This window comes from Bufo bufo, chromosome 4 (assembly GCF_905171765.1).
Source record: "Bufo bufo chromosome 4, aBufBuf1.1, whole genome shotgun sequence".
Classification (NCBI taxonomy): Eukaryota; Metazoa; Chordata; class Amphibia; order Anura; family Bufonidae; genus Bufo; species Bufo bufo.
The window spans coordinates 490,674,781-490,818,959 of record NC_053392.1 but is presented as its reverse complement, the minus strand read 5'-3'; positions in this window follow the sequence as shown (position 1 = coordinate 490,818,959).

The following is a 144,179-nucleotide window of genomic DNA, read 5'->3' as shown; positions in this document are numbered from 1 at the left end:
TAATATTTGAATGTATCTGTACGGTGGGCCCCCAAAATAAATTTTACTGGTGGGCCCTAGGCACCCCAGTCCGACATTGCTCCCTCAGGCGTAATAACAAACAACAGGGAAAGGCAACACACACATCTAATAAACAAAATACAAAAGGGAAAGGAAAAAATGATCTTCAATGAAGCTTTGGTAGCACCAAGAACTCAGCCGAGAATCAAACACACGCTTACAAGTCCAACAGAAGCTATAAACTGCATAGAGGGAGAAACAACAATAAATAGAGAGGGTTAAATGACCACAATAGCCACACCTGCAGAAAGAAGGTGTGGCAAGCACTAGAAACAACACAGACGTCATTTGATCCAAAAGGAAAACATGTCAGATCAAACCACGTGTTGCCAGTCTTACAGATCTCCCGGGCATTCTGGGGGTCATTATAGGGATTGGATAACCCCTTTAATCCGTTCTGTTAGTAATACAGTTACTGTGCCTCAGTATTAACGGCAGAAGTAATATATCGCCGTGTACATCACTGTCAAGTGCACCGACATTCATAGTTAATCCATTAGCGATATAGTTGTTATACACTATGGCCAACAGACCGTTGCCTTGCCCCTCCAAAGGAACGAGCAGTGGCAAAAATGATGCTGTACCCGACACATATAGCAGCAGAAGAGGGGGTGATAGTAACCACAGCAACAGGCCAGAGCTGTCACTGTCATTAGAGATGAGCGAATCGAAGTTGACGAAGTGGAATTCAATCCAAATTTCTGGAAAAATTTGATTCGTACCGAATCCGAATTTCCTCGCGCTTCGTGGTACCGAATCTCATTTTTTCCTAAAATGGCTGCTGCACATGTGAGGACATGGAGCAAGGAACTCTGGGAACGCGGGATCACCTATAATGCCATGCATGCAGCCAATCAGCAGCCAGCCCTATGATGTCACAGCCCTTTAAATAGCCTCAGCCATCCTGGATTCTGCCATTTTCCATTGTACTTAGTGCAGGGAGAGACGTCAGCAGGCGCTAGGGACAGTGCTAGGAAAGACTTCATTGTGCTAAAAAAAAAATATATTTACAAGTTCAGGGAAAGATTATTCAAGGTGTAGGGAAAGGAAAGGGAGGAATCATTCCATAGCATTTATGTAGAACAGAGTTCAGTAGGGGAGGTTACAGCCTGGGTAATAGGAACAATCCTACACCTTGCTGCACTGGGGATCCAAATTGCCATTATACAGCTCTGTAATTCCAGCAAACCGTTCTTGTTATTGGGGTGCTGTAACAGCGGCTGCTGTACGCTGCTGTTCCCCCGCTTACCTCCATGGTCCTGGGCACCGTGCTCAGCGGTGATCCTTCCATCCACCGCTGCAGTCCTGGGCTGTGTTGCTGTCGTGCTGTGGTGCTGAAGATTCCACTCCACAGGTTCCATTCAGCCCTGGCCACAGCATGCTTGCTGCTGGTTTCTTGTTACTCTGCCCTAGGGGCGGCGCGCATTACTCCCTGGGCTGCGTGGGTTGGGTTATGGGACCTTGCTGATTAACCCAGGCTTTCCTGCAGGTACTAAAGTGGCTCAGCCCCCTTCCCAGATGCCTCGGTGTCAGGGTCATTGTGTTTGCTAAGCTTCTGATACTCACGTGTGCTCCTAAGTTATACCTTATTCCTGGATTCTGCTACTCGTCTGATCCCTGTCTGCTTGCCTTGACTCTCCTGTTACCGACCCGGATTGCCTGACCTGTTCCTGTGCCGCCTGCCCTGACCTTTTGCTGCCTCATCCTTTGCCGCCTGCTCTGACTACTCCGCTGCCTCATCCTTCGATCCTGCGCTGTTGCTCCTGGTAACGACCCCGTCTGCCTTACTAAGCTTGGACTTCTGGTACCTTCTCAGGTACCACCTGGACCAGCTACCTCGTGTGCCTACCCTCCTCAAGAGGTAGCGAGTGCGACCTGGTGTTCCCCTCAGGAAAGTATATCCCACCATCAGAGATACTGTGAAGAATCGAGGGGAACACTTAGACAATGCCCTTAAAGGAGGTGGGACACGTGGCACAGTGGGTTCACACCCGCTGGACGTGACAGGTGCAAGTGCTGTTTGATACAGCCATTAACAGGGTTTATTATAAGGAAATATTTCTATGTCTTATTTGCACTTCTGTGATGCAGTTATATGTTCTAAAGCATTTTTTGGCTTGTATTAGTGGGGGAAAAAAGGGCTTATTAGACGTTGTGTGGAGAAGTGCAAAAATTGCAGCCCTTTTTGGCGTGTATTAGTGGCACAAAAAAAATCTTTGATTTGCTGTTCAGTGGTGCAGTTATATGTTCTAAAGCCCTTTTTGTCATGTATTAGTGACAAAAGAAAAATATATTTGCTGTTCAGCAGTTCAGTTATATGTTCTAAAGCCCTTTTTGTTGTGTATTAGTGGAAAAAGAAAAAATGTATTTGCCATTCAGCGGTGCAGTTATATGTTCTAAAGCCTTTTGTGGAGTGTATAAGTAGAAAAAATAAGAGCCTATTGGCCTTTCAGCGGTGCAGTTATATGTTCTAAGGCTTTTTGTGGAGTGTAATAAATGGAAAAAAATAAGGGCCTCTATGCCATTCAGCGGTGCAGTTATATGTTCTAAAGCCCTTTTTGTCGTATATTAGTGGCAAAAGAAATATATATTTGCGGTTCAGCTGTGCAGTTATATGTTCTAAAACCTTTTGTGGAGTTTATAATTGGAAAAAAGAAAAATATATTTGCTGTTCAGCGGTGCAGTTATATGTTCTAAAGCCCTCTTTTTCGTGTATTAGTGGCAAAAGAAAAATATATTTGCCGTTCAGCGGTGCAGTTATATGTTCTAAAGACTTTTGTAGAGTGCATAAGTCGGAAAAAAATAAGGGCCTATTTGCCATTCAGCAGTGCAGTTATATGATCTAAAGCCTTTTGTGGAGTGTATAAGTGGAAAAAAATAAGGGCCTATTTGCCGTTCAGCAGTGCAGTTATATGTTCTAAAGCCCCTTTTGTTGTGTATTAGTGGCAAAAGAAAAGTATATTTGCCGTTCAGCGGTGCAGTTATATGTTCTAAAGCCTTTTGTGGAGTTTATAAGTGGAAAAAATAAAAATATATTTGCCGTTCAGCGGTGCAGTTATATGTTCTAAAGCCTTTTATGGAGTGCATAAATGGAAAAAAATAAGGGCCTATATGCCGTCCAGCGGTGCAGTAATATGTTCTAAAGCCCTTTTTGCTTTGTATAAGTGGCAAAAGAAAAATATATTTGCCGTTTAGCGGCGCAGTTATATGTTCTAAAGCCCTTTTTGTCGTGTATTAGTGGCAAAAGAAAAGTATATTTGCCGTTCAGCGGTGCAGTTATATGTTCTAAAGCCCTTTGTGTTTTGTATAAGTGGCAAAAGAAAAATATATTTGCCGTTCAGTTGTGCAGTTATGTTATAAAGCTTTTTAATGCATAAATGGAAAAAAAAATAAGTGCCTATTTGTCGTTCAGCAGTGCAGTTATACAGTTGTAGGTGGAAAAAGTATGTGAACCCTTGGATTTAATAACTGGTTGAACCTCTTTTGGCAGCAATAACTTCAACTAAATGTTTCCTGTAGTTGCAGATCAGACATGCACAACGGTAAGGAGTAATTCTTGACCATTCCTCTTTACAGAACTGTTTCAGTTCAGCAATATTCTTGGGATGTCTGGTGTAAATCGCTTTCTTAAGGTCATGCCACAGCATCTCAATCGGGTTGAGGTCAGGACTCTGACTGGGCCACTCCAGAAGGCGTATTTTCATCTGTTTAAGCCATTCTGTTGTTGATTTACTTCTATGCTATGAGTCGTTGTCCTGTTGCAAGACCCATCTTCTGTTGAGCTTCAGCTGGTGGACAGATGACCTTAAGTTCTCCTGCAAAATGTCTTGATAAACTTGGGAATAAATTTTTCCTTCGAATATAGCAATCCGTCCAGACCCTAACGGAGCAAAGCAGCCCCAAACCATGATGCCCCCACCACCATACTTCACAGTTGGGATGAGATTTTGATGTTGGTGTGCTGTGCCTCTTTTTCTCCACACATAGTGTTGTGTGTTTCTTCCAAACAACTCAACTTTGGTTTCATCTGTCCACAGAATATTTTGCCAGTACTGCTGTGGATCATCCAGGTGCTCTTGTGCAAACTGTAAACGTGCAGCATTGTTTTTTTTGGACAGCAGTGGCTTCCTCTGTGGTATCCTCCCATGAAATCCATTCTTGTTTAGTGTTTTACGTATCGTAGATTCGCTAACAGGGATGTTAGCATATGCCAGAGACTTTTGTAAGTCTTTAGCTGACACTCTAGGATTCTTCTTCACCTCATTGAGCAGTCTGCACTGTGCTCTTGCAGTCATCTTTACAGGACGGCCACTCCTAGGGAGAGTAGCAGCAGTGCTGAACTTTCTCAATTTAAAGACAATTTGTCTTACTGTGGACTGATGAACAGCAAGGCTTTTGGAGATACTTTTATAACCCTTTCCAGTTTTATGCAAGTCAACAATTCTTAATCGTAGGTCTTCTGAGAGCTCTTTTGTGCGAGGCATCATTCACATCAGGCAATGGTTCTTGTGAAAAGCAAACCCAGAACTGGTGTGTTTTTATAGGGCAGGGCAGCTGTAACCAACACCTCCAATCTCATCTCATTGATTGGACTCCAGTTGGCTGACACCTCACTCCAATTAGCTCTTGGAGATGTCATTAGTCTAGGGGTTCACATACTTTTTCCACCTGCACTGTAAATGTTTACATGGTGTGTTCAATAAAAACATGGTAACAATTAATTCTTTGTGTGTTATTAGTTTAAGCAGACTGTGATTGTCTATTGTTGTGACTTAGATGAAGATCAGATCACATTTTATGACCAATTTGTGCAGAAATCCATATCATTCCAAGGGGTTCACATACTTTTTCTTGCAACTGTATGTTCTAAAGCCTTTTGTGGAGTGTATAAGTGGGAAAAAAAGGGCCTATATGCCGTCCAGCGGTGCAGTAATATGTTCTAAAGCCCTTTTTGCTTTGTATAAGTGGCAAAAGAAAAATATATTTGCCGTTCAGGGGTGCAGTTATATGTTCTTAAGTCCTTTTTGTCGTGTATTAGTGGCAAAAGAAAAGTATATTTGCCGTTCAGCGGTGCAGTTAAATGTTCTAAAGCCCTTTGTGTTTTGTATAAGTGGCAAAAGAAAAATATATTTGCCGTTCAGTGGTGCAGTCATATGTTCTAAATCCTTTTGTGGAGTGTATAAGTGGGAAAAAAAGGGCCTATATGCCGTCCAGCGGTGCAGTAATATGTTCTAAAGCCCTTTTTGCTTTGTATAAGTGGCAAAAGAAAAATATATTTGCCGTTCAGGGGTGCAGTTATATGTTCTTAAGTCCTTTTTGTCGTGTATTAGTGGCAAAAGAAAAGTATATTTGCCGTTCAGCGGTGCAGTTAAATGTTCTAAAGCCCTTTTTGTTGTGTATTAGTGGCAAAAGAAAAATATATTTGCCATTCAGTGGTGCAGCTATATGTTCTAAAGCCCTTTTTTATGTGTATTAGTGGCACAAAAAAAGTATTTACCGTTGTGTGGTGAAGTGAGAAAATTACAGCCCTTTTTGGCCTGTATTAGTGGGGGAAAAAAGGGCTTATTAGCCGTTGTGTGGTGAAGTGAGAAAATTACAGACTTTTTTGGGGTGTTTTTAATTTCCTTTTTATTTATTTATCTGATCTAACAGTATGTCAGAAAGACAAGTGCCAGGCCCTGCACAGGGGAGTGGCAGAGGCCTAAATGTTTCTGGCGCAGGCACAGGCCGCAGCAGAGTAAGGGGGCATGGCAGCAGGAGTTGCAGCGAGAGGCCTGAGCTCCTGGTGTCATCTAGCGGTCGTGTCTTGACCAGCAACCCAGCGGTTCTTGAATGGTGTACTCGGTCATCCACTTCGTCCCAAGTGACATCAGACACCCCCAGCCAAGAGTCGGTGGGTTTGTCCCACAACCCTTAGTTGGCATGCCCCGGGAGCAGGCTCACCTGTCCTAAACCTGCCACTGTCCATTTCTGTTCCCTCAGCCAGAGAAGTATTATATGCTGTTGGCTCAACCCCACTATACAGCGAGGACGAGCTACTAGAGGACAGTCAGCAGCTACTGGACAGCCAAGATGTGGAGGAGACATCTGCCGCTTCCTCCACTAGGTGGGTAAGTTGTGATGAGGAGATTGGCGTGGGAGCTGGTGTTGCGAGCTGTCAGCCTCCTGACCCAGAGACCGTTGAGGAGGACATCAGTGACGTGCAGACAGTACTCGATGATGATAATGTAGCTGATCACACTTGGGAGTCGGGTGAATTAGGGGCTTCATCATCATCGGGAGAAGAGGGTGGCAGCTTGCCTGTGAGGCAGCGGCGGAGCCAGCAAGTCACTAGCGTGGCCGAAAGTCAGCAGGGTGGCAACAGTAGGAGGTCGGTAGCCAAACGTTCCCGGGGTAGACCACCCGCTTCGCAGGAACCTACCTGCCCGGAAAGTAGTGGTGCACGGGTTCACGGAAGCAGCGGCGGTAACAGTTAGTCAGTGCGTAGTGTTGGGGGTAAAATCACCACAGTGTGGCAGTTTTTGGTTAAGCCGCTGGAGGAGGTGAACATGGCCATATGTAGAATCTGTGGGCAGAAGGTAAAGCAAGGCCAGGGTGCCAATGTTGTCACCACGGCCGTGCATCAACATATGCACTGTTACCATAAAGTGGCCCGGGAGATGCAAATATTTCCATTTGGATCCTGGTTTTGGCTTACAAATACTGATCAAGTACTGATGCAACATACTGACCAAATACTGACCGTGTGAAAGAGGCCTCAAAATACACGATTAATTAATTTTTACATTTTTTCCGGTTCTTCTGACAGATCAAAAATAAACGGTGACGTGAACATAACCTTACTACCACTACTGCCACTGTTCCCACTCTGTCATGGGGCCACTATTGTCACTGTTACTGCCACTGCTGCTGCTCACACCCTCCCCACTCAGTCCTGGGGCCACTACTGTCACTGCTACTGCTGCCACCCTCCCCACTCTGTCATAGGGCCACTACTGTCACTGCTATTGCTACTGCTGCCATCTTCCCCACTCTGTCATGGGGCCACTACTGTCACTGCTATTGCTGCTGCTGAAACTCTCCCCACTCTTTCATGGGGCCACTATTGTCACTGCTGCCACCCTCCCCACTCTGTCATGGAGCCACTACTGCCACTGCTGCCATCCTCCTAACTCTATAATGGGGCAACTACTGTCACTGCTACTGCCACTGCTGCAACCCAACCCCAATCTGTCACGGGTCCACTATTGTCACTGCCACTGCTGCTGCTGAAACCCTACCCACTCTGTCATGGGGCTACTACTTCTGAATCTTGGTGCACTGCAGAGTTATGTACAGGACAATAAATTAGACCTGATGGTAACATTGGCCTGTAATACTGACGCACAGTAATTCAACAGCTAACCGAAGGGATTAAAAACCATGTGTTTGGACTGCCACATAGATTAAAAGAACCTGTATTTTTATCACTACTTGATTGGCGCTTCCTCCATTTCTTTATTTTCTTCCACTAAGATGCCATTTGAACATAGCTCCTGCAGGGGCACGCACAATTTTTTTTGCTTTACTAAAGGGTGATGTATGCATTTCTTTTTGTTTTAACAGAACATATTAGCTATGAATCTTGGTGCACACTGTTACTGCCACTGCTACTGACCACTTGAATCTTAGTGCACTGCACAGTTAAGTCCACGACAATTAGTGATGAGCGGCAGGAGCAATATTCGAATTCGCGATATTTCGCGAATATTCGCCATATATTCGAGAATTCGCAAATTCATGATCTCCAGGCATTATTTTCTTGATTGCGAAAATTTGCATAACATTTGCATAAAATATTCGCATATAAATTGAGCTGGTATTTTTAAAAAAATTCGCATGAACTGGTATTTTTTTAAAAATCTAATATTCGCGATTACGAATATATTTTGCGATATTCTAAATATTCGCGAATTCTCGAAGTGCCGATATTCGCGATTAAAATTCGCAATTCGAATATTCGTGATCAACACTAACGACAATAAATTAGACCTGACGGTAACATTGACCTGTAGTGCTACCGTACAGTACTACAGTGTGCACTGCACACTGATGTACACGGCGATACACTCTCTTTGTAGTCTCCCTGCAGTTTCACTTTCAAGCCTTCACCCTGAGATTGGGCCATCAAGTAGGAAGAATATGATTAGGCAGACTGGACTGGGTGTACCAGATTTATAGCAATTTGTGACAAATTTAATTGGAATGAATCAAATTTTTTGGACAAACTTTGGCGAAGCGGCCGAATTAAATTTTTTTAAACTTTGCTCATCCCTAATTATTATTATTATAAGTCTTGAAAAAGTATTCATACCCCTTGAACTTCTCCACTTTTTTTCATGTTACACCCACAAATTTAAATGCATTTTATTTGGACAAAGTAGCAAGTATATGTGAAATGAAAAGAAAATGAAATTTTAATAAATAAAAATCTAGAAAGTGTGGCATGGATTTGTATTCAGCCCCCCTGAGCCAATACTTTGTAGGACCTCCTTTCACTGCAAGTCTTTCGGTGTGTGTCTCTACCAGCTAGAGACTGAATTTTTTGCTCATTCTTCTTTGCAAAATAGCTCAAGCTCAGTGCGGCTTGAGATAAACTGCAAACAGGACTTGATATGGGTTGCTTTAATAAAATGGCTTTCCTCTTGCCACTCTTCTATAAGGGTCAGATTTGTGGAGTACATGAATAAAAGTTGTCCTGTGGATCTCTGCAGCTCCTCCAGAGTGACCATGGGCCTCTTGGCTGCTTCCCTAATTAGTGCTCTCCTTGTATGGGCTCTCAGTTTAGGTGGACAGACATGTCTTGTTAGGTTTGCAGTTGTACTGTACTCTGTTCATTTTTGGATGATGGATTGAACAGTGCTCTGTGAGATGTTCAGAGCTTGGGATATTTATTTATAACTTAACCCTACTTTACATTTCTCCACAACTTTATCCCTGACCTGCCTGGTGTGTTCTTGGTTTTCATTATGTTGTTTGATCACTTATGTTCTCTAACAAACCTCTGGGGCCTTCAGAGAACAGCTGTAGTTATACTGAGAATACATTACACACAGGTGGACTCTGTTTACTAATTAGGTGACTTCTGAAGATAATTGGTCACACTGGATTTTATTTAGGTATCCGAGTACAGGAAGCTAAATACAAATGCACGCCACATTTTTGAGATTTTTATTTATTAAAAATTTTGCAAACCCTGTATCATTTTCTTTTTATTTTAGACATATTTGCTACATTGTGTTGGTCTATTACATAAAATCTCAATAAAATACATTTAAGTTTGTGGATGTAACGTGAAAAAGTTCAAGGGGTATGAATACTTTTTCAAGTCACTCACAGTCACACATAATGTGCTGACTGATGCAACTAATGACATTCCCTCTCCAGGTTCTCCTCACTCAGGTTGTCAATTTTGGAATGTTGGGTGCTGTGGTGGGTGCCATCACAGGGTTGGAATCTATCTGTTCAGCTGTAGGAACTGGAAGGGAAGAGCCCTCATTGCAATGAGTGTACTGCCTGGCCGCCAGCAGCTGTACTGAGATGCGCCACACATACAAAGCCAGAGCCCAGAGAGGTCAGTTGTGGTTCCAAAAATTCAGCTGGCCAAAAAGCAGGTCCAGCAGCATGGCATCTCCATGCTCATTGGCCATCTGTATCTGTCACTCACACACACAGGGAGGATTAATAAGGAAGCAATCAGTGCCCAACAGCATATGATAATCCTAGTTGATCACAGTACTCTGTCTATTCTGGCTGGTGTGGGTGCTGGTCTGCCTCCATTGATGGAACGCCACAGCATAGGGAGGCATTGATGGTCAGGTTATGGGTATTTTTTTAACTCTATGTCAGCAGTATTAGGCAGAGGGGTCACTTTCAACTCAAACGTAACCTTTTATTTAAAGGGGTTGGCCCATCTCAGACATTGATGGCATATCACCTCCGCTCTTATCTCCAAAATGAGGACCCCATAGTGAAGGAGAGCACACCACTCCATTCACTGCTATGGGAGTTCATAAAATAACCAAGCAAGCATGTTCTGCTATTTTCAGAAGTCCTGTAGCGGTGAATTGTGAGCACACAGCACATGCACAGCTGCCTCTCAATTTACCACTATGGGACTGCTGGACATAGCTAAGCTAGCACTTGACTATTTTTGGAATTCCAATAGTGGCAAATGGAGGGTGAGAATGTTTCTGTAGTGTGCTCTCCTTCACTTTGGGGTGCCCGTTCTGGAGATAGTAGTGGATCCCAGAGGTTGGACCTGCACCTATCCATGGGCGTCCGCAGAAATGTTTCCAGGGGGGGGGGCATAATTTTATTGACATCCATACTCTGCTTGTTTCTGAGAATGTAATGAAGGGGAGGGGCATATTCATTATCACAAAGTATAATAACACATGAGCTGTGCAGTGGCGGATCCAGAGCCTGGTCTCGGGAGGGGCACTTCCAGATTATTTTCTGTCTGCCGCCACAAAACAATGGTGCTTATAGAACAGACTACACAGTGTAGCGGTATACTGTATATTGTGTGGCACAGTGTATGCTATATGTGTATAACATAAATATATTTCACATGAAAACTTACAATTACTTGGCTTGGCCCTTGGGGATCTCGGACACCACTTCAACACTTGGCTGGGGGGCTCGGTGGAGCTGATGTTGTGTTTTATCCTAATGAGAAAGATTTCATAATAAGGATTTGGAGAAGGGGCAGAGGAATAGCAGAGCAGGGAGAGGATGGTGCTGCTACTAGGGGGTCATACCATGTGGGAGTAATAAAGCCCACCATAATGCCCCCCAGTAAAAATAATTCTCCTTATAATGTGACAGTGCAAAAAATACCCCCTTGTAATGCCCCCAGTTGAGCTAATGTCCCCATAGTGCCCCCATAATGTGCCAGTATAAAATACCCCTATATAGTGCCCCCAGTAAATGCCTCCATAGTGCTCCTCTCCCCCCTTCCTCGTAGTGCCCCCCATAATGTACCAGTATAAAATGCCCTTGTAGATGCCCTCAGTGTCCCCCATAATTTGCAAGTATAAAATACCCATTCTTAGTGCCCCCTGTAGATGACCCCATAGTACTCCTCTCCCCCTTCCTCATAGTACCCACCATAATGTGTCCCAGTATAAAATTCTACTGTACAGAGCCCCCCATATAAAACACCCCTTCTTTGTGGTCTCAGTAGATGCCCCTATAGTGCCCCAAATAATGTGCCAGTAATAACAGCCCCCCATCATGTGCCAGTAATAACAGCCCCCCATCATGTGCCAGTAATAACAGCCCCCCATCATATGAAAGTAATAGCCCCCCCATCATGTGCCAGTAATGACAGCCCCCCTTGTGCCAGTAATGACAGCCCCCATTATGTGCCAGTAATGACAGCCCCCATTATGTGCCAGCAATGACAGCCCCCCATTATGTGCCAGCAATGACAGCCCCCCATTATGTGCCAGTAATGACAGCCCCCCATTATGTGCCAGTAATGACAGCCCCCCATTATGTGCCAGTAATGACAGCCCCCCATTATGTGCCAGTAATGACAGCCCCCCATTATGTGCCAGTAATGATAGCCCCCCATTATGTGCCAATAATGACAGCCCCCCCATTATGTGCCAGTAGCCAGAGCCCCCCATTATGTGCCAGTAGCCAGAGCCCCCCATTAAGTGCCAGTAGCCAGAGCCCCCGATTATGTGCCAGTAGCCAGAGACCCCCATTATGTGCCAGTAGCCAGAGACCCCCATTATGTGCCAGTAGCCACCAGTATTGTACACAAAAAATAAATAAACACTTATACTTACCTCCCTGGCAGTGATGCGATGCAGGCCTCTTCCGGCCTGTGTCCCACGCTGTACGGCTCAGGCGGCGTGATGACGTCATCGCGCCGCCTGCGCCAGCCTCTGATAGGCTGCCGGCCTAGTGCCTGCAGCCTATCAAATGAAGCGAAAGGGTCACGCGTCTCCCTCCCCTGCCTCAGCACAGTCATCTGTATCAATGTCCTGAGGACAGCAATACAGATGACTATGGAGCTAACCGCTTCCACAATGGAAGCGTTCATCTCCCTGTGCCCCGCCGCCGCCCCCCTCACTTCTGAGCAGCTCGGGGGGGGGGGCAATTGCCCCGTTGCCCCGCCCTGGATCCGACAGTGCTGCAGAGCAGAGGCAGAATTCAATTCACAGATTCCAGGAGGGGGGGGGCGATTCCAGGGGGGGGGCACTTGCCCCCCCCTTGGCCCCTCCTGCGGACGCCCATGCACCTATCTGACTTTGATGGCATATCCTAAATCTCATATAGTGAACATAAACAAATGAAACATCAGCTCTGCCTCCAAAAAATGATATTGTAGGCTTGAGAAATGAGAAATGTAATCTCATAGAGGTCAAGAAAACAATATGAGAATGAGATCAAGAGTGGCTCTCTACCTGGATGACCTGTCTCCTCTGTGCAGCATAAAATGTTTGATTTAATTTGCAGGAATGGGGACCTGCTGGTGGCCTCCCTCAGTGATAACTACAGGGTTTTAGGGGACCCTTGCTGTGGTAAGTCATGGTCCAAACAGAAAAAATTGAGCATCCCTTTAATTCTGTACTGCATTCTTACATATAACAAAATCTCACTGGCAACCCGGTGATACTCTTTGGAATATCTGATATGAACTGTATGAATTGAAGGTTCCCTGGTGGGGTGAGAGCTACGACATCCTAGTCTTTCTAGTATAGTGGTCTACAATGTGCTAGATCTGCTTCATGATGCCACAAAGTTTATGCATCTGTAAACCCTATGTTCATTATAAAAGGCCTACTTAGTTTCTAGGATTTTGTACAGTTTTACAGAAAATGTACGCAAAAAATCACAGCAAACAATCTCCCTTGAAAAATGTCCAAATCAGGTTACCGGCCAGCCAAAATCACCAGCACCTGCAACTAATTATGGACCAGCTCGAGAGAAGTTTGTCGAGCTGTCTGAGATATTCATGCTGTTGACAGAATAGCAATGTAATGTCCCAGAGAAATGCATGAAGGCTCGGCAGCTAATGGAGGCAACAAATTTTAACTGAAGACTATGGTTGAAGTTAATGTGTTTTACTTTTACATAATAACCAAGTGGAGAATTCCTATTCTTCTTTGTGAGTGTTCTCAAATATCCAGCCTATACACAGATCTCTACAGCCTTAGGCCTCATGCACACGACCATATGTATTTTGCAGTCCGCAAAAAATACGGATGACATTCGTGTACATTCCGTATTTTGCGGAATCGAACAGCTGGCCCCTAATAGAACAGTACTATCCTTATCTGTAATGCGGACAATAATAGGACATGTTCTATTTTTTGGCGCAATGGAAATGCGGACATACGGAAACGGAATGCACATGGAGTACCTTACGTTTTTTTGTGGACCCATTGAAATGAATGATTCCATATACAGTCTGCAAAAATACCTGGAACAGACACGAAAAGAAAATACGTTTATGTGCATGAGCCCTTAGTTGGTCAAATATACTTGGTCATGTTTGCTGCATTATCAGATCTTGACTGCAATGTTATTGCATGCCTCATTTTATATTTGCTAAGGAGTCCCCATTACCCCCTCCCGTTTGTGATATTGCAACTCGGCCCCAAAGTGAACTGTAATACCATACAAAGAGTTGTCCTGTTTCTGGGAAAAAGTGGAACATTTTTTTCAAAATCTGGACAACCCTTTCAAATTCTGTTATGTAATACATGCTCCAAAAGGAAAAAGATTTTTATAGTTTGTGTTCAGTCATTTTGTTTGTACGTAGGATAATCAGCTTCTGCTCTTTGCAAGCATTTTTTGTGGTTATTTAATTAGAAGCAAAATCCACAAATCAAGCAAGAACATCTGCTCTAGAAGTATTTTCCCCCTGACAATTTGTACATTTATTTTATATTTCTCTCGCCTTGCTGTTCTTTTGCTATGAATATGCTAGAGCGTAATAATGCCGGTCAATCATTATTTCAAGTGGAATGATTGCATTTATTCCTGCAGGTATCTAATTACATTGCTGTTCCATTTAAAAGGCTGTATCACAGATATCAGAAGTAACAAATGTGGTTTAAAGAACATAATTGCAGTATTGTACAATTAAAGGATTAGTTCCTGACAGTGAATGATTCTGGAGCAAGAGAACATTTGTACAGGGAGGAGGCAAGCCACTCAGGATACATTTTTCATGCTAAAACAAATAAGTTACAAAAAGAGAGTTGTGAAGCATATTTACCAGTGGTAAAGAAATCAACAACCCTAATTTGGCATATTCTAATATCTATATGCAGTTTAGATGAGACTAATCATCTGTTGCATACAAAACGAATAAAAGCTGCGGCACATCCAAATAAAGTGAAAAAAGTTGTGTTCACCCGAGTAGCAGGGACTATTATCAAGCTATCTGTCTTTATTTGCTTGTCTATCATCTACCTGTCTGTCTATGTATCTATATGTATCTATGTATATCTGTCTGTTTATCCAAAGTATTAAAATATCATGGTATTTATCACATTAGGTGAATGTTGTAAAAAATAAAAAATCTAATAGCAGAATTATTGTTTTCTGGTCAGCTTTCCTCCCCCAAAAATTGAATAGAAAACTATCAAACTGTCCCATTTAGGGCTCATGCACACAAACGTATTTTCTTTCCGTGTCCGTTGCTTTTTTTTTTTGCGGACCGTATGCAGAACCATTCATTTCAATGGGTCCTCCAAAAAAACGAAGTTACTCCGTGTGCATTCCGTTTTCCGTATATCCGTTGCGCAAAAAAATAGAACATGTCCTATTAGTGTCTGCATTACGGACAAGGATAGAACTGTTTTATTAGGGGCCAGCTGTTCTGTTCTGCAAAATACGCAATGCACACGGGCGTCATCCGTATTTTGGGCAGATGTGTTTTTGCGGACCGCAAAATACATATGGTCGTGTGTATGAGCCCTTAAGCAAATATGGTATCAATAAAAAAAATAGCCTCCATAGAGCTCCATCAGTAGAAAAAAATCTAAGTTACAGATGTCAATTTATGTAATACAAATACTTTTTTAATTTTTTTTTAAAAAGATACTTTTCTAAAAGTAGTAAAACATAACCTAAACTAAATTTTATATTGCAGTTATCAGACCCACTAAATAATGTTAACATGTCACTTTTATCTCATTGTAAAGGCCATAAAAAAGAAACACCCCAAAAATGATGAAACTGCTTTTGTTTTCCATTTCCACCCCACAAATAATTTTGTTTACAGTTTCCCAATACATTATATAAACCATTAATTGTTCCCATTAAACAGTACAACTTATCCTGCATAACATAAGCCCTCATATGACTATGTTAATGAAAAATGTAAACAGTTATGGCTTACTTTATGCTTGGTCCTTAAAGAGGACCTTTCATGGGTCCAGACATTATAAACTAAGTATCAGGATACGTAGGGCATAGTGCAGGCATCTAACTGCACTTACTATTTTTTCTGGGCGCCGCTCCGTTCGCCCGCTGTGGTCCCCATTGTATTCTCCTGCCTGGTATACTAATTTTAGCATCGGTACAGGGAGGAGGAGTCTGCCCTGTTTCTCAATGGGCATCTCCTTCTGCCTTGGCTGTAGCGTGGTGCAATCACAGCAGAGAGCGTCACAGCCAGGGAGAAGATGAGTTTCTTTTTCTCCCTGGCTGTGACACTCTCTGCTGCGATTGGACAGCTCACAGCCAGGGAGAAGGAGATGCCCATTGAGAAACAGGGCAATCTCCTCTTCCTTGTTCTGATGCTAAAATTAGCATACCAGGCGGGAGAATACAACGGGGGCCACAGCGGGCGACCGGAGCGGCGCCCAGAAAAAATAGTAAGTGCAGTTAGATCCCGGCACTATGCCCTACATATCCTGATACTTAGTGTATAATGTCTGGACCCATGAAAGGTCCTCTTTAAGGGTTTAAAAAAAATCTTAAACCATATATATAAAAAATGGACAGCCTGGCAAGACTTGGTAGACCACCAAGAAGGTCCCTCTCTATCAGATAAATCAAACTTCAGGTTTTAATACAGTGGGAGAAGATCAACTGTAATGATCCCATTGCACAGTGCTCGTATGGGGAAATTTATAAGCCCCAACTTGTGCATTAGTAAGACTGAGGAAACACTACCAGTCAGCACAAAATAATAGACAGGTGAATAACCAAAATCATAGCCGTGGCCCCCATTTCATTAGTGAAAAACTAAAAAACAGCAGCATAAAATATCACTTGAACAGTAACCAAACGATGAAGAATTTCATATCTCAGATGTTCTACACAAGACAACAGAAACCTGCCCTGATATTTCTCCTCCCAGGAGGAACAATCTCTAATCCTCAGTGGGTCTCCAGCCTCTAGTCGACATAACAGCTGCTATAGCTGCAGTTACACCCATGGTAAGAGAGTAATATTGAGTTTGACATTGCAGGGTTCACTTTGGAGTGGCTTAAAGCAGAAGAAATAAGCCATTGGGAAGGTCTAAGAAGTTGGAGTAATCATTGGCCTTATAGTGACTCAGAAACACATAAAGGAATTGCTTTCAATGGATTTAAACTGAAAAATAAAGCACTCCATTTGTCACCAGTTCCTATCCATTTTTTTTTTTGCACCTATTATTCCTACTACTTATTGACATTACATTGATGTTTCCATATATTTGTTCATATATTGTTTTCACATCTTAATTAGAGGAATATAGGTTTTATGGCTATTTTTACATGTATTTCCACATTTTACATTATTAATTCACATGCATACATGGTTCACTTTTTAGCACCTTTTCATCGGTTAGTCAAGGGCTACATGGCGATAATGGTCCTGGCATAGAAATTAATGGGATCGCCGCGGCAGTCACAAGAAATCCAACGAGGCTGGAATTCTTGCGACTACCACAGTGAACCCATTCATTTCTATGGGATCACCACTGCTCAGCGATCCTGGCCACAACCAGTGTCGCCATATAGCCCTTGCCTAATACATAGTTTTATATATATATACACTGCTCAAAAAAATAAAGGGAACACAAAAATAACACATCCTAGATCTGAATTAATTAAATATTCTTCTAAAATACTTTGTTCTTTACATAGTTGAATGTGCTGACAACAAAATCACACAAAAATAAAAAAATGGAAATCAAATTTTCAACCTATGGAGGTCTGGATTTGGAGTCACCCTCAAAATTAAAGTGGAAAAACACACTACAGGCTGATCCAACTTTGATGTAATGTCCTTAAAACAAGTCAAAATGAGGCTCAGTAGTGTGTGTGGCCTCCACGTGCCTGTATGACCTCCCTACAATGCCTGTGCATGCTCCTGATGAGGTGGCGGACGGTCTCCTGAGGGATCTCCTCCCAGACCTGGACTAAAGCATCTGCCAACTCCTGGACAGTCTGTGGTGCAACGTGACGTTGGTGGATAGAGCGAGACATGATGTCCCAGATGTGCTCAATTGGATTCAGGTCTGGGGAACGGGTGGGCCAGTCCATAGCATCAATGCCTTCGTCTTGCAGGAACTGCTGACACACTCCAGCCACATGAGGTCTAGCATTGTCTTGCATTAGGAGGAACCCAGGGCCAAGAGCACCAGCATATGGTCTCACAAGGGGTCTGAGGATCTCATCTCGGTACCTAATGGCAGTCAGGCTACCTCTGGCGAGCACATGGAGGGCTGTGCGGCCCTCCAAAGAAATGCCACCCCACACCATTACTGACCCAATGCCAAACCGGTCATGCTGGAGGATATTGCAGACAGCAGAATGTTCTCCACGGCGTCTCAAGACTCTGTCACGTCTGTCACATGTGCTCAGTGTGAACCTGCTTTCATCTGTGAAGAGCACAGGGCGCCAGTGGCGAATTTGCCAATCTTGGTGTTCTCTGGCAAATGCCAAACGTCCTGCACGGTGTTGGGCTGTAAGCACAACCCCCACCTGTGGATGTCGGGCCCTCATATCACCCTCATGGAGTCTGTTTCTGACCATTTGAGCAGACACATGCACATTTGTGGCCTGCTGGAGGTCATTTTGCAGGGCTCTGGCAGTGCTCCTCCTGTTCTTCCTTGCACAAAGGCGGAGGTAGCGGTCCTGCTGCTGGGTTGTTGCCCTCCTACGGCCTCCTCCACGTCTCCCGATGTACTGGCCTGTCTCCTGGTAGCACCTCCATGCTCTGGACACTACGCTGACAGACACAGCAAACCTTCTTGCCACAGCTCGCATTGATCTGCCATCCTGGATAAGCTGCACTACCTGAGCCACTTGTGTGGGTTGTAGACTCCGTCTCATGCTACCACTAGAGTGAAAGCACCGCCAGCATTCAAAAGTGACCAAAACATCAGCCAGGAAGCATAGGAACTGAGAAGTGGTCTGTGATCACCACCTGCAGAACCACTCCTTTATTGGGGGTGTCTTGCTAATTGCCTATAATTTCCACCTGTTGTCTATCCCATTTGCACAACAGCATGTGAAATTGATTGTCACTCAGTGTTGCTTTCTAAGTGGACAGTTTGATTTCACAGAAGTGTGATTGACTTGGAGTTACATTGTGTTGTTTAAGTGTTCCCTTTATTTTTTTGAGCAGTGTATATATATATATATATATATATATATATATATATATATATACACACTCACCTAAAGAATTATTAGGAACACCTGTTCTATTTCTCATTAATGCAATTATCTAGTCAACCAATCACATGGCAGTTGCTTCAATGCATTTAGGCGTGTGGTCCTGGTCAAGACAATCTCTTGAACTCCAAACTGAATGTCAGAATAGGAAAGAAAGGTGATTTAAGCAATTTTGAGCGTGGCATGGTTGTTGGTGCCAGACGGGCCGGTCTAAGTATTTCACAATCTGCTCAGTTACTGGGATTTTCACGCACAACCATTTCTAGGGTTTACAAAGAATGGTGTGAAAAGGGAAAAACATCCAGTATGCGGCAGTCCTGTGGGCAAAAATGCCTTGTGGATGCTAGAGGTCAGAGGAGAATGGGCCGACTGATTCAAGCTGATAGAAGAGCAACGTTGACTGAAATAACCACTCGTTACAACCGAGGTATGCAGCAAAGCATTTGTGAAGCCACAACACGCACAACCTTGAGGAGGATGGGCTACAACAGCAGAAGACCCCACCGGGTACCACTCATCTCCACTACAAATAGGAAAAAGAGGCTACAATTTGCACAAGCTCACCAAAATTGGACTGTTGAAGACTGGAAAAATGTTGCCTGGTCTGATGAGTCTCGATTTCTGTTGAGACATTCAAATGGTAGAGTCCGAATTTGGCGTAAACAGAATGAGAACATGTATCCATCCTCTGATGGCTACTTCCAGCAGGATAATGCACCATGTCACAAAGCTCGAATCATTTCAAATTGGTTTCTTGAACATGACAATGAGTTCACTGTACTAAAATGGCCCCCACAGTCACCAGATCTCAACCCAATAGAGCATCTTTGGGATGTGGTGGAACGGGAGCTTCGTGCCCTGGATGTGCATCCCTCAAATCTCCATCAATTGCAAGATGCCATCCTATCAATATGGGCCAACATTTCTAAAGAATGCTATCAGCACCTTGTTGAATCAATGCCACGTAGAATTAAGGCAGTTCTGAAGGCAAAAGGGGGTCCAACACCGTATTAGTATGGTGTTCCTAATAATTCTTTAGGTGAGTGTATACCGTAAGACAATGATGAAGGCCCCTGGCGGCTGTTCTCGGAACTGCCTGCTCCCGGTGACCGCATTTGTTTCAGACCAGCTCGTGGCACAGGTAAGGGCTTACCTGTGCATCGCCGGACTTGTGAGTTAAGATGGCAGCCCGCATGTGTTCGCGGGCGAACACGGCGAACTGGCCATCACTGGTGAAGGAACTCTTTTGAAGGTAACAGTCATGGATAGGATTCTAATTGGAGAGAGGGGAGGGAATTGGAAGAGATTACTAGCTCAGAGAGAAGCTAAATGGATCTTTAGGTTAAATACAGTAACCCCCCTGGGCCTTAAAGAGGGTCTTAGTTTTGCCCCTTTTCTGAACTCCTAAGTACTTGCGTTTGTGTAATTTCTCCTTGTTGCAATTCTTGTATATCTCTATATACCCGGTCGTTCTTGATTTATACTTATAACAAAACAATAACAAACATAGGTGCACTCTGCAGTCTCACTAATTCTCAAACTGATTTTAAAATTGAGAGATTAGTCAACATGTCCTACGGTGTAGAACATGTCTTAAGCCCGGACACCACGACAAGGTTTCTCAAGTAGCCCGGGACCCTACACTCTCCTACCTGAGCCATATGGGCAATACCAGGAGCCAGTGGGCAAATTACAGGAGCATAGGGCCGACTCGCAAACAACTCACCAGTTACCTCCAGCATGTGGCCATGCTTGCAATGGGAGGAGTCTGTGAGTCCCACTCAAGACTTGCTGATATAGCCCAGGCTTCACAGGTGCACCTAAATGTGACCTGTAGATGGAAAACAGGCACATTTAAATAGGAGTTTATACACCTCCAGGAATCTATATATACAAACTAAGAAGACAGGTTGGCATCAGCGGGAGCTGCTCAAACCCACATGCAGTTGTGCATATATATAGGGGAGCAAATCCTGCACTTGTGGCCCGTTGCTAATGGCAATCCCCAGCAAAATGCATACAATGGAGGATGCCCGCGGCGAACCACAAGTACCACAATAGACATCCTACACAAGGTAACAAGTGCGGATGTGATAATTAATATAACAATATAACAAAACAATAACAAACATAGGTGCACTCTGCAGTCTCACTAATTCTCAAACTGATTTTAAAATTGAGAGATTAGTCAACATGTCCTACGGTGTAGAACATGTCTTAAGCCCGGACACCACGACAAGGTTTCTCAAGTAGCCCGGGACCCTACACTCTCCTACCTGAGCCATATGGGCAATACCAGGAGCCAGTGGGCAAATTACAGGAGCATAGGGCCGACTCGCAAACAACTCACCAGTTACCTCCAGCATGTGGCCATGCTTGCAATGGGAGGAGGGAGGAGTCTGTGAGTCCCACTCAAGACTTGCTGATATAGCCCAGGCTTCACAGGTGCACCTAAATGTGACCTGTAGATGGAAAACAGGCACATTTAAATAGGAGTTTATACACCTCCAGGAATCTATATATACAAACTAAGAAGACAGGTTGGCATCAGCGGGAGCTGCTCAAACCCACATGCAGTTGTGCATATATATAGGGGAGCAAATCCTGCACTTGTGGCCCGTTGCTAATGGCAATCCCCAGCAAAATGCATACAATGGAGGATGCCCGCGGCGAACCACAAGTACCACAATAGACATCCTACACAAGGTAACAAGTGCGGATGTGATAATTAATATAACAATATAACAAAACAATAACAAACATAGGTGCACTCTGCAGTCTCACTAATTCTCAAACTGATTTTAAAATTGAGAGATTAGTCAACATGTCCTACGGTGTAGAACATGTCTTAAGCCCGGACACCACGACAAGGTTTCTCAAGTAGCCCGGGACCCTACACTCTCCTACCTGAGCCATATGGGCAATACCAGGAGCCAGTGGGCAAATTACAGGAGCATAGGGCCGACTCGCAAACAACTCACCAGTTACCTCCAGCATGTGGCCATGCTTGCAATGGGAGGAGGGAGGAGTCTGTGAGTCCCACTCAAGACTTGCTGATATAGCCCAGGCTCCTGTAATTTGCCCACTGGCTCCTGGTATTGCCCATATGGCTCAGGTAGGAGAGTGTAGGGTCCCGGGCTACTTGAGAAACCTTGTCGTGGTGTCCGGGCTTAAGACATGTTCTACACCGTAGGACATGTTGACTAATCTCTCAATTTTAAAATCAGTTTGAGAATTAGTGAGACTGCAGAGTGCACCTATGTTTGTTATTGTTTTGTTATATTGTTATATTAATTATCACATCCGCACTTGTTACCTTGTGTAGGATGTCTATTGTGGTACTTGTGGTTCGCCGCGGGCATCCTCCATTGTATGCATTTTGCTGGGGATTGCCATTAGCAACGGGCCACAAGTGCAGGATTTGCTCCCCTATATATATGCACAACTGCATGTGGGTTTGAGCAGCTCCCGCTGATGCCAACCTGTCTTCTTAGTTTGATTTATACTTACATTTATGTACATCTAATTTTGTGATGTGCTCTATTTTTTTTATCTTCTTTTAACAGGTTTGGTCTTTGTCATCTAGGATGATGTATTTGTTATATATCTTATGTTGTATTGTCTTATTGTTTTTTAGTGTATTGTAGCTTCCTTATTTATCTTTTTTTTGTTTCTAGATCCTGAGCTGAGATTTATTGATTGATGGCTGCAGAATTTACACATAATTACTTGTTTGTCTGGACTAAGTTATAACCTTGTGCCATAATAATTTTATTCTATATGGTTTTGATTATAGCTGGCTATTTTATAATTGTCTTATATATGTATATCTGAAGTGCTCTGCCATCCACCACATAAATATATACGTTGTATATTCTCATTTATTAAGTTTTTTTTTATGTACGGTATATACTGCAATATGTTTGTTCTTCACTTTGCACTCCTATTTCGCATCCTGCACGTTACACAGTCACTTTGCATGCTCACTTTCTGTCTTGTTCGTTCTTTCATTATTTTATTCTGTTATTTTGTGATATGGTTTATTTATTATAATTTTTATGTCAATATTGCCCTTACACATCATTTATGTCTCAGGGTTTTTGTTTTTGTCACTTGTTATTATTATTATATTATAGCAGTTATCTGTTTAGGTTGACTACTTACTTTTAGGACCTTTTGGATCACATGATCTCACATGATCTTATCACGTGTCACTTTTCAACCAATAGTGATTTGACTAGTTCACCATGTGATGGGGGCGGAACTGGAGTGGCGGTCTTTGGCTGCGGGTTTTTGTGATGAAGGCGCTCCGCCGTGAATAAACGCAGCTCCGTCTCCTCCCCCTATACACACTCTGGGTTAAACCCCTTTATTTGGGCATTAATGTGGCACTTGTCACATTCTTTTGATATGGGACTGGATAATTTATTTATGTGATGGGTTGTACAATTAACGTTTTTCTATTATCAATTGCTGTGTAGTCTATTTTTAGGGGTTATCTGCTTTATAGCTACCTCACAGCTATTACTTTAGTGCCAGGGCTCTTATATTGGTGTTATATCTCCTGTATAATGTTTGTGTATCCGAAATATCAGTGACATTCTGTCAAAATTTTTTCGCAGCTGGTGACAGCGACATTATCTGCGCTACATCTCCTGTGTAACATATGCACAGCCTAAAAATATCTTTGACATCCAGTGTAATTTTTCTGTTGACGGTGTCCGCTGTGGACAGTTACATTACCTGCGCTACATTTCCTGTATAACGCTTGTGTATCCAAAATATCAGTGACATTCAGTCCAATTTTTTTGCTGCTGGTGGCAGCGACATTACCAGCGCTATATCTCCTGCATAAAGTTTGCCCATCCTAAATATCAGTGACATTAATTCAGTGTAATTTTTTATTAGGCAGTGGTGACCGCGACATTACTTGCGCTATATCTCCTGCATAAAATTTGCACAACCTAAATATCAGTGACATTCATTCAGTGTATTTTTTTATTAGGCGGTGGTGACAGCGACATTACTTGCACTATACCTCTTGTTTAACGTGTGCGCATCCTAAAAATATCTGACATTCTTTGTACTTTATTTGCGCATACACTTACAAAAGCTGTACGTGTGACATACTTGCAAGCATATATACCATTTAATATGTGCAAGGCGAGCAGTAAGGGACGGGGAAGTGGCCGTGCTGCTGATGGTGCATGTAGAGGCCGTGGCCCTGGGCGCGGTGAAACTGTGCCTGCTGCCAGAGCACAAAAAACACACTCATCCACAATACCTAGCTTCATGTCCTAGTTTGCAGGGTGGCGCAGGACACCACTCTCGAAGTCAGACCAGTGTGACCAGATGGTCGGTTGGATTGCAGCAGATAATGCTTCCAGTCGGATAAGCACCACCCTGTCTTCCACAAAGTCCAGTCTGAGTAGCCAAGAGTCTGGTCAACAGAATCCTCACCCTGATACTCCTTCCACCCACCATGGAGAGTCTTGGCAAACAAGTGATCCCACACTCGGATATTCCGAGGAGCTGTTTTCATCGCCATTCCTTAATTCGGGCCTCTCGCCAAGCCCGCTTGAAGAGGGACATGAGGAGATCTTGTGCCCTTATTCCTAAACTCTGGAGCATCCACAGTCAGAAGAAGATTATGGTGGGGAACGGCAATTAGTGTTTCATGAGGTGGATGATGATGATGAGGCACAGTTGCCAATAAGTCAACCGCAGTTAGTGTCTCAAGAGGTTCATAATGAGGATGACACACAGTTGTCAATAACTGAGGTTGTTGTTAGGTCAACAAGTCAGGAGGATGACCAGAGTGAGCAAGTGGAAGAGGAGATGCTGGACGATGAAGTCACTGACCCAACCTGGGAAGGTGGCAAGCCGAGCGAGGACAGAAGTACAGAGGGGGAGGGATCCTGCAGCACTGCAACAGGCTGGAAGAGGCAGTGGGGTGGCAAAAGGGAGAAGGTGGGCCACACCAAACAGGCTCGCAACTGTTCCCCGGAGCACCCCCTTGCGGCAATCTCCCTTGTAAAGGGGTAGGTGTTCCGCAGTATGGCCCTTTTTTGAGGAAAGTGTGGACGATAAAGAATTGTCATTTGCAACCTGTGCCGTGCCAAAATGAGCAGGAGCGTGAACATTAGCAACCTCACCACCACCAGCATGATCCGCCACATTGCATCAAAGCACCCTAATAGGTGGGCCGACTGCCTGGGTCCACAACCAGTGTCTGCGGGTCACACCACTGCCTCCTCTTACCCTGTGTTATGTGCTGGCCAATCCCCTGTCCAAGACGCAGGCCCGGATGCCTCCCGCCAAGCACCATCAGCTAGCACATCCACTTCTGTGTCCCAGCGCAGCATACAGATGTCTATACCCCAGGCCTTTGAACAAAAGCGCAAATACCCAGCCACCCACCCACAGACCATAGCACTAAATGCGCACCTTTCCAAATTGCTGGCCCTGGAAATGTTGCCATTTAGGCTTGTGGACACTGAGGCTTTCCGCAGCCTGATGGCAGCGGCTGTCCCGCGTTACTCTGTCCCCAGCCGCCAATATTTTTCACAGTGGGCAGTCCCAGCCTTACACCAGCATGTGTCCCATAACATCACCCGTGCCCTGACCAACGCAGTTATTGGGAAGGTCCACTTAACGACTGACACATGGACAAGTGCTTTTGGCCATGGACGCTACATTTTCCTGATGGCACACTGGGTGAACGTTGTGGAGGCCGGGAGCGAGTCATACCCTGGGATGGCATAGGTGCTACCGACGCCAAGGATTGCGGGCCCTACTTCCATCAGGGTTTCCGCCGCCACCTACGTTAGTGGCTGAAGCCCCCCCTTCTCCTCCTCCTCCTCCTCCACTTCCACCTCTGAATTATCATCTTGCAGCACCAGTCAGCTATCAGTCAGTAGCTGGAAACAGTGTGGCACTGCAGTAGGGAAGCAGTAGGGAAGCGGTAACAGGACGTTCTTAAACTGATTTGCTTAGGTGACAAACAGCACACCGCCGCAGAGCTGTGGCAGGGGATAAGGGACCAAACTCAGCTTTGGATTTCGCCACTCAACCTAAAACCAGGCATGGTTGTGTCTGATAATGGCCGTAACTTGGTGGCGGCTTTGGAGCTCGGCAAGCTCACACACATACCATGCCTAGCCCACGTGTTCAACCTAGTGGATCAGCGGTTTCTCAAAACCTACCCCAATTTGCCCGAGGAGGAGACGGTTGCCTCTGCTACAGAGGGTAGTACCCATGGAAGTTTTATTCCATATGTTCAGCATGGATGGGTAGAAGTGGAGGAAGAGGATGAGGAGATTGAGAGTCATCCTCCTGATGAGGACAGCGAAGGCTTGTCTCTTGGGACTCTGGCACACATGGCTGACTTTATGTTAGGCTGCCTTTCCCGTGACCCTCGCGTTGTACGCAGGGCCGGTGCAAGGAGTTTTGCCAACACACGCAAAGCTACATTTTGGCGCCCCCCCCCCCCCCCCCCACCTGGCCCTGGTCCCGTCTGCAGTAGCTGGCTTTTCCTGTGTGGTCCTGGTATCTTCTCTCTGCTTCAGACAATCGCTGGTTTGAGGACCGTATTTTTCGCCCTCTAAGACGCACCAGCCCATAAGACGCACCTAGGTTTTAGAGGAGGATAATAAGAAAAAAATATTTTCCATTGCACCTCAGGTCAGACCAGCAATCAGACCCCTAATGTTAATCAAACCTCAGATCAGCCCCCCAATGCTTCAGATCAGCCCCCCATGTCAGCCGTCATGCCCCCCCATTTCAGTCATCATCCCCCCCCATGTCAGCCATCAGCGCAAAAAAAAAACAACTAAAAAAACTTACCTCTCCTGCTCCTGGACGCAGCCGCTCCTCGCCACCAGTGCTCTCTCTCTCTTCTTCCTGGTTCTCGGCTGTCAGCTGTCACATGGTGCGCAGCCCTTTACAGCAGACAGCCGAGCGGAGGACCAGGAAGCGGTGAGTAAAGATCCTTCACCGCTTCCCGGTCCTCCGGTACTAATGAAGTGCTTCATTAGTATTCGCCCCATAAGACCCAGGGGCGAAAAATACAGGGTATTTTAAGAAAAAATAAAAAAAGTTTCATTTTTTCCGCCCCCCCCCCCCCGTCTCTGCGCCCTAAGGCAGCCGCTTGGTCTGCCTTATTATAGCACTGGCCCTGATTGTACGCATTTTGGCCAACACCGATTACTGGTTATTCACCCTTCTCGACCCCTGTTACAAAGAGAACTTCTCATCTCTCATTCCTGTGGTGGAGAGGACGAGCAAAATGGTGCAATTCCATAGGTCTTTGTGGAAAAATTGCTCCCAAAATTTCCAGCTGACGACGCTGGCTGCACAGTATATAGTTCCTTGGCCAACCGAAGAGGGTAGAAGAGGTGAACACAGTTCCAACAGAGGAAGGGCAACACTCTCCAAGGCATGGGACAGTTTTATGACTCCCCGCCAGCACCCTGATGCGCGGCCTAGTGTCACAAGGAGTGAAATTTTTTTTAGATGGTCAGCTCGGCAGCAGGCCCTCGCCCACAAAATTTTTTAGATGTTCACCTCGGCAGCAGGCCCTCGCTCACAAATTTTTTTAGATGGTCAGCTCGGCAGCAGGCCCTCGCCCACAACATTTTTTAGATGTCAGCTCGGCAGCAGGCCCTCGCCCACAAAATTTTTAAGATGGCCAGCTCAGCAGCAGGCTCTTGCCCATAATGTTTCAGATGGTCAACTCGGCATCAGGCCCTCGTCCACAATTTTTTTTTGATGGGCAGCAGGCCCTCACCCCTAATGTTTTAGAGGGTCACCAGCAGGCCATCAATCATAATTTTTCAAGGCTGTGTATGATGCCCTCCTTTTTGTGTAATAAAGGGTGTATTGGAGTGCCAGTTCCTTGTAATTTTTGGCAGCCCTTTCCCCTAGTGCATAGGCTTTATGAGTGTAGGAGTCCCACTATCTGAACAATTGTACCACAATGTGAATGAGGCCCTCCTTTATGTGAAATACAGGTTATATCGGAGTGCCTCTTCCTTGTAATTTTTGGCAGCACTTGCACTTTATATACAAGTAAATATACAGCAAAGAATGTTTCCTAACAATTTTTCCTCTAAATCGATTTTATCTTCGGTTTTGTGCGGATTATTGTCAGTCTGTAAAAATGGCGTACTACTCAGCCAACATCATTCCCAGGAGCGACCTAAGATGCATCCAGACATCCTCCCCATGCTGTTCCCGAACCATTTCAGTGGTGTTTCCATCAATTTCTGACCTTTTCCTATGAACCAGACACCCTCCCGTCTTCAGAGCAGGGGGTGCCTGGTTTAATGCTCGGGTTCTCTCATTGACTTCCATTGTGCTTGGGTGCTCAGTAGAACACCCAAGCATCCCGAGGGGTTCTACTCAAGCACCCGAGCACTTTGGTGCTCAACCAACAATAATGCCAACATAAAGTAGACATATGGGGAATGTTAAGTAATAAATATTTTCTGAGGTATCACTTTCTGTTTTAAAAGCAGAGAAATTGAAATTTAGAAAATAGGTAAATTTTTGGTAAATTTGTGATTTTTTCATAAATAAAAGTGAAATATATTGACTCAAATTTATGACTATCATGAAGTACAATGTGTCACGAGAAAACAGTCTCAGAATGGCTTGGATAAATAAAAGTGTTTGAAAGCTATTAGCACATAATGTGACACATGTCAGATTTGTAAAATTAGGCTCTGTCAGGAAGGGGGTAAATGGAACTGTCACGACCACTACCCCAGCAGCAGTCGTGTCGCACCAGACGGAGGGGAAGGGGGACCCTTATCTACGGATGGGAATAGTATGGCCACCCCTGACTAACCCTAAGATGGCACCTGTCTGCCCTGATACCCTAGACGGGGTGTGAACCCGTGCGGCAAGCAGTATGCCTAAACCCTCAGTCACCCTAACAAGCCTAGAGTGGGGAAAGGCCGATGGGAGCACTAGTCACCATCACTCATGTCTAGGAGAACAGCAGGGGAAGACAGCAACAAACAAACTATATCAGAGATAGACTTATCCAGTCACGAGCAGAGAAGGCGATCCCAATCACGACAGTCCACGCTGGACAAGAGCTCCACAGCAACACCATCAAACGATCTCCTTCTAAGGTCAGAATAGAACTGGAAGTAAGGACTATATCTGGCAATGACTGCAAGTGAAAGTGAAACTAATATAGTAGCTGGGAGTGGCAGACAGGACTCACCTAAGAAGGATGCCTACAAACTCCCAGTCAGGACAAAAAGGTTCACAAGGCAAAACCCAGATGACATACCCTGAACCACGGAGCAAACTCACAAGCTATCGCGAGTAGCAAGTCGCTGCGACCTTCTCCTCCCAGACCTGTCTGGATCAGTCACAGTCGTGACAGGAACGGTCTGGAAGAGGTTAAGTAGAGTAATGATTTTGTGCATGAACACAACTTACAGATGACTAACTTAAACATTACATTACTAGGGATAACCTGGAAAATAAAGTGTAGTGGAAGGAAATAGCAATTACACCACTCTGACCAGTGGCATTGCAAGGGGGGGGGGGGCAGGGGGGGCGTTGCCCCAAACGCCAGACTGCTGGGGGCGCTGGCCGCCGGCGCCAAATGTGAACTGACTTTTAATTCTGCTCTGCTGAACTGCGCAGAGTGAGGAGCGGTTTCAGCAGAAGGAGCGTACGCACCCTTATGAATCACCAGGGCGCGCACGGCAGTGCTGGCACTCCAGTCCTGTCCTACCCAGTCACTGATAGGCTCCCCCCTCTTTCCAAGTGAGAAAGGCACTGCGGGGCAAGAAGAAGAAGATGGCTGCCGCTTCAGGACTCAATTATGCAGCCTGGGTGTGTGAGTGTGACAGTGACTAACACAGTGTGACTGACAGTCACTGACCAAGTTCAAGTCCCCCTGAAGCTCATAACCTGTGCAACCGAGCTCAGGCACAATTTCAATAAAGTAAAGTAAAGAGTGTCTGCTGCACCGCTCAGACCAGTTAGGGAGTGGAGTGCACTGCTAGCTTGTACTGCTCAGAGAAGTATTTCTTCAGACCCGGGCTTGCTGCCCAGAGGGGTAATTTTTGAGGGTAAAATGGGTGTCTTTGGCAATTGCATGATTCAATGTTTTTAGCCCTCCTAAAAAAAATTGCAAAAAAATTATGTCCCCCCAAAATAAAAAACAAGCTCCGCAGTGACCCCACAAAAAACAGCACTCACACAGCTAACAGAGCGGGTCATCATACTATTAATGCAGAGAAGGCCATTATACTTATAATACAGAGAGGGCCATAATAATAACAGTACAGAGGGGGGTATTATATATAATAATAATAATTATACAGAGGGGACACTGCGACTGGTCTTTATAAATACTTGGTCCACTGGATGAGGTATTATAACTACTGCATACACTATAGGGGACTTTATTACTACTGTGGGCTCTATAGGAGTACCTTATAGAGGGACCTTGTTACTGCTGGGGACACTATAGGAGGCCTTTTGTCTACTAGGAACCCTATGGGGACATTATTAATACTGGGGTGCTGAGGGGGTTTATAATTGAGTGCAATATGGAGGACATTACTACTAATGGGGTTGCTATTGAGGGTGATGCAGCCCCATTAGTAGTGGGGTTGAACACTATTACCATTGAGGACAGTTTGGGAGTGTAATATTATGGGGGACTATCTGTATGGCACTAGCACAGTATTGGGGGTAGCAGCAGGATGACAGTGTTGAGGCGCCAGGAGGAAGATGATGATAGTAAAGTGAGGAATCTAAAAAAAAATTCTGTGATAAACTGCAGAGACGAGACGCGGCTGAAAGAAGGTATCATGGCGGTCTTATCTCCGAATGAAGACGTTGAGGAAAGAGTCTACATCAGAGGAGAAGTGTCTGGATGTAAGAGGTATGTGCTGCTGTATTCTACTGTATTTTGTGTACCAATATATGTAATGTCCATCCACATATCTCTTTCATGGTAGGGTTAGGGAAGAGGACTTCAGGCGACACTGTGCGTGTTCTGAATTCTAGGGCCTCCGATCAATCTATTAGTTTATCTGTCTCAGAGAGTTATCACTGTGTTACGTGTGGTGTTACATAGGACTGCAGTTGACATCTACTACATTATCTGTAAAAAAAAAAGTGTGTGTCGACAGGTTGGGGGGGGGGGCACAATAATTGGCTTTCCCTGGGTGCTGCCAACCCACGCTACGCCACCGACGCTGACATTCAATTTCTAAGACGTTTTTATTCTACTTGTTGTCTGGCAGCACAAGTACTTACACAAGGAGCCAGCGCTGAGCTTACAAGTAACACATCTGCTAGAACATAAAGTCACTTTGTTCCCAGATGTACAGTGTTTATAGAGCTAGATGTTCACAAACATAGACGTAATACGCCTTTTGGTAGTAAAAGTCCAATATCCATCTAAAAGAACACACCGTGGTGAAATATTTCTATTAATAGTATATTGATCCTCACAGAACTAAAAACATTGTCGCAAACCCCCAGCTGTGAACAGTGCAGTGCTTGCATTCTGATGACCTGGCGAGGTCCAGGGTGTTGCATCTGTAATATACTGTAAGCACAAAAAAGTACCCGCATTATGGCTGCCTGAAGTGGCCATAGGCTTTAAGCACATGGTAGAGCCCTGTGCAGGATCCTCTATAGTTAGGGTCAGACTGGGGTTCCTTGGGCACACCAGAGAAAATTATTCTCATGGCCTAACCTTCCATATCATAAATAAAGTCTAATAGGTTTTTATTCAAAGAACTAGACCCTAGACTCTAATGTATAAGAGTCTGGGCCCACCGGAGGATCCTCTGATGAGCCGGTCCGACACAATCTATAGTGGCACACAAAGTCCCCCATGGCTTAGGCTACTTTCACACTAGCATTGTTAGAATCCGGCAGGCAGTTCCGTTGCAGATCCGGTATTTACATTTTTTCAAAGATCAAAAGCGAAATCAGCTCCTCCTATATCCGACAATTTCTGAAACACTTGGTTCCGGATCCGGCAATAATACATCTCTATGAAAATGAATGTGCGGTATTGTTCTGGGATTTTGTCCAGTCAAATACCGTACAAGGGACGGAATGGAAGACATCCTGATGAATACTGAACGGGTTGCTGTCCATTCAGAATGCATTAGGACAAAACTGATGCGTTTTTGCCTGTATTGAGACCCTTTACCGGATTTCAATATCGGAAAATAATAATGCTAGTGTGAAAGTACCCTAAGTTGCAATCCATGTTCTGCCATATGATATTCTGCTGGTTGTGAGCTACAGGCGGGAGCTACAGAAGCAAAGTAGCACAGCAAGCTATGCTGTTTCCTACATTCAGGAGCAATCTTTTTAATTATTATTATTAGTATTCTGACTCTGATTGTTGTGATAGTGATCTATCCCTTGTAAGACCTCTATGCCTGGCCTGTATAAGCATAGAGAAAAAAAGAGACAATGCAGCAGCACCTGCATACCAGATAAAGTACAATAATGCCATAGTCACAAAAATATTATAGTGCTAATGCTACGCTTATTTATAAAGTGAGATGCTTGGCAAATGCATTTTGTACAAAACCATCTGAGCCCGTCTGCCGAATGTCAAGGCGATCTCTGTAAGATGGGTCCTAGCACTAAATACTACCTGTTATGCGCCATAATGGCCGCCATAAAGTTCAGGAAGTGTTGGATCCACATGCATGCTGGGTCCACTCTGCCTTTTACTATTTTTGGTGCCATAATGGCCTTCATTACTTACAAGGGATGCAGGTACCAACATGCATGCTGAGCCTACTTCATACCTTTCCTTGTGCCAGACAGCTTCCAATGAATGTAGTGAGAGCAGGCCACAGCTTTATACTGAGACTAATTAAAATCAGCCTATAGGGCAGACAGACTAATCAGGAGTGCACGACTCGCTGGAGTGCCACATCTCCAGCACTGTAAATCTGCAAAGAAAAGGGGGTTAGTCAGCACATCCCAATGCGCAGGTGCACACTGCCATGGCTAAAAACATAGTATGTTTTTAGCCATGGCAGCGTGCACCTGTGCATTGGTATGTGCTGACTAACCCCCTTTTCTTGGCCTGTTTAAGCAGATATAATCACTGCGGACAACCCATATCAGATAGATTAACTCACCAATACCGTGTTCATCCACAAGTTGCTTTATTTTGTACATCAGATAACAGGATACAGCAGAATGAAGGGATCTCAATATTATGCGGTCAAAAGATGATTCCTTAGCGTACCATGAAGACTATATGTGTCCCTGTTACATCTCTGTTAGCTGCATCCATGATACAGGAAGTGCTGTACTCCAGAAGAAGGGTGAAAAGGAAATTAGTCATAGATCTCAGGGAAGGGAACATGAAAAACAAGTTCAGCATATAACTAACCATAGAGATATCCATAGAAAATGGTACAAAAGAATAAACTATATAAATTCCCATCTACATTAATGTAAATATTAACTGTATAACAGCATAGTCCCAGTCCAGCAATGTAAATGTCACTATTTATACCATAATGGTAGTTATACAAATGCAAATAAACAACAGTGCAATTTGCTTTGATGTCTTGAAGACCTGAAAGACATAAAAGAGAACATGCGTATAATGCAACAACTATAATGTAAGGTTTCAATTTGTATCAATTAAAGTTCAAGACACTTCCTTCTTGAAGTCAAAGGTAAGATCCAGCAGCATACGCAAGCAAGTTATTCTACAAAGGGCAAGAGCAGAAAAAGGTCCGTGATAGGTCTGATGAAAGTCTTTACAGTCCCTTGTCTTGCAACTTTCACCTCCACCTGGCGTACCTTACCGTCATCATTAGGAACGCACTTTACAATAAGTCCCATAGTCCACTCGATTCTTTCGGCTTGCTGGTCCTTGAGCAGAACGAGATCTCCAACTTGTATGTTAGGGTTCAGGCATTGCCATTTCCTGCGTCCTTGCAGAGTGCAAAGATACTCCATCTTCCAACGATTCCAGAAGCAGTTGGCAAGGTGTTAATCTCGCTTCCACCGGTCGTAGCACAGATTTCCTGCTTTAAAGTCTCCAGGTGGAACAGGAACGAACCCAAGCTTCTGGGTAAGCAGGGTAGCTGAGGTAAGGATAGTTGGGGTCTCTGGATCTGTAGACACTGGCCTGGTGGCATGATCTGCAGGATTAATTTCAGATGGGACAAAATGCCATTTAGATGATTTCCTGATTCTTTCTACACGGTTGCTGACATACACATAGAAACATTTAGTCTGGTTATATATGTAGCCCAGAACAACTTTGCTGTCTGTGTAGAATTTCGTGTCATCTATCTGAATGTCTAGCTCACGCAGTATGAAATCTGCAATTTCTACAGCTAGCACAGTCCCACAAAGTTCAAGCCTAGGAATTGTGTGCTCAGGCTTAGGTGCTAACTTAGCTTTCCCAAACAGAAACCCTATGTGGGTTTGATTAAAGGAGTCTCTCACCTTGAGGTAGGCAACAGCAGCTATGGCCTCAGTAGATGCGTCTGAGAAGATGTGAAGCTCTTTTCTCTGACTTTTAACAAAGGAAGCTGATGTGTAGCAGCGTGGTATACGGATTCAATCTAAGGCATGAAGAGATTGCTTCCAGGACTCCCACTTTGAAAGCTTGTCTGATGGCAGTGAAGCGTCCCAATCTTTAATGGACTCTGAGAGCTGTCTAAGTAAGGCTTTACCTTGTATGGTGATGGGAGCCACAAATCCCAGTGGATCGTATAGGCCAGTGGTGGGCAAACTTTTTTGTCAACTGAGCCAAATATCAAAAAAACCGTGATTGAAGTTTCTTTTAAGAGCCAAATTTTTTCCCTGCCCGGGAACTTTCACTACCCTCATCACTTCCTGTTGTGATGCAGCACTTTCCGACGTTTGGAAGGAGGAGGTTCCTAATAGTGGGAGGAAATATGGGTGATATGAGATGTACACGCCCTCTCCAGCTTTGTTAGGTGAAATGGGGCCCTGGGGTGTTTCAAATGACTCAGAGTCATGAGAGAGATGTCTGTGCATGGCACATTTCTCCAGCAGTGCCAGCACATGCACAGACATCTCTCTCATGACTCCCCCCCCCCCCCCATAATGCACATTTCTCCAGTCCAGTCCAAACAGAACCAGGGTGGCCGTGGCCCCATGGCACATTTCTCCAGCAGTGCCAGTGCCAGCACATGCACAGACATCTCTCTCATGACTCTTCCCCCCCCCCAATCCAATAAACATTTCTCCAGTCCAGTTCAAAAAACAGAACCAGGGCGGGCTAGTTACAGTACACTGGCTGGCACTACTGGGACGGGTGAGATGGTGGGAATGGGATCCAGTAACTAAGTTGTTATAATTAACCAACCTACCTACCAGTAACTGTTGGAACTTGGCTGCCTCCTGTCACAGTCCTTAAGTCTTCTGTGTGTGGGCGGCAGGCCGCAGGCCTTCCCTGGCAGAGTCTGTGGGCTGTGGCTGGCTTCCGCTGGTTCTTCTTCTCTGCTCTGGGGGCGGAGCTGTGGCAACGTCAGACAGACGCGGCACGCTCACTCACAGCCACTGCTCGTCGAGTCTCTTAAAGAGGCAGGCAGAGCAGGGCTCAGAGCAGCCGCCGGCGGGGGGCCCCCTCCTTTCCATATTAGTCCGGACCGCGCACCACCCAGAACTCCATGCGCAGCTGCGCTTACCGTAGCGACAGTAGCGGAGTTACAAATCTTAGCAGTGCCGCCGCACAGGTCACCTGTAAGAGCCGCATTCAAGGGGCTAAAGAGCCGCGATTTGCCGACCACTGGTATAGACTGTTCACCACTGACAGAACATCACGCTTGGTAAATGGTTTTTCTGCAGAGCTGACTTGAAAGCCGAAGGTGTCTTTTAATAAGTCCCACTGTAGGCCCAGACTTCTCTGTACAGGTGGCATGTCCATTCCCAGATTTAAATCTTTAAACCCTGTGGCATGATCGCCAGGTTGAAAGGCTTTCATAACGGCAACACTATTTGAGGCAATCTTGTGTAGTCTGAGGTTAGCCTCAGAAAGCATATCTTGTGTCCTTTGGAGCAGGTCTATGGCTAGGTAAAGACTTAAGTCCATCGTCAACATAAAAGTCTCTCTCAAGGAAGTGTCGAGCATCCACGCCATACTCCTTTTCTCCATGAAGGGCAGTCCTTCGTAAACCGTATATTGCAACAGCGGGTGAGGGACTATTTCCGAAAAACATGTACCTTCATGCGGTATTCAATAATCTCATTGTCCATGTTGTTGTTACGGTGCCACAGAAACCTTAGGAAGTTCCTATGGTCTTCGCGTACAATGAAGCAGTGAAACATTTGCTTAATATCAGCAGTTATGGTAACTGTTTCTCTTCTAAACCTCATAAGTGCACCTACAAGGTTGTTGGTTAGATTCAGGACAGTGAGAAGAACATCGTTTAGGTATACGCCTTGATGCTTGGCACTGGAGTCAAATACTACCCTCATTTGTTTTGGCTTACGTGGATGATACACTCCGAAGAAAAGTAGTCAAACCTTGAGAGGCTGGTGTTAATGAGCTCACGGTGTACCATATATCTGGCAAAGTTGTTCAAGTGTGATCTCTCACTCTTTGGTTCCAAAGTAACTTATGGAACCCCTTGGGTGTGAAAGTTCTCTGGTGGTGTAGGGTGAGGTTTACCAGGGTAAAATGATGTTGCATGAGCGTTTAACTGTGGTGTAGTCTCTAAGGCTTGTGCTGGCTGTGGCTTGAGCTGAGGCTTGTCACTGGAAGTCACCTTGTTGTTGGTAGGAGTTGATGTGGTTTGCTGCGTATATGTACTTGTGTTGCAGACTTGAAGAGGCTTAGGCATATGGAGCTGAGAGGTCTATATGTTGAGAATCAGAACAGTGTTGTTAGTAGGAGGTACAGGAGATGACTCTGTATCTTTGCAAATGTTATGCTTTAGTATGTATTCACTGGTGTGTTTAACTGGATCTTTCAGTTCTGCTGGGATAAGGCAGTCTGAATTAGCACTTTGTCCCATTGCTTGTTGAAGGACTTTCAGCCTTGCTAGGGAAGCTGCTTACTCCCTTTCCATTTGCAAAATCTTTATTTATGAATCTGCCTCTGCTTGTTGAGCAGCCATTTGTGCTTCCATCTCTGCTTGTTGAGCTACTCTTTGAGCTTTCTTCTCTGCTTGTTGAGCTACTCTTTGAGCTCCCATCTTGGCTTGGTGAGCTGCCCTTTGAGCTTCCATCTCTGCTTGTTGAGCTACCTTGCATGCTTCTATCTATGCTTGCTTTCTGGTAAAAGAGCTTTGCGCCTTTTTTGATTTGGCATCAGAGCGGGCCTCTATTAGCTTGTCGCTTAATGTAGAACTTCTGGAGCAAGAGGATCTAGAAGAAAGTGCAGTGCGCTTGGTTGAGGTAGGTGGATCTGTGAGATCTGGTTTCCTGCAATTGAGTAATGCGGAGTTCTGCCTTAAACTTAGCATTTTGCACTGCGAGATCCCTTTGTTGGTTAAGTGCATCAGTCCTGGTTATTTATGCTGAAGAATCCTCTATATTAGAGTCCTGCAAGAAAGCTGAGTATTTTGCAGACAGCCGCTGGTAGAGTTCATACGCAGCAAATAGGCGATTTATAGAGTCTCTTATTTCAGCTGGTTGATCATTAAAGTGTGACAAAACTTATATGCAGTGTGAGGTTCTGTCCCAGAGGTCTGACAGATTACTGGAGAACTCATCTCTAGTGGCTTCATAGTTCTCCCTGAGTTTCTGTGTCGGTTTTATTGTATGTTTGGGTCTTACATTACTGTTCGGTAATATCTGCAGAATCTGCTCCCTGTACGTCTGCCAGTTCATAGGCATGATGTATCTGCATTGGTTCGGCAATAAAGGAGTGTTCAGAGCCTTGTCTAGACAACAGCAGCTTAGACAGGTGAGGTAACACAGTTCAATGTAGAGAAACTGTTTTCAACATTTACATGAAGTGCTTTTACAGGATGGCGGATGGCACTGAGCTTGATTGCAGATTAGGCACACACATATACACAGCAGGCTTTAGGAATTCTATGCATCTTTTGACTATACTGACTCCAATTGTTGTGATAGCGATCTATCCCTTGTAAGAGCTCTATGCCTGGCCTGTATAAGCAGACATAATCACTGCGGACAATCCTCATCAGATAGCTGAACTCACCAATACCGTGTTCATCCACAAGTTGCTTTATTCTGTACATCAGATAACAGGATACAGCAGAATGAATGGATCTCAGTATTATGCGATCAAAAGATGATACTTTCTTTAGCGTACCATGAAGAATATATGTGTCCCTGTTACATGTGGTCTGTTAGCTGCATCCATGATACAGGAATTGCTGTACTCCAGAAGAAGGGTGAAGCATTAAAAAGGAAATGAGCCATAGATCTCAGGGAAGGGAACATGAAAAACAAGTGCATTACCAAAAAAGGCCACTAGATGGCAGCATATAACTAACCATAGAAATATCCATAGAAAATGGTACAAAAGAATAAACTATATAAATTTCCATCTACATTAATGTAAATATTAACTGTGTAACAGCATAATTAGAGATTAGCGAATTTCCGCTTATAAAAATCGTTCACACTTCGTTTGTTGGTTAAAGGTGAATTGCGTTTTGGATTCCGTTTCCATGGACTATAATGCAATTCTATGACGGAATGCATTTAGAGGCATTCCGTTATTCATTCCATCACAATAGAAGTCTATGGGCTGCAAAACGGATCCGTCCCGTTTCCGTTATGTAGGGGAGGTCTTTCCTGCATAACGGAAACGGGACAGATCTGTTTAGCAGCCCATAGACTTCTATTATGACGGAATGAATAATGGAATGCCTCTAAAGATATTTCGTTATGCATTCCGTCATAGAATTGCGTTATAGCCCGTGGTAACGGAATCCGAGACACAATTTACCTTTAACCAACAAAAGAAGTGTGAACGAATTTCAAAATATGAAATTCGCTCATCTCTAATTATTATTGCATTTTACTCCTTTTGGGCTAAACATCTCTTTTTCAATTGGTCTTTATTTTAAAAAAATTAACAGCTTTTCCTGTACAGGTTTCTCTTTTGTTTTGAGGCTGACACAGGCTCTCCCTCCTCAGAGAATCCCATCAGAGAATTGTTCTGATGCCTCAATCTGTAGCTCTTATCCCTGAACCCCTGCCAGCTTTTAAACACTCATTATAGCTAAACCCTTATCAGTTTTATAAGAATTTAGCTTATATTAGTGTTAATGAGCTGTCAGGAATTCAGAGATAACAGATCCATATGGAGCCATCAGAGCTGCTTTCTGATGGATTCAGTGTGAAACAGAAAGCAAGCCAGTCTGCAGATATACTAAAAGTGGAGGCTGTAGAACAGAAACTGTTGAAATATGTTAATAAAGACCAAATGAAAAAAATATTTTTAGCCCAAAATGAGTAAAATGCAATCAGGAAGAGGAGGAAATTAAATATAAGATTTCTGTTCTTATCCTCGGGATGTCATACGTATGTGCTGATTATTATGGCCCCAGGTTGTACTTTTACAGAGGAGATATTTGTTGCAGCTCAGAGGACCCTGGCGTGGAATGTTTTATGATACCTAGCTCCGTGGAGTTGATGGATGGAGGGGCTGTAATTAAACATGAGATTAAATGTGACAATCAATGTTTATAGCTCTGGAGCAACTCAAGAAATAAGACTGTAGTTACTGCTCCTTGGTCCGTTTTACTGGAAAATTCCTTTGTGTGTCTAGTTAGCTGATTCTATATACACTGCACCTGGATTTTACTCATTCCTGCCATAATCTCTTTTCAGAACATAGGTTTAAATATGTCATCATACACAGATCATAACCAAAAACTAAAACTGAGTCTAGAGAGGCTCTTGGGCCTGGAAGAAAATTGGATTCCATATTTTAACTGTTACGTTGCAGCTCCTTAGCAAATAGCCAATTTATTTACATAGCACTAACATATTCTGCGGTGCTGTACTGAGATTGTCATCAGTCAGGCTGGTCCCTGTCCACATTGCAGCTCTTAATCCAAATTCTAAATTAACCTTTTAGAATATTTTTTGAGCGCCTATACAAGCACCATGCTGATGTTGCCCTTGTTCAGATTTGAACACAGGGCCCCAGTGCTGCAAGGAAAGGTGTTGAAGGGAATCTGTCAGCAGTTTTATGGTGTCCAAAGCACAACATAAACTAGAAAATATTGGGTCACTTTCTTTAATTGACCTAGCTGTTTTACTAAAATCTTGTACTGAACAGCTCCAGCTCATGTGTCCTAAATATTAATGAGTTCCTGGCTTTCTCTGCCTTCTGCTGCTAATTCAGATGGAAATACACTGTCAATCAGTGGCGGGGGATGGAGGAGAAAGCCAGAAGCTCATGAATATCAGGACTTGTTGGCTTGTGCTGGAGCTGTTAGAACCTAGCAGGTATAAAACTGCTGACAGATTCCCTTTAAACACTGAGCTAATTATGCTGCGCATCAGATTCTTGGGGAGAGTTCACGTCACCCTTATGTTTCTGCTCTTCTGATCCATAAGAACAGAGAAATAAAGAAAAAAAAAACGGACCCTGTGCATCAGTTATGCACATTTGGTATCTGTCTTAGCCATTTCCATCTGAGATCTGTGATCCTGCATGCAGGACTTTTTTCTGCATCTCAAATAACGGATCCCTGATGGAAATGGCTCAAATGGATGCCAAATGTGCATAACTGATGCACAGGATCCATTTTTCTGTTTACAGGATATATACTTTTTCTTTATTTTTCTGTTCTTCTGATGGATCAGAAGAACGGAAAAATAACGGTGATGTAAACTCTCCCTAAGTAGAGATACAACCCCTTCCCATTTCTAGACAATCAGGTGTTAGCTTCTATCAAAGTGAAGGCCCACCTTTCATTTTAATGTAATTTTAAGTTCAAAATTGTTTATTGATTCATTTCTTAGCTTGTCTTTTCAACAGTGAGAGCTAAATTTCTCTGATACAGTCCCAAAACCCCTGCACATATGTACATAGAGCATACAAAGTTGTGGCTGTCTGCAGTGGCTAACTGCATACTGTGTTATTGAGTTAAGGGGGTTTCAACAATGGTCAGAACCTGTGACCAGTGACGTGCCATTCTAGCACATGTGACAGTTGAGGCTACTGAATAGCTGCAATGGTTGCGGGGCCGAGAGCCACTTATGGTCCAGCAGGGAGCAGAAGTTGACAAGGAATGGGTCAGCAGTGTGGTAACAGCGGGTCTGTGGACAGGTGTATTTTTTTCATTGACCATAGGTTACAACCATTGAGGCTTTCAGCATCCAGGCCTCACAACCCCATTAACTGTCTAAGTGTATGTACTAGCTACTATGTTCCCTCTAGTGGCTTCTGCAGGTTTTTGGACTGTTAGGTTTTAAATCTATGTCTAGGAAGGGAATAAAGAGCTCTGTGTCAGAAAACAAATAAAGATATACACTGCGTGCAGAATTATTAGGCAAATGAGTATTTTGACCACATCATCCTCTTTATGCATGTTGTCTTACTCCAAGCTGTATAGGCTCGAAAGCCTACTACCAATTAAGCATATTAGGTGATGTGCATCTCTGTAATGAGAAGGGGTGTGGTCTAATGACATCAACACCCTATATTATGTGTGCATAATTATTAGGCAACTTCCTTTCCTTTGGCAAAATGGGTCAAAAGAAGGACTTGACAGGCTCAGAAAAGTCAAAAATAGTGAGATATCTTGCAGAGGGATGCAGCACTCTTAAAATTGCAAAGCTTCTGAAGCGTGATCATCGAACAATCAAGCGTTTCATTCAAAATAGTCAACAGGGTCGCAAGAAGCGTGTGGAAAAACCAAGGCGCAAAAAAACTGCCCATGAACTGAGAAAAGTCAAGCGTGCAGCTGCCAAGATGCCACTTGCCACCAGTTTGGCCATATTTCAGAGCTGCAACATCACTGGAGTGCCCAAAAGCACAAGGTGTGCAATACTCAGAGACATGGCCAAGGTAAGAAAGGCTGAAAGACGACCACCACTGAACAAGACACACAAGCTGAAACGTCAAGACTGGGCCAAGAAATATCTCAAGACTGATTTTTCTAAGGTTTTATGGACTGATGAAATGAGAGTGAGTCTTGATGGGCCAGATGGATGGGCCCGTGGCTGGATTGGTAAAGGGCAGAGAGCTCCAGTCCGACTCAGACGCCAGCAAGGTGGAGGTGGAGTACTGGTTTGGGCTGGTATCATCAAAGATGAGCTTGTGGGGCCTTTTCGGGTTGAGGATGGAGTCAAGCTCAACTCCCAGTCCTACTGCCAGTTTATGGAAGACACCTTCTTCAAGCAGTGGTACAGGAAGAAGTCTGCATCCTTCAAGAAAAACATGATTTTCATGCAGGACAATGCTCCATCACACGCGTCCAAGTACTCAACAGCGTGGCTGGCAAGAAAGGGTATAAAAGAAGAAAATCTAATGACATGGCCTCCTTGTTCACCTGATCTGAACCCCATTGAGAACCTGTGGTCCATCATCAAATGTGAGATTTACAAGGAGGGAAAACAGTACACCTCTCTGAACAGTGTCTGGGAGGCTGTGGTTGCTGCTGCACGCAATGTTGATGGTGAACAGATCAAAAAACTGACAGAATCCATGGATGGCAGGCTTTTGAGTGTCCTTGCAAAGAAAGGTGGCTATATTGGTCACTGATTTGTTTTTGTTTTGTTTTTGAATGTCAGAAATGGATATTTGTGAATGTTGAGATGTTATATTGGTTTCACTGGTAAAAATAAATAATTGAAATGGGTATATATTTGTTTTTTGTTAAGTTGCCTAATAAATATGCACAGTAATAGTCACCTGCACACACAGATATCCCCCTAAAATAGCTAAAACTAAAAACAAACTAAAAACTACTTCCAAAAATATTCAGCTTTGATATTAATGAGTTTTTTGGGTTCATTGAGAACATGGTTGTTGTTCAATAATAAAATTAATCCTCAAAAATACAACTTGCCTAATAATTCTGCACTCCCTGTATTAAGAAACCAATCAGCACAGAATGTTGGAAAAACCAGGAAGTAATACAGCTCACATGTGGGTACTCTATATATCGGTCAACATCGTTTTTAAGACAACATGCCATAGGAATGACTAGTAAAATAAGCTGATAGGCTTAGCGGTGGCGAACCATACACCTTCTCTCCCCAGGAGCTCAGAATGTTGATCCTAGAGGGAAAAAAAAGGTACTTAACAATAAAAATTCGATATATTTAACAATAAAAAAATTAGAATTATATTTAACAATAACAATTTAACAATAAAAATGTAACATTAAAAATGATGGGGGTAATTTATTAAGACCGTCATTTTAGACGCCGGTCTTAAAGGGAACCTGTCACCTGCAAAACGCATATTAAACCGACCACAGTACCTTACAGTATCCCTCAGTGTTTTGCTAATCATATTTTTCTTTGCTCTTTGCGTTTCTTCATACTTGTTAAAAACGTTGTTTTAATGTCGGTTGGCGCTTCAGGCTTGAAGTCAAGGGGGCAGCGGCCTCCTTGCTTCAAGTAAAGCTAAGCCCGCCCCTTACCCCTCCTCTACAATTAGATGGACATGCTGCCGGGATCGCGCTCTTCTAGCGCATGCGCGGTATGCAGTCTGTTACAGCGTGACAGCCGGGCTCCCGCGCAATCAAACTGTCCGGAGCATCCGCAGTCAGCAAAATGTAGGCGGGTGAGTGAGGATCGCGCTGTAACAGGCTGCGTACCACGCATGCATGCTTGATAAAGGCTACACTTAGCCAAAACATTGCTACCTTTGTACACTGTGCTTTGGAGTTTTGTACAATAAAGAAGAATTAGTTGGATATGCTGCTGTGGCCCTCTATTTCTACTGCCTACCTTTGGACCGCCTTGGATCTGGGGTCTCCTGCCCAGCTGCTGCATTTATACCACCACAGCTCTACACAAGCCGAATGAAGTGCTGCTACTATATTCCCTTTTTCTCCACCTCCTCAGGCAGAGAGTTCCATAGTCTCACTGATCTTACCGTAAAGAATCCTCTTCTATGTTTGTGTAAAAATCTTCCTTCCTCCAGACGCAGAGGATGTCCCTTAGTCACAGTCACAGTCCTGGGGATAAATAGATGATGGGATAGATCTCTGTACTGACCCCTGATATATTTATACATAGTAATTAGATCTCCCCTCAATCGTCTTTATTCTAAACTGAATAACCCTAATTTTGATAATCTTTCAGGGTACTGTAGTTGCCCCATTCCAGTTATTACTTTAGTTGCCCTCCTCTGGACCCTCTCCAGCTCTGCTATGTCTGCCTTGTTCACAGGAGCCCAGAACTGTACACAGTACTCCATGTGTGGTCCGACTAGCGATTTGTAAAGTGGTAGGACTATGTTCTTATCACGGGCATCTATGCCCCTTTTGATGCAACCCATTATCTTATTGGCCTTGGCAGCGGCTGCCTGACACTGGTTTTTGCAGCTTAGTTTGCTGTTTATTAAAATTCCTAGATCCTTTTCTATGTCAGTGTTACCGAGTGTTTTACCATTTAGTATGTACGGGTGACTTGCATTATTCCTTCCCATGTGCATAACTTTACATTTGTCAGTGTTAAACCTCATCTGCCACTTATCTGCCCAAGCCTCCAATCTATCCAGATCCCACAGTTTAGTGTCATCTGCGAAAATTTATATTTTACTAAGCAAGCCTTCTACAAGATCATTAATAAATATATTGAAGAGAATAGGGCCCAATACTGACCCCTGAGGTACCTCACTAGTGACAGTGACCCAATCTGAGTATGTACCGTTAATAACCACCCTCTATTTTCTATCACTCAGCCAGTTACTTACCCACATACAGAAATTTTCTCCCAGTCCGAGCATTCTCATTTTATATACTAACCTTTTATGAGGTACAGTGTCAAATGCTTTGGAGAAGTCCAGATATATGACATCCATTGATTCGCCGCTGTCAAGTCTAGAACTTACCTCCTCATAGAAACTGAATAAATTAGTTTGGCATGACGGATCCCTCATGAAGCCATGCTGATATGGCGTTATTTGCTTATTTCCGTTGAGATGCTCTAAGATAGCATCTCTTAGAAAATCTTCAAACAGTTTACCCACAACAGATGTTAAACTTACCGGACTTGAGTTTCCAGGCTCTGTTTTTGGACCCTTTTTGAATATTGGCACCACATTTGCTATGCGCCAATCCTGTGGGACATTCCCTGTCAGTATAGAGTCTGCAAATATCAGAAATAAGGGTCTGGCTATGACATTACTTAATTCCCTTAGGATACGGGGGTGTATGCCATCCGGTCCTGGTGATTTGTCTATTTTAATCTTTTTAAGTCGCTGTTGTACTTCTTCATGGGTCAGACAGGACACGTTTAATGGGGAATTTATTTTTACATTCTGCAGGTCATCTGACAGTTTATTTTCCTCAGTGAATACATTGGAGAAAAAAATATTTAACAGCTTTGCTTTCTCCTCGTCGCTCTCTGCGACTCCCCATTCATTACTCTTTAAAGGGCCGACACCTTCAGATTTATACTTTTTAACATTTATATAACTGAAGAACATTTTAGGGTTAGTTTTACTCTCTTTGGCAATTAATCTCTCGGTCTCTAGTTTGGCCGCTTTTATTTGTTTTTTACATGTTCTATTTTTTTCCTTATAGTGTTTCAGTGCTTCCGTGCTACCCTCCTGTTTTAGTGTTTTATATGCTTTTTTTTGTCATTTATTGCTTTCTTTACAGTTCTATTTATCCACATTGGTTTCTATTTGTTCTTAACCTTTTATTCCCATACGGTATGTACCTCTCACAATGAGATTTTAGGATGCTTTTGAAGATATCCCATTTTGTGACTGTATTTTTATTTTTGAGGACTTTGTCCCAGTTAGTTAGGCCTATGGCCTCTCTTAGTTGGCTAAATTTAGCTTTTTTGAAGTTTGGTATTTTTGTTCCTCCCTGTAGAAATGCTCTTTTGAATAATAATTGAAAGGTTATTACTTTATGGTCACTATTTTCCAGGTGTCCCCCAACCACGTTTGTTGTTCTGTCAGGCCTATTGGTTAATACTAAGTCCAGTATGGCTGCCCCTCTAGTCGGGTCCTGAACCAGTTGGGAGACATAATTGTCTTTGGTTATTGCCAAGAACCTGTTTCCTTTATAAGATATACATGTTTCAGTTTCCCAGTCTATATCTGGGTAGTTGAAGTCCCCCATAATAACCACCTCATTATGATTTGCCGCCCTGTCTATCTCGTTAAGGGCTCTTTCACACTTGCGTTATTGTCTTCCGGCATAGAGTTCCGTCGTCGGGACTCTATGCCGGAAGAATACTGATCAGGATTATCCTAATGCATTCTGAATGGAGAGTAATCCGTTCAGGATGCATCAGGATGTCTTCAGTTCCGGTACGGAACGTTTTTTGGCCGGAGAAAATACCGCAGCATGCTGCGCTTTTTGCTCCGGCCAAAAATCCTGAAGACTTGCCGCAAGGCCGGATCCGGGATCAATGCCCATTGAAAGGCATTGATCCGGATCCGGCCTTAAGCTAAACGTCGTTTCGGCGCATTGCCGGACCCGACGTTTAGCTTTTTCTGAATAGTTACCATGGCTGCCGGGACGCTAAAGTCCTGACAGCCATGGTAAGTGTAGCGGGGAGCAGGGGAGCAGCATACTTACCGTCCGTGCGGCTCCCCGGGCGCTCCAGAGTGACGTCAGGGCGCCCCAAGCGCATGGATCACGTGATCACATGGACACGTCATCCATGCGCATGGGGCGCTCTGACGTCATTCTGGAGCGCCCGGGGAGCCGCACGGACTGTAAGTATACCGCTCCCCCGCTCCCCGCTCCTACTATGGCAACCAGGACTTTAATAGCGTCCTGGGTGCCATAGTAACACTGAAAGCATTTGGAAGACGGTTCCGTCTTCAAATGCTTTCAGTACACTTGCGTTGTTACGGATCCGGCAGGCACCTCCGGCAACGGAAGTGCATGCCGGATCCCAACAACGCAAGTGTGAAAGAGGCCTTAGTAGTAGATTTTCTGTGGACTCTGGTATATTAGGTGGTTTATAGTAAACTCCTGTTAGTAATTTATTATTGTTTTTAGCTCCATGTATCTCTACCCACAGTGACTCCACATGTTCATGTCCCTCATTTATATATTCCCGGAGTGTGGGCTTTAGACAGGACTTTACATAAAGGCATCCAACCCCTCCTCCTCTCTGGTTTTGACGATCCTTTCTAAACAGACTGTAACCTTGTACATAAACTGCCCAGTCAGAGCTATCATCCAGCCATGTTTCCGTTATTCCCACTATGTCATATTCCTCCTCACACATCACTAATTCCAGTTCCCTAGTTTTATTAGTCAGGCTTCTGGCATTAGTATACATACATTAGAGAGGTTTATGTATATTTTTTACCCTACACCTTGCCTTCTGAACTGTTCTAGTCCCTCCTTCCATTCCTCCCCCAGTCCCACTACTTTGCCCCCGGTCTCTATCTGCACTATCTTCCCCTCCTAAAATGTAATTTCCCTCCCCCCCAGTCCCTAGTTTAAACACTCCTCCAACCTTCTAGCCATCTTTCTCCCCAGTACAGCTGCCCCTTTCCCCATTGAGCTGCAGCCCATCCCTACGATAGAGCCTGTAGCCGATAGAGAAGTAGGCCCAGTTCTCCAAGAACCCAAACCCCTCCTTCCTACACCAGTTCTTGAGCCACTTGTTAATCTCCCTAATCTCCCGCTGCCTTTCTTGTGTGGCCCGTGGTACAGGTAGTATTTCGGAAAATACTACCTTTGAGGTCCTTGCCCTAAGCTTTTGACCTAAATCCCTGAAATCATTTTTAAGGACTATTCACCTACCTCTAACTTTGTCATTGGTTCCGATATGGACCATGACCACTGGATTTTCTCCAGCCCCTCCCAGTAATCTGTCAACCCAATCCGCGATGTGTCGAACTGTAGCGCCAGGAAGACAGCACACTGTTTGGCGATCACGGTCTTTGTGACAGATTGCCCTATCTGTTCCCCTAATAATAGAGTCTCCCACTACCAGCACCTGTCTGGCCTGCCCTGCTCTCCTGGTTCCCTGCTTACTGGAGCTGACATTCCCCTGACTGGCAGAGGAAGTGTCCGGCTGCAGCAATGCCTTCCCTGGACTGACATCCCCCTTATCTGCCAAATGTGCAAACTTGTTGGGGTATGTCAGATCAGGGCTAGCCTCCCTGGCACTCTTCCCTTTACCCCACTTTCTAACTGTTACCCAGCTAGCTACCTCACTTTCCTCAGCCTCCTCTCTGTCACCCTCCCCCTCATCTACCCCAAAGAGTGCTTGCTCGGTGAGAAGCAAACTCTTTTGCAAAATGTCAATGCCTCTCAGTGTTGCAACTTGCCCATTTAGAGACTCGATTTGCGATTCCAAATGGGTAATTTTCTCACTTCTTGAACAAAGATATACACCCTCGAACGGCTGTTCCAGGACTGCATACATTATGCAAGATGTGCACTGGACTGCGTTGTCAATTGTACAACACATACTAAATGGGGATTACACCACAAAAGCAAAAAATACAATATAATGTAGTAATAAGAAACTGGCTAATTGCAGTCCCCCACTGAAGTCCCTGAATCTAAAGTCACTTAATCTTAAGTCACACACATACACAACCACACACTTAATCAACCACGCGTCGCGGTCAAACTCGTGTTATATATCTGTTTATATAAATATAAATGAAGCCTACTACACAAGCCTGGTTTGTTTTCCCTCTGGATTCAAAAAAAGGTATTAGGTATTTTCATTTTCCTAATTCCCGGAGAACCCCTTTTAATAACCCCTATATCTGGTGGTGGATCCGCCGAAGTTATGAAGAGGTGCAGTCCTCTACATAACTTTGGTGCATCCAGTGCCAGTCTAAATGTAAGACAGTTTCCTAGCTGGCTTATATTTGGACCATTTTTTATGCCTAAAGCAGGCATGCCCACTCCATGCCCACTTTTTTTAAACCTGACGTGAGCGGGAAAAAGTCGCAGATTGCGGCAAAACTAACCATTGTAAAGGGGAGTTTCCAGGGAATTAGAGCCATAGTTGCCAAAAGACCCTAATTTTTAGAGACAATCCTGGCACAAATTTGGGCTGTCCCAAGTCAAAAATGGGTTAATATTATATAAGACCCACCAATATGTGGGTGGTCTTGGGGCTTAAATGCCTCACATTTTTAAGTAAGAATGTAGGAGACATGCAGAGTGGAGGAGGTAGGGTGCATAGAGTTGCTAGGGCCTTCCCTTGGTGCACTTCAACGCTAATAAGCATATTTTAAAAACAAGTATTTCTCCTAAACATGGCAATAGATTGAGGAAAAAAAGGTTTTTAAATTATCCCGGTAAGCACTACCAGACATTATGGCTGGTTTAATGGGGTTGGTCCTGCTGACAGAGGCCATGTAAAGGCCAAAATCTTATGTTGACATCATTGTTCTCATCTCTCTAAAATATCTTGTTAATGGCACCCAGCCTATAGCTACTGTACTGATGTCAAAAGCAAAGTTTGAGAACTGGAATACAAATCAGACGGAAAAAATGATAGGTTTAGACTTTACTTTGTCAGCACTACATGGCAGGGAGATGACAGGTGTTGTTTGGTGCTCTATTCATTTTTACACTGCCAACTACTAATATGCTGACATTGAAAAGGTCTTCACAGCAAAGCAGAGAAGCATGACACCTAATATAGCTGGACAAGGATGGCAGAGCACTTTATGTGTCAGGAAGTTAGTACAACACAACATGGCAAATAGCATTTCAAGTATGTGATTTATATCTTATTATTGGCCTGGTCCTGCCAAGAGAAATCCATTCATGTAATTACTATGTAGCCTTTCTAATGTTGCCGCCTTTTTAACTCAAGCTGATGCTTCAACACTAGCTACTTCCCATAATAAACATGTACTAAAGGACACAGTAGAATATCACTATAAAGCTGTTCCCAAAATGGGGGAAATCTATCTAGAAAATTAACATGAATTGTCAAAGATTAAAGGTTCACCCTGGAATACTTTTTTTTTTAAACCGAAATAGTCCCAGAATTCTGTTCTGATTAATATCTAGTATACTTAATTTCCATCATGGTTAAATGATTAAATCCTGGCTGCCAGCAGCCGCCACAAGGAGGAGCTCAAAGTGTAACTGTTTTTTATTTATTTATTTTAATGCGTGCCTGTTTGTGCTTCTTTGTACAATCATAACTATGAAGGAACTGGTGTTTTTGGGCTTCCTTAAAGTCTCTTTCAGACATATTATTTCCTGTTTTAGCTGCATAGCTAGATGCATTTTAATCACAAGCTGTGGGTGTCACCCTTCTGTTGAATCTGCCAGTACTATGCACAGTGATCTCACTTCCCTTACTTCCCACTATGTTTGTTTTCTTCTAGGAAGCTCAGAAAGCTGCTAAGGAAGGAGAAATCAGACTTACAGACACACAGGAACTTCTCTGCTCTTCAGAAGCAGTGTAGCAGCAGGCAATGGACTGAAAATTAGGTGGAAGTGAGACCCCTAGTGGCCACAAGGTTACAGCATTTTCTCAGGTGGATGCATGCAGTTTTTTTTAAATAAACTGATTTAGAAATTTGCTAGTTACACCAATCTCTATTAAATTAAATTGTTTGAAAGTACAGTGACTCTTTAAATAAAAGTGTAGGTGACTCTTTAAAGGGGTTGTCTCATCTCACCGTTACTAAGGCGAGATGAGACACAGTTCCGACCACCTCCAGGACGGGAAACAGCAGAGCGCCCCGGAGCTCTGCTTTTTCAGTAGCTCTCATTGCCGCGCAGGAGATCTATGGAAATAGCATAGCACAACAAGCTATGCTGTCTTCCTAACTCAGAAACAGCATAGCTGTCATGCACAGCAATGAGAGCTACTGAAACAGCAAAGATCCGGAGCGCTCTGCTGTTTCCCGGCCAGGAGGTGGTCGGAACTGTGTCTCATCTAGCCTTAGTAACTGCGAGATGAGACAAGCCCTTTAAATAAAAGTGGGCAGGCAATTTTAGTAGCTGCTGAATACTGGTCCTATACAGACTAGGCCTGTCTGCTACTGCTTAGTACATACTTTTTAGACATTGAACTCAATATTTAAAAGTATGAAGTAAGCTCCCCCTAGTGGTGGATGTATGCAGTAAGAATTTTATCATTTATTTAGTTTAGGATATGTGTTTATTAAAAAATAAAATTCAATTAATGTCATGATGAACACTTATTTAAGCAAAGTGGTGGTACATCTCTGTTGTTGACTTGATCAAGAAGTTAACCAGCTTTAACAATAGACAGGGGAATTTTTTTTTGCATAATATCAAATTTATAACACTTTAATGAGGTAGTGAATAGAAAAGGGAAGGACAAAGGGGTGGAATGGGAACAGTCACATCACCCTGAACATGCTCCCTCTTGCTTGATCTCTAAATATTATCATTTGAAGCAAAATTCTGCCTGGATCAATTCAGCTAAGTCATCCCCCTCCTTCCTCGTCTCTGCTGATACAATAATATATAGCGGGGCTGAATTGACTATTGAACTGATCCAGATGTCACCAACACATAGTTTGGATGGGTCGGATGAGAGGTACAAATCCTAGTGGACAATATAGAAGGGGGCAGAAAAGAGTTACATCTGGGAATGTCGTAGGCCTGCTGTCACAATGTAGAGGGAGGGGAGGAACACCATAATGACAACAGAAGGAAAATGACCAGGAACTAGTCCTCAAGGCTACGGAAAGGGAAATGGGGACCACCTAAGGAAACCCTAAAGCTAGCCCTGACTCTATCTTTAATAGAAAATGGATAAGCAGTAACTCAGATGAGGACAACACACCAGCTCTTCCAACTCCAGGCAGAGAATATCAACCACATGGTGTAAAGTGTGAGGCCAGACTAAATAGAGGAGCAGTAATGACCACAAGCTACACCTGAGACAAGAGGTGAGGTCATTACTAACAACAACACTGCAACAAATGAAAACAGATAGGCTTTCAGATAATCTAACGTGCAGCCAGTGTCTCATATCTTTCAACCTCTGTCACTGGAGGGACCGTGACAGTACCCCCCCTTCTACGGGTGACCTACGGACACACAGGACCGACCTTATCCAGATGGGCCCTGTGAAAGGCTTTCACAAGACGACTAGCATTAACGTTGGCCGCTGGAACCCACATTCTCTCCTCTGGACCGTAACTCTTCCAGTGAACGAGGTACTGAAGGGATCTACGGAGAATTCGTGGGTCCACTATCCTGGCGATCTGAAATTCAAGATTACCGTCCACCATGACAGGAGCAGGAGGTGAGGAGGACGGTTCAGCAGGTTCGGCATATCTCTTCAGCAATGATTTGTGGAAAACATTAAAGCCTGCGGACGTTCAAGACGAAAGGCTACCGGGTTAATAATGGCAGAGATCTTATATGGACCAATAAACCTTGGACCCAACTTCCAAGAAGCTACCTTCAATTTAATGTTTCTTGTGGACAGCCACACAGAATCACCCACTCTCAGGACCGCACCACTCATGCGTCTCTTGTCAGCCATCTGTTTATACTTGTTGCCCTTTTTTTTTTTTATTATTTCGAATTTTCTGCCAAATAGATGACAAAGAAGAGGAAAATCTTTCCTCTTCAGGTATACCAGAAGTCTCAGTACCAAAAAAATGTGCCAAACTGAGGATGGAACCCATATGCCCCAAAAAACGGCGACTTATCATTGGACTCCTGCCTACAGGTATTTATGGCAAACTCGCAAAAGACAAAAATGAAGACCACTCCTTCTGGTTCTCTGAGACAAAACATCTCAAATAAGTCTCCAGATTCTGGTTAGTGCCTTCAGTCTGTCCATTCGACTGAGGATGAAAGGCCAAAGAGAAGGACAATTGTACCTCCAGGCGAGTACAGAACGCCTTCCAGAATCTGGAAACAAACCCCCCTATCAGACACCACATCAGAGGGAATACCATGTAGCTTTACGATGTTATCGACAAACACTTGTGCGAGAGTTTTAGCATTAGGTAGACCTGATAATGCTATAAAGTGCGACATCTTGCTGAAGCGATCAACAGCCACCAGAATCACAGTTTTTCCTGAGGAATTTGGCAAATCTGTGATAAAGTCCATGGACAAATGAGTCCAAGGTCGGGACGGGATGGACAAAGTAAGTAGATATCCTAAAGGCCGAGTATGTGTCTCCTTAGCAGAGCACAAGTACCACAAGCTGACACATAGCCCTCAACACATTAACGCAACCCTGGCCACCAGAATCTACGAGAAATGAGATCGACTGTGGATCTGCTCCCAGGGTGTCCTGTAAGAACTGTACAGTGATGTTCCTCGAACACCTTGTGTCGTAATTCGGAAGGAACAAACAACATCCCCGGAGGAAAGGACTCCAGTGCATCTCCCTGGGCCTCCCACACCTCTGCCTCAAGGTTGGGATAAAGGGTGGATATTACCACCCTTTTAGCCAATATCGGACCAGGATCTTCCGAATCACCTCCTCCAGGAAAGCTACTCGACAAAGCGTCTGCCTTGACATTCTTAACCCCAGGGCGATAGGTGACAACAAAATAAAATCTGGTAAAAAACAACGACCATCTGGCCAGATTTTTGTGATCGGTAATTACCGCAATAGGATGAATCGCTCCTTCCAACCAATGACGCCATTCCTCAAAAGCCAACTTAATGGCCAGCAACTCTCTATTACCCATGTCATAATTCTTTTCAGCAGTTGAGAGCTTCTTAGAGAAAAAAAACACGTGGGCGCCATTTACTAGGTGAAGGACCCTGCAGCAATACTGCTCCTACCCCTACCTCGAATGCGTCAAATTCCACAATGAATGGCTGTGACACATCCGGTTGTACCATTATAGGAGCAGAAGCAAAACATTTCTTCACCGCTGAAAAGGCTTGTAATGCCTCATTAGACCAGACTGAGACATCCGAACCTTTCCTAGTCATGTCCGTTAAAGGTTTAACCACAGTCGAGTAGTTCAAAATGAATTTACGGTAGTAGTTGGGGAACCCCAAAAACTGCATAAGCGCTTTCAGATTTTTGGGTTGATTCCAGTCCAACACAGCACGGACCTTCTCTGGATCCATACGAAAAACCTGAAGAGGAGAGTAAGTAACCCAGGAATTGCACTTCCTGAACTGCAATTTTCCAACTTGGCATACAATTTATTCTCTCTTAGGATCTGTAACACTTGTCTCACATGATCCTGATGCGTCTCAATGTCAGGAGAATAAATTAGAATATCATCCAGATACACCACCACAAACCTGCCCACCAGATGATGAAAGATGTCATTGATGAAATGTTGAAAAACCGCAGGGACATTGGTTATCCCAAAAGGCATGACCAAATTCTCAAAATGACCTTCAGGGGTATTAAAGGCCATCTTCCATTCGTCCCCCTGCTTGATCCTTCCCAGATTATATGCCCCCCTCAAATCCAACTTAGAGAATACCTTGGCACCGACAATCTGATTGAACAAATCCGGGATCAAAGGAAGGGGATAAGGATCACGGACAGTAATGTGATTAAGCTCACGGAAGTCCAAACAAGGCCTGAGTTCTGTGCTTTTTCTTAACAAAGAAGAACCCTGCGGCCACTGGGGATTTGGATGGTCTAATATGACCTTTAGCCAAACTATCGGTGATATATTCTCGCATGGCTGCTCTTTCGGGTTCAGAAAGATTATACAACTGAGACTTGCTCAACCTAGCTCCAGGAACAAGGTTGACGGGGCAATCATACTCCCAATGTGGAGGTAACTCCTGATTTCCACTTTCAGAGAATACATCAGAAAAATCTGAAATAAACGAAGCTACAACTTTAGTGGTTACAACAGAAAGCAATGTGCTAAGACAGTTGTCTATGCAATAATCACTCCAATCAAGAATCTGTCTCGCTTGCCAATCGATGGTAGGATTATGTTTGCTTAATCATGGTAACCCTAGCACAAAGGGAGCAGGCAGACCCTCCAGCACAAAACACGAAATCGATTCTTGATGAAAATCACCCACTTTAAAACGGATGTCCTGCACCTTTTGTGACAAATATTTCTGTGTGAGTGGGGCAGAAAAAATTGCAAATGCACTTGTAGTCAAACCATGCATACGGAATAAAACTGACCATCAACTAGGTTAACCCCTGCCCCACTGTCAATAAACACTTCAATTCCCACAGTTTTGGAATCTAGCGGCACCTCAGCAGACAGGAGAAATTGGGTACTACCGGTAAATGACAAAAGTAAATTCTCAGATTCCCCACCCGCACCACCAAGAGTGAGATGAGGATTAAACTTTTTTTTTCTTTTTTGCCTTTTTGCTGAACATAAGGACATACGTTAACAAAATGTCCCCTTTTTCCACAGAAAAAGCAGGGTCTCTTCTTAAGCCTAAAGTTCTTATCACCAGGTCCAGAAGTAGCTCCTCCCAGCTGCATTGGTTCGTCACCAGACATAAACTTAAGTGTCTCTCTACCCAAAGTGTTGGAAGAGGCCACCACCTTATATGATGTGTGTCCTGAGAGTGAGGAACCTTAGATCTCTTCCTCAGGCATCTATCAATATGTACAGCAAGGGACATGGCCGCTTCCAATGACTCAGGATATTCGTGAAACACCAATGCGTCCTTCAGGCTCTCGGATAACCCTTGACAGAATTGACTACGGAGAGCTGGATCATTCTACTCCGTATCCGTAGCCCATCTCTTAAATTCAGAGCAATAGGTCTCCGCAGAACGCTCTCCCTGCCGTAAGCCACGCAACTTAGTCTGGGCAGGGAGATCCGATCTGGGTCATCGTACATAAGACCTAGAGCTCTAAAAATGTTTCTACCGAGCAATGGGACTGAGTGTCACCTTTAAGTAACAAAATTATTATACCCACTCTTTGACCCTCGTCCCCAGAAGAGTTAGGACGTAGCCTAAAATATAATTTGCCTGACTCCCTGAACCGAATAAAGTTGTCACTTCCCCAGGAAAATGTGTCCGGGAGAGCAACCTTAGGTTCAAGGAAGGCCTGGTTCCCGCTGCCGGAACCAGCCGTCTGTGGTCTCTGAATCTGTGAGATGGTCATGTAGAGGTCAGCCACCTCCAAAGACAGCCCCTGTAGTTGTTCAACCAGTGCAGAAATCGTATCCATCGCTGCACTGACACAAACAAAATGGTGGTTTTTCGGCGGTTGATAATGTCACAATGTAGGGGGAGGGGACGAACACCAGAATGACAGCAGAAGGAAAATGACCAGGAACTAGACCTCAAGGCTACGGAAAGGCTAATGGTGACCACCTAAGCAAACCCTAAAGCTAGCCCTGACTCCTGTCAGTATGAATAGACCCTGAAGGAGGGGATATTCAATACACCAAAAACATATGTCCTAGAAACCCTGAAAAGCCCTAGGATTAGTGACAGGGTCTGAGACTACTAGTTCCTTCCCAGATGAACGAACCAGCGTCTCCCTGAGGCCTAGTAAACAACAAGCTAATGGGAGCAACAAAATTCCAAGAGAAGTACACTTATCTTCAATAGAAAATGGATGAGCAGGAACTCAGATGAGGGCAACACACCAGCTCTTCCAAATCCAGGCAGAAAATATCAACCGCATGGAATAAAGTGTGAGTCCAGACTAAATAGAGGAGCATTAATGACCACAAGCTACACCTGAGACAAGAGGTGTGGTCATTACCAACAACAACACTGCAACAAATGAAAACAGATAGGCTGTCAGATAACCTAACATGCAGCCAGTCTCTCAGATCTTCTAACCTCTGTCACTGGAGGGACCGTGACACATGCCTAAAGAGATATGCTTTTAAGGCAAGCTTAAACTGTGGATATTGGGAATCAATCCGATTGTCTGGGGCAGTGCTTTCCAGAGAACTTGTGAAGCTCATGAAAAGTCTTGTAGACGGGAGTGAGAAGTTCGGACTATAAAGGATGTCAGTCTGATATTATTGGTGCAGCGAAGAGCACAGATAGCATGTAGACAGAGATGAGCAAGGAGATATAGGGTGGTGCAGCATTGTGGAGAGCCTTGCAAGTGATGGTGAGGGGTTTTAATTATATTCGATGTTGAATGGGCGACTAATGCAGTGACTGGCATAGGGCAAAGGCAACAGTGAGGTGGTTTGATGAGTCTGGTGATTTGATAGTTGGAACATATTAGTGCAATACAATAGAGATATTTGTCTTGCACAAGATAACTCTTTTAATTCTAGGTCTATGAGTAAAGATCTGTATCAGAAGAAACAGAGCACCATATGTTCAAAAGATATATTAAGGAATAAATCAATACAGAAAACTGTACCTATGAATTGCATTGCAATTCAATCATGGAAACCTCAACATTTTGGGGACTCCGCCCCCTTGCTCATACTTACTAATGGGTGGACTGGCCATAGACCCTACTGGAAAATTTCCCGGTGGATAGATGCCCAGGGGGCCGCCTAAACCCTACTCATGACTGCCAGCCCAGTCACATAATGATCTGATGCGCCATACTGTTAAATACTATGGTGAGGGTGGCAGTATTTTATGCTGCACTATGATATTTGGTTCTGCTGAGGCAGTTTTTTACGCTGCACTGTGGTATTTGGTTCTGCTGGGGTGGTATTTTGTACTGCAATATGGTATTGCAGGCCATGCCTACTTTTGTCGTCTCTGCCTATTTGTGTTGGCTCTGCCTACTTGTCTTCTGTCAAATTAGACCCGCCTACAACATGGAGCCACTTTTAGTTTTTTTTCATGGCCATTCTAAGTTCCCAGTCCGCCCCTGTATTACTTCTGCATTAGTAAGGCGACAGAGTCCCCTGAAATGGCAGGGGAGGAGGCCAAAAAGATGTTGGGTTCGGCATCCTTTCCACATTGCAATTTACCCATGTAACCTGTGATTTTGTATGAAATTAAAAGACATGAAGATGCTTCATATATGAGTCATGGTTATGGCATAAGCACTCACTAAATAACAGTATTAACTCTCCTTGTGTGGATTTATTGATAGGTGTGACTATATTTTGAACTGTGTTTAGCCTAAAAAATTGCATTGTCCTAAAGTATAGATACAAAGAATTAATTGTTCTAGCACCTTCCAAACGAACACTGAACACATAGAATACAGAAAAAGGTTTTAAAAAATTCCAGCACTTGTTCTTTTCCTCTGATCATGTTTTATCTCATATTACATCAGTAAACTATATAGAGAAATCTCTCTGTGCCCTAGAAGCTCCGGCAAGTCTCCCTCCTCCTCCTAACAGTCCTATGACACACCCTAAGACAACTGGCTACAGCAGGAGCCTCCCTGCTCTGCCCTGTCTGCAGTAGAGCAAAAAGATTTTAAACCTTGCCTCCTTTAATAAGCCCCACCTCTGCAGTTGGCTGCTACCCAAAGATGGAAGTGATCAGCATTAGATTAACCCCTTGGTTCTCTGCAATGCGTCTACAAGACTGCTTTCTGCATCCGTATGTCCATTCCACAAATTATAGAACATGTACTATTCTTGGCCACAAATGTGGAAATGTGGACCACGGACCTATTAAAGTCAATGGGTCTGCAAAAAAAAACGGATGCAGCACAGATGCCACACATGCCCGTATTTTGTGGATCCATGTTTTGCAGAACATAAAATACATACAGTCATGTGCATGAGGCCTAAATCTATTACCTTGATCATATGCATAGCTTAATGGTGTTTTATAGACTTAAATATGTAGGGTACAAGCATGATTGTGGTGAGAAAAAAAACGTGCATTGCTGTAAGGCTTTGTTCAGATTCTGTAGCACAGAAGGCATGACTCTCTTAAAACGTAACTTACTGTACTGTATCTTAAACCCCAATTAGATGCATACAATAATAATTAGATCAAATCAATGGGTGGGGTAGTGGAGAGAATACATAGTCAGGATATGGAGTCTTTCCCTATAGGGTCCCTGAATTCCCCTCATCCCAGAGATGCACCCTAGTGGTGGATACACTCTGTCCATGAACCTACCCCTGATCCACCCTAGTACACTCTCGTGGTGGGATGGTGTAGGGTGTACTACTAGGGTGGATCAGGGGAGGTTCGTGGACACAGTGCATCTCTGGGCTGAGGGATAGTCAGGGACCCTGTTACCATTCCCCTTGTGTTCTTTCACATTCATGCTCACACACAGCACTGATTGGACTGTGTAGGGACACGACCTTTTAACAAGAAGAAGGTTAACACCCAGTTTTCAATTTATTCACACATTTCTAGGAAGAATAGAGGAGCGGTGCAACATAGAACGCTAAGAAAAGACACTACAGAATTGAGGGGGGATGAGGAATTCAATTATATACTAAAACAGACAGGGTTAAAGGGGGGAGGCCCTCTTTAAGGGATCTCATTCTTTATCAGTCTGTGGCCTATCCATTTGTAGAACAGATCCCCAGGGAATCCATCAGATTTCAATTTATTTAGGGCACGACTACATGGCGGTCTTGGTAACACAACAGCTACCGCTCCCAAGGACCGCAGTATATAGAAAAGCATGGGGTCGCAGCACGACAACTTGCATGTTTGCAGCGACCCCAGAATCGTAAAAAATCTGACCAGGTTGGACTTTTTTGATTGTAGGGTCGGAGTCGAAGCAAACGTGTGAGTCGTGCTGCAACCCCATTCATTTCTATGGCTGCCCTGCTACACTGCGATCCAGGGGTGCAACGGCTGTCGCATGACCAAGATGTGGACCATGAAGACTTACCTTTAAATAATGGATAGAATAGCATAGCAAAGTACCAATAAACATTGGACTCTCAACAGAAAATTTTCACAAAAGCAATGGGGTTGTTACAGGAAACCTTGCTGTAAGCATGATGGCCACTAGTGTGAACAGAGCGTAACCTGACGTAAAATCATCCCAAATCGCTAAATGTATGTCCCAACCACACAAATTCAGAATTTGACATAATATTGTAAAGGAAATGGAAAGTCAGCTTTGGGTCTGTGTCATATTTCGGACCTGATCGTGCTCAGCCACTGTAAACCATGCAGAACTGCAATTATTATGTGACATGAGGTACAGCGATATAGCTCGCATACCGACAGCTCTTCTCTTGAGCTTCCGGAGATACGTGTATTGCCCACTCCATAGGACACAAAGCCTGAAGATCACTGAACTGGAAAACAATCAAACGCTTCTCCACAGCTTACTAGATGCAGTTATGTACTGTGAATTCCCAGAGATGACAGCGGAGCAATAATAAGAAGGAAGAAGTGCGAGCGGCAATGCTTTGAGGCTAAGATTCCTGGAAGTCAATCGATGCTCTAGGCTCAGATCCTGGTCCAGTGACAGGTGCGAAGCGCAGCAACCAGAGTGTTAAACAGATTGAATCATCGCTATGTGGGCTGAATCTCTGCAGCCTGATGATATAGGACAGCTAAAAATAACAGCGTCTCTCGCCTGCTATCTATGAAATGAGATCATTGCACTTGCTTTTCCATGTTATGCACCTTATTGATCTCAGTCTGTATCACCTTTGCTCCTGTTTTCACCACCAGGACGCACACAGCGATGTCCATTGTAAAATCATATAGTTGGCAGAGCTTTATAACGTGATCCATGCAGAGCAGAATCCGCACAGCATGACTCAAATTTTATATGGTGTGCTTCCTGGTGGGAAGAGATGAAGAAATAAGCCCTCTATGCAGAATAATGTCAACGCACTGAGTATATAGTGACTTGCCCGAGGGAACTGTATTATCTACTTACGGGACGGCTCCACAATTTATTTGCGCATTTCCCATTTTCTGCAGTTTTAGTAATAGATAAGGAGGTTCAGACAGTATCCGCAATGATGAATCTAATGACGAATAGTACAATATAAAATATTTATGTGAGCTTATATTTTATATATTTTTCATGTCAATGGAAAGCCTCATGTAATATTTAAAGCAATAGCTGTAAAATAGATAACTGAGAGACGTTACTAACTCATCGTAGTACAAAATGAAAGATATATCTACACGTGTGTGATTTACCACACACATTTCTTTGTATTTGCGGGTGCCTTCCCCCAAGGACCTTAAATAGCAAAAAGAGTACTTGTTTGGTGACGCCAGTTGCAGTGAAGCAACAAGGGCACAGGGCCTCTTTTAGTGATACTGTGGATGGTGCACCAGGTGTAGGAATGCCAGAGTGGTGTAGGGTAGACTATAATGTCCCTTAATGTTGGTGCACGTGTCACGGTGCTCCTACATGGATACGCTGGACCCTAGGCGTTGGCTCCGAAGCAATGAAAAGGGGGGTTGTTGATGAAGAGGGTGATGAAATATATTCAGTCCAGACCTTGTGAGGAAGTTGAAAAGTTTACAGGCATTATCTTGGTTCCAGCAGGCGTTAGTATTAACTGTGGCAGGCAAACTCCTCTTTGCTACATCTGTTGCTCTCTGGCTCTGCTGTGCTGACAGGATAGCTGTATATATACCGCCATGACCAACTTCACCCGCACCTACTGTGTCCTTCTCCCATACCATGTAGATTGTAAGCCCTCACGGGCAGGGCCCTCGCTCCTTCTGTACCAGTTTGTAACTCGTCTTGTTTATGATTAGTGCAATTGTCTGTATTATGTATGTATACCTCTTCTCATATGTACAGCCATATGGAATAAATGGCGCTTTAATAATAAATAATAATAATAATAATAATAATAATAATAATAATAATAATAATTTAGCTTTCTCTGGGTGCTGCAACTTCTCTCTGTAGTCTGACTCTAAACTGGTCCAGGGAACTTTACTCCTGGCTTCAGAGGCTTCAAACTGTGGCCTCCACATCCAGCAGAGCTAGACTATACAGGGCTTGGCGTGGGCACATCAAATGGCGACGTGCCCAGCCCTTGCTTCCATCCCCTAGCAGGGGGTAAGCTGGACTGACTCTAATCCCCACCCTTCCTGCAGCAAGTAGGACACGCCCACCACACCACAGAGGGGGTGTTAGAATGGAAAGGAAAGCTCCATTCTCTGTACTTGTAGCTCTGCCATGTATGCTGCTACCTTGTCACGACTGTGACTGATCCAGACAGGTCTGGGAGGAGAAGGTCGCAGCGACTTGCTACTCGCGATAGCTTGTGAGTTTGCTCCGTGGTTCAGGGTATGTCATCTGGGTTTTGCCTTGTGAACCTTTCTGTCCTGACTGGGAGTTTGTAGGCATCCTTTTCAGGTGAGTCCTGTCTGCCACTCCCAGCTACTATATTAGTTTCACTTTCACTTGCAGTCATTGCCAGATATAGTCTTTACTTCCAGTTCTATTCTGACCTTTGAAGGAGATCGTTTGATGGTGTTGCTGTGGAGCCATTGTCCGGCGTGGACTGTCGTGATTGGGATCGCCTTCTCTGCTCGTGACTGGATAAGTCTATCTCTGATATAGTTTGTTTGTTGCTGTCTTCCCCTGCTGTTCTCCTAGACATGAGTGATGGTGACTAGTGCTCCCATCGGCCTTTCCCCACTCTAGGCTTTTTAGGGTGACTGAGGGTTCAGGCATCCTGCTCGCCGCACGGGTTCACACCCCATCTAGAGTATCAGGGCAGACAGGTGCCAGCTTAGGGTTAGTCAGGGGTGGCCATACTATTCCCATCCGTAGATAAGGGTCCCCCTTCCCCTCCGTCTGGTGCGACACGACTGCTGCTGGGGTAGCGGTCGTGACAGTATATCTGGCCTTTTAAAAAAAAAAAAGTGACATTTCTTTTTTTTTTTTTTGGCTTGCTGTTTTGCTTTGTATTTTTCTGTTCCACTATGGATCCGGTTACGGTTTTGGCGAAACAATTACAGGGATTATCCCTTGAAGTGGCAGGATTAAAAGCAACAGTGCTGCAGCAGCAGCAGCCATCCTTGGGTTCCACCGTTGCTACGGGAAACCAAGGTACTCCTGAGCCAAAAGTGGCTTTTTTCTCAGGAGGGAGAGACCAATTTGTAACCTTCAGAGAAGCTTGCAAATTGTTCTTCAGGTTACACCCTAGATCCTCCGGCGGTGAGGAACAACGGGTGGGTATTGTAATTTCTCTCCTGCAAGGAGATCCGCAGGCTTGGGCTTTCTCCCTACCATCAGACTCTCTGGCCTTACGATCAGTGGAGGAGTTTTTTGAAGCCCTGGGTCTCGTATATGATGACCCGGACAGGGTCTCACTGGCTGAGTCTAAGCTACGTAGACTTCGGCAAGAGAACTGGTCTGCTGAAATATATTGTTCCGAATTCCGTAGGTGGGCTACTGATACGTTATGGAACGACTCGGCCCTTAGGAGTCAGTTCTGCCAGGGGTTGTCTGAAAAATTAAAAGACGCGCTGGCGGTATACGAGGTCCCTGGGTCTCTGGAGGCTGCTATGTCTCTGTCCATAAGAATCGACAGACGACTCAGGGAGAGACTATTAAATTTTACGGAGGCCTCTATAGGGCAGGGATCGGTTTGTTATGATCAAGTCGAACCAATGCAAATAGGGGGCGCCACTAGACGGGTGAATCCTCCTAAGTTCCGCTGTAGGTCAGAGGTTTGTTTTCGTTTGTAAAGGTTTGTCCCTCAGAACCCAAGAGACCACAAACAAAGGAGCCGCCGGGAAAACTAGAGTCCCCAGATTGTGCGGAGGATAACAGTCTGGGCGTATTCATTTCCTCCATACGCATGTCTCAGTTTTTGTTGTCCGCTACCGTTGAGGCGGGCAATAAGACTGAGATCTGTTCCGTCTTTTTGGACAGTGGGGCGGGGGTCAACTTGGTGGATTCACGGTTTGCTCAGGCTCTGGGTTTTACTCCAGAACAGATACGCAGAACTATTCCTGTTTTTGCCATCGACTCCTCCCCTCTTACTCAGAAAGAGTTAACTCAGATCATTCATAATATCCATCTGCAGGTAGGGGACCTCCATAAAGAGCATATCTCGTGTTATGTCCTGGACGGTCTTCCGGCTCCTATGGTATTGGGGCTTCCCTGGCTGGTGACTCACAATCCAGTGGTGGATTGGCAGGCCGGGGAGATTGTGGAGTGGAGTGAACATTGTAAGGACAACTGCTTGAGTAGTAGGTGCTCTACACTCTCTGTAACATCTTTACCTGCCTTTCTGTCAGATTTTATGGATGTGTTCTCTGAGAAGGGTTGTCAGGGGTTACCACCTCATCGTCCATATGATTGCCCGATTAATCTACTACCTGGGGCCAAACTACCTAAAACCCGGTTATACAATCTTACCGGCCCGGAGAGGAAGGCTATGAAAGATTATATTTCGGAGAGTTTGGCTAAGGGACACATCAGACCCTCTTCTTCACCTGTGGCTGCAGGGTTCTTTTTCGTTAAAAAGAAAGATGGGGGCCTACGTCCTCGCCTGGATTTCCGGGAATTAAACCGGATAACTATCCGAGATCCCTATCCTCTTCCTCTCATTCCCGACCTCTTTAATCAGGTTGCTGGTGCTAAATGGTTCTCCAAAATGGATCTCAGAGGAGCCTATAACCTGGTTCGCATCAAAGAGGGGGATGAGTGGAAGACGGCTTTTAATACCCCGGAAGGGCATTATGAAAATCTGGTCATGCCATTTGGTCTTACTAATGCGCCTGCGGTATTCCAACATTTTGTCAACGATATTTTTAGTCACCTTATCGGGAGATTTGTTGTGATATATCTTGATGACATCCTGGTCTATTCCCCGGATCTGGATACACATAAGATACATGTGAGACAAGTGCTGCAGATATTAAGGGCCAACAAATTGTTTGCTAAGTTAGAAAAATGTGTGTTCGCCGTAAAAGAACTGCCATTTCTGGGGTATGTGTTGTCAGATTCAGGTTTCCGCATGGATCCAGAGAAAGTCCGGGCGATTATAGACTGGGATCTGCCTGAGAACCTGAAGGCATTGCAACGCTTCCTGGGGTTTGCCAATTTTTATAGAAAGTTTATAAAAAACTATTCCTTGGTGGTCAAACCACTGACGGACATGACCCGAAAGGGATCCGATTTTTCCAAATGGTCACATGCAGCCAAAACTGCCTTTGCATCTCTGAAGGAGAGATTCACCTCGGCCCCTATTCTCGTACAGCCAGATGTCTCGCTTCCTTTTATTGTAGAGGTTGACGCATCAGAGGTGGGGGTGGGAGCGGTACTATCTCAGGGCCCGTCCCCTGGTGAATGGCGTCCGTGTGCTTTCTTTTCGAAGAAATTGTCTACTGCTGAAAGGAACTATGATATTGGCAACAGGGAACTTTTGGCTATTAAGTTGGCTTTTGAGGAGTGGCGTCATTTTTTGGAGGGGGCGGTTCATCCCGTCACGGTGATTACTGATCACAAAAACTTATTATATCTGGAGTCTGCTAAACATCTCACCCCTAGACAAGCTCGGTGGTCGTTATTTTTTACTAGGTTTAATTTTGTAATAACCTATCGCCCGGGGGCAAAAAAATACTAAGGCGGATGCATTGTCTCAAAGTTTTCCTGGAGGGGGTGATGTTGAGGTACCAGAGCCCATTTTGCAAAAGGGGGTGGTGGTCTCTGCATTACACTCAGGTTTGGAGGGGAGGGTGTTGGAAGCTCAGGGGGACGCCCTGGCCTCCTGCCCCTCGGGTAAACTGTTTGTGCCAGAAAATTTACGACTGGAGATACTAAAAGAACACCATAACTCCACACTGGCAGGACACCCAGGTAGTAGGGCAACCTCTGAGTTAGTGTCTCGTCGGTTCTGGTGGCCTAAATGGCGCCAGGAGGTGTTGAATTTTGTGTCTGCATGTGCTACCTGTGCTCGTTCTAAGGTAGATCATACTCGTCCGGCAGGGCGTCTTTTACCTCTGGCCATCCCCAACAGGCCTTGGACGCACCTGTCAATGGATTTCATTACGGATCTACCAGTATCAGCGGGGAAGACTGTTATTCTTGTAGTTGTTGACAGATTCAGTAAAATGGTGCACTTTATTGCTCTTGCCGCATTGCCTAATGCTAACACACTGGCTCAGGTTTTTATTGACCACATCGTGAAGCTTCACGGGGTCCCTTCCGATATTGTTTCGGATCGTGGTACCCAATTCGTTTCTAAATTTTGGAAAGTTTTTTGTTCTCGTTTAGGGGTCCATCTGTCGTTTTCTTCATCTTTCCATCCAAAGTCCAACGGTCAGACTGAACGTACCAATCAAAACCTAGAGACATATTTGAGATGCTTTGTTTCCGAAAATCAGGAGGAATGGTCATCTTATTTACCGTTAGCCGAGTTTGCCATTAATAATCGTCGTCAAGAATCCACCGATAAGTCACCATTTTTTGGTGCGTATGGTTTCCATCCTCGTTTAGTGAGGGGGGGCCGTCTGGGATTCCCGAGGAGGAACGATTTGCGTCTTCACTTTCTTCAGTGTGGCAGAGTGTGCAAGAAAGTTTGAAGAGAATTGGTGGTAGATACAAACGTGCGGCTGATAGGAAGCGCTCTGAAGGTCCGGACCTTGGGGTGAATGACTTGGTGTGGCTGTCTACCAGAAATATCAAGTTGAAGGTTCCCTCGTGGAAATTAGGTCAGAGATTTATTGGTCCTTATAGGGTAATTAAGGTCATTAACCCGGTGGCTTTTCGTCTGGAGCTACCTCAGACTCTAAGGATCCATAATGTCTTCCACAGATCTCTGCTTAAGAGATATGTAGAACCTCCTAAACCATTGCCACTACCGCCTCCACCGGTGGTTGTTGATGGCAGTCTTGAGTTTCAGGTAGAAAAGATTGTTGATTCACGATATGTTCGTCGCTCTCTTCAGTACCTGGTGCACTGGAAAGGTTATGGTTCCGAAGAGAGAATGTGGGTTCCAGCATCAGAGATAAAAGCGGACAGACTCATTCAGGCTTTTCATAGCTCCCATCCGGAGAGGCCTGGTCTTGAGGGTCCAGGGGCCCCTCGTAGAAAGGGGGGTACTGTCACGACTGTGACTGATCCAGACAGGTCTGGGAGGAGAAGGTTGCAGCGACTTGCTACTCGCGATAGCTTGTGAGTTTGCTTCGTGGTTCAGGGTATGTCATCTGGGTTTTGCCTTGTGAACCTTTTTGTCCTGACTGGGAGTTTGTAGGCATCCTTTTCAGGTGAGTCCTGTCTGCCACTCCCAGCTACTATATTAGTTTCACTTTCACTTGCAGTCATTGCCAGATATAGTCTTTACTTCCAGTTCTATTCTGACCTTTGAAGGAGATCGTTTGATGGTGTTGCTGTGGAGCTCTTGTCCGGCGTGGACTGTCGTGATTGGGATCGCCTTCTCTGCTCGTGACTGGATAAGTCTATCTCTGATATAGTTTGTTTGTTGCTGTCTTCCCCTGCTGTTCTCCTAGACATGAGTGATGGTGACTAGTGCTCCCATCGGCCTTTCCCCACTCTAGGCTTTTTAGGGTGACTGAGGGTTTAGGCATCCTGCTCGCCGCACGGGTTCACACCCCGTCTAGGGTATCAGGGCAGACAGGTGCCAGCTTAGGGTTAGTCAGGGATGGCCATACTATTCCCATCCGTAGATAAGGGTCCCCCTTCCCCTCCGTCTGGTGCGACACGACTGCTGCTGGGGTAGCGGTCGTGACACACCTGCTGGTGAACCAGGCATATTACATTTGAATATAACAGTTGCAAAATAGGAAATGCACATTGTGAAGGACTTGGAAATAAATACACAGGATGACACTAGGTTAACCATAGGCGATAGTAGCGAGGTGCAGAAGTGGTAATGCCACACTGGGGCTTTACATTACCACCCCCGATTTCTAAATGATTTATGAGATATACTCACTGGTTGGTTGCCTACAAACACAACCATACCTTAACCCCATCAGGACCGTGCCATTTTTCACCTTAAAGGGGTTCTGCAGCATTTTTTTTTTTTACTGATGATCTATCGTCTGGATAGATTGTTAGCATCTGATCAGCGGAAGTCAGACACCTGGGACCCCTGCCAATAAGCTATTTGAGAAGGCAGCAGTACTGGCAATGGTGCTGCAGCCTTCTCCTTGTTTCCAGTAGGCCCAGTGACGTTAAGACTAGTATCACTGGCCTGGACGCGGCTAAGCCCCATTCACTTGATTGAGGCTTAGTCACGGCCAGGTGAGTGATACTAGTGACGTAACTGAGCCTGAGGTAAACAGCGAGAAGGTCGCGGTGCTACTGCCAGCATCACTACCTTCTCCAACAGATGATTGGCGGGAGCGTGGCATGGAAGGAGTTAAATGGCTGGGATCAGTGCCAACGTCGATGTCGGCCATTGCAGAAGAGTGTCAGCTGTATGTTACAAATGACATTCGCTGCTATGGTCATGGGGCCATCCTAAAACAGGACAGGCAGCAGCAGGGGCACATTGGGGACTACAGGACCAGATCAGGGCACAACAGGTGGCTGTGGGGGGAAGGGGGGCATCTAACCATTTCACCAGGTTCTGATCCTCACAGTTAAGAGCTGTGGGGATCAGAGCTGGCATTACAATCCTCTGATCGGCTAGTACAGACTAGGCAATCAGAATGATTGCGGGCTCGGGACCACCCTCATTGGTCCCAGGCAAGTTAGTTAGTGTATAGACATGGTGACAGTTTAGTGCCATGATAAACATACTCGTCATTCCTACACACCTGGCACGCGATCGGCTCTGGGTGGCAGCACTTGCAAATCAATCCCTTTAATTTGTTTACATTCTGTATGTGGCACTTCCCGATGCTGCATCCAACCAAGCCCATGATGCACTTCTACTTTCTTAGCCACAGTCCCAGCACCCCCAGCTAGTTTATAGTTCCTCCCACCCAGCAAGATGCATAGACACTCCCCTATCAAAAGAAAAAATAATAAATAAATCTTTATTGGTATAACTGCTGATAAAAGACGGAGAATATTTACAAACAGCAGTGATTATTCTCCAAGTCCCAATGAAAAACCAGCAATGGTGTAGCCACTCTGCACATAATAGATAGCAGTGACTGCTAGAGGGACTGGAGGAAAGAACAAAAGCGTGAGGGTTGAGTCGCCTGTAAAGTATAGGGGTATATTGCCCCAACCAGTTAATCACAAACCCCAGTGTATCCAATGCGGGTGTGTGGCGGCAATTCAACTCTACAAGCCAGTGGTGGGGAGAGGGAACCCAGTGATTTTGGTATTTAGTTCCCTCTAAGTGTTGTTGGGTTTTGCTCTGGTAGACAGGCTAGCGGACGCAGTATAGAGGCAATCACAAAGTCTTTAACTTAAACAGTTTGGTGTTTATTCACACATAAGGAAAAACAAAATGACTGTTCACACCATGCAATGTCCAAAGTACAAAATCTTAACCTGGTTAGTTTTCCATCCACAGTCCACAGCAGGCTTTAGGGGCCTGTTTCCTGGCATGCAGCTCTTCTCAGCCCTTTAGCACGGCACAAATTCACAGGTCCCAAAACAGAGACCCCCCAGCTTTTCTGTCAGATGGAGGAAAAAACACACCCAGCTGAGACTGCTGGCTGGGTTTTATATAGGCCAAAGAAGACTCGGCCTGGAGTGTGGGGAGCAGCCAACCAACCAGCACTTTGGCTACTCCCAGTAAGAGCCGGCCCAGATCGGCTTTACAGCCATACTAACAACAAAACAGTGCCAGTCAACACTAGCTGGCGCTGACACTTAAAACTACCGGCTCTTACCTCACCGAGGCCAGAAATCTCGGTGACACATACCTTCCATCAATGACAGAACCTTTGCGCCGTCCTACATACCTCCCCCCTTTGTTCAACCCTGAGGGGGTGAATACCCATCAGACAGTGTACCCGGGACAGGGCATCTGCGTTTCCCTGTAACCTGCCTGCCCTATGTTCCACAGAAAACTTGAAGTTTTGTAAAGATAAGAACCATCTGGTGATCCGAGCATTCCTCTCTTTGGCTTGGCTCATCCACTTGAGAAGGGAGTGGTCGGTCACCAGACGGAACTTTCTCCCCAACAGATAATAGCGGAGAGTCTCGAGTGCTCACTTGATGGCCAGGCACTCTCTCTCCACTATACTGTACCTGGTCTCGGCTGGGGTAAGTTTGTGGCTCAGGAAAACAACAGGATGTTCCTCCCCATTGATGTCCTGAGAGAGTACAGCTCCGAGGCCTACTTCAGAGGCATCGGTCTGTACCACAAACTTCCTCTTGAAGTCAGGCGTCACCAATACCGGGGACCCACATAACTTTAAAGCGGAGAAAGCCTTTTCTGCCTGCTCATTCCACTGAACCGTCACTGACTTGCGTCCCTTCAAAAGGCCTGTCAATGGTGCGGCGACTGTAGCAAAATTGGGACAAACCTCATAGTACCCCACCATACCCAGGAACGACTTTACTTGCTAAGTAGTGACAGGTCGGGACCAATTCCTAATTGCCTCAATTTTGTTCACCTGAGGCTTAATAATTCCGCGCCCAATTACATACCCCAGGTACTTGGTCTCGTCTAACCCTATCGCGCACTTTTTTGGGTTAGCGATTAAGCCAGCCTTCCTAAGGGAGTCAACTACAACCTGTACTTTAGGTAGGTGATTTTCCCAGTCGGTGCTGTGGATAACAATATCGTCCAGGTATGCCGAAGCATACCGACGATGTGGACGGAGTACAATGACCATTAGCCTTGAAAACATGGCGGGATCGCCATGTAGACCAAAGGGTAATACCTTGTACTGATACAGCCCCTCTGGCGTGATGAAAGCCGTTTTTTCCTTGGCAGCCTCCATTAAGGGTACCTGCCAGTACCCTTTGGTGAGGTCCAACACAGAAAAATACTGGGCTTGGCCTCAATAAGCTCATCCACTCGGGGCATGGAATATGCGTCAAACTTGGACACCTCATTCAGTTTGCGGAAGTCGTTACAGAACCGCAATGTCCTGTCCGGCTTGGGTATTAAGACTATCGGACTGGCCCATTCACTTTTTGACTCCTCGATGACACCTAGCTGGAGCATTAACTGCACTACCTCCACGATGGCTTTTTCTCTGTGCCTCGGGTACCCGGTATGGTTTTAACCGGACTTTTGCCTGAGGCTCAGTGATAATGTCATGTAGGACTATGGAAGTGCATCCAGGAAGGTCCGAGAACACATCTGTGTTCCGACTAATGAACTCCCTGGCTTGCTGAGCCTGTTTAGAGGAAAGGTTGTTAGCAATTTTTACTGTGGCAGCCGCTTCCCTTGCTTAAGACAGAGGGGCCGAAACCGTTTCCTCTAGGAACCCTGGTCATGGGCTGTATTCCGTACAGGTTTCCCTATCTTTCCAGGGTTTGAGCAGATTCACATGGTACACCTGCTCCGGCTTTCGCCTCCCTGGCTGGTGTACCTTGTAATCTACCTCTCCAATTTTTTCAAGCACCTCAAAGGGCCCCTGCCACCTACCTAGGAACTTGCTGTCTACGGTTGGTACCAGAACCAATACCTGATCACCCAGGTTAAAGGTCCGGACCCGAGCCTGCCGATTATAGATCCTACTCTGGGCTCGCTGCGCTGCCTCCATATGCTCCCTAACCAGAGATAAAACTGTTTCCATCCGTCCTTGCAACTGGGTGATGTACTCAATAACACTTCTGTGCAGTGTGAGTTGTTGTTCCCACGCCTCTTTGGCCACATCCAACAGACCGTGAGGGTCTCTGCCAAATCGCAGTTCGAAGGGCGAGAACCCAGTAGAGGCCTGGGGCACCTCTCGCACTGCAAACATGAGATAGGGCAGAAGAAGGTCCCAGTCCCTCCCATCCTTAGAGACCACTCTTTTTAGCATAATTTTTAATATTTGATTAAAACTCTCTACCAGGCCATTCGCTTGCTGAGGATACACGGACGTCCGTAGATTTTCTTATGTGGAGCAACTTACACAGTTCCCTCATAAACGGGGTCCCATGGTCAGTCAGAACCTCCTTAGGCAGACCCATGCAAGAAAACATCTCCATTAACTCCTTAGCTATGAGTTTGGCTGATGTATGCCGCAGTGGCACCGCCTCCGGGTACCGAGTGGTGTAGTCGAGGACAACCAAGATGTGTTGGAGTCCTCTAGCAGACTTCGGTATCGGGACTACGAGATCCATAGCGATTCGCTCGAACTGTTCAATGGATTCACCTCGCAGCTGGTTTACTCGATACAACATCTCTTGATGAACCACAAAACAGGGAAACACTGCCTCTGCCCCTGGTTGTTGTGGTTCCCCATCTATTATTTATACATTTTCCCAGGCTCGGGATAGGCTTGGGTCCTGATGTTGTGCAGTACCAAAATTATCCCCGGAGACATTGAGGTCGACTAGCTCCGGACCTGGCGGCAAGTCCTCCATGTCTCCCATCATAACACTTAGCGGGGTTGTTTCCCCCTCTTCCACCGAAGTGGCGGTCACCCCTACTGCTGGCCCTTCGGACTCAGGTTTTCAGGGTTCTGGTCTCCCCCCTGAGCCAGGCCACTCTGCTAGGGTCACATCTGTCTCACGGGTATCGGTAAATTTCGTGTCGGGACATAGTGCCGGGAAACCGGGGTAGTCTCTCCCAATTATTAGTTCATACGGTAATTTTGTGGCGACGGCCACCTCATGAGTCCACCTGCCGACCACCGCAGAGACCAGGGCGGTGGGATAGTCATTTAAGTCCCAATGAATGCACACAATGCAGATCCTTCAGCCAGTATACTCGACGGGCCGCACCAGGGCAGCTCTTACCAGAAACACCAGGCTCCCTGAATCCAGCAGTGCCACCACCAGAGTGTCCACCTGACACAGGTGGCTATTGTCTACAGTCTCAGAGGTACATGTGGCATACAGCTTCTTGGCATACAATGAGTGGTGGTAGCCATAGTTGGTATCCATGGGTTCACCCCGATGCGGACAGTCGGCCCTTATGTATCCAGGCTCGTGACACCACCAGCAAACCACAGGGACTGGGTCTGCAGGGGATGCGTCCTGGGCGGGTTTGGCTGGCACCGGCCGCTGGGTCTGGGGTGGATATTTCTGGGGTTTGACAGGCTCCTCCCAAAATAACCCCCCTGCAGATTTCTGGTGGCCTCGTAGCGCTCCACCAGGTCGACCATCTCTAAGGCATTACCAGGGGACACCTAGTCGATCCAGTGCTGGAGAGGGTACGGCAAAGCCCTCCAAAACACATCCACCAACAGACAGTCCAGCATAGCTGTGGGAGTCAATATGTCAGGCTGCAGCTATTTCTGCAACCGGTGTAGAAGGTTATAATATTATGGTCTGGCGGGTTCAGCCTAGTTAAATTCCCACTGGTGCACCCACCGCTGCTTGTTAGCCTCCCGCTGCTGCAAGTTAGCCTCCACGAGGACTTTCACAACCGCCTCCATTTTGTCAGGGGACACGGGTCGTAACCTTGCCGGCTTAATGTAGGATATGCACTTGTGGCCGGGAAAAAAACTAAAAACCTTTTTGGCCTTCATGCCTGCCTCACTGCATTTGCCCGCATCATCCACCAATTGTAGTAGAGAGGCAATTACAAAGTCTTTAACTTAAACAGTTTGGTGTTTATTCCCACATAGGGAAAAACAAAATGACTGTTCACAGGCTTGGTGTTTGTTCACACCATGCAATGTCCATAGAACAAAATCTTCACCTGGTTAGCAGTTTTCCATCCACAGTCCACAGAAGGCTTTAGGGGCCTGTTTCCTGGCATGCGGCTTCTCAGCCCTTTAGCACGGCACAAATTCACAGGTCCCAAAACAGAGACTCCCCAGTTTCTCGGTGGAGGAAAAACCACACCCAGCTGAGACTGCTGGCTGGGTTTTATATAGGCCAAAAAAGACCCGGCCTGGAGCGTGGGGAGAAGCCACCCACCCAGCACTTTGGCTACTCCTAGTAAGAGCCGGCCCAGATTGGCTTTACAGCCATACTAACAACAAAACAGTGTCAGTCAGCACTAGCTGCCGCTGACACTCAAAACTACCGGCTCTTACCTCACCGAGGCCAGGAATCTCGGTGATACATACCTTCCATCAATGATGGCCCCTTGCGCCTTCCTACAGCGTGCAGGGACAATGCCCAATGTAAGCCCCACTGGTAGAAGTGTGGTGATGCTTGTTGTGCGTTCGCGCACAGTGCTAAGTACACACTAAACCCCACCAAATAATAAAGCACCCCTCCCAGAGTTGGCTACAAGACTACAGCCAAGGGAATGCTGAAAACCTCCTACTCAATTACCCCCAGTAGTGCTTGACGTGTTTCCATTGTATATAATTTCATCAGGAGCATAATCCATGGGGAATATAAGGGAGAAATCAGAAGGGAGACCACAGCACTAGGGGTGTGCAGCGGCATCCTGCGCTATTATGGCGGTTACACGCATGCACGCCACTCGTGTATTTTAGCCAAAGGACGCTCTGCCTGTGGGAGGGGTCAGGACCCGGAGCGAGAGACCTCACAGAGGGAGGATGGAAACGAGCCTCCATAGTAAATCCGCCCCCTCTGCACCCCTCGCTCACTGGTATGCGGCAAAGCCTGGCTCCAGATGGTGCTAGGCACCAAGTGCTGGTACGAGGGAATGATTAGGTGGCTTGAAAATCAGAATTGGTAGGGGAGACAAAAGGGAACAAGGCAGGCCAAGGAGGAAAGAAAAATAAAGTATTAAACTGCAGGATGAGAAATGAAACAATACCAACCGGGATCAATAAGCCGGTGGTATTAGATGCTATGAATGCCGTGTAGAGACACTTGCGTGATGCAAAGCAGCGGTACCCGGTGAATATAAACTGGAGATGAGCGCTTATGGTGGCACATAGATTTAATAATGGTGCCAATATAAAAATATTGGACACCAAATCTGGGGGAAAGACCCGTTATCCAAGAAGGGGAAGGAGGTGCTGTATGTAGGGGCAAAATGCCCATTAAGAGCAGCAATGTGGGGTAGAATAAAATAAAACACGTGTAGCCCAACCGGGGCTGCAAAAATGGGGTCAAATGAAACACGTGAAACTTATTTGGTCATTCAGACCCCAGGAATGTGAAGTCCCCTAGGCCAGTGTTTTTTTTTTAGATGCAGGGATTACGTTGCCTGTAAAAACATCGGAACGGACAAAACCTTCTCAGGCTTTGACAGGAACCATATATTCTCCATACGCTCTTTCATTAATTGCAAGAGCGTTGGAGTAATCTATTTGATCAGATGTATATGCGGTTTAAAATATGTGGGCAAGACTATACGGGAGCTAAGACGACGGATTGGGGAACATGTGGGGGATATCTGTAATGATAGGGATACCCCGATCGCAAGACATATCAGATTACATTATGAGGCCAATCCAAAAATCCTGGGCTTCCAGGGTATAGAATTAGTCCACAGACCCAAAAGAGGAGGGGATCATGATAAATTTATCCTTCATAAAGAAACATGTTTCTTTGGAAAGGACTTTTTTTCTCCAATGTTTATGGTGGAAAGAGCCCATCGCGTCCCGGGGTGGGAAACCAATCCCTGGGCAACAACCGCGAACAATCCTTGCTAAGATGCTCGTCTCAAGGGACAGAGATATAGTACTAAGAAGGGCTCGGGAATGCTCGCCCGTTCTATATGATGGGAATAGACTGGCTTTCTTTCCTGATTTCTCAAAGGATATTCAGGAAAAGAGACGTTCGTTTATGGCTGTTAAAAAGAGGCTAAGAGAAAAGGACATTAAATATTCACTTATTTTTCCAGCAAAACTCCGGATTATTTTTAAAGACACCACTCTGTTTTTTGACACCTCGGAAAAAGCTGCGGACTGGCTTGAACATCATAATATGTGATCTAAATATAGAGGGAGTGGCTGGGATGAATAATAATTATTAGAGTTAGTTTATAGTTTCTCTCTCCTATCCTAGTAGGGAGGTCCAAGCAGGGGGGGAGGTTGGGAGGGAGGGCCACAGGTGAGAAATCTGCTGCAATTTGTGCTGGTGGATTACTAGTATGGGGTGGTGGGATGGGACGGGCTCTGATGCGTTTTTGTTTTTTTTCTTTCTTTCTTTTTTTTTCTTCCTTAGTATAGTTGACAATGTCCATCAGAATTTTAACCTGGAATGTTAGGGGTCTGGGGGACAGAAGAAAGAGACAGGCGGTTTTCGACATGATGCGTACACATCTTCCAGCAATTGTATGCTTGATAGAAACACACCTTACTGGGGACACCTCGAGGATGGTCACCAGGGGATGGGCGGCGCACACGTAGCATTCGACCCTCTCTAGTCATTCCAGGGGAGTGACAGTTTTTATTCATAAAGCAATTGAATTTCTTTGCGAGGCGTCCTCTGTTGACAACCAGGGAAGATTTGTTTTTCTATACTGCAATTTGGCCGAAAGGATGTGCATTCTGGCATTTGTTTATATTCCACCTCCATTCTTGTTTTCAGTGCTGAACTCCCTGTTAACATTTATTGACAAATGGCCAGAATGCCCCACATTGATTATTGGGAATTTCAATTGTGTTATGAATCCGATAGTAGACAGGGTCGTTTTGGGCGTGGAGGGAGATGTCCCGGTTCAGGGGTCCCCTCTGGCTCGCTTCTGCTTTGAGGTCGGGTTTGAGGATGTTTGGGAAGGTCTGGGCCAAGGGAGAAGGGTCTTTTCATGTATTAGTAAATCAGGTAGATCTATGTCTAGAATAGACCATGCACTGATCAATAAAAAATATGTACGTCACGTAACACGAATGAAGTATGAGTCTAGGTCACTCTTGGATCATCTACCGATACTCCTTGAATTCTGCCTGGCCCAGGATAAACAAATAGGGAGGTCTCCTTTTAGACTAAATCCCTATTGGCTTTCATTAATAAAGGACCATGAAATAATACAAAAGGAAATAAACCAATTTTGGCTAGCTAATTATGGGTCAGCTAGAATCCAAGTGGTATGGGACACTTTTAAGGCCTATATGAGGGGAATAATGGTCAGTCATATTGCAAACTTGAGAAAGGAGTATGGGAAAAACGAGAAAAAACTAAAAGAACAAGCGTCCTCAGCTACGCAATCTCTTTTTTATAAATAGGACAGAGGAAAATAGGGAAAATATGCAGAAGAGTGTACAAGCATACTCTGACCTCTTGTTGGATAAAGCACAACAGAGCCTATTCTTCAAAGGGCAAAAATACTTTACTGAAACAGGCCGCCCAGGGAAACTTCTATCTAGTGTGATCTCTAGTCAGGAATCCTAAAAAAATGTAGATAATATACGACTGACCCATGGGAGGATGGTTAGGGGACATGATTCCATAGAGAGGGCCTTCCTCGATTACTTCTCAGACCTTTATAGAGCCGATTGTGAGATCACGGATGAATTGATGGACTCCTATCTTGATGGTATAGCTATTCCCACTATTACTTTAGCACAAAGGAAGGTACTTGAGGCCGATCTCTCTATCCAGGAGCTGGAGGGCGCAAATCGAATTATGTGCGGGTAACTCCACCCCCGGCTCGGACGGACTTCCATACGAATTCTACGTTCGATATAAAGAGGATGTTTTTCCTAGATTGTTGGAGGTCCTTGCTGAGTCGGTGGAGGAGGGGAACCTGCCGGGTTCAATGATGGAAGCGGTAATAATATTAATTCCCAAAAAAGGTAAGGACCCCGTAGATATGGGATCCTACAGACCGATCTCGCTGTTGAACGCCGATGTAAAGCTCCTGGCGAGGATTCTGGCCACAAGACTTTCTGGGGTGATCGCCTCTGTTGTCCACCCGGACCAGAACGGTTTCATTCCAAACAAAGGTACCCATCGTAATCTCCACCGGCTTTTTGCCAATATACAGGCCCCCGGTGGGTTTGCTCGCTCCATCCTGTCTCTAGATGCCTCAAAGGCCTTTGACAGGGTGGAGTGCCGGTTTCTCTGGAAGGTTTTGGCGAGGATGGGCTTCGGGGAGAGATTTATAAATATGATTAAGACACTTTATAGGTCCCCTACTGCCAGGCTGAGTCTCAATGGGAGTCTTACTTCGAGCTTTGATCTAAACAGAGGTACCCGTCAGGGTTGCCCACTATCTCCACTCCTATTCGATATCTACATTGAGCCCTTGGCTCTGGCTGTTAGGCAGGATCCTCAAATTAAAGGTTTTGGAATACTGGGAGAGGAAGATCGCATTTCTTTATATGCAGACGATGTTCTTTTTTTTGCAGATAACACAGAGATAACCGTCAAAAGAATTATTCATAATGTTAAACTATATGGTGGGGTATCAGGCCTAGATATAAACTGGTCAAAGACTATTCAGTGCCTCAAGAGGAATCCTTGATAACCCAACTAGATATGGTTGACACCTTTCAATATTTGGGTATGACGATATCTCCCAATGTGGAAGACTCGGTAAATCTTAACCTGACCCCATTGATAACCAAAATAAGAGCAAAAATAGGGATTTGGCTAAGACTTCCCTTATCCAGAGTGGATCGAGTTTCATTGGTTAAAATTCCTCTATGTTCTTAGGAATTTACCTATTTGGATAGAGGAAAAATATTTCAAATTAATGGAAAGAATAATCAACGATTTGATTTGGGGAAGAAAACGTGTGAGACTCAAATTGGAATACTTTTATAAGCCTTTGGACCATGGGGGTCTAAACCTCCCATGTTTCAAAGGCTGTTTCAGTTATGGACGTGCAGTGAGTGGCCAAACAACACTTTATTAAGTAGCCTAGTAAGAAGCTCTCCACATAATAATATATTTACGCTTTTGGAATCGGGGTAGTTGACTAATAGGGACCGGGGGCATAAAGGGACTATAAAACTATTAATGAAAATGTGGGCTGTTACTAGAGAATGGTTGGGAGTAAAAGGATCACTCACATTCACACCTCTTTGGCACAACACTCACTTACATATATTAGATGGTATAGCACAGGATCAATTCTGGCAGAAGAATGGGATTCTTTTCCTGGCACAGGTTGTTAATAATGGAGAAATTATGCAGTTTGTGGAATTATCACATAGTGTAGAGAATTTGTCATGGTTTAGGTATTTTCAGCTTCGTTCGGCACTTGCTAGTTTAGATGATAAGTAGCTTAAGGCTGACATGTCAGCCTGCATTTGTGGGAGGGGCGTAGGCGCCCTTAAAAGGGAGCACGCCCTCTCCCCATTTGCGTGCGTTTCTGGTGCCTTTCCCGCCTTTGACGTCACGCCCCGTCCTGCTGTCCTGCTGTGCTGCTGTGCAGGTAAGTTTGCTGAGGGTTTCCCTCCAACACTCTCCGCTCAGCTGTCTGGGTAAGTTCACGCTCCTCCCGTACCCCTCTCCGGCGTGTTTCCCCCCCCCCGGCCCGGTCCGGTCCGCTCGCTACCCACCTTGCATCCCGGGTGGTACGGCCGGCACGTCCTCGCCCAGGCGCCGCCCTGAGCAAATCACGCGGGACGCCGGGCAGCGCCTCCGTTGCCTTGACGACGGAGCCGGTGTCCCGGCCTGCCTCTGTGGTCGGGCTCTCTTCCCGGCGCCGGCCGCCGCAGCAGCTCGCACCCCCCTTTTTTCTTGCCGGTCCAGGCTCTCTCCCCACGGGCGGGTCCGTTTAGACCCAGGGGTGCCGTTTCTTCCCACGCAGCTACTGGCCGGCGGCCGGCTGCTGTTCACTATCAATAAAGTTTTGAGAAAAAAATAAATAAATAAAAAGATGACAACAGGGGTTTACACGCACTGGCTCATCATAATAAGCCCCATCACAGGCCCTCGCCACTCACATACAATCGTAGCGCTTGCCAGGGTCATGGTACGCCGCATGGCTCCTACGTGCCCTCCGCTGTCATTTTTGCGCGGCAGACCAAGTTAACCCTCCACACCCCACGGCAGCGGTTCCGCTACCTCACACGTCAGCTCCCACAAACGCAGTTTCATTAGTTCACAGCAGGGGCCGTCACCCCCCCCCCCTCATACTACTGGTTATTGTTGCAGACTCTGGTTACTCTGCCGTGCTAGCCATCCATCATCTGCCAAAGGTTCTCAACAGTTCCACCTGCTGCAAGCACCGCCATTCTGCTCAACCACATCTACGGACGTTGTTCGGTAAATACTTATTTTTCAATGTCATAAGCATGCTCCACCATGTTTGGGGCCTATTTTGTGTTAGGTTTACGTATTACTTGTTATCATATTGCCCATTGCGCTACGGGCTTACGTTTTTCCTCATACCGTATCGGTTGCCGGTCGCGCTTCAGGCTTACGTTTCAGTTGCCGTCAGAGCCAGTGTCAGGGACACTCAAAAAAAAAAAAAAAAAAGTTTATTTTCATGTTTGCTGTCTGTTTCCGTTTCAGGCTTACATTTTGTGTTCTTTTCTGTTGCCAGTTACGTTTCTGGCTTACGTTTCTAATATAACATGTCTGCTGCCTGTTACGTTTCAGGCTTACGTTTTTCTCTGTCTAACGTCAGTCACGTTCCTGGCTCACGTTTCCGCTATTTCATGTCTGTTGCCCGCCACGTCTTCGGGCTTACGTTTTTCCTTTTCTCTTGCCGGTTCCTCTCCGGCTTACGTTTTTAAAATATGTCATGCTGCCTATCACGCTTCAGGCTTACGTTTTTTCCAAATTGTCGCCTGTTACGCTTCAGGCTTACGTATCTACTGTACCCCGTCTGTTGCCTGTCACGTTGTCAGGCTTACGTTTCTCTCATGTTTTATTCCCCGTTACGCTGTCGGTTTTACGTTTTCCATTACCGGTTACAGGTCAGGTTCATGCGGTTAATCTCTATTCTTTGTCGCATCATTATTTTCCAGGTTCGATCAATATTATTTTCAACGGTACGACCCCAGGTTTGGTGTTTTTTCCATGTGTATAAACCCCTGTCGATAGCCACGGCCTCGTAGCGCTTACGTCTTGTTTTTCACTTGTTAGGCTGGTAAGGTCTTCCACAGTAGTACCCCCTTCATAGTTCTAGGCACTCGCCCGCCCCAGTTCTCTCTTCATCACCATTCACGGCTCGGGTGTCGTCTTTCTGTCATGTGGGGCCTCCAGCTCAGCTGTTAACTTTTTGTTTATCACCTCACAGCCACGACATTTCGCAGGCGTCTAACATCGAGGAAGCCCTGTCCATCCCGGAGACACCCGCATCCGAGCGGCCCAGCTCCTCATCACTGAGGAGTTGGACGATCGCTAAATTAATCGCGGAGCTCAACAGAAGAGGGATCCAACACCCCGCTTCCGCCCGGAAAGCCGAACTATTCAGGCTACTCATGGCGGAGCCAGCAGCCCCGGACTTGGAGCAAGTCTCCATGTCCACTTTGCAAGTGTCCCTGACACAACTGCACGCCATGATGAACACCATTGCCTCCTCAGTCTCAGACGTGCAGTCCAGACTCCTGGCCGTTGAGTCTCACCAGGGACTGACATCCGAGCGTGCCGCCTCTCCATTGCCGGTTGCCCCCACGGCAGGGTTGGTTCCCCCAGGTAGGGCCCTTTGCGCACCCGAGGTAGCTCCAGCCCACTTCATCCCCAGCAACATCAAGAAGGACATTTTAGAGGGCAAGGACGTCAATCTGGCGTCCATCTTGATAGCAACCCATGACACAGTAGAGAGCAAGACCATTGCTTGCGGCGACATGTCCATCGTCCTCAAAGCGAGGGACCCCCGCCTCAACAGGAAGCTAACCACCACGGAGTTTGTCCTGGCGTTTAGCTTATTCACCCTGAGAGGCGGGAGGAGTTGGATACCTACCTCTACAGGGTCACGGACTTGGGCCACAAGTACTGTGGGCAGGCTTTCTACGATTATCATCGCTCTTTTTCAGCGAAAGCCGCCGCCTCACTGGTCCAATTCCAGCACCTCACGAACTGGGCGGTCATGGACATGGAGCTTTTTTGCCGACATTTCGCATGCCTCAGGGCCCCGGCATGTGCTGATAAACTGATAAAAGACGGAGAATATTTACAAACAGCAGTGATTATTCTCCAAGTCCCAATGAAAAACCAGCAATGGTGTAGCCACTCTGCACATAATAGATAGCAGTGACTGCTAGAGGGACTGGAGGAAAGAACAAAAGCGTGAGGGTTGAGTCGCCTGTAAAGTATAGGGGTATATTGCCCCAACCAGTTAATCACAAACCCCAGTGTATCCAATGCGGGTGTGTGGCGGCAATTCAACTCTACAAGCCAGTGGTGGGGAGAGGGAACCCAGTGATTTTGGTATTTAGTTCCCTCTAAGTGTTGTTGGGTTTTGCTCTGGTAGACAGGCTAGCGGACGCAGTATAGAGGCAATCACAAAGTCTTTAACTTAAACAGTTTGGTGTTTATTCACACATAAGGAAAAACAAAATGACTGTTCACACCATGCAATGTCCAAAGTACAAAATCTTAACCTGGTTAGTTTTCCATCCACAGTCCACAGCAGGCTTTAGGGGCCTGTTTCCTGGCATGCAGCTCTTCTCAGCCCTTTAGCACGGCACAAATTCACAGGTCCCAAAACAGAGACCCCCCAGCTTTTCTGTCAGATGGAGGAAAAAACACACCCAGCTGAGACTGCTGGCTGGGTTTTATATAGGCCAAAGAAGACTCGGCCTGGAGTGTGGGGAGCAGCCAACCAACCAGCACTTTGGCTACTCCCAGTAAGAGCCGGCCCAGATCGGCTTTACAGCCATACTAACAACAAAACAGTGCCAGTCAACACTAGCTGGCGCTGACACTTAAAACTACCGGCTCTTACCTCACCGAGGCCAGAAATCTCGGTGACACATACCTTCCATCAATGACAGAACCTTTGCGCCGTCCTACATACCTCCCCCCTTTGTTCAACCCTGAGGGGGTGAATACCCATCAGACAGTGTACCCGGGACAGGGCATCTGCGTTTCCCTGTAACCTGCCTGCCCTATGTTCCACAGAAAACTTGAAGTTTTGTAAAGATAAGAACCATCTGGTGATCCGAGCATTCCTCTCTTTGGCTTGGCTCATCCACTTGAGAAGGGAGTGGTCGGTCACCAGACGGAACTTTCTCCCCAACAGATAATAGCGGAGAGTCTCGAGTGCTCACTTGATGGCCAGGCACTCTCTCTCCACTATACTGTACCTGGTCTCGGCTGGGGTAAGTTTGTGGCTCAGGAAAACAACAGGATGTTCCTCCCCATTGATGTCCTGAGAGAGTACAGCTCCGAGGCCTACTTCAGAGGCATCGGTCTGTACCACAAACTTCCTCTTGAAGTCAGGCGTCACCAATACCGGGGACCCACATAACTTTAAAGCGGAGAAAGCCTTTTCTGCCTGCTCATTCCACTGAACCGTCACTGACTTGCGTCCCTTCAAAAGGCCTGTCAATGGTGCGGCGACTGTAGCAAAATTGGGACAAACCTCATAGTACCCCACCATACCCAGGAACGACTTTACTTGCTAAGTAGTGACAGGTCGGGACCAATTCCTAATTGCCTCAATTTTGTTCACCTGAGGCTTAATAATTCCGCGCCCAATTACATACCCCAGGTACTTGGTCTCGTCTAACCCTATCGCGCACTTTTTTGGGTTAGCGATTAAGCCAGCCTTCCTAAGGGAGTCAACTACAACCTGTACTTTAGGTAGGTGATTTTCCCAGTCGGTGCTGTGGATAACAATATCGTCCAGGTATGCCGAAGCATACCGACGATGTGGACGGAGTACAATGACCATTAGCCTTGAAAACATGGCGGGATCGCCATGTAGACCAAAGGGTAATACCTTGTACTGATACAGCCCCTCTGGCGTGATGAAAGCCGTTTTTTCCTTGGCAGCCTCCATTAAGGGTACCTGCCAGTACCCTTTGGTGAGGTCCAACACAGAAAAATACTGGGCTTGGCCTCAATAAGCTCATCCACTCGGGGCATGGAATATGCGTCAAACTTGGACACCTCATTCAGTTTGCGGAAGTCGTTACAGAACCGCAATGTCCTGTCCGGCTTGGGTATTAAGACTATCGGACTGGCCCATTCACTTTTTGACTCCTCGATGACACCTAGCTGGAGCATTAACTGCACTACCTCCACGATGGCTTTTTCTCTGTGCCTCGGGTACCCGGTATGGTTTTAACCGGACTTTTGCCTGAGGCTCAGTGATAATGTCATGTAGGACTATGGAAGTGCATCCAGGAAGGTCCGAGAACACATCTGTGTTCCGACTAATGAACTCCCTGGCTTGCTGAGCCTGTTTAGAGGAAAGGTTGTTAGCAATTTTTACTGTGGCAGCCGCTTCCCTTGCTTAAGACAGAGGGGCCGAAACCGTTTCCTCTAGGAACCCTGGTCATGGGCTGTATTCCGTACAGGTTTCCCTATCTTTCCAGGGTTTGAGCAGATTCACATGGTACACCTGCTCCGGCTTTCGCCTCCCTGGCTGGTGTACCTTGTAATCTACCTCTCCAATTTTTTCAAGCACCTCAAAGGGCCCCTGCCACCTACCTAGGAACTTGCTGTCTACGGTTGGTACCAGAACCAATACCTGATCACCCAGGTTAAAGGTCCGGACCCGAGCCTGCCGATTATAGATCCTACTCTGGGCTCGCTGCGCTGCCTCCATATGCTCCCTAACCAGAGATAAAACTGTTTCCATCCGTCCTTGCAACTGGGTGATGTACTCAATAACACTTCTGTGCAGTGTGAGTTGTTGTTCCCACGCCTCTTTGGCCACATCCAACAGACCGTGAGGGTCTCTGCCAAATCGCAGTTCGAAGGGCGAGAACCCAGTAGAGGCCTGGGGCACCTCTCGCACTGCAAACATGAGATAGGGCAGAAGAAGGTCCCAGTCCCTCCCATCCTTAGAGACCACTCTTTTTAGCATAATTTTTAATATTTGATTAAAACTCTCTACCAGGCCATTCGCTTGCTGAGGATACACGGACGTCCGTAGATTTTCTTATGTGGAGCAACTTACACAGTTCCCTCATAAACGGGGTCCCATGGTCAGTCAGAACCTCCTTAGGCAGACCCATGCAAGAAAACATCTCCATTAACTCCTTAGCTATGAGTTTGGCTGATGTATGCCGCAGTGGCACCGCCTCCGGGTACCGAGTGGTGTAGTCGAGGACAACCAAGATGTGTTGGAGTCCTCTAGCAGACTTCGGTATCGGGACTACGAGATCCATAGCGATTCGCTCGAACTGTTCAATGGATTCACCTCGCAGCTGGTTTACTCGATACAACATCTCTTGATGAACCACAAAACAGGGAAACACTGCCTCTGCCCCTGGTTGTTGTGGTTCCCCATCTATTATTTATACATTTTCCCAGGCTCGGGATAGGCTTGGGTCCTGATGTTGTGCAGTACCAAAATTATCCCCGGAGACATTGAGGTCGACTAGCTCCGGACCTGGCGGCAAGTCCTCCATGTCTCCCATCATAACACTTAGCGGGGTTGTTTCCCCCTCTTCCACCGAAGTGGCGGTCACCCCTACTGCTGGCCCTTCGGACTCAGGTTTTCAGGGTTCTGGTCTCCCCCCTGAGCCAGGCCACTCTGCTAGGGTCACATCTGTCTCACGGGTATCGGTAAATTTCGTGTCGGGACATAGTGCCGGGAAACCGGGGTAGTCTCTCCCAATTATTAGTTCATACGGTAATTTTGTGGCGACGGCCACCTCATGAGTCCACCTGCCGACCACCGCAGAGACCAGGGCGGTGGGATAGTCATTTAAGTCCCAATGAATGCACACAATGCAGATCCTTCAGCCAGTATACTCGACGGGCCGCACCAGGGCAGCTCTTACCAGAAACACCAGGCTCCCTGAATCCAGCAGTGCCACCACCAGAGTGTCCACCTGACACAGGTGGCTATTGTCTACAGTCTCAGAGGTACATGTGGCATACAGCTTCTTGGCATACAATGAGTGGTGGTAGCCATAGTTGGTATCCATGGGTTCACCCCGATGCGGACAGTCGGCCCTTATGTATCCAGGCTCGTGACACCACCAGCAAACCACAGGGACTGGGTCTGCAGGGGATGCGTCCTGGGCGGGTTTGGCTGGCACCGGCCGCTGGGTCTGGGGTGGATATTTCTGGGGTTTGACAGGCTCCTCCCAAAATAACCCCCCTGCAGATTTCTGGTGGCCTCGTAGCGCTCCACCAGGTCGACCATCTCTAAGGCATTACCAGGGGACACCTAGTCGATCCAGTGCTGGAGAGGGTACGGCAAAGCCCTCCAAAACACATCCACCAACAGACAGTCCAGCATAGCTGTGGGAGTCAATATGTCAGGCTGCAGCTATTTCTGCAACCGGTGTAGAAGGTTATAATATTATGGTCTGGCGGGTTCAGCCTAGTTAAATTCCCACTGGTGCACCCACCGCTGCTTGTTAGCCTCCCGCTGCTGCAAGTTAGCCTCCACGAGGACTTTCACAACCGCCTCCATTTTGTCAGGGGACACGGGTCGTAACCTTGCCGGCTTAATGTAGGATATGCACTTGTGGCCGGGAAAAAAACTAAAAACCTTTTTGGCCTTCATGCCTGCCTCACTGCATTTGCCCGCATCATCCACCAATTGTAGTAGAGAGGCAATTACAAAGTCTTTAACTTAAACAGTTTGGTGTTTATTCCCACATAGGGAAAAACAAAATGACTGTTCACAGGCTTGGTGTTTGTTCACACCATGCAATGTCCATAGAACAAAATCTTCACCTGGTTAGCAGTTTTCCATCCACAGTCCACAGAAGGCTTTAGGGGCCTGTTTCCTGGCATGCGGCTTCTCAGCCCTTTAGCACGGCACAAATTCACAGGTCCCAAAACAGAGACTCCCCAGTTTCTCGGTGGAGGAAAAACCACACCCAGCTGAGACTGCTGGCTGGGTTTTATATAGGCCAAAAAAGACCCGGCCTGGAGCGTGGGGAGAAGCCACCCACCCAGCACTTTGGCTACTCCTAGTAAGAGCCGGCCCAGATTGGCTTTACAGCCATACTAACAACAAAACAGTGTCAGTCAGCACTAGCTGCCGCTGACACTCAAAACTACCGGCTCTTACCTCACCGAGGCCAGGAATCTCGGTGATACATACCTTCCATCAATGATGGCCCCTTGCGCCTTCCTACAGCGTGCAGGGACAATGCCCAATGTAAGCCCCACTGGTAGAAGTGTGGTGATGCTTGTTGTGCGTTCGCGCACAGTGCTAAGTACACACTAAACCCCACCAAATAATAAAGCACCCCTCCCAGAGTTGGCTACAAGACTACAGCCAAGGGAATGCTGAAAACCTCCTACTCAATTACCCCCAGTAGTGCTTGACGTGTTTCCATTGTATATAATTTCATCAGGAGCATAATCCATGGGGAATATAAGGGAGAAATCAGAAGGGAGACCACAGCACTAGGGGTGTGCAGCGGCATCCTGCGCTATTATGGCGGTTACACGCATGCACGCCACTCGTGTATTTTAGCCAAAGGACGCTCTGCCTGTGGGAGGGGTCAGGACCCGGAGCGAGAGACCTCACAGAGGGAGGATGGAAACGAGCCTCCATAGTAAATCCGCCCCCTCTGCACCCCTCGCTCACTGGTATGCGGCAAAGCCTGGCTCCAGATGGTGCTAGGCACCAAGTGCTGGTACGAGGGAATGATTAGGTGGCTTGAAAATCAGAATTGGTAGGGGAGACAAAAGGGAACAAGGCAGGCCAAGGAGGAAAGAAAAATAAAGTATTAAACTGCAGGATGAGAAATGAAACAATACCAACCGGGATCAATAAGCCGGTGGTATTAGATGCTATGAATGCCGTGTAGAGACACTTGCGTGATGCAAAGCAGCGGTACCCGGTGAATATAAACTGGAGATGAGCGCTTATGGTGGCACATAGATTTAATAATGGTGCCAATATAAAAATATTGGACACCAAATCTGGGGGAAAGACCCGTTATCCAAGAAGGGGAAGGAGGTGCTGTATGTAGGGGCAAAATGCCCATTAAGAGCAGCAATGTGGGGTAGAATAAAATAAAACACGTGTAGCCCAACCGGGGCTGCAAAAATGGGGTCAAATGAAACACGTGAAACTTATTTGGTCATTCAGACCCCAGGAATGTGAAGTCCCCTAGGCCAGTGTTTTTTTTTTAGATGCAGGGATTACGTTGCCTGTAAAAACATCGGAACGGACAAAACCTTCTCAGGCTTTGACAGGAACCATATATTCTCCATACGCTCTTTCATTAATTGCAAGAGCGTTGGAGTAATCTATTTGATCAGATGTATATGCGGTTTAAAATATGTGGGCAAGACTATACGGGAGCTAAGACGACGGATTGGGGAACATGTGGGGGATATCTGTAATGATAGGGATACCCCGATCGCAAGACATATCAGATTACATTATGAGGCCAATCCAAAAATCCTGGGCTTCCAGGGTATAGAATTAGTCCACAGACCCAAAAGAGGAGGGGATCATGATAAATTTATCCTTCATAAAGAAACATGTTTCTTTGGAAAGGACTTTTTTTCTCCAATGTTTATGGTGGAAAGAGCCCATCGCGTCCCGGGGTGGGAAACCAATCCCTGGGCAACAACCGCGAACAATCCTTGCTAAGATGCTCGTCTCAAGGGACAGAGATATAGTACTAAGAAGGGCTCGGGAATGCTCGCCCGTTCTATATGATGGGAATAGACTGGCTTTCTTTCCTGATTTCTCAAAGGATATTCAGGAAAAGAGACGTTCGTTTATGGCTGTTAAAAAGAGGCTAAGAGAAAAGGACATTAAATATTCACTTATTTTTCCAGCAAAACTCCGGATTATTTTTAAAGACACCACTCTGTTTTTTGACACCTCGGAAAAAGCTGCGGACTGGCTTGAACATCATAATATGTGATCTAAATATAGAGGGAGTGGCTGGGATGAATAATAATTATTAGAGTTAGTTTATAGTTTCTCTCTCCTATCCTAGTAGGGAGGTCCAAGCAGGGGGGGAGGTTGGGAGGGAGGGCCACAGGTGAGAAATCTGCTGCAATTTGTGCTGGTGGATTACTAGTATGGGGTGGTGGGATGGGACGGGCTCTGATGCGTTTTTGTTTTTTTTCTTTCTTTCTTTTTTTTTCTTCCTTAGTATAGTTGACAATGTCCATCAGAATTTTAACCTGGAATGTTAGGGGTCTGGGGGACAGAAGAAAGAGACAGGCGGTTTTCGACATGATGCGTACACATCTTCCAGCAATTGTATGCTTGATAGAAACACACCTTACTGGGGACACCTCGAGGATGGTCACCAGGGGATGGGCGGCGCACACGTAGCATTCGACCCTCTCTAGTCATTCCAGGGGAGTGACAGTTTTTATTCATAAAGCAATTGAATTTCTTTGCGAGGCGTCCTCTGTTGACAACCAGGGAAGATTTGTTTTTCTATACTGCAATTTGGCCGAAAGGATGTGCATTCTGGCATTTGTTTATATTCCACCTCCATTCTTGTTTTCAGTGCTGAACTCCCTGTTAACATTTATTGACAAATGGCCAGAATGCCCCACATTGATTATTGGGAATTTCAATTGTGTTATGAATCCGATAGTAGACAGGGTCGTTTTGGGCGTGGAGGGAGATGTCCCGGTTCAGGGGTCCCCTCTGGCTCGCTTCTGCTTTGAGGTCGGGTTTGAGGATGTTTGGGAAGGTCTGGGCCAAGGGAGAAGGGTCTTTTCATGTATTAGTAAATCAGGTAGATCTATGTCTAGAATAGACCATGCACTGATCAATAAAAAATATGTACGTCACGTAACACGAATGAAGTATGAGTCTAGGTCACTCTTGGATCATCTACCGATACTCCTTGAATTCTGCCTGGCCCAGGATAAACAAATAGGGAGGTCTCCTTTTAGACTAAATCCCTATTGGCTTTCATTAATAAAGGACCATGAAATAATACAAAAGGAAATAAACCAATTTTGGCTAGCTAATTATGGGTCAGCTAGAATCCAAGTGGTATGGGACACTTTTAAGGCCTATATGAGGGGAATAATGGTCAGTCATATTGCAAACTTGAGAAAGGAGTATGGGAAAAACGAGAAAAAACTAAAAGAACAAGCGTCCTCAGCTACGCAATCTCTTTTTTATAAATAGGACAGAGGAAAATAGGGAAAATATGCAGAAGAGTGTACAAGCATACTCTGACCTCTTGTTGGATAAAGCACAACAGAGCCTATTCTTCAAAGGGCAAAAATACTTTACTGAAACAGGCCGCCCAGGGAAACTTCTATCTAGTGTGATCTCTAGTCAGGAATCCTAAAAAAATGTAGATAATATACGACTGACCCATGGGAGGATGGTTAGGGGACATGATTCCATAGAGAGGGCCTTCCTCGATTACTTCTCAGACCTTTATAGAGCCGATTGTGAGATCACGGATGAATTGATGGACTCCTATCTTGATGGTATAGCTATTCCCACTATTACTTTAGCACAAAGGAAGGTACTTGAGGCCGATCTCTCTATCCAGGAGCTGGAGGGCGCAAATCGAATTATGTGCGGGTAACTCCACCCCCGGCTCGGACGGACTTCCATACGAATTCTACGTTCGATATAAAGAGGATGTTTTTCCTAGATTGTTGGAGGTCCTTGCTGAGTCGGTGGAGGAGGGGAACCTGCCGGGTTCAATGATGGAAGCGGTAATAATATTAATTCCCAAAAAAGGTAAGGACCCCGTAGATATGGGATCCTACAGACCGATCTCGCTGTTGAACGCCGATGTAAAGCTCCTGGCGAGGATTCTGGCCACAAGACTTTCTGGGGTGATCGCCTCTGTTGTCCACCCGGACCAGAACGGTTTCATTCCAAACAAAGGTACCCATCGTAATCTCCACCGGCTTTTTGCCAATATACAGGCCCCCGGTGGGTTTGCTCGCTCCATCCTGTCTCTAGATGCCTCAAAGGCCTTTGACAGGGTGGAGTGCCGGTTTCTCTGGAAGGTTTTGGCGAGGATGGGCTTCGGGGAGAGATTTATAAATATGATTAAGACACTTTATAGGTCCCCTACTGCCAGGCTGAGTCTCAATGGGAGTCTTACTTCGAGCTTTGATCTAAACAGAGGTACCCGTCAGGGTTGCCCACTATCTCCACTCCTATTCGATATCTACATTGAGCCCTTGGCTCTGGCTGTTAGGCAGGATCCTCAAATTAAAGGTTTTGGAATACTGGGAGAGGAAGATCGCATTTCTTTATATGCAGACGATGTTCTTTTTTTTGCAGATAACACAGAGATAACCGTCAAAAGAATTATTCATAATGTTAAACTATATGGTGGGGTATCAGGCCTAGATATAAACTGGTCAAAGACTATTCAGTGCCTCAAGAGGAATCCTTGATAACCCAACTAGATATGGTTGACACCTTTCAATATTTGGGTATGACGATATCTCCCAATGTGGAAGACTCGGTAAATCTTAACCTGACCCCATTGATAACCAAAATAAGAGCAAAAATAGGGATTTGGCTAAGACTTCCCTTATCCAGAGTGGATCGAGTTTCATTGGTTAAAATTCCTCTATGTTCTTAGGAATTTACCTATTTGGATAGAGGAAAAATATTTCAAATTAATGGAAAGAATAATCAACGATTTGATTTGGGGAAGAAAACGTGTGAGACTCAAATTGGAATACTTTTATAAGCCTTTGGACCATGGGGGTCTAAACCTCCCATGTTTCAAAGGCTGTTTCAGTTATGGACGTGCAGTGAGTGGCCAAACAACACTTTATTAAGTAGCCTAGTAAGAAGCTCTCCACATAATAATATATTTACGCTTTTGGAATCGGGGTAGTTGACTAATAGGGACCGGGGGCATAAAGGGACTATAAAACTATTAATGAAAATGTGGGCTGTTACTAGAGAATGGTTGGGAGTAAAAGGATCACTCACATTCACACCTCTTTGGCACAACACTCACTTACATATATTAGATGGTATAGCACAGGATCAATTCTGGCAGAAGAATGGGATTCTTTTCCTGGCACAGGTTGTTAATAATGGAGAAATTATGCAGTTTGTGGAATTATCACATAGTGTAGAGAATTTGTCATGGTTTAGGTATTTTCAGCTTCGTTCGGCACTTGCTAGTTTAGATGATAAGTAGCTTAAGGCTGACATGTCAGCCTGCATTTGTGGGAGGGGCGTAGGCGCCCTTAAAAGGGAGCACGCCCTCTCCCCATTTGCGTGCGTTTCTGGTGCCTTTCCCGCCTTTGACGTCACGCCCCGTCCTGCTGTCCTGCTGTGCTGCTGTGCAGGTAAGTTTGCTGAGGGTTTCCCTCCAACACTCTCCGCTCAGCTGTCTGGGTAAGTTCACGCTCCTCCCGTACCCCTCTCCGGCGTGTTTCCCCCCCCCCGGCCCGGTCCGGTCCGCTCGCTACCCACCTTGCATCCCGGGTGGTACGGCCGGCACGTCCTCGCCCAGGCGCCGCCCTGAGCAAATCACGCGGGACGCCGGGCAGCGCCTCCGTTGCCTTGACGACGGAGCCGGTGTCCCGGCCTGCCTCTGTGGTCGGGCTCTCTTCCCGGCGCCGGCCGCCGCAGCAGCTCGCACCCCCCTTTTTTCTTGCCGGTCCAGGCTCTCTCCCCACGGGCGGGTCCGTTTAGACCCAGGGGTGCCGTTTCTTCCCACGCAGCTACTGGCCGGCGGCCGGCTGCTGTTCACTATCAATAAAGTTTTGAGAAAAAAATAAATAAATAAAAAGATGACAACAGGGGTTTACACGCACTGGCTCATCATAATAAGCCCCATCACAGGCCCTCGCCACTCACATACAATCGTAGCGCTTGCCAGGGTCATGGTACGCCGCATGGCTCCTACGTGCCCTCCGCTGTCATTTTTGCGCGGCAGACCAAGTTAACCCTCCACACCCCACGGCAGCGGTTCCGCTACCTCACACGTCAGCTCCCACAAACGCAGTTTCATTAGTTCACAGCAGGGGCCGTCACCCCCCCCCCCCTCATACTACTGGTTATTGTTGCAGACTCTGGTTACTCTGCCGTGCTAGCCATCCATCATCTGCCAAAGGTTCTCAACAGTTCCACCTGCTGCAAGCACCGCCATTCTGCTCAACCACATCTACGGACGTTGTTCGGTAAATACTTATTTTTCAATGTCATAAGCATGCTCCACCATGTTTGGGGCCTATTTTGTGTTAGGTTTACGTATTACTTGTTATCATATTGCCCATTGCGCTACGGGCTTACGTTTTTCCTCATACCGTATCGGTTGCCGGTCGCGCTTCAGGCTTACGTTTCAGTTGCCGTCAGAGCCAGTGTCAGGGACACTCAAAAAAAAAAAAAAAAAAGTTTATTTTCATGTTTGCTGTCTGTTTCCGTTTCAGGCTTACATTTTGTGTTCTTTTCTGTTGCCAGTTACGTTTCTGGCTTACGTTTCTAATATAACATGTCTGCTGCCTGTTACGTTTCAGGCTTACGTTTTTCTCTGTCTAACGTCAGTCACGTTCCTGGCTCACGTTTCCGCTATTTCATGTCTGTTGCCCGCCACGTCTTCGGGCTTACGTTTTTCCTTTTCTCTTGCCGGTTCCTCTCCGGCTTACGTTTTTAAAATATGTCATGCTGCCTATCACGCTTCAGGCTTACGTTTTTTCCAAATTGTCGCCTGTTACGCTTCAGGCTTACGTATCTACTGTACCCCGTCTGTTGCCTGTCACGTTGTCAGGCTTACGTTTCTCTCATGTTTTATTCCCCGTTACGCTGTCGGTTTTACGTTTTCCATTACCGGTTACAGGTCAGGTTCATGCGGTTAATCTCTATTCTTTGTCGCATCATTATTTTCCAGGTTCGATCAATATTATTTTCAACGGTACGACCCCAGGTTTGGTGTTTTTTCCATGTGTATAAACCCCTGTCGATAGCCACGGCCTCGTAGCGCTTACGTCTTGTTTTTCACTTGTTAGGCTGGTAAGGTCTTCCACAGTAGTACCCCCTTCATAGTTCTAGGCACTCGCCCGCCCCAGTTCTCTCTTCATCACCATTCACGGCTCGGGTGTCGTCTTTCTGTCATGTGGGGCCTCCAGCTCAGCTGTTAACTTTTTGTTTATCACCTCACAGCCACGACATTTCGCAGGCGTCTAACATCGAGGAAGCCCTGTCCATCCCGGAGACACCCGCATCCGAGCGGCCCAGCTCCTCATCACTGAGGAGTTGGACGATCGCTAAATTAATCGCGGAGCTCAACAGAAGAGGGATCCAACACCCCGCTTCCGCCCGGAAAGCCGAACTATTCAGGCTACTCATGGCGGAGCCAGCAGCCCCGGACTTGGAGCAAGTCTCCATGTCCACTTTGCAAGTGTCCCTGACACAACTGCACGCCATGATGAACACCATTGCCTCCTCAGTCTCAGACGTGCAGTCCAGACTCCTGGCCGTTGAGTCTCACCAGGGACTGACATCCGAGCGTGCCGCCTCTCCATTGCCGGTTGCCCCCACGGCAGGGTTGGTTCCCCCAGGTAGGGCCCTTTGCGCACCCGAGGTAGCTCCAGCCCACTTCATCCCCAGCAACATCAAGAAGGACATTTTAGAGGGCAAGGACGTCAATCTGGCGTCCATCTTGATAGCAACCCATGACACAGTAGAGAGCAAGACCATTGCTTGCGGCGACATGTCCATCGTCCTCAAAGCGAGGGACCCCCGCCTCAACAGGAAGCTAACCACCACGGAGTTTGTCCTGGCGTTTAGCTTATTCACCCTGAGAGGCGGGAGGAGTTGGATACCTACCTCTACAGGGTCACGGACTTGGGCCACAAGTACTGTGGGCAGGCTTTCTACGATTATCATCGCTCTTTTTCAGCGAAAGCCGCCGCCTCACTGGTCCAATTCCAGCACCTCACGAACTGGGCGGTCATGGACATGGAGCTTTTTTGCCGACATTTCGCATGCCTCAGGGCCCCGGCATGTGCGTCGTGCCAGTCCATTACTCACTCATCGGATTGGTGCCCCAACTCAGGTCCCTCCACGTCTCAGGGCAGATCCCTCCGTAGTAGCTCCGGGTCCCTCCCACGACCTGGCGCAACCACGGATAAGCTAGGCCGGCCAATAGTTTTCCTGGGCAACAGCCAAGTCTGCAATAATTTCAACCAGGAGGCTTGTTATTATAATAAGTGCAGGGCTCTCCACGTCTGCGCAGGCTGTTTCAGGGCTCACCCGCAGACGGCGTGTCCACAAAGAGCAAGGCCATCCTGACTAAGCGGGGTCAACGTGGTCTTGTTAGAGTCCCTGTTGCGCGAGCATCACAGCCCGCATTGGGTGCAGTTCTTGGTGTCCGGGTTCACCACCGGGTTCCACACGGGGCTGGTAGCTCTCCCACAAACTTCCTGGGAAGGGCCCAACCTGCTGTCAGCAAGCAGGGACCCTGAGCCAGTGGGGACTCTGATCAGGTCAGAGTTGGAGAAGGGGTTTCTCATTGGCCCCTTCCCCTTCATTCCATTCGACCTCTGGAGGATCAACCCTATTGGTATTGTGACCAAGCAGTTTACAAATAAAAAGCGTCTAATCTATGACTTGTCGGCGCCTCATGGCTCCAGCGTACCCAGTCTTAACTCCTTAGTGCCATCCGAGGAGTTCTCCATGAGCTACGCCACCATAGACGAGGCCATACAACTGATCCTCCAAGTAGGTCGGGGGGCTTGGTTGGCAAAGGCAGATATCGCCGACGCTTTTAAGTTGCTGCCCATTCATCCACGGCTCTGGAAGTTCTACGGCATCAAGTGGCAAGATCAGTACTTCTTTGCCAATCGCCTGACGTTCGGGTCCAAGAGCAGTCCCTGGCTGTTCGACCAGTTCGCTCAGGCATTGCATTGGATTCTGGTCAACCACTGCGATTGCCCTATGACCATCCACTACTTGGATGATTTTCTCATCATCGAAAGCCCAGACCACCAGCCTTGTAAACTCCAGGCTCTGCTACAACTGTTCGGTCGACTCAACGTTCCGGTGGCAGCTTCAAAAACCGAAGGGCCCACCACGGTAATCACCTTCCTAGGCATAGTTCTAGACACAGGGAAGATGGAGGCCAGGCTTCCAGCCGAGAAGTTGGCAAAGATTAAGGAAGCTCCTCATGCTTCACACGCTACATACCTAACCGCCAGGTCGAGATATCCCAGGCTTTCCACAAGTTGGTTTTGTAACTCGATTCTCTGCCAATAAAGGTTTTTTCCTCCCTACCTGTTTGTCTTTTTGCCCCCTTTTAGGCTTACCCGCGGCATGGCTAAGGGCACCTCTCCAGCCATATCAGGTAGGCATGGTGGTTTTCCTCTGTCAGGTTCGGCACGTTCAGGCACGAGCTCGGCCGTAGCCTTGACCACAAGTAGCTTAAGGCTGACATGTCAGCCTGCATTTGTGGGAGGGGCGTAGGCGCCCTTAAAAGGGAGCACGCCCTCTCCCCATTTGCGTGCGTTTCTGGTGCCCCACCCACCCTTCCCTTTTCTCTTTCATACTCATCAGGGTATGCCCGCTTTTAGGCTTACCCGCGGCATGGCTAAGGGCACCTCTCCAGCCATATCAGGTAGGCATGGTGGTTTTCCTCTGTCAGGTTCGGCACGTTCAGGCACGAGCTCAGCCGTAGCCTTGACCACAAATCACTGTTAGAAATAGATAATTCCTCCCCGCTTAATGAGAGGTTTGAGAAGGCACCAGTAAGAATGAAGATTTCCAATATATATAAATTATTAATTAATTCACGGTTTTCCGAGACACAATCACCAGGGCAAAAGGCTTGGGTGAGGGATTGCCCAAATATACAAAGTGTAGGGTGGGGGAGTATTTTTACTAACCCAGATATACTATCCCACAACTTTAATCACGTCCTAATACAGTTCAATATTTATCATAGATTATACGTTACCCCTACTTGGCTTAATAGGTGTGGATTAAGAGATTCCTCCAACTGTCCTCGATGTGACACTGCCGGTGCGGATTACATACATATGATCTGGGCATGCCCAGAACTCGGGGCATACTGGAGTGGTATTAACAAGGTTCTTATATACAAACTAAAAACACTGATTCTTCTTGAGCCACAATTGTTTTTACTGAACGATCTCTCGATACTAACTAGTCATAAACCCCAAAAGATTCTAATAGGCAGAATATTACTATTGGCCAGGGTCCTGATTAGGCGGAGTTGGTTTGCACGACAGGCCTCAGAAGTAAACAAATGGATAAATCTGGTGAATAAGGTGAAAAATTATGAGCGGATTCTCTATAAGCAGAGGGGTGGAATTGAGAAATGGGTTAAGATATGGAATGGTTGGTAATTCTGACAGGACTGTACAACTGTAATTTATCCCAATTGTTATTATTATTATTATTTTATTTTTTTGCCCCATTTTCTTTCCTCCCTTCTCCTTATTTAATCAAGGGGGGCTGGGTGGGGAGGCGGGAGTGCACGCATCAGGTTCGGGGGGGGGGGGGGATCAAGGGGGGGGAAGAATAGGGGGGTTTGAAAAATGTATACCAATTTCTAATTACATTTTTGTGTACTGTTTGTATAATAATAAAGATGTTAAATAAAAAAAAAAAAAGAAAGAAACATGTTGAATCTTTCGATTGGGGACTTTACATCCCCGGGGTCTTGATGACCAAATAAGTTACACGTGTTTCATTTGACCCAAGCCTACACCAGGAGAGGTATAGAGTGGGCTCAGCATGCATGTTGGTACCTGCATCCCTGTATTTAATGGAGGCCGTTATGGCACCAAAAATGTTAAAAAGCAGAGTGGACCCATCATGCATGTAGAACCTGCACTCTCTGAATTAATTTTATGGTGGCCATTATGGCACATAACAGGTAGGATTTAGTCTTAGGTTCCCATCTTATAGAGATCGCCTTGACGTTTGGTAGACGGGCCCAAATAATTTTGTACAAAATGTATTTGCCAAGAATCTAAAATTTGCTAAATAAGCGTAGCATTAGCACCAGAATGTTTTCTATCATTATAGCATTATTGTACTTTATTTTTGTTTGCTGCTGCATTGTCTTTTTTTCCTGTATGTTTCTAGCCATGGCAGAGTGCACCTACATATTAGGATGTGCTGACTGACCCCTTTTTTTTGCAAATAAATATATATATATATATATATATATATATATATATATAACAATGAAAAATGGCGGCACAGGCCAATAAGCAAATCTGGGTGCACGTTCCTGAGGGAATAGGTTTCTTACCCCAATTATAGTCCAGAAAAATGAACAGCACTCCAATGTATAGTGAAAAAGTAAGAACTCCTTTAATCACCCATGCAGTGCAAAGTTTCGGCTCAGTACTAGAGCCTTTTTCAAGCAAAGAACATATACAAGTGGTGAATATATATAGGTGTGGCAACACACATCATCATCATTGTGATCCAATTAGAACAGTGGGTGTTACAAAATTAGCATACAAAACAATAAAAAGAAATGCATCAAAATATACAATGTGCATTACACATTAATAACATAGTGCAACTCTGGTCATACAATTATTGTGCCATGAAATATAATCAGATGTCCGTGTATCAAAACTTGTGATCATAATAATAATCACTAATTCAAATGTTGTCCATAAAAAAAGTGACATAAAATATAGGGGGAGTAGCCAAAGGACCAAAACAGCTGACATACCCAGGCAATGCGGCACACAATCCACTCGCCATCCCGCCATTGTATACTATCCACTGCGCCTGCTCCGGGGAGTACCAATCAGGTGCACTGCTGAACACGTCCTGCATCAGAGCCGAGAGCCTGCGCAGGCGCATTCCCCATCCGCCGTTCCGCTCGCTACAAAATACTATGCGCATGTCCAGTTTGAACAGAGCGCACCTGCGTCATCTTGGTTACTGGTCAAATGCCCAAATTGCATATACCAAAGCTATTCATGTCGGAAACCAGCCTTATAATAGAGTATAGAGCTGCAAAGAAGTAGGGGCAAACCCCTTCACAGGGCTGCAGCCCCACTCTTCCCTGTAACAACCCGAAGACCACCACAGGTCACGTGGCTATCTGGGGGAGTAACATGAAAGTGATGCAGGCTACCTTCTACTCAAGAGGGATCTCCTCAGGCCGATAAATCGCTATATATAAAGGGCAAATAAAATAAAACACTAGACAGAAGCGAGCTAAACAAATATAGCTAATGCGGCTTGTACCCATTGGCCCTCCTCATTCAGGGCAGCATGCGAAAAATAATGAATTACAATAAAAGTGCCATGTGTATGTAAAACAGCTGTTCGATTCCATTCTCCATCCCTATTTCCTTCATATAGTGCAAGTGATCTAGAAAGAAAAAAGGAACAGTTATTTAAATGTATTAAAAACATTATAGACATTACTATAGTTCTAGAGTGTCCCGAACTATTCGCCGGCGAACAGTTCCCGGCGAACATAGCTTGTTCGCGTTCGCCGCGGCGGATGAACATATGCGATGTTCGGTCCGCCCCCTATACATCATCATTGAGCAAACTTTGACCCTGTACCACACAGTCAGCAGACACATTCCAGCCAATCAGCATACCCTCCCTCCCAGACCCTCCCACCTCCTATCAAAAAGCAAGAACAGCATCCATCTTAGATTCATTCTGAAGCTGCAGTGTCACAAATTTGACTAAGTTGTAATCGCAATGCGATTAATACAGGTTATATTAATCACATTGCGAATTCAACTTAGAGCTGGGTTCCTAATGGTTGTATTGCTAGAATATAACGAAGATTGAGAATATAGTGCTATATTCGTTATATTCGTCAATTCTAGCAATACAACCATTAGGAACTCAGATCTAAGTTGTAATCGCAATGTGATTAAGGCTGAGTTCACATGGGCGAGATTTCCGTGCGGGTGCAATGCATGAGGTGAACGCATTCCACCCGCACTGAATCCGGACCCATTCACTTCTATGGGGCTGTGCACATGAGCGGTGATTTTCACGCATCACTTATGCGTTGCGTGAAAATCGCAGCATGCTCTATATTGTGCGTTTTTCACGCAACGCAGGCCCCATAGAAGTGAATGGGGCTGAGTGAAAATCGCAAGCATCCGCAATTAAGTGCGGATGCGGTGCGATTTTCACGCACGGTTGCTAGGTGACAGTCTATTCACTGTATTATTTTCCCTTATAACATGGTTATAAGAGAAAATAATAGCATTTTTTAATACAGAATGCTTAGTAGGTGATGGACCATGTGATTGGACCATGTGATCTGACGTCACCACAGGTCCTTTAGCCGGCAGCTCATGATTAAAGAAGTAAGAAGAGACCGGCAGCTACGCGATCAAAAGGAGAAGGTGAGTTAATTATTTTCTAACCCTCAATTGACCACCTACTATGCATTCTGTATTAAAGAATGCTATTATTTTCCCTTATAACCATGTTATAAGGGAAAATAATAACATCTACACAACACCGAACCCAAACCTGAACTTCTGTGAAGAAGTTCGGGTCTGGGTACCACAGTCAGTTTTTTATCACGCGCGTGCAAAACGCATTGCACCCGCGCGATAAAAACGGAACACAATCGCAGTCAAAACTGACTGCAATTGGGTACCTACTCGCGCGGGTTTGCCGCAACGCATCCGGACCTTATGCGGACATTGCGAATTCAACTTAGAGCTGGGTTCCTAATGGTTGTATTGCTAGAATATAACGAAGATTGAGAATATAGTGCTATATTCGTTATATTCGTCAATTCTAGCAATACAACCATTAGGAACTTAGCTCTAAGTTGAATTCGCAATGCGATTAATGCAGGTTATATTAATCGCATTGCGAATTCAACTTAGAGCTGGGTTCCTAATGGTTGTATTGCTAGAATATAACGAAGATTGAGAATATAGTGCTATATTCGTTATATTCGTCAATTCTAGCAATACAACCATTAGGAACTTAGCTCTAAGTTGAATTCGCAATGCGATTAATGCAGGTTATATTAATCGCATTGCGAATTCAACTTAACACACTCTGCGTCAACTACATAATTTTCCATGGGAGTTTTGCCATGGATCCCCCTCCGGCATGCCACAGTCCAGGTGTTAGTCCCCTTGAAACAACTTTTCCATCACTATTGTGGCCAGAAAGAGTCCCTGTGGGTTTTAAAATTCGCCTGCCTATTGAAGTCTATGTCTATGGCGGTTCGCCCGTTCGCGAACATTTGCGGAAATTCGCGACATCTCTATTCTCCACGTCTATACGTCTGAATACAAAACACAAGTCACAGGTCAAAAGAGGCAAACCACACTCTACATAATATCCCCGAGGTTGTCTTCCACATTCAATCCATTAGGCTTAAGATTGCCCAACCTATGTATCCACAGTAACTCCCTATGTTTCAACAACTTAAGTCTATTACCACCTCGTCTAGGTAGAGGTATGTGGTCCAAGATCCAACATTTCAGATCATTCTCCTTATGACCTGCCTCTGTAAAATGTTTAGATACGGGCAGGTCAAGGCGCTTTTTCCGAATGCTGTATCTATGATTGTTGAGGCGAGTTTTTAATTCCGTGGATGTCTCGCCCACGTAAAGTAAATTACATGGACAGGACAACACGTATATAACAAAACTGGAATCACAAATTAGGTGAAACGTGATATCATAGGAGATGCCTGACTTAGGATGTGTAAATTTTTTCCCTTTACGAATATACCTACAATTGACACAGCCTAGGCAGGGAAAACAGCCTAACCCAGGCTGTGTCAACATGGTCTGTCTCATAATGCCCTTGGAACCAATATCAGCCCTAACTAGTTGGTCTCGCAGATTCCTGGACCGTCGATAGGAGAACAATGGGGGATGTTTGAACTCTGGAACATTGTTTTCCTGATGATCTTATTGATGGAAGGACTCAATTCATTGTAAATAGAGACAAATGGGATTCTATCTGGTTTCTGAACAGTTCTATGCTTGGACAGAATGTCATTCCTATCAAGGCTGCATACTCTGTCCTATGTTCAGCCAGCAACCGATAGGGATAACCCCTGTCCCGGAACTTGGTTGTCATAAAATTCAGGGCAGGATCAAGTTTGCTTTGATCACTCGCTATGCGCTTTACTCTGAGGAATTGGGAAAAAGGAAGCGACTGAATTGTTTTTCTAGGGTGGGAACTATTATAACATAAGAACGTGTTAGTATCTGTAGGCTTCGTGAACAATTCAGTATGCAATGTACCTTCACTGTAGAGCACCCTGGTGTCTAAAAAATGGATCTCAGTATTGGAATGTACAAGTGTGAATTGCACATTCTCATCCTGATTATTTAAAAACATATGAAACTCCAACAGTTGGGCCTCATTGCCACTCCAAATGAGGAAGATGTCGTCGATGTATCACCACCACCTCAGAACATGTCTGAAGTGGTGGGATAGAAAGACGACATCTTCCTCAAAACATAGCATGAATATATTTGCGTACGTAGGGGCCACATGGGACCCCATCGCCACGCTGCGTTGTTGTAAATAAAAAATATCCTGAAAAAGAAAATAATTGTATTGCAAAATGATATTCAGCAATGTAACAATGAAGTCTGATGCTTGAGCAGTATACGTTGACAATCTAAGCATCCTTATAACAGCTGAAATGCCTCTTTCATGTACAATTGAAGTATATAATAAAGTTACATCAAAGGAGGCAAGCAATACAGTGGAGGAGTGAACTAGGTCCACCTCTCCAAGTTTGACAAGGAAGTCTGACGGGTCCTGTATGTAGGAGCTGCCTCCTATTGAATAATGTTGTAGAACCTTATCCAAAAAAATGGATATATTGCTAAAGATGGATTCAGAGCCCGAGACAATGGGACGTCCAGGAGGATCAACCAGGGTCTTGTGAATCTTGGGCAGCACATACAGCACCGGAGTGACAGGATGCGCTACCTCAAGATAATCACGCAAGTCCCCGTCGATCGTCCCAGACGCCACAGCGTCAACCAGGCATTTTCGTATAATCCCTGCGATCTCAAATTTGGGGTCAGTATCCAATGCCTTGTAGACCTCCTGGTCCCCCAATTGCCTCATTATTTCTTGGACATACTTGCTTGTGTCCATAACAACGACCGCACCCCCCTTGTCGGCCGGCTTCAAAGTAAGGGTGAGGTCGGATCTAAGTGTCTCCAGTGCTTCGACTTCAACGCTGGTCAAGTTGGGGTGTCTGAAGTCAAGGTCCCCCCGACAGGAGGACCTGAGTTCAGACACACCCCGCTTGACGGCACAAATGTAGGCTTCCACTGCTGGTTCATAAACAGCTGGTGTAAAATCACTTTTTTGGAAGAGATTGAGAGACCCACGCGTGAAATCACTAGTCTGTGGTTTCGCATTCCTTTCTTTGTCACAAAACCATACTTTAAGTTTGATACGGCGAAAAAATGCATGCAAATTATACTCAAGCTCAAACCTGGGACAAAATGACAGCCCTTTAGACAAAACACTCACTTGTGAGGGATTTAATACTTTAGAGGACAAATTTACCACAGTCACTTTTTCTTCCCCAGATGTCCCCTGGTCACAACGGGTCGATTGCGGTTGCTGCGTAGTTTGCCCATTCCTGGAGTGTCTACATCCACCCCTCCTGATACGACGTTGTGCTGTTACTGTATCTGTGAACTGTTGTCTAAAAAAGGCTTGTCCTCAGGTGTAGATGTCAGTATATTCTTCCTCCTTTTCCTAGTATCCCTCTGTTGGGTATAACCATACCTCTCCGTTTGCCAAATATATACATTGCCATTTTTATAGTCCTCAGTGTCTCTGTGCCATTTAACTCATTTATTTTCCTCTGATTCCAACTGAAATTGCTTCAGCTGAACAGAAGAGTCCTCCTTGTATTTAACAAAGTCATCAGGAGTCATAAGGGATTGAAGACAATCTCCTATTTCAAGTAGCTCAGAGTTCAAAGCAATAAGCTCATGCTGCAGGTACTCAATATTTAATAAAATAAAATCCAAAGAATAGCGATTGGAAAGCGCCTCAGACTGTTGGTAATTCAGGGAGGGGAACAGGAGAACGACACCTCTGCCGAAAGGGTTGCCCCTATTGCAACTTGAACTAGATAAAGAACACACAGACAACAGGTTAACCTTTAGCTGGGTGATGATCGGCCACAGCTTATTTATTTTTTAACGGCAAAGAACTGTAATCTTGGAGCGGTATGCCAACCACCGGACTCCCGGAGGCCAAGTATGCCATCAGCTATCACCAACTCTCCGCTGTAACAAATGCCGCCAGCTGTGACTTCATAGCTCAAACCAGATCGCCACTCTTAAGAGAAGAAAAACAACATAAATATATTTCTTATTGCCTTTCCTTTGTTTTTTTTTGTTTTGTTTTTTTATATATAACCCAAGCTGAGAACACCATCAAGTATCCCAATACAACGCCAATACTGGAAATAACCAGTTTAAGGGAGGGAGTGTGGGAAACTTGGCTTCCACGGTCAAGAGGAAGCACTGCCGTCGGTGGGGAGAGTTATATAACCTCCTTAGAGGGAGGGGTTAACACCCTATCTCCACCCCTCGTGACACATCATCCAAAACCTTTTGCCTTAACCCCTTAGCTGACAAGCCCATAACAGGGGCCAGATGACCTGCATTAACCTGGGGATTGGGAAGGGAGGGGAGACCACCAGTCCCTAAGCACCCTCCCTAAACCGTCGGGCTCTTGCCAGACTGTTGGTAATTCAGGGAGGGGAACAGGAGAACGACACCTCTGCCGAAAGGGTGGCCCCTATTGCAACTTGAACTAGATAAAGAACACACAGACAACAGGTTAACCTTTAGCTGGGTGATGATCGGCCACAGCTTATTTATTTTTTAACGGCAAAACCAAAGAACTGTAATCTTGGAGCGGTATGCCAACCGCCGGACTCCCGGCGGGCAAGTACGCCATCAGCTATCACCAACTCTCCGCTGTAACAAATGCCGCCACGGAGGAGAACCCGTAGACTCAAACGGGGCTCCGACCACCACCCAGCAAAAACATAGCCTGTTCAATCCCGTCCTGCAAGCCGGAAATAAAGATGTCAAGGCCTATTTCTGTGAGATGGACACCATCTGGCCTCATCAGAGACCTATTATCACCCTCCAGTTGGCGATGACGCACCACAATCCCACCACGGGACCGCACAAATCGGGACATGCAGGAATTGACTGTTCTCCTACACTTCTCAGCAGCTTCAGCATCCCTGGCCCCATGCCAAACCACCCGAGGAATGATTTCCGACCACACTAAAACCATCTCAGCAAAAAAGGACGAAAACCTTTCAATATCAGAGCGCATGAGTGTCAAGAGGCTCTGCCAAACGCGAAAGGCATAGGTCGTTGCCACCGGCATGAATCACAAGAATCACAGGACTCCTAGAATGAAAACCGATGTCTACGACCTCCGTGAGAATCTTAGACAACTTAAGACCTCGGATCCCCCTCCAGGGGACATCCACCTCTCGAAATCCCAGCATTCGACCTCCGGGCCTGTACTCCGCTCTCTGAGCTGCCCAAAATATGTACGAGTGGCCAACCAACCAGGCCGCAAGGCCACAAACATGCCAAACAGACCCACAGTTTCAATCTGCCGGAGACATAACTGAAGACATAAATCGACAATATTCACCTTTTTTTTTTTTTGAGCTACCTTACTCCTCATATTGTATTAATAAGTAATCCTTATATCATTATCATCATCATTCTGCTTTACTCTTTTTATTTTTTATTTTTTTATTTTTTTATATCAAAAGATCCGGCCTAATGTACCTGGCATAACAGGCAGATTGCCACCTACCAATACGCATAACCTCAGCTTCTGGCAGGCCTGCCCTGGCTGCCTCCGTAGCAGCCCCAATACGAAACGAGTGGGTGCCAAATTCCTTCGGCTCAAACCCCACTCGCTCCAAGCAAGCGCGAAAAACAGCTGTAAACTGGAATTTAGTCAGGGGGGAACCATCTTGAAGAAATTAGACCCCCCAGAAGGCAGAGCGCTGTATTCCGTAACCAAACGAACTGGACAAGCCACACCAACAACCTGGTGAAGGGGAATCCATACCCCTCTGCCAAACTGATCCGTCTTAGATCTGCGAACCAAAACTCTGATCGCCCCATTCCCAAAGACTACATCATGAAACAGCAAACCCCCTGGTTTCTTACCAGAGGGAGGGAGCAACTCGCCCACCCGAAGGGTAGCAAAAAAGGCCAAACTAAAACAGGCAGAGAACAAAGCAGCTTCAAAAGGCGAAACGCACACACCCGAACAGGCTTCGACTAGCCTGCATAACAGGCCGAAAGAAACGGGACGCCTACAATCCCTAAGAACATATTCCTTCTTCCAACCCTTCATGGCCTGCCTAATAATGAAATGTTTGGAGACATCAGGCCAACCACAAAGCTGGAAGTGAAAGGCCACGCCAGACAACCGGCGCTGAGCCACTGAGTCAACCCAGGCCTTACCGTGAGCCTGCCAGGTCGCCGGATCCACCGAAGAACCGATAAGGGACATCAGCTGCTGAACGCCATAGGTGCTGCGGACACTCTTCCCCGATTTGCTCCGCTTCCGGAAGCAGTTCCCGAAAAACCTGCCAATGAAAACGGGAAAGAGCATCAGCAATTCTGTTATCCACACCTGGAACATGGCGAGCCCTGAAATAAATATTATGCTCCAAGCAGCGCAAAACCAAATGTCGCAAAAGTGCAATCACCGGCAGAGAAGAAGAAGACAGGCGGTTAATACAATGAACTACCCCCAAGTTGTCAGACCAAAAACACACGTGATGATCTGAGAGTTTCCGCCCCCAAATTTCAACTGCTACCACAATCGGGAATAATTCCAGCAACATCAAATTCTTACAGAAACCCAGAGAGCGCCATGAATCGGGCCAAGGAGAAGAACACCATTCCTTACCTAAAATAGTACCAAAACCACAGGAACCGGAGGCATCTGAAAAAAGAGACAGGACCGAGTTTGGCATCTCCTCAGAAATAACACACGTGTGCCCGTTGTAGGAGTGTAGAAAAGCCTGCCAAACACCCAAGTCAGCTTTGAGAGACCTCGTTAGACGAATACGGTGATGCGGGGACTTAGCCCCACGGGTAGCTAGCGACAGGCGCCTAAAAAAAACACGGCCCATGGGCATTACACGAGATGCAAAGCAGAGCAGACCCAACAACGATTGCAACTGTTGAAGGGTAACCTTACGAGCCGCAAGAAAACCCTCAATTAAATATTGCAGCTTACTAATCTTCTCACTGGGTAAACGAAAAACCATCTCGACAGAATAAATTTCAATGCCCAAAAATGACAAACACGTTACTGGTCCCTCCGTCTTCTCCGCTGATATGGGAACCCCAAACCTTGCCATACAGGCCAAAAATATGTTCAGGAGGGTAAGGCAACCATCCCCCGATCCCGGGGAAACAAACAAAAAGTCATCCAGATAGTGAATGACTGACGAGGATAAGGCCTCGTACCTAACCACACATTCCAAAAAACAACCAAACATCTCAAAATAGTGGCAGGAGATAGAACACCCCATGGGGAGACATGTATCATAATAAAAACGGCCTTCAAAAGAACATCCCAGAAGGTGATGACAATCCGGGTGAACGGGCAGAAGTCTAAAAGCCGATTCAATGTCTGTTTGCCAGGAGAGGGCCTCTTCCCGCCCCCCTAACCAGCGCCACCGCCCGATCGAAAGATACATAAGACACGGAGGCCTCCTCAGGAAGAATGGCATCATTCACCGACGATCCCTTGGGGTAGGACAGGTGGTGTATGAGGCAAAACTTCCCAGGCTCCTTCTTGGGAACAATCCCCAGAGGCGACACTCTCAGGTTAGGAAAAGGAATAGACTGAAATGGCCCTTTGATTCTACCCAAAGAAACTTCCTTACCCAACTTCTCCCGTAGAAATTCGGGAAGCTCCCTAGCAGACCGTAGGTTATCAGAGAACATCGGAAACCTGCTCAAAACAAACGGTATGAAAAAATCCAAATGTGAAACCAAAGCGAAGCTAAGAGGCCGCCACCTTATTGGGGTAGATGTCTAGCCAGGGGGCCATCTCTACTACGCTCACCGGGGTCCTTAGGGTCTCCTGTGCCGGGCAGCTTAAAGTGTTTTACTGGGGGGCGAGTGCATCGGTTAGCAGAGTGGTTGCTACGGCAGGCTGAACATTCATGCTTGTACTTGCACAACTCTGCGTATTTACAATGACCCTCATTGAAAAGCCAGCACACCCCTGGGCGGCGAACGGCCACTGGCCCCTGACCGGAAACTGTTCCGGGACCAGTGGCCGCACTTGGAAAGGGAGCCTGCCTCTGAGACACCATGAGGCGGAGCCAAACATCAGTGGCCTTAACTCCCCAACACACCTCCGGATGCAATGCCAAGCGCCAACGGAATTCCTCATCATATCTCCACCACGCGCTACCGCCATGGGCTCTGTAAGCGCTGTAAATGGTGTCCTGATATACGAACAATTCCGAACAGCGGTCAGAGTGGCGCTGACCCATGATACAACCTAATACAGAGAAAGCTTGGAACCAGTTATTAATGGTCTTAGCGACTCTCGGTTTACGCTCAAACGGTTTATCAGAAAAGCGTCTCTCCTTGTCTATTGTATGCTGGTCCACCGATATCAATGACCAAATATCAATATATTGGTTGGACCAGATTTTTTCCCTTACTGTGTTATCCACATGTCAACCCAGAGGGCTAACGCCACAAAAGAAGGAGTCCTTATAGACCCCCGCCAAAACTGGAGCCTGCGTCAAAGAAGGGGATGGGGTAGGAGAAGAGGATAACTTAGCTAGCAATGCTTTAAACGTCAACTCCAAATCAGCACTAACCCCCCCTCCCCCCACGCCCCGGTATATTGGTACTCACCAGGTGTAGCAGTCGCAGACGCTGAAGAAGGACGGGGTTCCGGGTTCCGGGACCTCAACCCGGGGGTTCCGCTGCTGGAGCCAGGCTGGGAGCCCTGGAAGCATGACTAGGCACCAGCCTCTTATGTTTCGGACCAGCCGCCCGACCAGACTCCTAAGATGCGCCCGTCGATCCATCCGAAGATGACGGAGAGCGCCATCTAGAGGACCTGGAATGCCTGCTTCTCCCGGAAACCCTGGAATGGTGACGGGACCGGCACCTGCGTGAATGAGGACGATAACGCCTCCTGCTCTCCTGAGATGAGGTAGAAGATCCTGACATTTCCCTGCGCCTGCGCGACCTAGCAATGGGAGCATGGGGGTGGGGCGGTGGTGAGGGAATGGCAACCACCATAGGGGGCTCCCTCTGTGAATTAACTGCCTCAATCTGGCCATCAACATTCACCATAGGGGCGACATCTAAACCCCCTTGGCATGCGCCCAAAATAACCGCCGGCACCGTGGACTGAGAAGGAGGGGGGGTCGGGGGGGAATCGGCCGCCGCAGCACTGCCCTGAGCACCCATAACTTGCTTAACACTCACCTGCCACGCACTGACTAGCTCTGGCGCGCTGGGAGAAGAAGAAGGCGGAAGGGGCGGGGCTAAGGCGCACTGAAGCGCCGCACTAATATGCCGGCCGGACGGAGCTGCGCATGCGCCGGCCCGGGAGCAACGATGAGTGCCGGAGGACCGAGGGGGAGCTGAGGGGGTAACGGGAGGGCTGTGACCTAAACGGGTTGGAGGGCGGGTACGCCGTGCGGACCGCCGGCCCCCTTGGGAAGCGACGGGGCTGCCTGCAGCCTGCAGCAGCACCATCCCATCTCCAGCAACATCAGGAGCGGAAGAGGGCAGAGGGGAGCCGAGACTGCTCAAAAAGGAATGCAGCCAGCCCTCTCCCCCTTCAGAATATCGCGCCAGAAGGGCCTCCTTAAGGGAAGCATCCTTTGCGGTCATCTTGGAGTGGACAGAGCCAACCTACCAAACTTGGCTTCCATGGTCAAGAGGAAGCACTGCCGCCGGGGGGGGAGAGTTATATAACCTCCTTAGAGGGAGGGGTTAGCACCCTATCTCCACCCCTCGTGACACATCATCCAAAACCTTTTGCCTTAACCCCTTAGCTGACAAGCCCATAACAGGGGCCAGATGACCTGCATTAACCTGGGGATTGGGAAGGGAGGGGAGACCACCAGTCCCTAAGCACCCTCCCTAAACCGTTGGGCGCTTGACAAACTTCTTACAGGAAAACGAAATTGCTATGAAATAAATTTGGTCGAAGATGAGACCGCATACCTCTGGGGATCTTCTGTGATTTATAGTACTCCCCTAGTGTCATCATATGTAATCGAAGGAAAGTTTCCCGTCTGGATACATTTTCGAATTTTCTCTTCAATTCCTTAATGAAGGGGGTATTCAAGAAGGTGGCATCTCCTCTAATTCCCTGCAAGATGCGCTCTGTATCCTCAGGTGTATAGACACAACCGCCAGGTGAAGCGGATCCAGTGGTAGACATGATGAAAAAAATGCAATAAAGAAAGCAAAAATTGGGCCGTGCTCAGCCAATAGACCAAAATATAACAATGAAAAAAGGCGGCACAGGCCAATAAGCAAATCTGAGTGCATGAGCATGAGCTAATTGCTTTGAACTCTGAGCTACTTGAAATATAAGATTGTCTTCAATCCCTTATGACTCCTGATGACTTTGTTAAATACAAGGAGGACTCTTCTGTTCAGCTGAAGCAATTTCAGTTGGAATAAGAGGAAAATAAACGAGTTAAATGGCACAGAGACACTGAGGACTATAAAAATGGCAATGTATATATTTGGCAAACGGAGAGGTATGGTTATACCCAACAGAGGGATACTAGGAAAAGGAGGAAGAATATACTGACATCTACTACACCTGAGGACAAGCCTTTTTTAGACAACAGTTCACAGATACAGGAACAGCACGACGTCGTATCAGGAGGGGTGGACGTGGAAACTCCAGGAATGGGCAAACTACGCAACAACCGCAATCGACCCGTTGTGACCAGGGGACATCTGGGGAAGAAAAAGTGACTGTGGTAAATTTGTCCTCTAAAGTATTAAATCCCTCACAAGTGAGTGTTTTGTCTAAAGGGCTGTCATTTTGTCCCAGTTCACACATGAACTGGTTTGAGCTTGAGTCTAATTTGCATGCATTTTTTCGCTGTATCAAACTTAAAGTATGGTTTTGTGACAAAGAAAGGATTGCGAAACCACAGACTAGTGATTTCACGCTGGGGTCTCTCAATCTCTTCCAAAAAAGTGATTTTAGACAAGCTGTTTATGAACCAGCAGTGGAAGCCTACATTTGTGCCATCAAGCGGGTGTGTCTGAACTCAGGTCCTCCTGTCGGGGGGACCTTGACTTCAGACACCCCAACTTGACCAGCGTTGAAGTCGAAGCACTGGAGACACTTAGATCCGATCCCACCCTTACTTTGAAGCCGGCCGACAAGGGGGGTGCGGTTGTTGTTATGGACACAAGCAAGTATGTCCAAGAAATAATGAGGCAATTGGGGGACCAGGAGGTCTACAAGGCATTGGATACTGACCCCAAATTTGAGATCACAGGGATTATATGAAAATGCCCGGTTGACGCTGTGGCGTCTGGGACGATCGACGGGGACTTGCGTGATTATCTTGAGGTAGCACATCCTGTCACTCCGGTGCTGTATGTGCTGTCCAAGATTCACAAGACCCTGGTTGATCCTCCTGGACGTCCCATTGTCTCGGGCTCTGAATCCATCTTTAGCAATATATAAAAAATTTTGGATAAGGTTCTACGACATTATTCAGTAGGAGGCAGCTCCTACATACAGGACCCGTCAGACTTCCTTGTCAAACTTGGAGAGGTGGACCTAGTTCACTCCCCCCTGTATTGCTTGCCTCCTTTGATGTAACTTTGTTATATACTTCAATTGTACATGAAAGAGGCATTTCAGCTGTTATAAGGATGCTTAGATTGTCAACGTATACTGCTCAAGCATCAGACTTCATTGTTACATTGCTGAATATCATTTTGCAATACAATTATTTTCTTTTTCAAGATGTTTTTTATTTACAACAACGCGGCGTGGCGATGGGGTCCCATGTGGCCCCTACATACGCAAATATATTCATGCGATGTTTTGAGGAAGATGTCGTCTATTTATCCCACCACTTCAGACATGTTCTGAGGTGGTGGCGATACATCGACAACATCTTCCTCATTTGGAGTGGCAATGAGGCCCAACTGTTGGAGTTTCATATGTTTTGGAATAATCAGGATGAGAATGTGCAATTCACACTTGTACATTCCAATACTGAGATCCAGTTTTTAGACACCAGGGTGCTCTACAGTGAAGGTACATTGCATACTGAATTGTTCACGAAGCCTACAGATACTAACACATTCTTATGTTATAATAGTTCCCACCCTAGAAAAACGATTCAGTCGCTTCCTTTTTACCAATTCCTCAGAGTAAAGCGCATAGTGAGTGATCAAAGCAAACTTGATCCTGCCCTGGATTTTATGACAACCAAGTTTCGGGACAGGGGTTATCCCTATCGGTTGCTGGCTGAACATAGGGACAGAGTATGCAGCCTTGATAGGAATGACATTCTGTCCAAGCATAGAACTGTTCAGAAACCAGATAGAATCCCATTTGTCTCTGTTTACAATGAATTGAGTCCTTCCATCAATAAGATCATCAGGAAACACTGGGACATATTGGGCACCTGCAGTAGGGATGTTCCAGAGTTCAAACATCCCCCGTTGTTCTCCTATCGACGGTTCAGGAATCTGCGAGACCAACTAGTTAGGGCTGATATTGGTTCCAAGGGCATCATGAGACAGACCACGTTGACATAGCCTGGGTTGGGCTGTTTTTCCTGCCTAGGCTGTGTCAATTGTAGGTATATTCGTAAAGGGAAAAAATGTACACATCCTAAGTCAGGCATCTCCTATGATATCACGTTTCATCTAACTTGTGATTCCAGTTTGGTTATATACGTGTTCTCCTGTCCATGTAATTTACTTTACGTGGGCGAGACATCCACGGAATTAAAAACTCGCCTAAACAATCATAGATACAGCATTCGGAAAAAGCGCCTTGACCTGCCCGTATCTAAACATTTTACAGAGGCAGGTCATAAGGAGAATGATCTGAAATGTTGGATCTTGGACCACATACCTCTACCTAGACGAGGTGGTAATAGACTCAAGTTGTTGAAACATAGGGAGTTACTGTGGATACATAGGTTGGGCAGTCTTAAGCCCAATGGATTGAATGTGGAATACAACCTCGGGGATATTATGTAGAGGGTGGTTTGCCTCTTTTGACCTGTGACTTGTGTTTTGTATTCAAACGTATAGACGTGGAGAACTATAGTAATGTCTATAATGTTTTTAATACATTTAAATAACTGTTCCTTTTTTCTTTCTAGATCACTTGCACTATATGAAGGAAATAGGGATGGAGAATGGAATCGAACAGCTGTTTTACATACACATGGCACTTTTATTGTAATTCATTATTTTTCGCATGCTGCCCTGAATGAGGAGGGCCAATGGGTACAAGCCGCATTAGCTATATTTGTTTAGCTCGCTTCTGTCTAGTGTTTTATTTTATTTGCCCTTTATATATAGCGATTTATCGGCCTGAGGAGATCCCTCTTGAGTAGAAGGTAGCCTGCATCACTTTCATGTTACTCCCCCCAGATAGCCACGTGATCTGTGGTGGTCTTCGGGTTGTTACATGGAAGAGTGGGGCTGCAGCCCTGTGAAGGGGTTTGCCCCTACTTCTTTGCGGCTCTATACTCTATTATAAGACTGGTTTCCGACATGAATAGCATTGGTATATGCAATTTGGGCATTTGACCAGTAACCAAGATGGCGCAGGTGCGCTCTGTTCAAACTGGGCATGCGCATAGTATTTTGTAGCGAGCGGAACGGCGGATGGGGAATGCGCCTGCGCAGGCTCTCGGCTCTGATGCAGGACGTGTTCAGCAGTGCACCTGATTGGTACTCCCCAGGGCAGGCGCAGTGGATAGTATACAACGGCGGGATGGCGAGTGGATTGTGTGCCGCATTGCCTGGGTATGTCAGCTGTTTTGGTCCTTTGGCTCCTCCCCCTATATTTTATGTCACTTTTTTTATGGTCAACATTTGAATTAGTGATTATTATTATGATCACAAGTTTTGATACACGGACATCTGATTATATTTCATGGCACAATAATTGTATGACCAGAGTTCCACTATGTTATTAATGTGTAATGCACATTGTATATTTTGATGTATTTCTTTTTATTGTTTTGTATGCTAATTTTGTAACACCCACTGTTCTAATTGGATCACAATGATGATGATGTGTGTTGCCACACCTATATATATTCACCACTTGTATATGTTCTTTGCTTGAAAAAGGCTCTAGTACTGAGCCGAAACGTTGCACCGCATGGGTGATTAAAGGAGTTCTTACTTTTTCACTATACATTGGAGTGCTGTTCATTTTTCTGGACTATATATATATATTTTTTTATTTTTTATTTTTTTATTATTTAATGCAATTTGGACCTTAAAATGGCAGATAATTTTTGTCCTGATATTTACAGGGGTATTCCAGCACAAGAAATAAAAACTGTCCCATGGGATGCACATGCTGTAAAAAATAACAGAACTTATACCTACTTCTTGAACGGTATTTGCCCATCTGAATCTTGACACTATTGCCAGAAACAGGCCAGATCTCCACCGAGTCTTATTATAGTCAATGGGGCCTGGTGGTGTTGCTGCAGTTTCTGGCTGTGCCAGATGCGATGAACAATTTAGAGCAGTAAAACTAGCCTTAGCAGTTCAGGGTAAGTTTCTGGTAGTTTTTTTTCTCTTACCTACCCTTATCACTCTCCACCTGTATGCCATTGTCATTGCCACACAGTTTCATTGATGGACTCCTTCTCCCTCATTCGTTGCTATGCTTATTCTCTCCTTTTTGCAGCTCTTTTAGCCCCACAGGAGGGATGAGGTTTTGGTGTTGATGTGTCTTATTTTTCCTCTCAACATAGGGGGTCATTTATGAAACAGAAATACGCTTATATTAGGCATATTTCCGGCGCAGATTGTGGCTCAAAGGTCCTTTGCTCTGCAATCGGCGACTTCTCCCCGCTCATGCCAGGTCTAAAAAAGTGGGCATGGTGGCGGAGGGGACGGCTGTTTTATGTGTAGAAAATGTATGAATAAATATTAGGCAGGCACTTTATATCTGGTTATTACACAAATTATATTTATTTATTAGATATAAATTATGTTCAAAATAAAATAAGTAATTTATTTGAATATATTTTAAAATATGTTGAAAAAAGCTAAAAATGCGAAAAAAAGGTTGTGAGATCAAAAAAATGAGGAGTAGGGTCTCACGTCTCTGACCCGTCCACACAAGCCGCGCAGCTTACAGCGAGAAGAAGCAGTACGCCGGGACCATCTCCTAACACAGACAAGCTTGACCACAGGGTGAGTACCGCTTGACTGCCGTGTGGGATGCCACCGGTAGTAGCAGATATTGAGCCAATGAAAAAAAACTGTGAGTAACTACAAGTCCACAATACCACACACTGTTTTTCCTGGCATAACCATAACTCACTCTGTTGGTGCAAATTATTTATACTATCAAGAGTCCACAATTGACTTTGGACTGATCCAATAACTTGCAACTTTTATCATTATTTTTTATTATCTATATATTTTTTCAATTTTCAACTTTTTATTTTTACTTTTCATTTTTTCTCTATCTTCACATTTTCCATTTCTTCGGATATTTACCTGCATTTACTTAAATCGCATGATGTACCCACATCTATGAACGAACATTCAGTACTTACCAGCTAAAAGACACATCAACCAAACGCCAGTTGAACTACCATACCCTACTCCTCATTTTTTAGATCTCATAACCTTTTTTTTTCATTTTTAGCTTTTTTCAACATATTTTAAAATATATTAAAATAAATTACTTATAACCTATAACAAGTAATGTTTAGCTTGATCTATGATGGTGATTGGTTGTAGTCACTACCGGCCCTCCGATTGATAGGTCGGTAGTACCTGTCAATCAGTAACTATACTATTTCACTCTCCGGTTCTTGAGGTCAATCATTGCTGCCCATTACCCCTGAGGGAGCCAGTGTAACTGGCGGAACATGTCGGGGGGCAGTGTTAGGTTTTAACTAGCGGTCACTCCACCACTGTTATCAGCAATTCATAATATTCCGGATGGACTATAGGTTCAATACCGTTAGTAGTTGGCATCTACAGGAGATATAGTTGTTTAGTCCACGTCGGCGCTATCTGTCAGTAGACAGCTAGTATCTCTAGTCGCCTGGTGGTTTTTACACCACAACACATGCAGCAGGCTTATAAGCAAGGCTACTAGATTAAGATATAGTTAACATTTACTGACGTGGTAGGGCAAACAATTGCCCGTTCTTTCCTTGGGGTTAGGGACTGTGCATGGTTCTCTCCCTTCCCTCCCTCTTCTTGTCTCCTTCAGTACCACAAGCCAGCACTATTAACAGTGGCATGGTGACCGTGTTTTTAATACCTTAGTTACTTTTTTGTTTCAATGGTCTGTACAACCAATAAAATTTGCGTCCTATGCCTATCGTTTAGTTTTTAATGTATACCGAATAAAAGTGATATATTAGTTTGACTTGGGCCAAGATAGGTTTTTCTGCCTACTTAGGCATATGTAAATAAAGCAAATAAATTACTTTATTTATTTTAAACATAAATTATATCTAATGTGATAACCAGATATAGAGTGCCTGTCTAATATTTATTCATACATTTTTCGCATACTAGTGGCTGGGTGAGTCACCAAAGACAGAGCACCAACCCAAGGCGAGGAATTGGGAGAGCCACTATTAGTCTCATGTGTAGAAAATGGTCTAAATGTAAGACAGCTAGGAAGCTGTCTTACATTTAGAAGCGGCAATGGATCCGCTGAAGGTATATCGACGCTGGTGCCTCTACATAACTTCGGCGATCCACCGCCAGCACAGGGCTTTATTAAGACCGGCGTCTAAAATGGCACTCTTAATAAATATTCCCCATAGTATTTTGGATTTGTGTTAAAAAATGGTTGCAATGTTTTTGGACAGCAGCAGTTTCCTTTGTAATGTCTTTCCTTGAACTCTATTACTGTTGTGATTTAGTAGTCATGAACAAAGGTTGTAAAGTTTTCTGCAGGTTATTTTGTATTGAGTGGAACCACTGTGTCAACCAACTGCTTTGACTTTGGGCTAAACCTAAGGCCGTTATTTTGGTTGTCCCCTGGCATTCACCCTTTAACCCCTGTACAGGGATCTTCACGGGCAGTCAAATGGAACAATACATCTGATGCAGGGACTAGCAAGTTAGATCAACCTATTGCTCAGGCACCTAAGGGAAGATGCCTTAAGTACCCTGAGGCAGCCATTCATAGGCTGAAGATGATTAGGGCACACGTGCCCTATGCCAGACAGAGAAGACCTGGCAGAGAAATGCAAGCAATGGAGACACTGGGAGAGGAGACACTTCGCTGCATGGGAGCTACCAAACTGTTACCTCCTGGAGTAGTCACAGTGCGGTTGACTGCTGACCCACAGGGATCAGAGACACCAATGCGGGGCATGGAGGGATCAGATAAGGTCAAGGTCAGGGCTGACAGACTTTGTGCGAATCCATGGGACTGGTCTGAGTTCAGGGTAGGCAGCGGAAGGTCAGAGTCAGGAACTGAACACTATATGCAATAGAACACTGCTCCACATGAAAAGACACAGGCAAATACTGGAAACATGGATAAATCTGAATTGCATTACTGCTATACTTACTATATAAAAATTAGAAGCTCTTTGTGCACATTTTTGATCAACATTATGTTGGGCCCATCTACCAGAGGAGACCTACATTATCAGACTTGCCTCTCCTGGGCCTAAGCCTACAAAATTCATCGCAATGTAGAATCCTCTGATTAAAAGTCTGATAGTGTAGATCCTGTCTGTTGGAAGCTACCTTGTCGCTGGTAGATGGGCCCAACACAATTTTGATCAGAAATGTGCAGAAAGAACTTCTAATTTTCATATAGTAATTATAGCAGTAATATAATTCAGATTATCCATGTTTCTATTGTTTCTATGTGTCTTTGTGCATGGAGCAGTGTGTACTGCATATAGTGTTTGTTTGTTTTTGCATTGCAGCTATGGTAACATACACCTGTACTTTACATATTGTCTGGAAGTGCTGGTCTAACTTAGTTTTTTTTGCAGATTCAGGAACTAGGCAGAAGTCAATACATTGGCTGACAAATGGAACAGCACACCTTACTAAGGGACTAGCAAGCTAGATCAACTTATTGGTTAGGCACCCCCCGCTAGGTGGCCAGCCATAGGATGGGGCCTGCATCAGGAGATAAGACACTGAGTTCCAGTGGCCGAGCCCACTGCTGGTGGGCAGAGGAGGGCCAGTAGGTCCAGGCTGCCATATGTATGGCAGTAGCGGCAGCACCATGGTGAGAGTCACAGCGCCCATGCCAGCCAAGGGTAGCAGGTATTTGGTTCTTTCACCTCTTTCTGGATTGCCCATTATACTCTTTTAGTGATCCTAGGAGAGTAGCAACAGCCCTGAATTTTCTACTTCTGTAGATAATTTGTCTAACTGGGAACTGTTAGTTACATAGGTCTTTAGCAACACTTAATGGCTTTTTCTAACTTATTACATCTCAATGGAAAAGTCATTAACACAGAGTTTCAGTTGATGTTTGCAGAATGCGTTGAAGGACATGAAGGGTAAACTATTTGTGTGTTATTAGATCAGTTGTATTGTGTTTGTCCATAACTGTGACAAATAACATTTTATTAGTAATCAATTCAGAAATCTTGGTAATTCCAAAGGGTTCACTTACTTTTCTGAGCAACTGAAATTCTATTTATATTGACATTTATATTCCAGGAATCATCAAATGTTTTGCTAAGCAATATTTCCTCTTATATCCCTTGAGCTTATGACCTTCCAGTTTCCTCAAGCTCTCAATGCCTCTTTCCTTTAAATATACTTCCCTCCACTACTAGCTAAATTCCTTGGTGAATATGAATTCTTGTATTGTTGACATTTTGATAACTTGGACCAGGTTTAGAAGAATGGCTAATATAAACAGTTGACAATTACACAATAACAATCATAAATAACTGACATGTTTGTATGTGTAGGTTACGTATACATTAGAGCTATGCCTGAACCCTGAACTCTACCTAGGTCTCTTGGGAGAACATATCTCACTCTACCTGTATGAGACTGATAAAAATATGTAGGAATAAATAAAACACTAATACAGTGCCTTGCAAAAGTATTCCCCCCCCCCTTGACTTTTTTCGTATTTTGTTACATTACAGCCTTAAGTTCAATGCTTTGTTAATCTGAATTTTATGTGATGGATCAGACCACAATAGTCTAAGTTGGTGAAGTGAAATGAAAAAAATATATAAATAAAACTATTTTTTAGAAATAGAAAACAGAAAATTGGCATGTGCGTATGTATTCACCCCCTTTCTTAGGAAGCCCATAAAAAGCTCTGGTGCAACCAATTACCTTCAGAAGTCACATAATTAGTGAAATGATGTCCACCTGTGTGCAAGTGTCACATGGTTATTAAATATACACACCTTTTTTGAAAGGCCCCAGGGGCTGCAACAACTAAACAAGAGGCATCACTAACCAAACACTGCCACGAAGACCAAGGAACTCTCCAAACAAGTAAGGGACAATGTTGTTGAGAAGTACAAGTCACGGTTAGGTTATAAAATAATATTCAAATCTTTGATGATCCCCAGGAGCACCATCAAATCTATCATAACCAAATCGAAAGAACATGGCACAACAAAAAACCAGCCAAGAGACGGCCGCCCACGAAACCTCACGGACCAGGCAAGGAAGGCATTAATCAGAGAAGCAGCACAGAGACCTAAGGTAACCCTGGAGGAGTTGCAGAGTTCCACAGCAGAGACTGGAGTATCTGTACATAGGACGGATGACAATAAGCAGTACACTCCATACAGTTGGGCTTTATGGCAGAGTGGCCAGAAGAAAGCCATTAGTTTCAGCAAAAAACAAAAAGGCATGCTGTGAGTTTGCAAAAAGGCATGTGGGAGACTCCCAAAATGTATGGAGGAAGGTGCTCTGGTCTGATGAGACTAAAATTGAACTTTTTCGGCCATCAAAGCAAACGCTATGACTGGCGCAAACCCAACACATTACATCACCCAAAGAACACCATCTCCACAGTGAAACATGGTGGTGGCAGCATCATGCTGTGGGGATGCTTTTCAGCAGCCGGGACTGGGAAACTGGTCAGAGTTGAGGGAATGATGGATGGTGCTAAATACAGGGATATTCTTGAACAAAACCTGCCCCACTCTGTGCGTGATTTGAGGCTAGGATGGAGGTTCACCTTCCAGCAGTACAATGACCCCAAACACACTGCTAAAGCAACACTTGAGTGGTTTAAGGGGAAACATGTAAATGTGTTGGAATGGCCTAGTCAAAGCCCAGATCTCAATCTAATAGAAAATCTGTGGTCAGACTTAAAGATTGCTGTTCACAAGCGCAAACCATCCAACTTGAAAAAGCTGGAGCAGTTTTGCAAGGAGGAATGGGCAAATATCCCAGTGGTAAGATGTGGCAAGTTCATAGAGACTTATCCAAAGCGACTTGGCACTGTGATTGCGCCAAAAGGTGGCTCTACAAAGTATTGACTTTAGGGGGGTGAATAGTTAGGCACATTGACTTTTTCTGTTGTTTTGTCCTATTTGTTGTTTGCGTCACAATAAAAAAATAAAAAAATATTCAAAGTTGTGGGCATGTTCTGTAAATTAAATGATGCAAATCCTCAAACAATCCATGTTAATTTCAGGTTGTGAGGCACCAAAACACCAAAATTCAAAGGGGGTGAATACTTTTGCAAGGCACTGTAATAAAACGATTATTCAATAACAGATTCTACATAAAAATGTTATATAAAAGTAAAATATTTTGCAACAAACAATGTAGGATACTTAAATCTCTTTGAGACTAACACCCAAAACTGCATTGAAAAGTGGTCTTCTAGGGTGGTGGTCGTTTCGATAAGCTTCACTATATTTACATATTATGAACTACCATTGACGTATATAGAGAAGCAAGGGCCCCATGCAAGGATCAAACCAGCCCCCCCCCCCTTCCCACAGGACAGAAGGGTTTCCGCCTAAACCCTTCAATGACCCTTGGGCCATTTTTCCACTGCCTCATTTAATTAAAGTTGTTCCTTTAAGAGGGTAGAGTCCTGGTTAAATTTTCACCTCCAGTAGAAGAGGAGATAATCCCAATTAAGACTAGGCCCCCTCTTTGCCCTAGGACCCATAGCAGTCGCATGGTCTGCCGCTATGGTAGTTACGCCCCTGCGAACTACATACATATATTTTATGAAATGTTTATGTATTTTCTCCTTTCAACTACAGTTTACAGGCTTGCTGACTGTTTCTACTAGCACCCAGCTTTTGGGCTATAACACAATATACAATACCTATTAAGAACCTTTACAAGATACTAAAGATCAATAATCAGTAGGTTATTATAAATGTATTTACAATTTAATTACAGTTTTCAATATAGATTACATTTATGCATAGAATATTATTATTTTCAGATTCCGATATAGAACCACCATTTTTTGCAGCACTGCATACAGTGCTTGATTCCCTCTGTGCAGCCGGACGATGAACCAAAGTTATGTAGCGGCGTATGCCTATCATAGATGCATTTTTTGGCTGGCCATGCTACAGGCTTAAATCTATGGCAGCCTACTAGCTACCATAGATATCTGTCTTTTGTGAGACAGTGACAGGTCTCACACAGGTTAGAGGCAAGGAAGGTGTGGATAGTGCGGTCCACACCCCTATTCCACGACAGGTGAGACAAGCTGGATGTAATAAGGCTGGCATTACCTGTGTTACCTGTGGACAGAGGCCTAAAGGCTCTGTCTGTGTGGTCTCAGCTGGGCAAGGCTGAGGGACCATAAGGCTGGGAGATAGCCTGGAGTTGGTTGACGAAGCGACGCCTGGGAGGGTCGCAGGGCTATAGTCAGGCGGACTACTAAGCCCCAATCCTCCACAAGAAACACTGACCTGGAGACAGTGGGTGTACTGGACTCTGTACAGCCAGGAGGCTGTGGGACATTGACTGACAAAGCCGCATGTGTTCACAGGGTGTGAACTGTGACTTAGGTGAGTGAGGAACTTCATGTTTAGTTAGAGCCCAGCCGGGCAGGTGTTTATTTTGTATTATTTATGTTTGGTTTGCTGAGGCACAATAAATGCACTGTTTGGACCTGAAACCTGGTGTCCTGAAGCCATATCTGTGAGAATGACCCCCGGAGAAGAGCTGATCCCCTACACTTTATTAACATGAGAAAACTGGAGTGAATAAAGATAAATGTGCCAGGCCTACTTTCCTGCCCCTCTCCTCCCAATGCCTCCTTTTCTCGCCACTTCAGAAAAAAAGGTGTGAAGGGGGAAAAGTCACAAAAATAGTGTGCAACAAAATTTGCTACTTTTTAACTCTGCAATAGTGGTGTAAATAGCATAGTAAATTTATTATTATTTTTTTTTATAGTATCTTTTTATTGATTAAAGATTAACAAAGCATTACAAACACTCCAATAACAGGTACATCATTTCCAAGCACAGTACAGTAGTCGACATGGGGTTAACCATAGCATCTTTTCTGGACTCTTGTCCAGGTCCGAAGCGCAGGGTAGCTGGATACTTTATATAACACCCAATGAAATATGACTTGAGCTAATAAAAGGCACTTCATATACACACACATTCATACACATACACGCCCTCATCGGTCAGAGCCCCAGAATCCTCTCTCATTAGGGTAACAGCGTTTGGGCTCCAATCCAAGGACCCCAGATTTTCACAAATCGGTCTGGTGTCTCTCGTTTCTCATATATAAACTTATATAATTCAAGGTTGGCATTAACTAGTTGTATCCATTGTTGCACAGTAGGATTCTTAGGGGGCTTCCAATGAAGGAGGATAATTTTCCTAGTATAAAACAATAGTATTCTGTATAATTTCCTGCCAAATCTAGTGGGAACAACCTCATTCGCTATCCCCAGCAGACTCGTCAGTGCGGTACAAACATTAGGGAGACCCAATCTGCTGTTAATGTAGGCATGAATCTCTGTCCAAAAGTTATGGATGATTGGACATTGCCAAATCATATGAATTAGGCAACTCCCATCAAATCCACACCGGGTGCACCTCGAATCTGGTAGTTTGCCCATCTTAAATAATCTCTCAGGAGTATAATACACTCTATGGAGCAATTTAGCCTGTATTACCTGGTCCCTAGAGCTTACCACTGTTGATCTCCAGGTGCGGCTAATTTCCTTCACATGTGTATCATCTAGGTTTTCTACATCTTTTTTCCATCTCGCAATAGAGTTATCTAGGGGAGAATCCTGTATCATCAGTGCCTGTCAAACTGTGTATGACAGGCATGTCTAAGCTGAAAGTATTTATATAGACTACGCTGGGGCAGATTGAAATCTTGCTTCAAGCTACTGAAAGAACGGAAAATACCCTTATCGTATAATTGGGTAAGATAGCGTAACCCCCTCTGCGGCCAGAATTCGAATTCTACCAATGAGAGCAGCTCTGGAAAGGCTCTATTCCTCCATAGAGGCAAATATGGTGACCAGGTGATGGTGTCCTCTGACTCCATTTAACCCAAATCTTCACCACCACAGCCATAGATTGAGTGCAGTGTTCTGCAGAGCCAGCCCCTTTCCTGTAGGCCAGATTTGTAAGTGCTTCGTAGGATCCCATCAAGGCCGCCTCCAACACCACCGCTGGATTGCCTGCATCTGCCCGCACCCACCATGCCACATAGGTCAGCTGTGCAGCCACATAATACATGTACATATTAGGCTAAGTTCACATGAACGTGTGTGATCTGTGGCCGTATTGCGGCCCGCAAATCGCGGGCCGCAATACACGGCCACAGTTCCGTGTGAATTCCGCATCACGGATGCGGACCCATTCACTTCAATGGGTCCGCAAATCCGGAATCGCGGAACGGCCGCACGGGATGGGACCCCTCGGAAGCACTACGGAGTGCCTCCGTGGGGTTACGTCCCGTACTTCCGTTCCACAAAAAGATTATTATTATTATTTATTATTAAAGCGCCATTCATTCCATAGCGCTGTACATGTGATAAGCGGTGCACATACATAATACAGACAATTGCACTAATCATAAACAAGACAAGTTACAAACTGGTACAAAAGGAGAGAGGGCCCTGCCCGTGAGGGCTTACAATCTACATGGTATGGGAGAAGGACACAGTAGGTGCGAGTTAAGTTGGTCATGGCGGTATAGAGGCAGCAGGGTCACTGGTTGTAGGCTTGTCTGAAGAGGTGGGTTTTCAGGTTTCTTTTGAAGGATTCCAATGTAGGTGAGAGTCTGATATGTTGGGGTCGCGAGTTCCAGAGTATGGGGGATGCACGGGAGAAATCTTGGAGTCGATTGTGGGAAGAGGCGATAAGAGGAGAGGAGAGAAGGAGGTCTTGTGAGGATCGGAGAGGGCGGGTGTGGATGTATCGGAAAAGTAGCTCCGAGATGTAGGGAGGGGACAGGTTATGGACGGCCTTGTATGTATTTGTTAGTACTTTGAAGTCCTATCTTTTAGCGGAACGGCCGGATCGCGGACCCATTAAAGCGCCAGGATCGTCTCCTAAAGAGGATTCAGCTGCGGGATCGGAGTGCCACCAGTGCAGAACTTGCTCAGGAATGGCAGCAGGCAGGTGTGAGCGCATCTGCACGCACAGTGAGGCGAAGACTTTTAGAAGATGGCCGGGTGTCAAGAAGGGCAGCAAAGAAGCCACTTCTCTCAAAAAAAAAACATCAGGGACAGATTGATCTTCTGCAGAAAGTATGGTGAATGGACTGTTGAGGACTGGGGCAAAGTCATATTCTCCAATGAAGCCTCTTTCCGATTGTTTGGGGCATCTGGAAAAAGGCTTGTCCGGAGAAGAAAAGGTGAGCGCTACCATCAGTCCTGTGTCATGCCAACAGTAAAGCATCCTGAGACCATTCATGTGTGGGGTTGCTTCTCATCCAAGGGAATGGGCTCACTCACAATTTTGCCCAAAAACACAGCCATGAATAAAGAATGGTACCAAAACACCCTCCAACAGCAACTTCTTCCAACAATCCAACAACAGTTTGGTGAAGAACAATGCATTTTCCAGCACGATGGAGCACCGTGCCATAAGGCAAAAGTGATAACTAAGTGGCTCGGGGACCAAAACATTGACATTTTGGGTCCATGGCCTGGAAACTCCCCAGATCTTTATCCCATTGAGAACTTGTGGTCAATCCTCAAGAGACAGGTGGACAAACAAAACCCCACTAATTCTGACAAACTCCAAGAAGTGATTATGAAAGAATGGGTTGCTATCAGTCAGGAATTGGCCCAGAAGTTGATTGAGAGCATGTCCAGTCGAATTGCAGAGGTCCTGAAAAAGAAGGGCCAACACTGCAAATACTGACTCTTTGCATAAATGTCATGTAATTGTCGATAAAAGCCTTTGAAACGTATGAAGTGCGTGTAATTATATTTCACTACATCACAGAAACAACTGAAACAAAGATCTAAAAACTGAAAACTAATATTTGTGTCATTCTCAAAACTTTTGGCCACGACTGTACGTTGCGCATCTAGCCACACTTTTTGGTTTATATATTTCCTCTCACTATCTAATACTTCCCCCTCCAATTTTGCCCTTTTTATATTTAATTCCTTTCTGTAGGTTGCAATCGTGGAAATCAATGCACCCCTCATCACAGTTTTAGAAGCATCCCACTCCACCAGGAGATTCGTAGACCCTTCATTTTCTGACCAGTATTTACCCATGACATCTACACATTCTCCCACCACCGGTATGATGTCTAGCCACATGGGATTTAACCGCCATTGTTTGTCAGCCGGCGTCAATGGCTGGGACAAAATCAGGAAGAGGGGGGCATGATCCGAAACACCTCTCGGCAGATATTCACTAGACCTGATGTAAGGTGATAGATCCTTGCTGACAAAGGCTAGGTCTATACGTGATAATGAGCCAGTGGAAGCAGAATAACACGAGAATTGTGCATCTGCGGGATGCAAATAACGCCACTTCTCTATCAGACTATAAGTATCAGCCCAGCAAGAAAGTGCGTTATTGTGAGAGGTCTGATGATTTAATCTGTCCTGTATAGGATCTAGGGTGGCATTAGAGTCGCCCATGATAATGCAAGGCACCACTGGAAATATTGCTATTTTGGCTATAATCAGGTCGAGGACTTCTCTGCAAAATGGCGGTGGGATATATACTCCCACTATTAAATATTGCATCCCTCTAATGCTGGCATGTAGCATTACATATCTACCCTGCGGATCTAATTGCACAAAGACTATTTGAAACTGAAGACTCTTAGCAACTAATATTGAGACACCCCTAGCATGATTTGAGTATGCTGCATGATACGTGGGACCTATCCAGGGACGCCGTAGAGCAAGGACTATCCCGCCCTGTAGGTGCGTTTCCTGCAGCAACACAATATCCGGATTATACTTTTTTAAATAGTTGAACACCAGAGATCTCTTGATCTTATTGTTAAGACCTCTGATGTTCCAGGACAATAGTTTGATCAACGCCATTTTTCCCACCAGAAAGGAAATATCCAATATTTCGGACCAATGAGGGACCATTCACACACGCATACACACCATCTCAAAAACAAATTCAAAACAGAACCTCCCCCCCACCCACCTTCACCGAAACTTCCCATCCCACCCTGCCCAATCCTCCCAAACATGGTTGAGCCTGTATACCTGAACTAACTAAACTTCGGGTATGCTTGCCCTACCCTAACTCTTCAGATTACCATGTATACCCTATAGGTACTTCAGTGGTGAAAAGTAACAAATGTACACTTCTTCAGGTAACAGTGCCTGCCTACGCAGGATATTGTGACCGGGCACACATATATAGGGTCAAACAAAATTCCTATCAATTAATTAACCGATCCCACATTAAGAGCTTGTGTCAGGAATAACAATAACCTGGTAAAAACTGACATTCCCAACCTTTCCCCTATGCAGCAACATAGACCTTCATACAGAAAAAAGTAAGCTTTTCATACTGACACCGCCCAGGCACAGTCTGTCAGCGATGGGGCCTTGCATTCAGGTTCCTGTCGATCAAATCAGAAGCTTCTTCAGTAGTGTTAAAGAAGCGGACAGTTTCTCCGTCCTGCACCCGTAGCCGAGAGGGATAGATCATAAAATGGCATCTCTATCCCTGTAGTTCAGGATTTTCATGATGAACGGCCTTACCGGAAATCCTGGCGGTAATGGTCTAGTCGGGACTCGATGTGCCCTCTCCACGACAAATGTACCGGAAAGATTGGTGGGACGCAAAACATCCTTGATGAGTTGTTCCGCAAATGTTTCTGGGTTAGACCCCTCTGTACGTTCTGGTAGGCCCAGGATGCGGACATTATTGCATCTGCTGCGGTTTTCAGCGTCTTCCGCTCTAGCTTGTAGCATCTGGACCTGCTGCAATAGCTGCCTGGTGTCTGTTCCCATCCTTCTGGACGCATCTCCCACGTTGCTCACTCTTTGCTCCACTGCAGACGTTCTTTCCCTGATTTTGTCAAAATCATGTCGCAAGCAGCTGAGGTCAGACTGGAGATGATCTTTTTTTGATGTAAGAGCAGCTTGACAGGCTGCAATAGCTTTCATAATTTGAGATGTTTCAGCAGAGGGCACAGAGACTGTCTGACTCATGGCGTCCATGAATTGTTTAACAGTTGACGTAGCCACAGAGGGGTTTCTGCGGCCCATAGAAACAGTCCCCAGACAGTAGGATATACAGTAGCGGCAAAAGAAAAGTCCTGTATACTGTAGGGAACACACTTAAAATGGACCCAAGGCGGTATGTGAGATTAGTCAGTCAGACTAGCGATGCTGTCTTGTCACCTAACAGGGGGGCAAATATGTCAGCTTCACCCCGCCTGCTTTATAGTATGCCTAGAGGACTTTCAGGTTTCTGCCAGAAGGATTGTCCCGACAGCTCCCCTGTGAGAGAATCACAGGTATGTCTTGGCTGATACCACAGTCAGGGGAGAGACTCTCACCCATGCTGCCACGCTGCTCCGCTCTAACTGTAAGGTCAGGTAGGAGAGGTTTCAGGATGCCTCCTCCACGTCTCAGGTCAAGATGGCGCTCACCATGTGGGTACCGCTGGAATCCTGCCGCGGGACATGAGCCTCCTCTTGTGTCGCTTCGGGTCTCGTCCCATCCTAGCGGGATGTTCCGTCACTGGGCTGGCGCAGTTTGCGGTTATGCAGCCGTTTTGCAGGGCACTCGCGCGGCGCCGGACCTCTCTCACTCCTGCACCGATCGTGAGGCCGAGGTAAGATGCGATCTGCCGCCTGACCGTTGGCTTAAAATGCTCCCACCACTCCAGGTGTCATGTTGGGGACTGTGAGTGCTCTCCCCTGGTTAGCCGGGTAATTTCAGATTATTAGCAGGATTTTGGAGGAGCACTGGAACTCTGCTTCCTCACGCTATGCAGGTCAGGCCACGCCCCCGCATAGTAAATAATGTTGAACGAACTTGTGTTTTTAAGTTTGGCATACAAGGTTCGGGTTATCTAAGAATTCTGTTATGTATTCCGCTACAACGGACTATAAGTTATGGTCCGTAGTAGCGGAATCCATGACGGAATTCTTAGATAACCCGAACTTTGTACGCCGAACTTGAAAACACAAGTTCACTCATCCCTAATGTTAAATGTTCCCCTAAGTATCTTCCACACACAGTTTTCACCAGTTCACTGAGAAGTAGTTTCAAGAGTGTAGCAACTAGATATCCATGTTAAATTAACAATGATCTCCTCTGATCCCTCACGTTCTTCCACAATGCTTGACCTACAGAAACTGGGTTAGTAAGTATATTTCTCACATACTTAGGCCTCTTGCACACGAACGTGTGCGCCCCGTGGCCATGCTGCGGCCCACAAATGGCAGGCCGCAATGCATGAACACGCACCGTGAGGCAGCTGCAGCTGATCGCGGACCCATTCACTTTAATAGGCCCGCGATCCGGCTGTTCCGCAAAAAGATAGGACATTTTCTATCTTTTTGCGGAACAGACGTACAGGACGAAACCCCACGGAAGCACTCCGTAGTGCTTCCGTAGGGTTCCGTTCCGCACCATTCCGCATCTCTGGATTTGCAGACCCATTGAAGTGAATGGATCCGCATCCGTGATGTGGAATGCACATGGAACGGTGCTTTAACCACCTGCCATGCTCTGATCTAGGTGACTACATCTTCACACCTTACTGTACTAAGGTTGTTTTTCCTTATTTCAACAACATACAAAAATGTATACCTAGTTGTCCTCTACAAAGACCTTGACAGCTCAGCATGTCTTACTATTTCTTTTATTACACTTTGTTGCAATTTTTTTGCCCATAAAGGGTTCTTTTACACCATCAGACGAAACAGTCACCTAATTGATGGCGTTGTCAAGAGTTGGATCTCCACTGATCAGATATTGATGGGCTAAACTAAGCCTAAGGCATCAAACTTATAGTCCTAGAAAACCACTTAAATATTATAAACTTTGTGACATTCTCTAATGGACTTTCTTTTTTCACCTTTCTCTTGTCCTTTTTGTATCCTCTATGCAGTAAGACTTCCATTGTAGGACTGAGGCTTGACACAAGGTCTTTTGAAATGCTTGCTCTTGGAAACCTTGTAAATCCATATGTTGATTTCATGCTGCTGCAACATATATTGATTGCCATGCTCGCTGAACTGTTATATTCTGATAAATGGATTTCAATTAGTGTTTTCTGTGGATCCCTAATTATTTGTTATTTATTGGGGATGTCTTTTCAATCTAGAAATCATTTCGTTAGTCCCTCACAATTTTACGATGACTTGTGAGCAGTGGTGGGGAGTCCATGCTTTATGAATTAAAAATTGTTGTAGTAAAATGGCTATTAACAATCCAAGACTAAAAGGGTAACTGTCATGTTTTCCTCCCAAAAATTTTTTTTTCATATGTTACTGCTGCAGCAGCATTGTGCATAAAGCAATATTTAGTTTCTTCACATACCACTGTTTTCCTTGAGTTTTTCCCTTAGTTACGGCTGTTTAAACATTTACAATATGAGGACCTTCTCAAGATGGCTCTTCTGCCAGTTCTATGAGGCCAAAACTTCCCATACACACTTGCTGTAGCCAGCAGCTCCCTGCCAGCCAATCAGATTGGATTACTGAGAGACACGCCTCCTCACTCTGAAGCCTAATGCAGGCATGCAGTGTGGAAGACAGACAAGCCCCAGCAATGGTCTTTTAAGGGAGCTTTGGAAAGGAACAGAGGACATTATTGAAAGCTGTTACAGATCTCTTAACAATCATTGACAGACTAACTCCGGTGTACACACCAAGATCTATTAAACTAGCAAATAAATAAAAAAAATATGACAGTTACCCTTGAAAATTAAGGTTGAAACTTTGTATATATTTTTATTATATTTTATTAATATTAATAAATATTATTAATTATTAATAAGAACTCAAATCTGCATGTTCGAATTAATAATTTGTAATGTAGAAATGCTGATGATTTCCCAAATTAATTTGGATATATGGAATTAGGAACAGCGGTGATTCCAGCAGCAAATCTAACATTGTAAATCTACTGCTCGTTTGTTGCTGGTGCTCAACTGACCGGTTACTCAGAGCTTGAATTCATGCCAGAAGCTGTTCAGTAGGACAGGAACAAGGTGGAGACACAAAGATAAAAATTTGTATGGGAAGTTAAGTATGATCGTCATCCAATATGTAATTTCCCTCTGTTGGGAGTATTTTTATCCAGTAATTTCAGCTGGACTTTCATATGTCAGGGGTTCAAAGCTCTGTCAGTCTTTTCTTTTTAGCAACCAGGAATACACAGTGCCTATGACTGGTCCCTCAGCAAAATAAGGCCAAATGCATGTAATAAGCATAGACTGGGTATATACCATATTTGCATACATAAGTACCTTACAGATTTTATAATGTGACTTTCCATTTGCAATGATTATCTACACTTTATTATTTTTCACAGTAGGGTGTTTCCCATTGGCAAACTATTCACACTTTGGCTGAAATCTCCAGTTTTATTTTTGTGGTAGCCTAACAACTTGAATCCTTGCTTCCTACTGCCAAATAGCTTGATTTAAATGGCAGCATAGTTTTATAAATAAATGTAGAGTGTTGTAGCATGTATTCACTAAGAATAAGTGCATGAATGATAGTCTACTTCTGTTTTTATTTGTATTATTATGTATTTACTATACTTACCACAAGAAGAGTTTGTAAGATCTCTAGGAAAACATGAGTGATTGGATAAATCACATTCCCTTCCTTTTTTTGTATTTTGTGTGTGAAATTCAAATATTATGCATAGATGAATGGCATAATCATTAAACAGTCCATAGCGATAGAAGGAAATAACACAATGCTCCTATTGAACAGTAAGTATACCTTTCAGTCTTAATATAATATTTATGGCTTGGGATAGTTTTGAAAGATGAACTTTATTTTCTCTTGTGGTGAAGTTACCCATTTATCTAAGCAAATAGTCTCCAGATGCTAAGAATTCTTTGACTGTCTGGCATGAACTGCATGTTTCAGTTTTCCTAAAAGTGCCTTGACGATATTGAGGTCAGGAGACTGTGATGTGCAATCACTTAAGAGCTGGTTTTACACATGTTTCAAATCATTAGCCTTATATACTATGTTACCATGTTATTATTATCTTGGAAAGCACAAGTGCATCTTATACACAGTTTCCTTCCTAATTAATGCACATTCTCCTCTCATATTTTCTGATAAGATGCTATATTCATATTTCCATCCAATTGTACTATGTATGGCAAAATAGACAGATTTATCACCATTTTTCTTGTTGGTGTGCTTCTCTTCATGGATCCCATAGATGGCATAATTTAGACAGGCTGTCTAGACCTGCACGAGTACCTCATGCTGGATGATACATTTGGTCCATGGCTATACACTTTTATCTAGCTTTATACAAACTTTTAGTTTGCTTAATTGTGTCAGTGTTTTACACCACAATTTTGGTGCAAAATGTTGCATCTTAGGCACCCTTTATTTCTGGCAAGTCACAATCTTTTGAGAGCTAGTTGGAATGGATTTTTCTAAAACTAGATGCTCCAGCTTGCACCACAAGTTTTGGTCTTGATCTCCGCATTCCCATATTTTTTGTTTTATAAGACGTACTTAGGTTTTAGAGGAGGAAGATGAAAAATATAATATTTTTTGTCAGACCTCAGATCAGACACCCAATCTTCATCAGACCCATAATCTTTATCAGACCTCAGATCAGACCCCCTAAATCAGACTTCCAAGGTTTTTCAGACCTCCAATGTTCATCAGACCTCAGATCAGATCCCACTAATCAGACCCTCAATCTTTATCAGACCTCGGATCAGACCCCCCCAATTAGACTCCCAAGTTTATCAGACTTCTGATTAGAACACTGATAAGGGGATTTTAACTTTTTGGAAATTGGAGATTTATGTATATCTCTGTTTTCTATCTCTTCTATTCTATTCCTAGCATGTTGCCCTTGTTTCCCATACAACCCGATTATTCTGTGTATAATTACACCTCTTCCAGTCCTTCATATACCCCAGGAGCAACACACAACCCTCGCAGATACTTATATATAAAATAGTTTACTGATAACATAGAGATGACAAAGCAATGGACATTATACATAAAGATACAGATAACACAATACATAGAGGACACCACCTCACACAGCCACCTCTGTTCCTGCCCACCCTGGATGCTAAGCAAATGTGGCTAATAATGTGTATGTATATACAGTATATCCAGAGTCCACCAATATACAGTCTATTGGATCTACTCTTCTAACCAACTCACATCCAGTACCTGACCATTAGTACATGTACATATAGAGACTCATGCATAAACAGCATATATAATCTAACTGGTAATACAATTGCAGACTGCAAATATCTATATGTACACATATACAGTCTACTGGGATATTATACTTATATACATACCCACATAAGCACACATATAACTTAGCTTGCTCCTAAAATGCTGTTCATCCACGAGTGTTCAGGAAGAGAAGCGCGAGCCTCACTCCTAACTTTCACCTATATGTTCCTGTGTCCCAGCCCCCCACCATAGACTCCACCCTGTGACCACCCAAATATCTTCCCCCATCTCTTGGTCAAGAGGATGTTGTTCAACTGTTTTTACAATGTGTCCTTCCTGCCTTAGATATGCTAACAAGGGACACAATGCTACTGGTCATACTGAATGGGTGAATACCACTGGGTCCAATTATTAGGCATATTTGTGTGTTCATCAGGATGAGGTTATGGCTGAAAGTGATATTTCCCTTAACAACCACTAATCTTTATCAAACCCCAAATCAAACCCCCACAATCAGACGCTAAATCTTTTTTAGACCTCAGATCAGACAGTAAAATAAATAAAACCTTACCCCTCCTGCTCCAGATGGTGCACTCTTCCAGCACTACACTGCACTGTGACCTGACATTATAGAGCATCAGGTCATAGTGCATGCTTACATGCACTACATCCTGAACCTAGACGCTATCAAGACACAGCACAGCACGGTACCTGTAAGAGGATGTTTTGTTGCCTTGGTGCAAGAATGGATTTTTCTTAGCAATTCTACCATGCTAACCCTTTTTGTTCAAGGACCTTGTACACTGACAAGCAAAAGGGTAACAATGTTTTGAACTTTTGAAATTCAGGCTCCATATCTCACCGTCTACTACAGCTTCAAACGTGAGACTACCATCATTTTATAGACAATCATCTTGGCTATCTCATACATAAATTGGACTTGCAACTATTTAGCATATGACTAGTTATGCAGATTCTTGTCATTTAACTGCATTGTTACTGTTTTGCTCCTGGTGGTGGAACAATCTTTTCTTTCTTGAATACCACAAATTACAACCTGTTCTCACATTCCCTTATAGCTCAGTGTGTTATTAGATTGATTCCCAAGGCACTGGTTCGAATCCAGGAGCAGCCATGAAGAAGATACCCAAGAAAAGAGAAACAGCATCATCCAGCTCATTAATCGCGGTATTTCGGCCAAGAAATTTGCCAAACTACATCATGTGAGTGCCATGACAGTTGGAGGAATGTAAAATTAAGTCCGTCCATCCATTCCAAAGCCAAGAGGTGGACGTCCAGCCAAAATATCGGAGTCAACAAGTCGGCTCATCACAAGGTCTATAAGTTCTGGCGTGACAAACACAGCAGTGGAGGGGGCTCATATGCTTCATATTAGTGAGATTACAGATGTCCATGCAAGCACCGTGCAATGCGCATTACACAAGCCTGGAATGTTGGCTCAAAAAAAGGTAAGAAGCCTCGACTTCAATATCTTCATAAGAAGCTTTGGCAAGTACAAACAGTGGACAGTAGAAGATTGGAAAGGGGTGATTTGGAGCGATGAGACAAAAGTCAATGGACTGGGCTCTGTTCAGTGCGAATGGGTCTAGAAGAAACAAAAGAAAAAGGGGGCTAACTGATTGAGAAATAGAAGGATGGAGTTCGATGGAGGAAGCCTGATGATATGGGGTTGTTTCACAGCCAAAGGCGTTGGATACTTGACCAGTATCGATAGTGGTCTCAGTGCTGAGCTACATGTGAGTATCCTTCAAGAAAAGATACTTTGTACACTCGAGTACTATGGGTATGAAAAGGACGACATAGTGTTCCAGCAGGACAATTACTTGAAGCTTAAGTCAAGATTGTCTAACTTGCGACTTTTTGTGCTACTTTTGCAATAATAAATGTGGCTAAAAATGTAGCTCTGCCAACAGAACACCTGTCTGCCCGTGGTAAATGTAAACTGCTGGACATGGCACAAACCAAACTAAAATTCATAAATATATTATAAACTTGGTGAATATGCCTGCTCCACTAAGAAAACAAACTAAATCAGTTTTCTGGCGCAAAACATTTGATATGTTACCTCCACTGTCTAAATGTTAGACAGGATTTACTTAGTAAAGAATAAATGCGGCGGCTCACCCTGCTTTAGGATGTCTATGGTGCTCCAACTGCAATTGTTGCACCCAAATCAAGAGGTAAAGGTTATATAAAGTAAAGATATGTAGATGGGCACTCAACAAATGGAATTACATCGAATCATAAGAATTCGAATATATAGCGATTTATTAAACACGTCTAAAATAAACAATTGAGGTGGTACAAACAGCAAAAGTAAGAACACACAATGTAGGTGTATCATAAAAGCACATAACAAGACATAAAATGGCAATCAAACGGGCAATATAGATATGTAAAAATGGTGGGGAAGGAGAGTTTCAATTAAAATGTCCAATACCACAAAAAAAAAAGATTTACTTAGTGATGTAAAGTACATTTTCCAGATAAATAGATGTATCTAAGCCATATAAAGACATAGAAAGGCAAAATGAACATAATGCATGTTTCGCTTCAGATATGTTCTGCACATCTGGGAATTTAATGTAATATGTGAGTAAACAGTCTCAGTACACTGTATACCGGTATTTGGTGTGACAAACATGCCAGTATTGCAATATAGATATATTGGATACAGCAGTCTTCTCCTAACTCTACTGTAACTTACGTATTTCTTCTAACTTGGTTGTTAGTACAATGTCCAGATAAATAGGCCTATATTCCCCAGATACATTTTCCCATATTCGCTCAGATGAGGCCATACAGTGCATACATGTTACTTAAATAGTGCGTATTGTGCCCATTTATAACCATCCATTTAAAGATGCCAGTGACATACAGTGCTTCATCTGTTATCTTTGCCTGTTCACTGCCACCATACTGCTTTGTGATGTCATGATTTCTCATCAAAGGGGCACAGAAAGAGACACCTTTTATCAAGCTGAGTTATCCTTTAAATATAGTTATATAAGCGTAATTTATACAGTTAAATTTTCTTTAAATATATGGACATTCAAAGTTATGAATACGCAATTTGTCAAATTTTACATGTGGATGTGTCTTGGATTTTGCTGTGGATTTCACTGAATGCACCACAACGGGCGAAATCTGCAATGGATTCCACTGCTCAAATTCACATGCTGTAAGTTTCTAAAATCCAACTCCAACTCAGGTCAATTTCCACATGGATGAAAGTCTACTTTACTGTTACTGGAAACCCAATAATTCTTTTGTGATAAATCCACACTTTTCTGCCCTGAGCCAAGCCATACCCACCCATGGCAGCCAATGGCATACAATTTTATCACAAAATCCTACGGCCATTGGTTGCCCCAAGACCGGAATGTCTTGGCTGCTTGCAGCCAGCCTCACCGGGGGTTCATACCCTTAGAAGATTTCTTGTGGAAATTACTTTCACATACATCTCAATAAGGCTGAATGCAGCATATGCATGGACCTATAGAAATCCCATTCAGATGAAGAGTACAAATCTGCGCAGTGTGATCATGAACAGTGTACTGTTCTTGGGGCTTGCAGCTGCAAATATAACAATGGCCTCCATTCAATTAGAGTTTAGAGCTGAAGAGGTGTTAGTGGGATGCTGTTCTGTGAAACATAAGGACCGAACATCCTAAAAACATGCAACACAGTATGAGTAGATGCAAATTTAAATCTGTTACAAAGATTTGGACAAAAAAAGATCATTGTAATGTAGATGATCCTTATTACAAACATACAAACACACTGAAGAACTTGGGCACATACCAAATATAGTGAAAACCCTCCAGAAAACCTTCCATCATAAACAGTCAGTGGCGTAGCGTAGGGGGGGCCAGGGGGGTCGTTGCCGTCGGCGCCAAATGTAAACTGACTTTTAATTCTGCTCTGCTGCACTGCGCAGAGTGAGGAGCGGTTTCAGCAGAAGGAGCGTACGCTGGCACTCCAGTCCTGTCCTACCCAGTCACTGATAGGCTCCGCCCTCCTTCCAAGCGGGAAAGACACTGCGGGGCAAGAAGAAGAAGATGGCTGCCGCTTCAGGACTCAATTATGCAGCCTGAATGTGTGAGTGTGACAGTGACTAACACAGTGTGACTGACAGTCAATGACCAAGTTCAAGTTCAAGTCCCCCTGAGGCTTAGGGCCTGAGCAACTGAGCTCAGGCACAATTTCAATAAAGTAAAGTAAACAGTGCCTGCTGCACCGCTCAGACCAGTTAGGGAGTGGAGTGCACTGCTAACTAGTACTGCTCAGAGAAGTATTTCTTCAGTTAAGACCCGGGCTTGCTGCCTAGAGGGGTAATTTTTGTGGGTAAAATGGGTGTCTTTGCCAATTACGTGATTCAATGTTTTTAGCCCTCCTAAAAAAATTAGCAAAAAAATTATGTCCCCCCCAAAATAAAATAAAAAAGCTCCCCAGTGACCCCACAAAAAACAGCACTCACACAGCTCATAGAGCGGGTCATCATGCTATTAATACAGAAAAGGCCATTATACTTATAATACAGAGGGGGCCATAATAATAACAACACAGAGGGCGTATTACTATATATATAATAATAATAATTATACAGAGGGGACACTGCGACGGGTCTTTATAAATACTTTGTCCACTGTATGAGGTATTATAACTACTGCATACACTATAGGGGACTTTATTACTACTGTGGGCTCTATAGGAGTACCTTATAGAGGGACCTTGTTACTGCTGGGGACACTATAGGAGGCCTTATTTCTACTAGGAGTCCTATGGGGGCATTATTAATACTGGGGTGCTGAGGGGGTTTATAATTGAGCACAATTTGGAGGACATTACTACTAATGGGGTTGCTATTGAGGGTGATGCAACCCCATTAGTAGTGGGGTTGAACACTATTACCATTGAGGACAGTTTGGGAGTGTATTATTATGGGGGACTATCTGTATGGCACTAGCACAGTATTGGGAGTAGCAGCAGGATGACAGCGCCAGTCGGAAGAGGACAATAGTAAAGTCGGGAATCAAAAAAAAAATTTCGTCATAAACTCTGCAGGGATGAGACGCGGCTGAAAAAAGGTATCATGGCAGTCTTATCTCCGAATAAAGATGTTGAGGAAAGAGTCTACATTAGAGAAGACGTGACGGTATGTAAGAGGTATGTGCTGCTGTATTCTACTGTATTTTGTGTACCAATATATATAATGTCCATCCACATATTTATTTCATGGTAGGGTTAGGGGGGAGGACTTCAGGTGACACTGTGCGTGTTCTGAATTCTAGGGCCTCCCATCCATCATTTAGATTATCTGTACTCAGAGAGTTATCACTGTGTTACGTGTGGTGTTGTCACGGCTGAGGATGGGGAAAACCCTCAGCCGTGCGGTATCAGGAGATGTAAGGTCGCTACTTGGCCAGTACCACAGAATTAGGGAGCAGGTCACCTCCAAGAGCTTCCCTAATCTGACCCTGACTCCTAGCTGCATGAGCCGCCCTTGAAGGTAGGAGGGCTCATGCTCAGGAACCTTGGATCCCTTCTGACCCTCCGACGATCCCTGTGGTAGGAGGGTAGGAGCTGGGTAGACAGCCCGTTCCTCCTGGACACGGAGTAACAGGAGTCTAAAATGGCCAAGCTATAAAGAAGGGGGAACATAAACAGACATATGGCAATGGCAGGTAAGTGCAACTAGAACCACACTTACCTGCCACAGACACACAACCTGGAACCCACGTGCAAGTGCTGCTGTCCACAAACAACACAAAGGACACCGCACACACAGACATCACACGGGAACCCAGGAAACCATATTCTGCAATAAATAAAGACCAAACAAACATCTTCTAAACACCATACATAAACCTATGACCACAAGGGGGGCCCCATTGGCAGATAGAATACACAGGAGGCTGCTCCAGCTAACCATGGCTGAAGTACCCCCCAGACAAGTGAATTTCACTGAGGCTTTATAGGCCCAAGTAGCCACACCCACACAGACACCCAGTGTTCACACACAGAAGGGATTTAACCCTTCCAACACGAGGCAAGGGAAGACGGACTCTTAAAGGGGAATACACACATAAACAAACACACTTCACCTGTTGCCGCGGGCAACGGCATGCGTGGCAATCATGTCCTGGGGATCAGCCATAGGGCTGAGACACTCCCACCACATGCACAACAACACCACATGTTGCCACGGGCAACCAAGTGAAGGAAAGTGTCACCACTGGCCGTGACACTCTCACCCCTCAAAGCCCCCTCATCCACACAAAAGGGAAAACAAGTGTGGGACCCCAAACATGGAAGGGGGAAGGGAAAAACGAGCAGGATCAGTGTCAGTGAGTCTCCTCAGGACTGCTGCCAGCCCCTGGAACAACACACAGGGACCAGGGTGCTGACTGCCAGCCTCTGGAACAACACACAGGGACCAGAGACCAGCAAAGAAACAGCCCAGAGAGACCGCACTGAACACTGCGTCCACTCTCAGCAAACGGTTCCCACAAAGTCGCTGCCAGCATGCATCCTCTCCCAGCACACACTAAAGCCAGTCTAACGAGGACTGCAGCCAGCTACACGACACCTGTGAGCGAACCACTGAGACGTGGACGAGGAGAAACCCAACCACTAGTGTCAGTTCACAGACACTGCAGCAACAGCCACAGAGAACTGCACAGTATAAGGGTTCTCCTTACACCCTCCCTCCGGAGGATAAGCATGTGTGCCAGAAAGCGGCAGGCGCCACATGCTGCGCCCTCTTCCGAAGGCGGGATACTCCCACCCCTCAAAGCCCCTCCCAACAACAAAAGGGGAAAGTTGGTGAGGCATAAAAAACAATGGGAGGGGGGGAGGGGAATGACAAACAAGGGGACACCAACACGGACAACGGTGAGAAAGGAATGGTGGGGAATGCCACTCACCGCGCCGTAAACGGTGAAACCCCCATAACGCTCTCCCTCTGGAGAACGCGCATGCACCCCATCTGCAGATGGCGGTACATGCTGCACCCTCTTTCGAGGGAAGACGGACTCTTAAAGGGGAATACACACATAAACAAACACACTTCACCTGTTGCCGCGGGCAACGACATGCGTGGCAATCATGTCCTGGGGATCAGCCATAGGGCTGAGACACTGCCACCACATGCACAACAACACCACACGTTGCCACGGGCAACCAAGTGAAGGAAAGTGTCACAAAACAAACCACTGGCCGTGACAGGTGTTACATAGGACTGCAGTTGACATCTACTGCATTATCTGTAAAAAAAAAAAAAGAAAAGAAAGGTGCATGTCGACAGGTTGGGGGGCGCAATAATTGGCTTGCCCCGGGTGCTGCCAACCCACGCTACGCCACTGTATACAGTTGCTTAGATTTGTGTTTGGGGCTAAAATTTGGCACAAAAAGTTACATCTAATCTTTTTTAGACTCGCAAGGGTGTGCCTTAGTTGAAAGGGGTTGTGACCTAAGATGCAAATTTGTGCACAAAAATGGCCTAAAATTTCTTAAAGAAAGTAGGACAACTAAAAGTACACTTAAACTTTTAGACTGGCAGTCAATAGCTGCATCAGATTTATCATACAACCTGATCCACTGGCACTCTTAAAGACTCCCTGTCTAAATGTCTATGCATTCTAACTGATGGTAAATCCTGGCCTATGTATACTAGCCACCTTCTCTGAAAAGACCACTCCTCTAGAAGACAATTTTCCATGGCCATTTTGAGTGGTTATTAGTGTTGGGCGAGCCAATAAACGTGTGCGGAGATACTGGCACTCACTGTAATGCCGTAGCAATGTTTGTCTTAGTCAGGGAAAGCTGTGCTGAAGAAGGGACAGATAGTGTAGGGAGTGAAATAGTAATATTTTAGTGAAAAAACTTGTTAGAGACCCAAAAGTCCTTTTAAGGACTATTGTTGTATCTGGCTGCAATATATATTATTAGCGCAACCTGGGCTAAATTGCGTGCAATTGTTAGTGCCGCTTCTGATAGTGACACAACCTCTGCTACATCTTTTATTTTACATTTGCGCAGCCCAAATATCTGTGACATTCAGCGCAATTGTTTGGCCGCTGGTGACAGCGACAATACCAGCACTAAATCTCCTGGATAACATTTGCGCATCCTAAATATCAGTGACATTAATTCAGTGTAATTTTTTATTAGCCGCTAGTGACAGCGACATTACTTGCGCTATACCTCCTGTATAACGTTTGCGCATCCTAAATATCAGTGACATTCATTCAGTGTAATTTTTTATTAGCCGCTGGTGACAGTGCCTGGGTCCACAATCAGTGTCTGCGGGTCATACCACTACCTCCTCTTCCCCTGTGTTACGTGCTGGCCAATCCCCTGTCCAAGATGCAGGCCTTGATGCCTCCAGCCATGCACCTGGACCTTCACCTGGAGGTGCAGTAGACATCGCATATCTAGATTTTAGTAAGGCTTTTGACACTGTCCCACATAGAAGACTTATCAATAAACTGCAGTCATTGAGCATGGACTCCCATATTGTTGAGTGGATTAGGCAGTGGCTGAGTGACAGACAACAGAGGGTTGTAGTCAATGGAGAACATTCAAAACAAGGTAATGTTACCAGTGGGGTTCCACAGGGATCTGTACTGGGACCGATTTTGTTTAATATCTTCATAAGTGATATTGCAAAAGGCCTCGCTGGTAAGGTTTGTCTTTTTGCTGATGACACAAAGATATGTAACAGGGTTGATGTTCCTGGAGGGAAACGCCAAATGGAAAAGGATTTAGGAAAACTAGAAGAATGGTCAGAACTCTGGAAACTGAAATTTAATGTGGATAAGTGCAAGATAATGCACCTGGGGCGTAAAAACCCAAGGGCAGAATATAGAATATTTGACACAGTCCTGACCTCAGTATCTGAGGAAAGGGATTTAGGAGTAATTATTTCAGAAGACTTAAAGGTGGGAAGACAATGTAATAGAGCAGCACGAAATGCCAGCAGAATGCTTGGATGTATAGGGAGAGGTATAAGCAGTAGAAAGAGTGAAGTGCTTATGCCGCTGTACAGAACACTGGTGAGACCTCACTTGGAGTATTGTGCGCAGTACTGGAGGCCATATCTCCAGAAGGATATAGATACTCTAGAGAGAGTTCAGAGAAGAGCTACTAAACTAGTACATGGATTGCAGGATAAAACTTACCAGGAAAGGTTAAAGGACCTTAATATGTATAGCTTGGAAGAAAGAAGAGACAGAGGGGATATGATAGAAACTTTTAAATACATAAAGGGAATCAACTCGGTAAAGGAAGAGAGCATATTTAAAAGAAGAAAAACTACCACAAGAGGACACAGTTTTAAATTAGAGGGGCAAAGGTTTAAAAGTAATATAAGGAAGTATTACTTTACTGAGAGAGTAGTGGATGCATGGAATAGCCTTCCTGCAGAAGTGGTAGCTGCAAATACAGTGAAGGGGTTTAAGCATGCATGGGATAGGCATAAGGCCATCCTTCATATAAGATAGGGCCGGGGGCTATCCATAGTATTCAGTATATTGGGCAGACTAGATGGGCCAAATGGTTCTTATCTGCCGACACATTCTATGTTTCTATGTTTCTATGTTCACAAGCACCATCAGCTAGCTCATCCACTTCTGTGTTCCAGCGCAGCGTACAAATGTCTATACCCCAGGCCTTTGAACGAAAGCGCAAATACCCAGCCACCCACCCACAGGCCATAGCACTAAATGCTCACCTTTCCAAATTGCTGGCCCTGGAAATATTGCCCTTTAGGCTTGTGGACACTGAGGCTTTCCGCAGCCTGATGGTGGTGGCCGTCCCGCGTTACTCTGTCCCCAGCTGCCAATATTTTTCATGGTGTGCAGTCCCAGCCTTACACCAGCATGTGTCCCGTAACATCACCCGTGCCTTGACCAACGCAGGTATTGGGAAGGTCCACTTAACGACTGACACATGGACAAGTGCTTTTGGCCAGGGACGCTACATTTCCCTGACTGCACACTGGGTGAATGTTGTGGAGGCCGGGAGCGAGTTGTGGACGACACAGGTGCTACCGACGCCAAGGATTGCAGGCCCTACTTCCATCAGGGTTTCTGCCACCACCTACGTTAATGGCTGCAACCCCCCTTCTCCTCCACTTCCACCTCTGAATTATTATCTTGCAGCACCAGTCAGACATCAGTCAGTAGCTGGAAGCAGTGTAGCACTGCAGTGAGGAAGCGGCAACAGGCCATGCTTAAACTGATCTGCTTAGGTGACAAACAGCACACTGCCGGAGAGCTGTGGCAGGGGATAAGGGACCAGAATGAGCTGTGGCTCTCGCCACTCAACCTAGAACCAGGCATAGTTGTGTCTGATAATGGCCGTAACTTGGTGGCGGCTTTGGAGCTCGGCAAGCTCACACACCATACCACGACTAGCCCACGTGTTCAATCTAGTGGTTCAGCAGTTTCTAAAAACCTACCCCAATTTGCCTCAGCTACTGGTGAATGTGCACCGCGTGTGTGCCCATTTCCGCAAATTATCGACAGCTTCCGCCAGTCTGTTGTGCGACGGGACCACGTGCTGGAACTCAATGTTCCACATGTTGGCCAGGCTTTGTGAGCAGCAGAGGGCAGTAGTGGAATACCAGCTTCAACATGGTCATCACCTTTCCAGTCAGCTTCCGCTCTTTACAAGGGACGAGTGGGCATTGATATCTGACCTCTGTAAAGTTTTACGCAACTTTGAGGAATCAACACAGGTGGTGAGCGGCGATAACGCTATTATCAGCGTAACCATCCCACTTCTGTGTCTACTCAAACACTCGGTGCTCACAATTAAGGTGGACGCTTTGCATGTGGAAGAGGTGGAAATGGGGGAAGAAAGTACACAGGGTGATAGCAAGACCACCCTCAGCGCGAATTGGATGATGAGGAGGAGGAGGAGCAGGAGACTGTTGCCACCGTTACAGAGGGTAATACCCATGGAAGTTTTATTCCATCTTCTCAGTGTGGATGGGTAGAAGAGGAGGAAGAGGATGAGGAGATTGAGAGTCATCCTCCTGATGAGGACAGCAAAGTCTTGTCTGTTGGGACTCTGGCACACATGGCCTATTTTTATGTTAGGCTGCCTTTCCCGTGACCCTCGCGTTGTACTCATTTTGGCCAACACCGATTACTGGTTGTTCACCCTTCTCGACCCCCACTACAAAGAGAACTTCTTATCTCTCATTCCTGTGGTGGAGAGGACGAGCAAAATGGCGCAATACCAGAAGGTCCTTGTGGAAAAATTGCTCCTAAAATTTCCAGTTGACAACGCTGGCTGCAGAGTATGCAGTTCCTTGGCCAACCGAGGAGGGGATACAATCCCTTTTCTCGTCCTCATCCTCCTCCTCTATCATATTAACATTCCTATTAGGCTGCCCTCACCCATAATGTTTTAGAGGGTCACCAGCAGGCCCTCAACCATAATGTTTTAGAGGGTCACCAGCAGGCCCTCAACCATAATGTTTTTGAGTGTTACCAGCAGGGCCTTGCTCATACTGTTTTAGAGGGTCACCTGCAGGCCCTCAACCATAATGTTTTTGAGGATCACCAGCAG